The 141,266-nt window shown below is 52.6% G+C and overlaps 1 protein-coding gene across 1 annotated transcript; it reads left to right on the forward strand.

The window, feature by feature from the left end:
* Positions 1–1,193: 1,193 nt before the first annotated feature.
* GFRA2 (GDNF family receptor alpha 2) lies at positions 1,194–83,120 on the forward strand. Its single transcript, XM_027598824.1, has 9 exons — positions 1,194–1,989; positions 7,230–7,544; positions 13,251–13,334; positions 33,008–33,362; positions 68,123–68,232; positions 68,998–69,138; positions 71,004–71,176; positions 80,797–80,850; positions 81,746–83,120. The coding sequence occupies exons 1-9, from the start codon at positions 1,950–1,952 to the stop codon at positions 81,866–81,868; spliced, it is 1,395 nt and encodes a 464-aa protein (XP_027454625.1). The 5' UTR covers positions 1,194–1,949; the 3' UTR covers positions 81,869–83,120.
* The last annotated feature ends 58,146 nt before the right edge of the window (positions 83,121–141,266 follow it).

The raw sequence follows: 141,266 nt of genomic DNA on the forward strand, positions 1-141,266 counted from the left end.
CTTTTTGGTGCCTCTGGGCGTTTACTGTAAATTCCGTGACTAAAACACGCCGGTGAGCCCGGCCCATCGACAGATGGATCAATCGCCCCCTTCTCGGCTGGGGGAGGGGGACCCCACCCGGAGCCTCCGAAGCGGGTAGCTGCCGGCTGCCTTGGGAGAGCTCTCCCGCCGCCGAGCTTGGGCCGCCGAGCTTGGCACGGAGCCCTGGGCCCGGTCGGTCTCGGGTGCTCCCGCCGGGGTGGGGTGCGAATCCCCGACCGATCCCTCCGGTGCGGCTCGGGCAGGTCAGCCGGCCTCGGAGGAGGCGGTCGGGGCGCCCGGGCACCGCGGCCTTCCTCCCGCGGCAGGGGATGAGAGAGGAGTGGGGAAGGGGAGTCTCGAAGGGCTGCAACGCCGGGGCGTGAGGGGGCCGAGGGCGCCAGGGGCGTGTGGGGAAAGTTCTCGAGCTCCGCGTGGAGAGCACACGTGTATGCGTGCTAGGGGCTAGACCCGGGCAGGCAGGCTGCGCGGGGACGCTGGGGGCTGGCGCTGGAGGGGCTCCTTCTTTTCTCCTGCGCCTTCGGGGCGAAGCTCTGCTTGGACTCCCTGGCCCAAGGACGCATCCGCCCGAGGAGGGTGGAGCCCCTCCCCAGACCCTGGCCGCCCAGCCGGGGATTTTCCGGCGCCCCTCCCCCCATGCCCCCGGGATGGCTGGGGTGTCGTGGACACTCCACGCCCTTCGGCCTCAGCTGAGCCTCCCTAGGCCTCCCGGACCCGTGGGCCGAGGCGGCGGGGGCAGGGGCAGTGGGGATTGAGGGTGCAGCCCGCCCGCGGCGAGGGGTGGGGGGGTGCGGTGGCGCGCTGAGAAGGCAGGAGGAGGGTGAGGAGGCTGTGGTGGGTTTGAGCCGTAGCTCGGGGAGCCGGTCAGTTTCTGGCCAAGGCAGCAGGTCAGTCCCGGGAAGGGCGGGCGGCGGAGCAGAGGGAGTCAGCGGCGAAGCACTCCTCTCGTCCAGCGTTCCCCGGCGCCACCGCCACCGCCGTGTCGCCGCCGCCGCTGCAGAGTGTCGCTGCTCCGCCGCGCTCCCGCGCCCCGAGCCGCCAGCCGCCTGGGAGCCTGAGCGCTGAGCCCCGGGCGGAGAAGAGGGGCGCGGGCGCGAGAGCCGCGGAGAGGGAGCCGCGAAGGGGGGAAGGGGGCGGGCGGAGGGAGGAGCAGGGAGAGAGGGAGAAGGGGGAGGGAGAGAGGAGAGCGAGGGAGAGCTGGAGAGAGCGAGAGCAAAGAGCGAGAGCCAGGGAGAGGAGAGGGAGGGAGAGAAGAGAGAAAGACACACGCACGCAGACACACACAGTCACTGGAATTCCATTAGAAAAAAGTGAGACGAAGCAAGGGTTAGCGGCAGAAGATTTTTTTTTTTTTTTTTTTTTAATCTTTTCTTCGTCTGGGTGCGAAAGAAGCGACTCCGGGCTCTCGTCCTCGAAGCTCCCACTGGATTGTTCCTTGACGCTAACACCCGTCGGTGGATTTCTCTCCTATTTTATTCTGACCCCCACCTTCGCTGCTTCCTTCCAGCCCTTCACTCTCAAATCTCCTCTTCCCCACCTCCCCAGTACGTTCCTGGGAAGCGCAGGGGAATTGGACCCGCGGGGACTCGCGCCTTCCCGGACCAGCGGAGGGGAGGACAGAGCGAGGACCAAGCTGTCGGCTTGCAAAGCAGATATACCCTCATTTACGTGTATATTTGATTTTAGTGGGCAAGGGGGGCGTCGAGAGGCAGCCCACCGCCCTCCTGCCCCCCCCCCCCCCGCCAGAGGCGAGGATCGCCGGACTCAGGATCTTCATCGGGTGGACTAGCTGGGATCTCCGCATTGGATTTGGGGCTGATTATCACTGCTTGGCTATTATTATTGTTGTTGTTATTATTTTTTTTTTACCCAAGGGAGAAAGACACAAAAAACTGTGGGATTTATTTAACATGATCTTGGCAAACGTCTTCTGCCTCCTCTTCTTTTTAGGTGAGTACCTGCGGGCGGGTAGGGCAGCTCGTCCGCGGGAGCCTGGGGGGCCGCGCGGGGCCGCGCGTTCGGTCGCCGGCGAGAAGCCGGGAACGCGGGGGGCGAGCGGGGCGCGGGCTGGAGACCGGCGGGGAGAGCGCGCCGCGGAGCGAGCCGGGCCCCCGCGCTGGCGAATCGAGCCGGGCCGGGCGGCGAGGCTGCGGGCGGAGGGACGCGAACAGCCGCTGGCTGGTTACGCGGGGGGCTTGGGAAGGAGACTTGGAACACCCAAACCATCGCCGCACATACGCACGCACACACGCACACTCGCTTACTCACATACAATGCTAGCACTCATTTCTCTCAAAATAATGGGTTCAAATTGCGGCAACTTAAGAAAAAAAGAATACCAACTCTAGATCTGGAAGAGAGGAGGGTGGGAAGAGGCTCTGTCGCGGAGAGAAAAATCATGCCAGTTTCATCTTTCTGGTCGGCTCCCGGATCGGCCTGGGCGGACGGCATGGGTTTCTGGATCTCCTGCTTGGACATCGGTGCGGGCAGCGCTGGCCGCCATCCCCTCACCTGCCAATCACCCTTCGGGAAATGCATCCCACTTCCCGCTCCCCGAACCCCTTTCCAGTGGCCCCACTCCCTGGAACACTTTTCAAGTTTCTCCCCACCCTTCTCCCGCCCTCCCGACCAGACCTGAGCCAGATGCGTGGGCAGGAGTGAAGGGTTGTGAGCAACCGTTCACTACCTATCCCTCACCACCTCTGGCCGCCTGGGAACCCTGTAGCTTGTGGGAAGAGGAGGGAGGGAGGTCAAAGTTTGCTTCCCTGGGTGAAGAGGGAGAGGAGTGATGGGAAAAAAAGGGATCTGAACAAAGACCACTGCTTATTCTATAAGCCCCCTCCTCCAACTGCAGGGAGGAGGGGCTGCCTGGTGTCCCTGAACCCTGGGCAGTCTCTTTCCCACCCAGAATTCCCAACCCCTCGCACCCTTTTGTGCTATGTGAAATCTCAGCTGCTTGGGAAATGGGTATAGAGAGGGGATTCTGGGAGGGGAGGGGAGGAAGAAGGTGTTTGCCAGCCGGGTGCTGACCTGGAGTCCCTGGCCAGGCTGCTGCCCCTGGGTAGGTGCTCTGGAGAGGGAGCTGGGTAACGAGTGTGTTGAGGGCTCACACATCTGCTTCGGTGTGGATGCTGTTCCTGCCACCCTGGCCTGCTGTTAGCCTCTGGTGAGCTGGGGTGCCTAGCTGGGTCAGGACTGTACCCTTTCTCTCCTGGAGGAGGGGAGAGGGGAAGGCCTGAGGGGGTAGGTGCCCATCACAGAAAGATGTTTGTGGTCTAGTAAGTGCCCTCCTGGCTTGAATAGGGGATTTGAGTCAATACTGATTAGACCCTTTGTCCACCCCCTGCCTCTACCCTGTCCCAGAAGCTGCGGTCCCCCAGGGTGCCTGGCCCTGCTCTAGGGTGTGGCCTTCACAGGTCCTGCCCCCCTAAACCAGAGGCAGCTGTCTCCAGGGTGGGAGGGGCTGCAGGAGGAAGCGGCAAAGGTACTCTGGGCCCACTGTGAGTTTGCAGCCCTTCCTGGCAACCCACTGCAAGTGGACTCTCATTCTGGAGGGGCTGTTATAAAACCTGACCTTTTCTCCCACTGCTCGTTTGAAAACCCAGCTTTCTGGGGCCAAGAAGAAAAGAAAATTGTATTTCAGGAGAAGCCGCCAGATTGCCCGCTGCTGAGCTGTGTATGGCTATACCCCAGAGGTGCCTTCTGATGTCCTGGGGTGGAGAAGAGCGTTATGGGCCCCTTAGTCCTGTCTAGGCCCAGGACCCCATGTTGCAGGCAGGCTTTTTTTCAGCTGGGAGGGCTGTGGAGTTGACTTCGTTCTCATGATATAGGGGTATGTGTGTGTATGTGTGTGTCAGAGATGCGCCCGGAGTCTGAGACCCTGGGGTCAGTGGTGACAGGAAGAGTAAGAGCAGGGGATCAGCAGTCCTTTTGGTCAGAGCCCTTCAGCTCCCCTCCCTTGAGATGTCCCTTTCCAGAGCTGGGGGGAGGGGTTCACTGAGTGACCACTAGATATTAGAAGACTCTGGGTGAGGCCAGCCAAGGAGGAAGGGATAGGCTGGTATTAAGGAAACTTCAGCCTCAGGGCCACTTTCCTTGGCAAGGAGCCCACGGTTGGGAGTTGGTTGGAAATTCCACTTGCGGGGAGAGGGTTTTGTGGAGCTTGAGACTGGGTAGGCAGGTTTAGTGTGTGTGTGGGGGGGGCACGGTGAAGTGTGGTGCCAGGAACATGGGTCTTCAGTGTGCCCCCCAAGGTTCCGAGTGAGGCCTGGAGGTAGAGAGGCCTTTCTGGCCCAGTCATCCTGACCTCCAGGGTTGACATACCCAGGGAGAGAATGAGATGGGGAAAGTCACTTGGGGGCATGGCTGGTCAGAGGGTATCTTCCCTCTGGTATCCTAGTGTGCATTCTAGCTCTTGTGGGGCTGTTCAGTGCGGGAGGGTGTTTGCAGCTCCGTGTAGTCTCTCAGTCCCCCTTGTCTCTAGAAGCTGTTCCACATGTCTTTTCTTAATGGATCTGAGTTTTCTCCTGATTTAGAATTTGGAAGCAGCAGGATACCTTCTGACCTTTACTCTTTTAGAATTCTTGGCCCAAGGCTCCCAGTTGCTATTTCTTTCTCTGTCTGGGCTTGATTGGTTCTGGGGGTCATGACGCCAACTAGAAGAGCCAAGGATGGGTGCAGCCAGGGAGTTTGGGGAGAGGATGCATTGGCTCTCTGCAGAGCATCTTCCTGCCCTGGTCACGTGTACCAGCTGGCAGCATGGGGGAAGCCCTTACTTTTGGCACAGGAGCCCAGCATTTGTGAGGATTATCCTGTGGGGCTCTAGGGCCCACCTGTAAGGCAGGCAGGGTAAGTGTCCTTCTTGCCCCAATCCCCTAGGCCAGTGTCTTGACCTTTAAGCCTGCCCAGGATGATCCCTTCTCAGGCTGTCTCAGACAGTGCAGCCTCAGGCACAGTCAAGGTGAGAAGGGAGAAGGCTGCTGGGACACTGCGGGGAAGTCCGTGGAAGTCCCAAGGCTGGGTCATTCTTGAGACTCTAGCATGCAGGCTGGCCGCTGGCTAGGTAGGGGTAGCAGGTGCAAGTGAGGCTGGGTAAGCTCAGCTGCTCCTGGGTGGCCCACATGCACTGAGTACTGCTCGGGGACCTAGGAATTTGCTGAAGCCAGGAAATAAAGCTGCTGCCTCGGCTTGGGCGGAGAACACCTCTCCAGCCGGTGCCTGGGCAGATGCCCCGCTGTTAGTGCTCACACCCCATGCTGGCTTCTTCTCTTGTCTTGTCTCAGCTTGGCCACAGCCTTCAACTCTTCCTGTCCTGAGGCAGAGGTATGGTCAACGGGAGAAGGAATATCTTTTTCTCTGGCCCTTATGGCCTTCTCCATTGCAGGCCTGCCCCTTGCTCTTCTACTTCCTCTCCTTGTGGCTAGGTCTCCTCCCGACAGTGGTGGAGTCCTTTCCCTCCGCAGCTGTCCGGAGTGGCAGGCTCGTGGTGCAGTGCTCTGCCTCTAGGTGTCGCTGTCTCCCTATGGTAGCTCCCCCCCTGAGCAGGGCCTCCTGGGGGAAGGAGTGAGAAGTGGCCATTCTGGGTAGGGATTGGGGCGGGGGCGGGGAAGGGCGGATTCTACAGGATTCTGAGGAGGGGACTTCTGGCCAGTATGCTTTGGGCTGGATGGAATGGAGGAAGCCTCCCAGGTCACTCCTGGGTCTTGGAAAAGGCAGTCTCTGCTCTGGCGTATGGAGGGGCTTTTTCCGGGGCAGGATCTGGAGTGGACAGGAAGACTGGGGTGATGTCTGTGTCTAGAGGAAACCATTTTGGGAGCTTGATTTTGACAGGACCAAGTGGGCTCCTCCCTGCCCTTCCCTTCTGAATCTTTTCCCCGGAGCCCCTTCCTTCAGAGGACGGTGGGTTTAGGTGCTCTGAGGGTGATGGGTAGGAAGGGTGGTTGAATCCTGCCTGTTCACCTTTGGAAAGGCAAGGCTCCATGTGCAAGACCAGAGTCCAGGGAGGGAAGCTCTTTCCCTTTTGCAGTTGGCTTATTATTCGGCTTTTGGAAAGAAGAAAAAAAAAAGGAGAGACCAAGGGGGAGAGGGTTTCAGAGAAGGGTGGAGAGGAGAGGGAAGAGAGAAGTAGGAAGTGCTAGAGAGAGAGAGAGAGATTGGGGCACAAGGCTATTCAAAGAGCAAAGGTGATGAAGAAATAGACCTTAGAAGGAAGTCAGAGAGAGAAGTGTGTGTGAGAGAGAATTGAGAAAGCCACACACACACACACACAAGGAAGAAAGCTAGGGGCTTGTCAGGCTTGCCTGCAGCACTTTCTTTCTGCAGGGCTGGGGTACAACTTGGCCACAGAAGGCATGTTTTCAGGTGTCCAGCCAGGGTGCACTTGGACTGGAAGGTGTGGAGGGCTGGGCTGGAAAGGCGTGGCCGCCCCCTTCTGGGCATGCCTCAGGCCACAGGTCAGGCTTGTCTCTTGGGGTCTTCTCTTAGAGTCTGGGAACTCAGAATGGACAGTCCAGGAGTCTGAGGGGCGCTTTCAGCCCATGTGTGACCTTGAGTTGTCCTCTCCCTTCTTTAGGTCTCAGTTTCCCCAGGGTAAAGTGGTGGGGGTCGGGGGAGCTGGATGCTGTGGTCTCTGAGGTCCTAACAGACTAGGAGAGTAAAATTATTTCCTGCTGCTTTCCCAGTTTAACCCAGCCTGTTGGCTGGACCTCTGGTGGAACTGAGGTGGATGGAGGTTTGGGCAGCAGGAAAGTGAGAGTCCTCCTCTGCACACTCGGGCAGGCCCTGCAGCCCCCAGCTCTCTGCTGAGGCTGTGGCATCCTTCTCTGGCCTCCTGGGGTTTTCCACTGTCTGTGGTCTTGCTGGAGGGTCTTCAGGCTTTCCTCTGCTCTGCTCCTGGGCCAAGGGCTGAGGGGTGACCAAGTGGAATTGGAAGAGAATCTGGTAGAGCCGGGGCACAATGACAGCTCGAGGTCTCCTTTGGGCTTGAGGAGGGATGTTGGTGTCTTGGGAACCTTTGGGCTCTTCCTCTGACCCGCTGTGTGGTGGGGAAGGCAGCATGGAGTCGGCCTTGGTGTGCTTTGGAGTAAGATGGGTGTGAAATTCCCCGAAGGGCCCAAGCCCCCAGGCCTGCATCTTGGGTCGGAGGTCGTGGCGGCCCTCATTCATGCTTGTCTTCCCTCCCCACCACCCAGACGAGACCCTCCGCTCTTTGGCCAGCCCTTCCTCCCTGCAGGGCCCCGAGCTCCACGGCTGGCGCCCCCCAGTGGACTGTGTCCGGGCCAATGAGCTGTGCGCCGCGGAATCCAACTGCAGCTCCCGCTACCGCACGCTGCGGCAGTGCCTGGCGGGCCGGGACCGCAACACCATGCTGGCCAACAAGGAGTGCCAGGCGGCCCTGGAGGTCTTGCAGGAGAGCCCGCTGTACGACTGTCGCTGCAAGCGGGGCATGAAGAAGGAGCTGCAGTGCTTGCAGATCTACTGGAGCATCCACCTGGGGCTGACTGAGGGTAAGCCCGGCGGGGTGGTGGGGGGGAAGAGTTGGTGGGGGGGGGTGGGGGGTTGGGGAGCTGTGGGTGGGGGCCTAGGTTCAAGGGAAGACTCGGTAGTGGAGGGAACCGGCCAGCTCTCTATCGCTCCCTGCCAGGGGAGCCTGGAACATAGAGGAAGTAGCTGGCTGACCTAGGAGGGCAGCTGTTAGAGGCGGCCAGGAGAGGTGAAGGAGGGGGCAGAATGTCAGCTGGGGAGGAGAGGGGGCCGGCTGGTGGGAGAAGGAGAACAAGGCTGGAGAAAGGAGGGGGGTAGGGGTCAGGGAGAGGATGGATGGACGGACGGACGGACGGAGGGATGGACTTGTGCAAGTGGTAACAGAGAAGGGGAGGCAGGAGTACCCAGGCAGATGGGGGGGGGGTCGCTGCAGGCAGAGCTGTGCCTCCAAGCAAACCAGCCCCTGCCACTGCCCGAAGGCCTGGGCTCTGAGCTGAGGGCAGTCCCGTTTTTGCTCTTCCTGCGGCCAGGAGGCTTGCTCTTCAGGGGCCTTCCTGACCCCAGGGCTGGCCTAGGCCCTTTCCATAAGGCTTGGAGCAGTGTGTGGGCAGCAGGCCCCTCCACCTGCCAAGGTGGAACCTGCCAACGCCCCCTCCCCTAACAGCCCGCTCCCCAGTGTCATCCCCCTCCAGACCACAGTGTAGAGGATTTGCGTATAGTGCAGGAGGATTGGCCACCTTGGTCAGACAGTCATTTATTGATTCAACAACTGTTTATTGAGAGGTTATCATCTGCTGGGCATTATGGGAACACTTGAGAACAAGCGGGGGGGAGCCTCTGCCTTCATGGAGCCCATAGTTGGGGGGGTGCAGAGAAGTGAGGAGCTTTCCGTCACTTTGTGGCCTGAATGCTGTCAGAACGCACTGGTGCTGTGGGAGCCCCATGGCAGGTTCTTACAGTCTCAAGAGCCTTCCTGGAAGAGGCAGCCTCTGAGCCGAGACTAAGAGTGAGCTGCAGTTATGCCGGAGGGATATGGGCAGAGTGTGGGAGGTGGAGGGGGAGCTTTGGCAAAGCCCCCAGGAGGGAGTTGAACTCACTTGCAGACCAACAAGTAACTCAGTGTAGTCAGGTGGGGAGCTGGAAGTGGGGATGGGGGGAGGAGAGGGGAGGGGTGCGGGACCTGCTGGGCCTCAGGGAGCCCCGCAAGGGGCGGCCACGCGATCTCAGCTTCAGGACAGTGTTCATGTGGTTCCAGCAGAGGAGGTTGTTCCTGTGATCCAGGCCAGGGGTTGTGGTGGCTGGCTGAGGACAGTGGCAGGATTGAGGGAGGGTCCAGGGAAGCAGAACCAACAGGTCTTGGTGAAGGGAGAGGAATCAAGGAGGGCAGTTTTCTGTTTTGGGCAACTGGGTGGGTGATGGGGCCGTTTGCAAGAGGCAGAGAAGGTTTCGTCGGGGGGAGGGCAGGGAGATGATGCCTTAATTTTGGGGCCTGTGGCTCTGGTTGGAGCCCAGGTGGGGAAGCGGCTTTGTACATGGAGATTTAGGAACTGCCAGTCAGCCAAGGCCAAGGGTGTGGGCACACTGAGGGGAGGGCGGGGACAGAGCCCCCGGGGCCACCACCGACATTTACAGATGGGTGGGGGAGGCAGGGGCACCTGCAAGGGTGCAGGAGAGAGGCGGGAGGGACAGCAGGGGACCGGGGAAGGAAGGAGGGCCAGCAGTCTCCGGTACTTGGGGTCCAGCAGGAGAGGGCTGGCAGCGTGGCCCTGTGCCCTTAGGGTGAGCTCCACAGGTGGCTGCTGGGAGCAGAAGCCTGGTTAGGGGGTGAGTGGCAGCTGGGAAAGGTGACTGTGGACAACTTCTAGAAGTTTGGTGTGAGGAAGAGAGGACAAAGGGTGACTTTTTTTTTAAGATGTGAGAGGGCGGAGCAGCTTGAAACGGAAGGTAGGCCAGTAGTGGTGGAGTGTTGAGGTGAAGAGAGGGGTATGCTGTGGAACAGCGTCCGTGGTTAGCCTGAGATGGAGAAGCAGCATGGCCTCAGGGTGCTGGAGGGTAGGGGAAATGGGGACCGGGTGTGGGGGCCGGAGAAGGAGGGATTTCTGACCAGGCGCCGAGATGGTTCCAATACACCCTGAACGTGGGAGTAAAGAGGGCAGGTCATTATGAACAGTGTCACCACCGTGAATAGCAAAGTAATTTTTCTGACTCAGTCTCCCGTTCCCAGCAACCTCGAGTCCTGGAGCTAGAGGTGAGCAGAGAGAGGGAAACAGTGCCACAAAGTGCATGTCCTTTATTCCCTGCGAGGTGAGGGAGGATGCCTCTCTACTGCCTGAAAACTGAGGTCCCTGAGCCCACGGCTGCATTCTTTAGTTTCTTGTTTTCTTTCCTGAGGTCTTCAGTTTCAACCCAGGGGAAGTGGGGCGGTACCTTGTTGTGGGCTTGCTGAGGGCTGCAGGCTTCCCAGGGGAGGGGTCAGGACTGCCAGCTGGAAGAGCCGGTGGGCCGCCCGAGAGCCTGGCCACCGGAGTGGCTCCCTCTGGCATTACCGTGCCAGAGGGCTGAGGTCCTTGCTGGTGGGAGCCAGGCAGTGGGGCGTTTGGATGAAGATGGCGTGTGTCACGGGCTTTATGCTGCGTCCTGCCCTTTGCTCTTCAAGGCCCTCTCAACCCAGCAATGCCGGACGGGAGAGGCGTGAGCTGGCTTGCCGGTTCTCTTACTCAGCGACCATCTTTGAAGCCTCTGTGTGCTTCGGGGTGGGGGTGGGGAAGCGCTGATTCAGCCGTGGTCCCCTGTGCTGGGCTGCATGTGGCTAGGAGAACCCTCCCCTGGGCCAATCCTACAAAAGTAGACCCCCTGCTTTCTCCTTCCTCAGAATGCACCCCGCCCCCATTCCTGGCTCTTGGGAGCCCGAGGTGGTTTCTGCCTAGAGCTGGCCAGGGGAAGCTGAGAGGCCATTTAACAGTAGGTAATGTTCCTGGGAGTGACAGGATCCACCTGAGAGTTAATTATTCACCGTGTGGGATGAGTGGTCTCCCTGGGGGAGGCTGCAAGCACTTCCTCCCTATTCCTTAATAACACTGAATAACCTGGCTTGGGCCTGGGGCGGGGTGGGGGATTGTGGAGAGGAGAGATCTGTACTGGTTTGGACTTTGATTGTGGCTTCTCCTTGGCCCCTGCTGGCGGGTGTGATTGCTCTGGAGGCTGGGCCCCACCTTCTCCCTCCACCTGAGGCTGAGCTATGCATAGTCTGAGGACCTCAGCTGCGGACAGAGCTGGTGGTGGCAGGGATGTGGCCTCTGCTGAGCTCCTAGATGGTCCCAATTGCAAAGGACCTAGAGATCGTTCTGTCCCACGCCCACTCTGGTGGGGAAGCTGAGGGTGCAGGGAGGAGGGTTGGTGGGACCAGGGCCCCCGACTCCTTATCCAGACCTCTTTCCAACTGCCCTGGGGAGAACCTGTGGCCTGGGGCTCAACTGTCCCTTCTGTCACCCACCGCCATTATTTACATGGTGGTGCTGTCCCTGATGGCTCCACGGGGCACTTGAGACCAGACTTCTTGCCTTCTCCAGAGGTGGCCCTGAAGTTCAGGGTCATTCTGGTCCTTCACATGTGAAGAGCAAAGGCCTCTTGCACAGGTCATGGCCTGGGAATCTGACACCTTAGGTTTGGGTCAGTCTGGTGGCCGGGATGCCCAAGGGGCCAGGTCTCCGATTTCCTGCTGGTGAATTCTGCCGCAGGAGCGTGCAGCATGAGTTGACTTAAATAGGATGGGCCTTTCCCAGCCAGTCCTGCCAAGAGGCTGTTTTCCCCCCCAGACACTAACCCCCAACCCTGCAGTCGATCATACTAGCTGATCCGTACCCAGGTGCCTAGCTTTGCCAGGTGCAGGAGGGAAGGACAGGCCTGGGGCTGGGGAAGCAGTCCTGCTGGCCTAAGACTGACCCTGTGAAAAGTCCAACAGCAGCAGTACTTGCTTAAGAACAGTTTGGTTCAGCAACACTTTTAATTTTGGAGACTGTATTCATCATGGCTAAGTACTTGGATTCTGGAGCCAGCTGCCTGGGTTTGAAACCTGGCTCTGCCACTTACCAGCTGTGTGACCTTGGGTCAGTTACTTAACATCTCAGACCAGTTCTTTAGCAATAAAACAGGAAGAGGAATAGTGCCTATCTCTTAGAGAAATTAAGAGGATGAAGTGAGTTCGTACACCTAAAGCGTTTTCAGTGGTGCCCGTGCAGAGAGGGCTCAGTGTAACATCATTTTTCCTACAAAAACTCTTCCTAAGCTCTTGTATTATTTGGCCCCAACCAATAGCAGTGGCTGGTAACCCCACCGCTGGGAGTTTTTCTGGTGCCTGTGGGTAGAGAGGAGGACACTGAGATTGTACAGGCCTGGTCAGTCCCGGGGGCAGGTGGGATCGGAGACTGGCCTGAAAGGATCAATACCGTTTGGATGTCGGTCAGCAGATAGTGCTTAGGGCCCGTTGTGTGTAGTGCGTTCTGTGTACTGTGTGTTGCAGGGCGTGAAGGGTGCTTGCTCCTGTGAGGTGAAGTAAAGGGTGGGGGCCAGTTCTCCAGGGGGAGAATGAACATCTGGGGGTCTGTACCATTTTTGGGGGGTCTGCTACCTATTAGCAGACAGATGCCTTGCTCTGTGAACCAGCAGAGGGCCAGATACGCCTTGAGTGCTGGCCTCCGGGGGACCTCACCCCTTACGGGCAGATTGCAGGTCCCCTCTTCTGGATGGCTGGCCCCGTCCTGCAGGTGGCCCTGTGGATGCCACCGCACATGTGCTCTTCTTCAGGTGCTGGACCCCGGGGGAATGGGAAATCAATGTGTGAGACTGTGGGTCATCACCTATCTCCCCCGCCCCTTCAGCACACACACAGTCTGAGTGATTATCCATTGATTTCTCCTCACAGTAATGTCTCAAGAGGATATTTCCTGTCCTGCCGAGGTGTTGGTGGAGGGGGCGGGAGTCCCAATGAGGAGGTGGTGGGTCTCCAGGGCATCCCTGTGCCATTTATCTCCCGTCACTCGCTTGCTTTTCCATTCACCAGCCCTCTGATGCACCCCAGAGCCCTGAGGACGGGTCTGAGAAGCCAGCAGGTGGTGGGGAGGCCAGGGAGGGAGTGCAGAGGTGGGGAGTTGGTCAGACAAGATGGGGGTCATGCCTCCACTCAGCAGACCTTCAGCCCCTCCAGGCGGACCCTTCTGGTGACATGACAGGAAACAAAGAGGAAGTTCTGTGCCCTTAGGTGGCCTGGGCAGAGCGAACCTGTAGTGATGGGGGAGAATGTCAGCGTGAGGGCCAAGAGACCAGAGTCTAGTCTAGCTCTGCCACAAGGGGCTGTGTGATCTCAGTCAGGTGTCTTTACCTCTCTGGGCCACCTCAGAGTCCTCTCTTGTGAAATGAGGAACTTGTACTGAACAACCTTGGAGGGCCTTTGGCTTCAGATCCTTTGATTTATGTCTGGCCTTCTGCAGGCTGTCCACCTCCCCAGTGCTTTCTTTCCGGAAGCACTTGGAAGTCCTTAGAAGAGGGCTGGGCATGCAGGGAGGTCAGCAGAGGGAAGCGTGAGCAGTACTGACCTGCTGTGGGAGACTTCTACTCTAGTTGGAGAGAAAGAACTCACCCGTATGAAATGTTCAGCATCTCATGCATCACTTGCTCTTGTCTAGCACCGTGGGAGGGGTGAAGCTGGGCCTGACGCCGGTTCTCTCTTCCAGGTGAGGAGTTTTATGAAGCCTCACCCTATGAGCCGGTGACCTCCCGCCTCTCGGACATCTTCAGGCTTGCTTCAATCTTCTCAGGTAAGTGGGCTTGTGCTAGGGCCTCCCCAGTCCTCCTAGGCGCCCTGGCCTTCAGTCGGTTCTGCCTTCCACCAGCAAGCCCCTTTGTGTTTCTGAGCTTGGGGTCCTCATCTGTGAAAGAAGAAACCATAACACCCACCCCTGAGGTTGTGTGTGGAGTGGAGCATTTATGGGACTTGCCTAGAATGCACCTTCCATGCAGTAGGTCTTGAATTGGAAACCTGGTGTCACGCTCCTAGTTTGTCACGTGTCTTGCCCTGCGGGGTCCTTCTTTCCAGTTCCTAACTCTTGCACTTTGGAATTCTACTTTGGTCGAGTTGTTCACCTTTCCTGTGCCTCAGTTTCCTCAGTTGCACAGTGGAAGAGTACCTACGTTGGGTTGTTGGGAGGTCTGAATGAGCCAGTGGTTGTGAAGGGCTCAGTGAGCTGCTGGGCAGCGCAGCCCAGGGCCCGACCAGGAATGGTTAGCTGTGGCTCTTGGCAGTAATATCACCCCTCTCAGCTCCACTCTGGGACTCCCCTTCCCCCGGGGGATCTTCTTTTTGAGCGCCGCTGAGAGGCCTCTTGGTCCCTGCCACTCCTGCCCCGGCCTGCCCCAGCCACTCCTGCCCCGGCCACTCCTGCCCCGGCCACTCCTGCCCCGGCCTGCCCCGGCCACTCCGCCCCGGCCTGCCCCGGCCACTCCTGCCCCGGCCTGCCCCGGCCACTCCTGCCCCGGCCTGCCCTGGCCACTCCTGTCCCGGCCTGCCCCGGCCTGCCCCGGCCACTCCTGCCCCGGCCTGCCCCGGCCATTCCTGCCCTGGCCACTCCTGCCCCGGCCTGCCCCGGCCACTCCTGCCCCGGCCACTCCTGCCCCGGCCACTCTTGCCCCGGCCTGCCCTGGCCTGCCCCGGGAAGTTTGAGGGCTGTGTGGAGCTCTAGCTTTGCTTGTCACGGTCCCTGTGCAGGAGTCCGAGGACTTTGTTGGTTCCTTCTTCTTGGCCTGTTCCCTCTGGCATCTGGGAGACCTGTGGGCCCAGGGCAGCCGCCCCTGCTCGGGCACTGGGCGGGCCTTCCTGTCTTGGGAACCGCTCTGTAGGGGCTGGGGACGAGCTCCTCCTGAAGCCACCACTGGTGCTCAGTGGTGGCCAGGGGGGCCTGTTATGGTACAGGGCCCCGGACCTTAGGTTTCTAGGAAGTTTTGTGGCAGTATGTGAAGCCTTCTGAAGTTTCTTTTGCTCTTAAACCATGGGTCCTCAATAGCAGCACTGTTGGGGTTTTGACCTGGATAATTCTGTCCCGCGGGCAGAGCTGTCCCATGCATTGTTGGATGTTTAGCAACGTCCCCGGCCTTTACCCATTGGATGCCAGTAGCAACGCACTGAGTTGTGACAACCCAAAATGTCTCCAGACATTGCCAAATGTCTCTTGGGGGCATGACTGATACCAGTTGAGAAGCAGCACTCGAAAACTGTGAAATGAATGACTCTCCAGTGAGACCCTAAACCCCTTCAAATGAAGAATTCTCTAGGAGACTGTTTCTCAAACTTTCTTTTTCCGTTATTGCCCCCTGCTAAGGAGAAAAGTCAATTCTCTGTAGAGAAATACTGTCGTAGTCTCTTTGGGCTGCCATCACAAAATACCACGTTGGGGAGCTTCAACAACAGAAATGTATTATCTCATAAAGGCTGGAAGTTGAAGATCAAAGTCTGGCCGGGCTTGGTGTCTGGTGAGCGCTCTTTTCCTCACTTGCAGATGGCCACCTTCTCACTGTGTGGGAAGGGAGGGGTGGTGAGGAGGGAGGGAGGGAGGGGGAGAGAGAGCGAGAGAGCTTTTTTTTTTTTATAATATAAGGACACCATTTCTCTTGGTTTTGGCCCTACCTTATCACCTTTATGACTTCACTTAACCTAATTACCTCCTAAAGCTTTATCTGGAAATACAGTCACATTGGAGATTAGGACTTCAGCATGTGAATTTGGTGGGCGCAATATAGTCCATAGCAAATACCAAGGAACACCTACTTTTCTTTTTTTGCCTACCCAAGAGCCAATTTTTGAGACTGTATCTAAGGAATTGATACAGGAGGATATATATGTTCCTGATGGGAGAAATCTTGGAACCCCATGAGAAAGGAGGCATTGGCCAAAGGGTGACCAACTAGATTTGCCCTTGGGCCCTGGTGATGGTTGGGGTTGGTGGTGAATGAAATGGAGACTTCAGAGATGATCCTGATTGGTTTTGGATAAAACTTCACCTTGGGCCACTCCTTTGGAGACAGCCTCGGGGCTCAGATGCAGGTTGAGAATATTCTCAGCATGGGATGCTATAGTGGGGATGCCGTGCAGCCCCGATGTACCCAGTTCTCACCCTGCCAGCTGAGTACTGCTGGAGGGGTGGAAGCCTTTGGGTTTACCTGCAGCAAAGACATAGATTAGCCTTGCTCCTTGAGGGGTGAAGGTCAGAGGTCTGCTTCCCAGACTCCCACTAAACATCTTTCTAGCAGAAAATCTTTATGTGATGGACTTGATACTCCGTGAGATAAGGATATTTTTTTTTTTAAGATTTTATTTATTTATTTGAGAGAGAGAATGAGATAGAGAGAGAGCATGAGAGGGGAGAGGGTCAGAGGGAGAAGCAGACTCCCCGCTGAGCAGGGAGCCCGATACGGGACTTGATCCCGGGACTCCAGGATCATGACCTGAGCCGAAGGCAGTTGCTTAACCAACTGAGCCACCCAGGCGCCCCGTAAGATAAGGATATTGACAAGTGAGGAAGTTATTGGGTCTCAACTCACTGAATCACCTTCTTTTACCCGCTGCCCAGATGGAAATGGCCCCCACATGACCCTGGATCCCTGGGCTCGGGGGACCACTCCCTACAGAGAGGGCATAACTTCAGGGTCTGTGACAGCCCCCCTCATCACTCCAATTGACCCCACTCCACCCAGAGTAGCCCCAGAGTTGGTGCATGGGTGGCCCCATCTGGGAAGCTTGGGCACAGCTGGGTGGAGGGCCTTGGCCAGGCCAGCAGGAAACCAAGCAGGCCAGGGTGGGGCACAGAGCAGGAACAAGTCTGGATGTGGAGCTGGGAGGCCCGAGCGAGTGCCAGTGCATTCCCTGCCACAAATCACCTGAGGGGCTTGGGCAGGTCACTTCCCTGCTCCAGACCTTATGTTTCTTTTCTGAAGAAGGAAGACATAAGCTTAGAGCAGAGCTCCCTGATTTTTCCCCACCAAGGCACACAGACAGTAGCAATATTGGGTGGCATACTAGGGTGCGCAGAGCATCTTGGTGCTTGGGGGAACATGGGCCTCTGTGTGGGGTCAGTCTCTGGGCACATATGTCCCCTACCTGTGGCTTGCTGGCTGAGAAGGCTTGGCCCGTGGGACCCAACATCTCCACCAATGCTTTGGGATGATGAGGCTGCCACCTTGTAGAACTGGATGGAGCCCATCTGCACATGCATACACCCAGAGTTGGCTGTGAATTGCTTCCTCCATCATCTCTGTGTGGAAAGGCAGGGGATGGGGAGCATGGGGTCTCTGTGGCCCTCCTTTAGGCCGCACTATGCCCAATCAGGGCCCTAGGGACTTGGAAGAGGATGTTCTTGTAGCTTTGGGGTTCGGGTGCTACTATCTCCTTCACATCTACTGTCTAAGAATTTGGGCCCCTGTTGGGACCTCATAGAACATGTGTTCTTCTTTATCTCTGGCCTTCTCTCTCTGTTGGGGTTCTCAGAAAGTCCCACTGGGAATCTGTTGGCAATAAAAGCTGCCAGGATTCCTCTAGCACTCTCTGATGCCAGAGGCCCTGGGGGAAGGACCAGCCTCCCTTCCTCTCTGCCTAGTTCAAAGACAGGCCCTAGGGTCAGTGACTGGGGCTGGGATTACTGGTGTCCCGTTAGCCCTGAGTCCAAGGCTGGGAGGAGAGCAGCCTGGCTCTGCCCTGAACCATGGCAGCAGTGATGTTGGAGGCGTCCAGGTGGGAAGGGAGAGTTCATGGGGAAGTGAGGTTTTTCCTGTTTCTAGCCATTCAACTGCCCTTGCAAGCACGAGGTGGAGTGGTTAGGGAGGCAGCCTAGTGCACAAGAAGAGTGTGGGCCTTAAGGCAGACAGTCTAGGGTTTGAATCCCGACCTGGCCACTTAGGGGAGTGTGATCTTGGGCCTCACTGGGCCTTCTCGAGCTGTAGTGCCCATGCTTGTGTGGTGGGAATGTGATACCTACTGTCGACTACAGAGGAGTTACTGAGAACGGATGTAGGCAGAGTAACAGTCATCTTCCCTGTGCCGAGGATGCTCAGTAGGGGACAGGGGTTTGGGGGAGCTGAAGTTGGGAGCCCCTCCGTCCCCAGGTGTTCGTGACCCTGTGAATACTGCACCCCAGCTGGTCGCACATGGGGAGGCAGGAGAGGATGGAACAGGTGAGGAGAAGAAGGTCTTCTTAGGGAAGGGAGAGACTGTTCAGGCGGAGAGAGGTTGTGGAAGTGTTCCATGCTCGGGTCACGTGGAGGGAGGCCATCAATGCAAGGGTGGAGGGTCTGGGAGGCCCAGGCAATGGTTTCCCTCGTAGCCTCAGGGCCGTGCCTGGGGGATAGGGAGAAACAATGGCAGATGGCCTCCGCTGGGCTTTGCATTCTTGGTGAGGGGTGGGAGCCTCCAGGGCCTCTGCATCCCACGAGGGCCTTACCAGATGCATGGGCACGGAGCACGTTTATGCAAACGTCTTTTCTGTAGCTGGAAGGGAACTTAGAGATCACCTAGGCCCACCCCTTCTCCCAAGGGGCTGATAGAAATGCCTACTCTCTAGAGTTTTGCTGGGACTAAATGAGATATTGCAGGTAAATGCTTGACTCAGTGCTGGGGCATGTTGCACTAGGATATGCAGCTATTTAAAGCTTATGGAGTTTCTCTAAGGGCAGATGGCCTGGAAGCTTGCATCTGGGAAGTGGTTGCAAGCCCTTTGGTGACATGAGACTGCCTCCGGAGCACCCATGATAGTGCTTGGTGGGGGCTTGGGTGGGAGATGACTCGGCAATTTTCATGGGACAGTAGGACCTGGGGACTCCTGCTGAGCCACCCTGGCCTTGGTGAGCCACACTGTGGAGGGTTGGTGACACATGGAGGTGGATGAAATGTCTGGGCCAGGGGCATTTTGTGGGTTGGAGGAAGACGCAGTGGGCAGTGTCTGCCTCAGTTGGCCAGTAAGCTTCTGGGGTGGGTGGGCCGTCTTGCCTGGCCAGGGGCAGGAAAGGCCTAAGGATGTATCGGGCTCAAGTGGTCCCCTTTTTGGGGGCTTAGGAGTGGAGGGAACCCTATCCCTGCCAAGAAGCCTGACAGGTGGCCCCTCACAGATGAGCACCACCTTTCCCCTTGGTGCTACAGCACTCTCATGTGTTGGGGGCACATGTGTGATCGTGGGTGTTGGTCTGTGTCCATGCGTCCATGCGTCTCTGTATTCCTGTGGGCGACTCGCGCTCTCCTGTGCTTCTAATACATACATACCCACACAGAAGATCCTGGAGTACTGGGTGGGCCTGCCAGACCTAGTTCAAATCTTGGCCTTGCCCTCCCAGCTGGGTGACCACAGGGTGGGTCACTTGACCCTTCTGACTTGTCAAATGGAGCAGTTGGGGCCTGCCTTGCAGGGATTGGTGGTGATGCATGCATAGCTCGTCACATGGTGCGGGGGCACTGTAGAGGGCGGGAGGAAGCTAATGGCTTCAATGGGGTGTTAGACCACACAAGGAAAGGTGGCGAAGAGGTGCAAGCAAATCTGAGGGGCCTATGTGTGTTGCATCTTTGGAGTATCTGAGGGTTAGGGAAGGGCGGGGTGCTCATAAATGCTTTGTGGGAGAGATGGGGCCCGGGCCAACCTGTTTTGTAAACTGAGCTTGCTGTGTTCCAGATACTACATCAGACACTGCTTTAGAGTGAAGCAGACTCACGTCCTCACTGCCTAGTGGGATGGGCAGACACCCACTTAGACACCCACTAGGAGGCTTTTTGGTGGTGGTGTGGTGTAGACCAAGTGCTGCTCAAGAGTTCAAGGAGCCCGGGTAAATCAGGAAAGTCTTGGAAGAGGAGAGAGGGGTTCTGGGAATGCCGTTGCTGGCAGCGTCATGGCTTAGAGGCCTGGCCCAGCTGGGGTGTTGGAGGAACCACACATCTTCTGGGCCTGGTGGGCTCTGAGGACAGTGAAGAGAGACCCTTGTGTCAGATGGGAGATTGGCCTCACTGGGGTCTCCGTGCTTGGGACTCCTGCCCTGGACTTCTCCAGGACAGAGCTCAGCATGACTGCCTGGCTAGGGGGCCTGGGTCCCTGGGGAGGGGCTGAGCTGCCCTTGGGTGGGGGAGAGGCTTGGGTCCTGGGCTCCAGAGTCAGGCCTTTGTGAAGGTCACCTCCATGGCCAGAGTGGGGGCCTGGCTCAGCTCTGCTAGATGCCTCAGGAGGCCCCTTCCTTTCCCTGGCTCCTTTCAGGGGGTGCCCGAGCCTTTGTGCCCCCAGAGCCTCCTCCCCTCAGGGTGCTTAACGGAGACTGGTGAGCAAGGGCTTTACTGGCTCAGCCTCAGCTGGTTGGCTGGTGCCTCTCAGAAACCCCCTTCTGAGGCAGCCCCTATGAGGAGGTGGTGGGGGTGGTTTGGGGATGGAGAGCAGGGGAGGAACTGAGGAAGCAGGCAGCCTCTCTCCCTGCACCCCCTGCATGGTGGCTTAGGCGATAAACTGCTTATCCTCAGGTTGTCTCCCTGAGCCGAATGCAGAAGCGTGTTATTTAAATTTCAAAATCACATTCTTCTTCTAACAGCTGTCAGAGACTCTGAGTGTCAACGAGGACTGGGTTTTAGCTGCAGCTGTCACCTCTTACACCTCCCCTTTGCGAGGAGGAGCTCATCTGACGGCGGGGAGAGAGGGTGTGGGGTGGTGGGCTGGGGCCTGTGGGGACAGGGGGAGGGGAGGTGACTGTGTGGATGGGGTCAGGTGCCCAGTCCCTCCTGCCACGCTGATCAGCAGCTGGGAGCAACTGGGAGGAGGCAGGCACCACCATCACGGGGCACTGAGACATGTCCCCCTTCCGTTTCCTTTCCTGCTCTCTCCTGTCAGCACGGTGACCTAGGGCTCCTGGTAGTGGGGGGCAGGATTTGCTTGCCCTCCGGTGTGAGCAGGGTGTTGGTGACATTTTGTTGCCTTTGTGTCCAAAGAAGAAATTAATATGAGGAAAAAAAAAAAGGAAGGAAGGAAGAAAAGAACAGGAGAGAACAAAGTTTAACCCCAAAGAAACACTTTTTAATGGTAGAATTTGAGATGTCATGGTTGGGGTGAGGTTTTTGGGGTGAAGACATTTTCTGGTACTTTTTGGGGGGGAGGGGCAGAGGGAAAGGGAGAGAGAGAAAGTGCAGAGGGGTGATGGGGCCCTTCCCTCCACACCCAGGGCAGAGCCTGACGTGGGGCTCCGTCTCATGATCCTGAGATCATGACCTGAGTCAAAAGCAAGAGTTGGATGCTTAACTGACCGAGCCACTCAGGCGCCCCTTCTGGTACTTTTTAAAATAATATCTCCTAGGGGGCACCTACTGGCTTCTCCTTGGGTATGTGAGACAGGCTCTGCCAGTAGAGGTGATGGGGAGGGTTTGTTCTGGGCTGGGTCTCTCTGCTCTTTAGAGGCTCCTGAGATGGCTCTGCAAGATTCTGCTCCCCTGAGCGTGCTCCTGGTTTAGCCATGAACTGTATTCACCTCATTTACTCCAGCGTAAGGCACGGTTTGGGTAAGTGCCCTGGGAATGACCCTTCCAACCATATCTGTTGGTAGCCTCCTTTAACCTCCTGGCTGCGGAGGGAAAGGAACAGGACCGAGTGGGGTCAGGTCAGAGTGTGTGGAGGGTGTGTGTGTGTGAGTGTGCGTGCGCGTGTGAGTGCGCGCGCGTGCGTGAGTGTGTGAGTGAGCGAGTGTGTATGTGTGTGAGTGTGTATGTGTGCGTGTGTGAGTGTGCGCGTGCGAGAGTGTGTGTATGAGTGTGTATGTATGTGTATGAGTGTGTGCGTGTGTGCGAGTGTGTATGTGTGTGAGTGTGTATGTGTGAGCGTATGAGTGTGTATGTGTGTGAGTATGAGTGTGCGTGTGCGTGCAAGTGTGAGAGTGTGTATGTGTGTATGTGCGTGTGTGAATGTGCGTGTGTGTGGGGTGTGCTGTGAGCCTGCTATGTGTTTGTGTATGGAGTGGTGTGTATGAGATGGAGTGTGTGTGGTGTGTGTGTGTGAGGTGGTGTGATGTGTGTGGGGTGGTGTGTGTTGTGAGCATGTTGTGTGTGGGGTGGTGTGTGTGTCTTTGTGTTCTGTGAGCATGTTATGTGTATGAGGTGATGTGTGCATGTGGCGTGTGTGATACGTGTGTGTGGGCGCTATATGTGTGGTGTGTGTTTGTGTGGAGTGGTGTGTATATGAGGGTGTGTGGTGGTGTGTGCATATGTGTGTGTGTGTGTGTGTGTGTGGCCTGAGTGGGAAAGTGCAGAAGGGTGATGGGGCCCTTCCCTCAGTGGAGCAATCACTGCCCCCAACCCTCTTTTCTGCCTCTTAGGGAAGCCCTGGTCCAGGGCTGAACACAGAGGGGCATTTAAAGATGGGAAGGCCATTTTCACATGATCGACAAAAATAGTTATTGGACTAAACCTTTATATGTGTGTTTTGGGGCTTCCTACTGTCTGGAGGTTATGTCATTGAACTCTGGATGCTTATGTCCCATCTCGCAGAGGCGGTGTGTGTGTGAATTCATCCTTCAAACTCCAGGAGCATCCTGTATGTGCTGTGCCCTGTTTTAGGGGTTGGGGGTATGTCAGTGAACAAGACAAGGGAATTAGTTGCCCTTATGGAGCTTATTTCAATTCGCCGGAGACAGAGAAAAACAGAAGACAAGCCAACAAAGAAATGAACAGCACCACCAACAAAAAGATAGTGATGAACGCCATGCAGGATTAAATAGGAGGACAGGTCAGAGGTGGCTGGTGGGTCTTCCAGATTGGAAATGCCAAAATCGGACTCCCAGGAAGGATCCCACCATGGGGTCCAGGAATGGCAGAGGGCACATCTAGGGGAAGGTCCTCAGGAGGGGACACCATGAGGGAGGGTGGGGCCTGGGGAGGCCATGTGGCTGGGGCCCAGTGAGTGAGGTGGAGGTGGTGTTTGGGAGGTGGGCACAGATGCAGGCAGGGGCCAGCTCACTGGGATGCTGCCCGCAAGTTAAGGATTCTGCATTTCATTTTAAGGGTGATGTGAAACGTTGGAGGATTTTAGGCACTTGAGCAGCACAGTATGATTTCTGCTTTTGAAAACCTTACTCCTGCGCTGTGGGAGGGTGGACCATGGGGCGGGGAAGGGCACAGGCAGGGGAGGAAGCTGGCAAGCAGTGAGAGGCCGTTGCACTGGCTGGACTCCTAAGACAGTAGGGGTGGAGAGGGTGCGGGATCTGGGGTCTGGCGTGGGATGGAGCTAAGGACAACTCTGGTAATTTAGGCTTGAACAGCGATGGTACTGCCGTATATTAGGATGGGGAAGAGGGAAGGAGAGGTTGCGGGGGGAGCAATCCAGAGTTCTCTGTCGGCCACAGTAGGGTGGAGGTGCTAGTCAGACCTCCGCCTGAAAATGCCAGTAGGCAGTTGGATGTAAGCCTGGAGTTCTGAGGAGAGGTCAGGGTTGATGTATAGATGCAGAGTCGTTAGCATATAGATGGCGTTTAAAGCCCTGGACCCATGAGGTCACCTAGCAAGAGTGTGTGGACAGAAAGACAGGGAGGCTGGGCTCTCCATGCAGGGGACGAAGAGCAAGTAAAGAAGCTGAGATGAGGGCCAATGAGGGAGGGGAAACCAAGGAAAGGGTGAGGGGGGAAGCCAAGAGAAGCACACGTCTCAAGAGCGAGGAAGGGGTCAGCTATGCCAAATGTAGCCAAGAGGTCAAGTCAGAGAAGGTTAGAGACATGACTATTGCATTTGGCAGCATGGAGGCCACTAACGACCTTGGCTGGACTGTCCTTAGTGGGGCCGTGGGTTGGAAACTTGATTTGGGGAGGATGGAAGAGAGGGTGTGAGGCAGAAAGGTAAAAACAGCAACCGTAGGTGGCTTTTTGGAATTTCTTTGTGAAGAAGGACTTTTCATGGTGAGAAAAGTATATTTCATAGTCAGTAAAAAAAAATTTTAGCTTGTGGTTGGTGCCTCCAATCCTTCATCCATTCACTACAAATAAAAAATGCTGATGAAGGATTTAGGTGAATCACTTCAATACGAAATGCTTCAATTTTGGTTCTAATTTTTATAAATGCCAAATTAAAGCTAACATGTCATTGTGGGAATTGGTGTGAGTATGGTAAAATTCCTGGTTACAAAACCCCACCCAAACTACATTTAAAAAGATACAGAGCCCTCGAAAGTGGCCGACAAACTCCCTTCAAAAGGTGAAATGATGAAATTTTAATTTTTAATTGCTTTTTAAAACACAAAATTAAGACCAATAAGACTTTTGAAGAATTGGAGAAAGAACCCTGACAGTGGTTAAGATTTGACAAAATATAAAATGATATTCAAGAGCAATTGATTTTTGGAATTTATTTTCAGTGAATTTGCCATTCGTCAAATTGACTTTTGGTGTGTAGGTCTGCTTCCAAAAATACAGCTGACCCTGGAGGGTGCTGGGGTGGCTGCATGTTGTGTGGAGCTGGAGGGGAGGGGAAGTCCCAGAGAAGGTTGAGGATATAAGGGAGCCTGGGACTGCCGCTGGTTTGAGGGGCAGCACCCAGAGCAGCAGGGACGAAGGTTGCGGTCCCACTGGATCCCTGGGCCTTGAGTGAGGACAGAGGACTGGCAGGCGAGGCATGCTGGGATTGGCAAGGTCATCTCTTGGGGAAGTTGAGGTCCCACTTCATGCAGATGGTATGGGGCTCCTGGCTACCACTCTCAGTGGTGAGGAAGAGCCTGGAATTCCTGCTCTCTTAGGCTTCTGGATGAGCAGAGAGCACTCTGGAGCCTTCCTCTTGAGGAGGAAGGCTTCACCAGTGAGGAGGCTGGGCACCCTTCTCTCTTTTGGGGTGTGGTGTGTGAGGCTAGAGCAAGAGGTACACGGGATGGGCCTCTTCCTGCAGGGTTGTGTGACAATGGAGAGATGGAGGGAGGGAAGATCTTTCCAGGTGGGGGACATACTCGTAAACAAGCATTTATGGTGCATGTGCCATGTTCTGGAAACCGGGAGAGAGACATTTTTATCGACATTATCCTGTCTAATCTTTAGCACTGTCCTGTGTGCAGGCAGGCTGGGTGTTTTATCCTCATTTTGCAGATGAGGAAAATAAATGAGACTCAAAGAGGTTGCGTAACCTGCTTGCTCCGCTAGTTGGTGGCCCAGCTAGGTCCTCTGCCTCCCCGCTGGGCCAGAGTGCCTGCTTATAATCGCCAGTCCAGCCCTGAGCAGGGATGGGCAGGGGCACTTGTGAAGCCTGCAGAGCGAGCCTGAGGCCAAGGGTAAGTTTCCATTTGGTACTTGATCATCGTCTCATTCAGACTGGAATGTAAGCTCCAGGAGGGCAGGGGCCTTTGTCGCTTTCGTTCATCTCTAGCTGTGCTCCACATGAAGTGGGTGCTCAGTGTGCAGATGTTGGGACAGTGAGTGAATCTTGAGGGGCAGCTGGGCATGGGTGTCCCCGTGAGGGCGAGGGGTGTGGAGGTGATAGTGTGCGTGGCTACAACCCAGTGGGGAAGCTGGGCTCCCTCTAGCTCCCCACCTGTCCTGCCTTCCATCCAGCCCCATTTAGAGTTTGTATGTCTCATTGTCACTTGCCTCTCTGTTCACCCTTATGTCCCCAATCATTTGGACTCAGCTGACTGTCCTTCTCTTTGAAGCTCTTGGCTTGGCTTCCAGGACACCTGACTTTCCACAACCCCCTGGTCCACTCCTTCCCATTTCCCTAAATGATGGTGTCCGAAGCTCTGTCCTGAGCCCTTTCCTCTTCGTTATCGTTGCCCCCAACCTAGGCAACCTCATTTAGTCCTATGGCACTAAATAGCCTCCGTGTCAGTCATGTTGTTTTATGCCTCTAGCTCAGATCTACCTCCTGCGCTCCAGACTCATTTGTCCTGCCTTTTCAGCATCTCCACTTGGACATCTAGTAGGTATCTCAAACTTCAGTGAAAACAGAATGATGTGTTTAGTTCTGCCCTCCTTCTCCCCTCCAGGTCTTTCCTGTTTCACAAAGTGATTCCACCACCTGCTGGTCAGGCCCCAAACCTGGATTTCTCTTTCTTCTTATTCAGTGTCCAGCCCATCCTGTTGGTTTTATCTCTAAGTTATGTGCAGAATGGGCTCAATTTTTGACATCTTTGTAGTCACTACTGTACCCAGGCTACCATCTGTGGCTTCTCTCTCTTACTTTTGCTTCATTAAGGAAACTTCAGCCACTTTACCCTTCCTTCGGCCTGTGAACATGCCAAGCTCATGCCTGTCTCAGGACCTGTGCACTTGCTTTCCCTTTTGCTTGGGATTCTCTTACCTTGGGTTTTTTGCATGTTTCACTCCTCCTGCCCACCATGCTTTTCAACTTGGATGTTACCTCCTAGGACAGGCCTTCCCATCCTCCATTCATTCTCTTCTGAATTCCCTTAGTTTATTTTCTTCATAGCACTTATCAGCACTTTAAATTATCTTATTTATTTGTTAATATGTTTATCATCAGTCTTTCACTAGACTGAAAGCCTCTGGAGAGAATGGACTCTGTCTTTCCAGTTCACAGATGGATTTCTAGGGCAAGTGGTCAATACCTGAAAATATTTGTTGACTCACAGCTGTGTGGCTGACTGCCAGCCGACAGGGACTTGGGGTCTGTCCATGGAGGAGGCAGGTGCGGTTGTGAGCCCTCGTATATATGAGCGTGTTTCTGTGCGTGTACATGCTGTGTTTGCATGGGGCCAGGGTGGACTCCTTTTAGCCTGTTTATAAATGAGGTGGGATGGGAGCTTCCTCACTCCCTACAGCCCTCAACGTCTTACACTTTGTGTGTGTGTGTGTGTGTGTGTGTGTGTGTGTGTGTGTGTGTGTGTGTGTGTGTAGGGGGGTGAGGGTAGGCAGGAGAATCACAAAATGTAGGAGACCATACAGTTGAAAACCTGTCCTTTTTCAGGTGAGGAAGTGAGACCCAGAGAGGGCCAGGCTTTGTCTGGGGATTGGCATATCAGGAGAGGCAGAGACAGAAATCAGGCCTCTGACTCCCATTCTAGTAGTAGAGCTGCAGAGTATGGCCCAGGGAACCGGGGTGGGCTTGGGGCTGGACGTTGCAGCCGGAAACGAGATTAGGGGCAAGCGACTAGGCTGGCAGTTTCCTGGAAGGCCAGAAGGGGAGCAGAAACACCCAGCGCCCCATTGGCTTGCAAGTATCACAGAATGGTGAGTGTCTTATTTCTGCTCCCATAGGGAGAGGCCTGTTGGTGGTTGTAAAGTCTGCCTTGATGGGCCTCCTGGTTGGGTTGGGGGCATGCTTTGATGACCACAGAGGGCCTTCAGTTGCCTTCTGCTGAGGGTGGGTTTGGTAAATGGTGTGCTGGATTGGGTGTGTGCATGTTTGAGGAGGGGCACTGGCAGCCCAGCCCCCGCTCCAACTCAGTGGTCCTGCAAGTTTGGAAGGCTGCCTCAGAATCATGGGGGAACTTGCAAAATCCAGATTCTTAGGTACCAGCCATAGAGCTCTTGACAGGGAGGAGGGGCGCCTGTGCATCTGCGTGTAACAGGCACTTCAGGTGACTCACAAACGCACCGAAGTTGAAGGACCTCGACTGTAAACCAGTGGCTTCCCTCCGACTGCATGTGCACTGCTGCTGCAATGGGAGATGGGCGTGGGAATAATTATTTTCATTTTAATAGCAGTGCATTTTAACACGTGTTAGAAAAATTCAGAACTAACAGAGATGTTATCATTTAGGATAAACCGGGTAGGTATTAAAAAATTTAAAGGGGCTCCTGGGTGGCTCAGTTGGTTAAGCGTCTGATTCTTGGTTTCTGCTCAGGTCATGATCTCCGGGTTGTGAGATTGAGCCTGGTGTGAGGCTCCATGCTCAGTGTGGAGTCTGCCTGCGAGTCTCTGCTCCTTCCTCTGCCCCTCCCCTTGTACATGGGCTCGCTCGCTCTCTCTCCAATAAATAAATAAATCCTTAAAAAAATTTAGAAAGTGAGTCAGTTGAAGAAATTTATACATCTCACTTATGTATTAGGAGATTTATTTAAAGGAGAAATTAAATATTCATACGTGTGGTACTGTTAACATGGCCGAAATGATAAAGGTGGACCTAGGTGACTGCGGTGTGGCAAAGCCCGCTCCATACAAGTGTCATACACTTACTTCAAGGAGAACAGTTGAAAGATCTAGGGACAGTTGGTCATTGGCTCAGGGCAGCACCCCGGGAGGGAAGAGGGGAGGCGGGCGAGGCTTGGCTGGGGTAAGGGAGTCCCTCTACAGTTCTTCGCCTGGCCTGCCTCAGGGCAGGACAGGGAGGGAGGGCAGGAAGAAGCCCTGTGTCCCCCTGGGGCTGGAGCCGGAGGCTGAGTTCCCTGAGGTTTTGGAAGGTACCAGGTCTGGTTCAATCCCCCTAGCTCTCCCTGGGGCAGCTGTTTGCCTTTACTCCTTGGCCCATCTGGGCTCCTCTGGGCAGGCCTGGGAGATCCACGTGGGGAGGAGCAGAGTGAGTGTAGAGAGCAGGCTGGCCCAGGCCTGAATCCTTCACTGGTCCTGTGTGGTCTCTGCCAGGGGTGTGGAGCGGGCGCGAAGGGAGGGTAGCCGGGGCGCCTCCCTCCTTGCCCTTTGGACAGTTTAGTCAAGGGGCTGAGGCCCACACTGGGTGAGGCTCCTGTTTGCAATCCAGCCCTCCCTCCTTCCTCCCCCAGTGGGGGCTGTGGAAGAGAAAACAAAGCCTTCCGGAGCCAGGGGAGAGGCGGCTCAGTGGTGGGAGAGAGTGCATGTGGGAGGGGCTGTGTGCTTGGCCTGCCTGCTCGGGAACGTGCCTCCTTGTTTGGAGGGAAAGCCGCGCCCAGCCAGCCTCTGGGGTCACTGGCCACCCGGGCGGCCAGCCGCTCCGGGAGGGTCCAAAGGGACCATTCCCCACCAGGGCAGGCACCCGCTCCGGGAGGGTCGGAAGGGGCCTCATCCCTGTAACTAGGCAATTGTTGTTACTGTTGCCACACTTACTGTTTTTTCTAGAAAATTTACCAAGTTTTGGCCCAGGGGTTTACATTTCCCGCCCCCTAGCACAAGCTTTCACTATTCAAGCTCCAAATGGAAGGCACTGAGGCTGTAATTACACCGGCATTAGCTCAGGAACACGCTGAGAGGAGCGGGAGCAGAGCACCTGGGGAACCTAAAAGCAGCCGCGGGCCTAAATTAGCTGCTGCTCCGCGTGCGGAGTCGCCCCACTCCTCTCCCGGGGCCCTCGCCGTCCTCGCTGACTTCACCTCCGCCCCAGGTTGCTTCACTCGCTCTTCCCTTCTGCCTGCTAGTGTCCTGACAGGTGCAAGGAACGTGGAAGAACAGCCTGGCTGGAGGGGGAGAGAAGCCTTTGTAGAGGGAGTGCCCCCAGAACAGCCTGTGTGCAGACGGGTGTCCTTCGATCCCGGCCCTGGGCAGGATGGTGTGGCCTCAGCTCGGGGCGACTGCTTGGGAGGCCGCACCCCACTGTGGACAAGCCCCTGGTCTGCTCTCCGGGCTCCTCTTTCAGTCTCCAACTCCAGGCATCCTGAGTTGCTGTCAGCACCTCCCAACTTTTGCCCCAGCTCTTTGTTGGCTCAGCCTGGGACCCGCTTTGTACTCTTTTTGCTCCTCCGACTCATCCTGTAGGTTCAGCAGAGATGCCACTGCTTCTGTGACCTCTGGTCTGGGCACACGCTGCTCTCCTCTCTGCTCCCACAGCACCCTGACTTCCCCGACACACAGTTCAGCCCCTTTGTTTCCAGCTGAGTCTCTGAGGAAGTGCTTGGCACATAGTAGGCCTTCAATAAAGATCTGTTTATCCAATGAGTAGGAAAACCAACCTTGATTCTCTTTCTGCCTTAATCCCCTCCTTTTGTTTTTATAAGAAGAAGAGAGGAAACTTTCCTCTTTCTGCCTTTGTAGGGCTGTTGTTGGCAGGGTGTCGGGGTGAGGCCCAGTCTTCGTCCATCGTCCCCCGACTTTCACATCTGAGCCCTTCTGGGCCACACTGATACTTGATTACACATGGTCTTGTATTGACCACTGTTGCTGGCTCTGTGTAATTTTGGCTTCTTTAATAATATTAGCCAACAGTTCTTGAGTACTTGTTAGGAATTAAATATTATTCTAAGTACGTTTATTCTTTCACTTGTTAAATTTGTCTTCAACACCTACCATGCACCAGACATTGGGAAATATGGGTACAGCAGTGAGGACAACCAATAAAGCCTCTGCTTTTATGGCGTTTATATTTGACACAAACAAATGACTAAAGAAGTGTATACTATGGTAGATGGTGATGAGTTGTGGGAAAAAGGAATCAGAGTAGGGGTAATGGGAGTGGCTTCTTATTATGTATAGAGTGGTTGGGAAGGATTCACAGACAAGGTAGCATTTGAACAGAGAGCTGAAAGAAGTGAAGAAAGGTAATGGGGGAGAGCTTTCCAGGAAGAGGAAGCAGCAAGTGCAAAGGCCCTGAGATCAGGGCACAGTCCAGGAAGAGCAAGGAGGCCCTTGTGACTGGAATGGAGGAAGTGACCAGGAAGAGTAGGAGGTGAGGTCGTATAAGACAGTGCTGCCTAACAGAAATATGAGTCACCTACATAATTCTAAACTTTCTAGGAGCCACATTAAAAAATAAAAAGCAAGTAAAAGTAATTTTAACAATATATTTGTTTAATATATTTCCAGAAGATTATTGTTTTAATATGTAGTCAAACTAAAAAATTATTAATGAAATGCTTTACATGATTTTTATTTTTTCTTAGCACATCTTCAAAATCTGGTGTGGACATCCCATTTTGGGCTAGCAACATTTCAGATGCAATGGCCACGTGTGGCTAGTGGCTACCGTACTGGACAGCACAGATAGCCTTGAAGACTGTACCCCGAGTGAGATGGGAAGCCACAGGAAGCGTTGGGGCCCAGGAGCATTCTCTCTCTGCCTTGGGTTCTAGAAGGTTCACTCCAGCTGCGATGAGAGGATTGTTTTGAGGCAGGGGTTGGGGTGGGCTCCAGGACAGAGCAGGGAGACTGGGAAGCGAGGCTCTTGCTAGCAGGCAGTGATGATGGCTTGGACGGGGGTGGTGAGAAGTGACTGGATTCTGCATGTGTTTTGGAGGTGGAACTGCCTGGTTTGTCTGACATGGTGTGTGAATGCGAGAGGACTCGTGGAAGTGCCAAGATTTTTGGCCCGAGCTACTGGGAGTGTGAGTTGTTTTCAGAGGGATGAGGAGGACTGGGGCTGGGGAACAGCTTTGCGGGGAACACGTGGGTTTGGTTAAGTTTGAGATGTGGGTGTCAGCTTTCCAGGTAGAGTGGGCAAGCAGCAGTTGGACATACGAATCTGGGGTCCAGGGGGAGGTCTGGGTGGGGACAAGCCATGAGGGCCCTGGGGAGCAGGTGCACAGAGAGAAGAGGGGGCTGAGCCCTGGAGGAGAAGGCAGAAGGCTGCTTAGGCGAGAATAGGAAGACCAGCAGAGGGGGGAAGGGAGTGAGGAAAGGGGGCCAGAGGGGGCCACTGGCTGTGTCCAGTGTCCTGATGGGCTGAGGACGAGGAAGCCCCAGGATCCCTGACCACTGACAAGAGCGGGAGGCAAGTGCCAGGCTGCGGTGGGTCCAGGTGAGACCAGGAGGGGAGAAAGAGACTGTTGGAATGGACAACTCCTTTGAGGGGTTTGCCTTCAAGGAAGGAGAAAAATAGGGTGGTACCTTAACGGTGGGTGTATGGTCATTAGGAGGCTTTTTTTCTTCAAGATGGGTGGTGTAACACCTGATGGGGATGATTTCGTAGACAGGGCAAAGTTATGATGCAGGAGAGAGAAAGAAATGAGCCATCTCTTTCATGTTTACAACAAGGTTATGTGGAAGGTACTATTATGCAGATGGGGAAACTGAGGCAAAGGAAGATTCAGTCACTTGTCCAAAGCCACACAGCAGGGCCATTCAATGCCGATGGCTCAGTTCTAGAACACCCAGCCTTAACCGCTATGCTATTCTGTCTCTTGGTTTCCCAGCTAGATTTGTGAGCTCTTCGAGAATTGGGACGAGCTCGTACACATCTGTATCTGACACAGCACCCAGCAGAGGGGGCTGTGCAGAGGTGGGGTTTGATAGATCTTTAATGACCCAGAGACCAGGAACGGTGCTGGAAATGCTCAGGCATCTGTGCTGGCCACGGGAGGGGGGGCATGGTGTCAGCCTCCCTCACCCCACATCCTTCCCAACAGCTTCCAAGACCTTGCATGACATGGGTGGTGCTCACTAAATATTGGCAAGCATTTGCTGGGTGGATGAAGAATGAATGAAGAGGCTGTGGCTCATCGGTCCTAAAAGCTAAACTGATGGTGTACACAGTGCTGGCACGACTGGGTCCCTGCTCTTGTTTACTGCCAGTGTGCTGGGTGACCTGGGGCAAACCCTTGCCTGTTAGCGCCTCAGTTTCCTTATCTGCGAAATCAAGAGGTAGGGTTAGGTGATCTCCCATCTGGCTCTCACCAGAATGTCTCAGGTGGGCATTTGCAGACTGGATTCCTGCCTCCCTCCTCTGTCTGTTGTCAGGATGGACAAGAGGCACTCTGTAGGTGGGGGTTGGCTGGCAGTGGAGGGTCAGGTGGTTGTTAGAAGAGCTGAGACCTGCGGGATGGGGTAGCCACCACAAAAGGAACCCGACAATTTCTGAGAATTCTGCTTTGTGTCCAAGACATTGCGCTCCGTGGGCAGGGATGCAAAACTCAAAGGCATGGCGCTAACACCGAAGTCCCACATCCAGCACACCTACCCTTCTGCTGGCTATGTGCTCAGCCCTGTTAGAGTCTGAGGCTAGCCTATATAGCCTCTACCTCACACTGCGGGGCTCCCACCTGCACCTCCTTTTTAGTGGTTCTCTGGACTAACCGCTCGCTGCAGCACCCCCACCTCGGGGCATTTTGGAACGTGTAGGGACAGCTTCAGTGGTCCTATGGTGGGGGTGAGGGTGGTGGCAGTGGTGCTCTTCGTACTCGGGCTGCTAACAATCCCGCGATGAGGACTGTCCCTCCCTAAATGCCAGCAGGAGCCTGACCAGAAGCCCGCTCAAGTGTGCTGCTGCTGGGTGCTCAGGGGCCTGGGGGCCCATCCTGCCTCAGCTGCCACTCAGTCGTATCATCTTGAGCCAGTCATTTTATGTCCTGTTTGTGAACAGGACTACGAACACCTAGTTGCTTTTGCCATTTTGGTTGTGATAAGTTTTAAATAAGACTGAATTAACAGTCCTCATCATCAGAACTCCCCACAGGTACAGCTTGGTCTGTACCAGGCGCTGTCGTACCCAGGTACAAGCACCTGGACCTGTTTAGTCGCTCATTTAATCCTGGCTGTGTCCCCACTTCACCGATGAGGAAACTGAGGCAAAGGGCACCGTGGATGCTGGGAGGCATCCCCAGGGAGCGGGTGGCTGTGGGCTTCCGGTGCCTGGGCAGGCCTGTGACCCGCTCTCTCCTTCCGCTCCAGGGACAGGAGCAGACCCAGCGGTCAGCGCCAAGAGCAACCACTGCCTGGACGCCGCCAAGGCCTGCAACCTGAACGACAACTGCAAGAAGCTACGCTCCTCCTACATCTCCATCTGCAACCGTGAGATCTCGCCCACCGAGCGCTGCAACCGCCGCAAGTGCCACAAGGCCCTGCGCCAGTTCTTCGACCGGGTGCCCAGCGAGTACACCTACCGCATGCTCTTCTGCTCCTGCCAAGACCAGGCGTGCGCCGAGCGCCGCCGACAGACCATCTTGCCCAGCTGCTCCTACGAGGACAAGGAGAAGCCCAACTGCCTGGACCTCCGCGGCGTGTGCCGGACCGACCACCTGTGCCGGTAAGCGCGCCGCCGCCGCAGCTCCTCGCCCTGCGCTTCCGGGCCCCGCAGAGACATGCGCAGACCCCGCTGTCGGCCACTTGATTCCTTCGTTCGTTCGGTCGGCTCAGGTTTATGGTTTGTCTGCCTACTCCGTGCTCAGCTCGTGCTCGGCCCGTGCTCACAAGCCAAGGAGCGGAGAATTTCAAAGCATAAACCCCTAGAGCCTGGACTAAGAAGGGACCTTCAGTGAACTGGGTCATACCTCTGGAGGCAGCCCCCACCTCAGGTCCCCGTGAGGTCATGTGGCCACCAGGACGGGGCTCTGGGGTAAATCACAGAGGTAGCTCCTGGTAGGCTGGTGCTGCCCTGCCGTGCGGGTCGGAGTCTGACTGCCTGGGTTTGACTTTTCCGCTCACTAGCTGTGTGACTTGGAGCAAGTTGTAAACTTTTCTTGAGTCGCCATTCGTTCACCTTGTAAATGGGAGTAAACATGCCCACGTCACAGGATTATCCTGAGGATTAGAGGATGTGATGTGTGCCCAAAGCTCAGCACAGAGCCTTGCTTAGAGGAAATGCTTAGTAAGTGTAGCCTAATTATTAGGAAGGTTTTTTTGGTTGTCGTTAGAGTGAGGTGAAATGTGCTTCTTTAGAGTTCCTCTGTCTTCCCTGTTTGTTGTTAAGCACTTATCTAGCCGCGGTGGCACCCGGCACTCAGTTCTAAGGGTGTGCAGAGGTGAACACTGTGCTCTGCGAGGAACAGCTGGTGCAGAAGGGGAGACAGACAAGGCAGCGATCCCAGTGTAGGGGATGAGGGCTGTAGGCTCTCAGATGAGGCTGCGTCGGGAAGGGACATCTGCCTCAGCCTTGGGGGGTCTAGGGAAGGGGGCCTTGAGCTGAACCTTGAAAAATGAGAAGGAGAAAACCAGGGAATATTGTCAGCTGGAAAAGCATATGCAGAGGCCGGAGGGTAGGAGAGAGCCTGGCCTTATGGGGCGCTGCGGATGGTGGGCGCATGTGGTGAGGGCTGTGAGTAAGCAAACCACAAGAGGTTTGCTTACTCTGTACTGGACATCGGTTTATTACATGGTTTATCGAATTTAATTCTCACAACAAAGCTACGATGTAGGTAACGATTACCATTTTTATCTGTCACATGAGGAGATTGAGATACAGAAGGTAGTTTGCCTAAGGTCACACAGCTCATACATTTCGGAGCTGGGATCCATGTATCCTGCTGCTTTCCAGCGTAGCGCACTGGCCTGCACTAAGACGGCAGCTGCAGGAGTGGAGAGAAGTGTATCATTTCAGATATGATTGGTAAGTAGACTTGACAGGACTGGGTGATTGGTTGAAAGTTCGTTCCCCGGAGGCAGAAGTCATTTCTGTTTTGCTTACACCACACCTCGTCCTACACAGAGAGCCTGGCACATGGTGAGCACTCCACAATCATTACTGGAATGGACAAATGAATGATGACCGCCATGTTTCCTAGTTGAGTAATTATGGGACGAAGGAGCCATTCAGCGTGTGGTGGGGGGGAGGTTGGGATGTGCAGCATTTGCGGTGCCTGGAGGACCGTTGCCATCCCCTTGGCTGTGCCTGGGGGCATGCCCAGTAAGGGGCTGAAGTGGAGAAGTGGGTTTGGGAGCTGTTGGGTACCTTGTTGGTGATTAAAGCTCCATCAGTGAGTGGAATGAATGGTGCAGGGTGGGTTGGTGGAGCGCAAGAGGGAGTCTAGGCTGGGGATGCCTGCAGATTTGGGCATCCTCGGTCAGTGGCAGGCCTTGTCCATCCCCAGTGTGATATTGAGCAGACTCTGCTGTGCCGTCTTGTGAAATGTCACTAACAAGGACATCTCCTTGCGGGGCTGCGGGTAAATGGGAAGCACTTCAGAGTCCTCCCCTGGTTCTTTGGACCAGGATCAGCATGGAAGCTTCCTACTCTAGCCAAGGTTCCAACTGGCCCAGAAGTTGCATACTTTGTCTCTAGCCTTTGTCTGGTTCATATCCCCTGAGCCTTTAGACCTGTAAACTTAAGACCAGGAGAGGCTTTTCCTTTTAAAGTCTTCTGATATGGAGTCTGGAAAGCCTGGAGAATCTCTTGGAATGAGTCCATGGAATCTGGCTCAGTTCTCTCACCCCAGCCCCGCAATGGGCCATGACCTACTTTTTTTTTTTTCTTTAAACACAATCTTTTGATTGCTCCTCTCAACTTACACTCGTTGGAAGGATGGTCTGGATTGTGTGTGTGTGTGTGTGCACGCATGTGCGCGCATGGGGGTGGGGTGTGTGTGGCTGGGAAGCTGTGGAGAGGATGATTCTGTTGTCCTGTAAACTGTGTCCCTTTCAGGCCTTGTTAGGAAGAGGCTCTCTGAAATGTCGTGTTCCTCTTGGTCTACCGAGAGGACATAAATAACTCGGTGCTGGCCCTGTGCCATATCCTGGGCTGTAATTTAACCTCTGGGTGCTGAGGATGTGTATAAATAGATTCTAGCCTGGGGCTACCCTGGCTGCCTGGGTCTCTTCAAGCAGTGGCCACTGTCCTTGTCCGGAAGGACTGCTGGGAAGGCAGAGGGGTTGGGGTCCCCTCCATCAAGGTTGTCCACAGGGAATGGGGAGGAGTCCCTTTGGCAAGCTCTCCCTCTTGCTTAGCTTGGGGCATGTCTGGTGTCTGTAGGCAGTTTATATGGACAGGTCCAAATTTGATTCTTGGCTCCCTGGAGTGGTCCCTCAGCGTCCTTTGGACTCTTTATAGAATCTGTTGACTGATGTTTTTAGTGGGTTATCTCTAAACGGGAGCAAATGGTTATTTGCAGGGGGTACGTGGGCTCTGGGGCTTCCAAGCCTTCACTTCTTTCGAAGAAGGTCTTGAATATCTTGAAATCATATACCAAGTTTCCCATGTATGTTCCAGAGAGAAATGCATTGCTTTCATTAGATCCTCAAAGGGTTTCTTGACCTCTCAAAGCTTACGAACCTCTGCCTTCTCTAGATGGCCAGCTTGGATGGGCTGCCTGGAGGATTGTGAGTGACTCAGGACACCTGCCACAGGCATGGGCGGGGCAAAATGGATGCCCTGATGGATTCCAGCCAGCGCTGCTGGGCCCAGTGGGTCACCCGGGGCAGGAGGAATGGGGGTCTTAGGGACATTCCTTTGTTCATTTGACAGCCATTTGTTGATCCTCCACTGTGGGCCAGGTCTTGTACTGGGATTAGAGAGCCATGAAGTAGGTGGACGTCCTTACCCTCAGGGCGCTTACGAGTCCGTGCCAGAACACAGTGTTTATTGTTATTGCCTCCACAGTGAGAAACTAGATGATTGCATTTGAGCTCAGGTTCTCTTGCCATCACAGTTCTGCTCTGCTACCTACCAGGTCTTCCTGGGGTCACTTTGGTGACACTGAGAGCAGCCCTTGTGGAGAGGAGCTGCCACACACAAACCTGACTTAGGGGCCTGCCCAGGCTTGAGCAGAGCTCAGAGCCAAAAATTCCAGTCTTTTCCCAGAGCAGAGCTGTGCCCATGAGTGCCATGGGGTAGAGAAGTCACCATCTTCCTCGCCAGTGGAGGGAGACTCTTTATGTGGGCAGCATTATGGGATCTTCAGCCTTGCTGGTGACCCCGAAACCCATCTTCCCACCGAGGATCCCATGCTGGCTCTTGTGGCTGACCTCAGTAGGGGTCCTGCTTGCCCTTGAGCTGTGGGCCGAGGATGCCCAAATGACTCCTCTTGGAATTTCCTCTGGTGCCTTGAGACCCAGTTGGAATGTTGAACATTATTTTGCTGAAGACTCTGGGAAAATAACCAGGGTGAGGAGCTGCCACCTGCATATATAATTTATATCTTCTGGCTCTGCCCATGGCAGGGGTATTCGCATGGCTGGGCAAAGAGTGCCTTTCACCTTTACCCTCCAGGCTTGCTGTCTGGGTGTCTGGGCTCCATAAAGCTCACACCCTACAGAGATGTGGTGGCGCACCTGCACGAGAACCCCTGTGTTACTAGGTGATCAGCAGGAGGAATGACCCATTTGGGGGAGATGCCACTATACAGGGAGAATCAGTACAAGTCAGTAAGTTTTGGTCACACCAGAGGCATCCCTTCCAGTTGTGCGTGTGTTTGCTGACGCAGGACTAGGGCACACTTTCGGCTACCCTCGTCTTGCACCGTTCCCTGGGCTCCTTGATTCTTTCCACTTGCACTCATTGACATGGGTGCTCTCCTGCTTTGCTAGTTAGTGTCTTAGTCTGCTGCTGCTGGAACAGAATATCATAGCCTGGGGGCCTGAAACAACAAACAGTTCTTTCTCACAGCTCTGGAGGCTTAGCGGTCTGAGGTCAGGGTGCCAGCATGGTTAGGTTCTTGGAGAGTGCCCTCTTTGGGGTTATGTCCTCATGCGGCCTCCCTTGGAATGTGCATGCAGAGAGAGCGGTCTCGTGTTCTTCCTTTTTATATAAAGGCACACATTCCATCCTGAGGGTTCTACCCTCATGACCTAATCACCTCCAGATGCCATCACGGTGGGGATCAGGATTTTGACACATCAGTTTGGAGGGACATGAACATTCAATCTGTGGCATGAAGACTTACCCTTCATGCACAGCCCTGTTTGGTCCTCATCTCCTAGCTCTATCTTCTACTGATGCGTTCTAGAACTTGTCTGGATCCTTCACGTGGCACCGATTGCATGACTTTCCTTTGATACTTTATCTTCCCAAGGAGGTCTCTGGTTTTTATACTCTTATGTTACTACTGTGTTGACTTGTTTACTTAACAAATATGTAGTGGGGTATAGGCGCTGCGTTAGACGCTAGGTACTGACTGGAGAACATAATAGAAATGGTCCCTGTCCCCCTGGAGCATATAATCTGATGGAGGAGATAGGAGCAAACATTTGCAAAATGAGCAGGATGTGGAAATAGAAGGTAATGGGGAAGGAAGAGGGGAGCTACATGGACAGGGGTCAGGAAAAGTTTAACTGAGGAGATGACATTTAAGCTGAGACCTGAAGCACGAAGCAGCCAGAAGTAAGGCAGATGGGAGAGAACATTTCATGCAGAGGGAATGGCATGTGCAGAAGTTTGGAGGAGGGAGAGAGCTTGGCATTGCCATCATGGCTGGAGCAGAGGGGACCTGGGAGAGAGGAGCAGGGGCAGCTGGGAGTGGGGAGGCAGGGCCAGGTCACACAGGGCCTTGCCGGCCACGGCAAGGAGTTTGGATTTTGTTGTAGATTGAAGTATAGTTGACATACGACGTTATATTGGTTTCAGGTATGTGACAGTGATTTGACAATTCTATACGTTACGCAGTGTTTGCTGTGATAAGTGTAGTCACCCTCTGTCACTGGACAAAGTAACTACACTATTATCTACTCTGTTCCCTGTGCTATTTGTTACATCCCCGTGACATATTTGTTTTATAACAAGGAATTTGGATTTTTTTCTGAGCACAATTACAAGGAAGCTTTGAAGCCAACTAGTGACATTATTAAAATCATGATATGAAAAGATTACTCGGGCTACTGTGTGGAGAACCAGGGGAGGAGGCAAGGATGGCCTCAGAGAGCCGGGAAGAAGTTGTCCTAGTATCACCAGACCAGAGGTGACGGCCGCTCAGGTCAGGGGGTGGCCATGTGCAGGGAGATAAGTGGGCAGATGTGAGGTATTTTGGAGATGGAAATGATATACCTTGATGTGGGAGTGAGGAGACAGAGGAATTTCGGGGTAACCTGCTGCCTTCTGGCTTGAGCAGGTTTGCTGTGTGACCGTGCCATTTTCTGAGATGGCAAAGGCTTGGACAGGGAGATAAATCAGGGATTCCATTTTGGGCATGTTAATTTTGAGATGCCTTTGAGACTTTCCTATCTGGAGCTTGACAGGGGTTATAAATTCTGGGGGTCATTAGCATATTTCTGGTATTCAAGGCGAGGGCAGTGGGCAGGGTCTCCCAGGGAGAGGCCGGCCTGGGCAGAGGCACTGAGAATGCTCCTGGCACCTTTAAGTGCCTGGTAAGGGGTTGGTGGTGGTCTTATGGTGCCCCAGGAGTCGGAAGGAGACTTTTGAGAAAGAGGGAGTGGACAGCTGTGCCAGATGCTGTTGAAAGGTCCAGAAAGATGAGGACACACAGCTAATTATTGGATTTGGGAAAGTGGAAGGCACTGGTGACTTCTTCTAGCAGTTTGGGCGAAGGGGTGATTATGGAAGCTTGATCAGAGCTAAAGAAATGCTCATCAGTTTGTTGGTCAGAGCTTCCTGGGAAAGATCCTCAAGGAAAGGAAGCACATGCAGCATGGAGAAGTTGCTCATCTGTCTGTTCAGTGGAGAAATGGCCAAGGGGAGCCTGTCCACTGGCTTGGCTTTGAGAAGCGTAGTGTGGGGGTCACTGCCCCCATGGGCATTCTCAGGCACTCCGCCGTGGCACTCTGTAGGGGCTGGGGCCACAGCCTTGGCCAGGGCGAGTCTGTGATTCTGAGGCTGCTCAGCCCTGGGGAGAGCCCATGGTATGGGCCCCATTTGCCTGATGGTCTCTGATGCTGACCCATACACTGCAATATGATTAGAACCCTGAACATTCCCACCTTCTGTGTCCCCCCTGGGCTGTGAGGGGCCATGCTATGGCTGCCACCGACTCAGCTTTTCTAGCTATGACCAAAAGTGTCCTTAAAATGTGAGAAGAGACCTTTCTTTAAGCCCCATGTTCTTCTGATCAACCTACATGACCCACCCTCCCAGAGAAGACAGCCTGGGGCTGCCCGAGGAGCCTTGCTTTTTCAGCTGTCTTCAGCAAGGAGAGACATGCTACAACACTGAGGAGTGTTTGAGAGGTGCCCCTGGGGCTACCTGCACGAGCATTCCTCTCTGTGGTGTTCAGGGGGTGGGGTGTGCCTTTTCCCATGGTCAGCCAGGATTCGTTCTTTGTCCTCTTGGGGTGGTATCCACAGCGAAGAGGCAGCCCTGTTCCCCTTCTTCCTGGTATCCTGGAGCTGGCCATCTCCTTCAGGGCCCTTTTGGAGGCTCTTACAGAAGACTCAGAGCCCTCATGCTGGTGGCGCTGTTATCCCAGGGTCTCTGAGGTGAGGAAGCATATAACTGTTGGTGCCCTTACCTAGAGTAGAAGCAGGACACTGAGTTGTGCATGAAGGAAGAGTAAGATGTTCACTCTTCATTATGGTGCCATAGGGAATTTGGGGATAGCTGTTCACATCCTGCCTTGCCCAAGGTGCATTGCTTCAGTCTGGCAGGGGTCCTCCCGAGTGTGCGACTTCTCCACCGCTTGGCCCATGGTGTGTGCTCTCTGAGCACTGTGACTTGCTCAAGAAAATACTCCCCAGATGTATTCTTCAGAGGGCGGAACTAAGCAGCTGGAGTCAGTCCTGGCTTCAGATCCCCACCTTGGCAGTTGTGTGAGCTTGGGCAGTTTCTTTAACATCATGGAGCCTCTGTGTTCCTTGTCAGAATAAGGGCAGTAACACGATGATGCCACGGTGAAGCTTGGTAATCATTCAACAGGACTCCTGTGGGCACGAAGCACCCAGGATGCTCAGGTAAACCACAGGCCTGCCCTAGTACTGGCTGTGAGATGCAGGCCTTCCCCACTGAGGCTGCCGGGGGCCATTGCGGAAGGCAGCTTTGTGGGGATATCTGAGCCGAGTTTGAGGGAGGAATAGGCCTACACAAGGAGGCAGGCCTCTGGTCCTCACAGAGGGGATGTGTGTGTTAAGTGGGGGCCCGATGGAAGCACAGGAGAACCAGCTTGATTTCCTCCAGAAGACAGTGGGAAATCATGAAGTCTTTTAAGCAAGAGAATGACATGATTGTGCTGGTGTTCTGGAAAGATTTCTTGCACTGCTGTGTACACAGTGGTCTAAGGAGAGTGAGGCTGGAGCCAGAGATCCCCACCGGGACCACATTGCGATGGCGCCTGAGGTCAGGCTGAGGCAGAGGACTAGCGAGGAGGGGCCGGGTCAGAGACACACTTTGGAAACCTTCCGAGGTCACTTCTGGGACCGGAGGGAGGGGGGAGTCCAGACTGATGCCATGGTCTCTGGCCCAGATGTCTGCTGATTGGTAAAGCCATCACCTGAGAGATGAGAGGAAGAGGGGGAGGTCTAGGCACAGAGGGAAGATATCTGGGTCTCAAACCTGTTGTTGGAAGCAAGTAGAAATCTAGTGAAGCGTTTGTGTATGTGGGAGTTCCGGAGAGAGGCTGGGGCTTGGGATCGAGATTATGGGATTAAGGGAAGTAATACAGGAAGAGCAGTGAGCATGGGGCCTGGCACATAGGCACGAGGTAAACATTAGTTCCTTCAAAGAGCATATAAGCTCATTTGGGGAGACAAGCCTCACACGCGTGAAAACATTAAATATGAAGAGGAGGCCCCACTTAATTAAGTGTTGTAAGGGTTAAACTGCTTGCCCTAGGCATTCAGAGAAGGGGAGCCCTGTGGCTTGAAGAGCCATGGAAGGTGGCTTTTCCAGGCAGGGAGAAATGTCCTCCTTGGAGCAGAAGGTGCCACGGGTGGAGGGAGGAGAGTGGTTGTGCATGTGCGAGCCTGTGTGTGTGTGTGTGTGTGTGTGTGTGTGTGTGTGTGCAGCTTTGAGATGCCCAGGGGAGACACAGAGCAAAGAGGGTCTTCCCCCAGCCCCTTCCAGGCCTCCCACTGTTGGTCCCAATTCCAGCAGACTCAGGGGTTTCCAAACTTGTTCCTTAGTAAGAGGAAGAAAGAGAGTCAGGTGAGATGGGTCCTGGATTAGGAGTTATACTAAATCCTAAATCTGCTGCAGGCCTACTTCCTCCCTTTGCTGATACTAGACTGTGATCTTGCTGGAAACTGGGATGGGTTGCTTTTTTAGGTAGTGAGTTCCCCATCCTCTGAGGTACCAAGCAGAGGCTTGAGGCCCCTCACCAGGCCTCAGATGAGTGTCAGGTTGGATGGGCTTTGTAGGTTCCTTCTGAGCAGGTGTGACACAGATCTCCTTCCTGTCTCTAGGGGTCCAGTGAAGAGAATGGATTATGTGATCCAGGCGACTCCCTGCCCTTGCCTTTCTTTCTTTTTTTTCCCCCTGATTTTTAAAATGGAATTCACTTTACCATTTTTGCTGATTATAAAATGATATGCACTCACTATAACACATCGTTCAGGCAAGATAGGCATACTAAAGAAAGTAGAAATCATCTTCAACTCTAACACCCTGAAATAAGCCATGGCAAACATTTTGGAGAAAATATACTTCCAGGCTTTTTAACTATGCATACACCTATTTTAACAAAAATGATGTCATGCAGTACATGCTGTTTTGTAAGCTATTTTTTCCTCTAAATATATCGTTAACATTCAACCTTTGTCAACATCTCTATACGAACAGGTTTTCCAGATTTTGATGGAGGTCTGGTCTTCCCTATGGCTTTGTGTCCCTGGGGATGACATGCCCCACTCATTTTTCATATACGTGTGCATTCACTCTTCTCACGGGAGAACCTTGTGTCAGGATCCAAGCCTGTGGGATGGTAGGGGACAGCACATTCTAGGCCCTTGGAGGGGAGGGGTACCAGGCAGCGAGACCCCTGGAGAGCTCTTGGGGGCCTGACTCAGGACCTCCTCAAGGTGGAGGGGAGGACAGGGGCCTGGAATGGAGCAGGGTCTCCACAGTGGGTGTGAGTGCTTGTGGCTAGTTTCTCTTTGTGGGTTTGGGTTCTCTCAGCTGGAGGAGGTCGCTAAGGAGAGTGTGGTCTGTTTACTTCCTCTAACTTCTGAGAGGCAGTGTGCAGGGAGAGGCCTGTAATGGAGCCCGTGAATTTTAGAATGGAATATGCGGAGGCCTCTTTAGTAGCTATCCAAAGACAAGGAAAGATGATGCCCAACGTGGAAAATTTTAGGAATCGGTATGGGTATTGGCACCATTAAAAAATGAGCTGGCTGGTGACGTTGAGAGTGAGGGGCTGTGGGGTCCATGGGAGAGGCTTGACCTGGAGAGTCCTGGCCGGCTGAGCCTGGAAGGAAGGTCTGGGGCGGTGGCATATTTTCTCCACTCGGTTTTCCTAAGTGCTTTGCTTCTCTGGGGGAGTTTTAAGTAAACTAAGCAAGGATCATTGCCTGCTGCTTGCTAATCCTCCCCCAGTTTCAGCAGGGATGATTGGAAATCCCCGAGAAATCAACTAGTAGCTACCGGGTGCCTGGGTGGCTCAGTTGGTTAAGTGACTGCCTTCGGCTCAGGTCATGATCCTGGAGTCCTGGGATCGAGTCCCGCATCGGGCTCCCTGCTCAGCAGTGAGTCTGCTTCTCCCTCAGACCCTCCCCCCCCCATGCTCTCTCTCTCTCTATCTCATTCTCTCTCTCAAATAAATAAATAAAATCTTAAAAAAAAAAGCTAGTAGCTACCGAGTGGTAACCAGTGGGCTCAGAAGACCTGGGGGCGCCGCCACAGAGGCAGTTAAGCTGCCTGCTCTCCCTGCTAATGGACCGAGGTGTAGAGCTGCGCTTGGAGCAGAGGTGGGCTCTCATCTCCCAGGAGGTAGCCAGGGTGGGAAGAAAGCTGGGCAGGTGACCAGGTCTGGGGGACCCCTGCCTCCTCCTTCCTCCTGCTGGGAATGTGTCCCCAGAAGCCCCATGGAGGAGGATGCACTTTGACCACCTCTTCTGCCTGTCCCTGCTTTTGTATTCTAGTTGCTTTAACTAAGGCCTTGTCATTAAGGAGGTTGGGCTGGTAGAGAGGTCCTCAGAGAGAGAGCCAGTCTAAGCACCTTAACTGGCCCAAAGGTGGGAAAGGGAGAGCCCTGGGGGTCCCTGTCCACTGGCCTGAGCACCCTCCTCTCTTCTGTGCTGCTTGAAGGAAGGGTGGTTTGGAGGGACCCTGGTGTGATGGTGTATAACAAGGGGGGCTGGCAGGGGTAGGGCTTTGGTTTCTATGTCCTTAGTGTTCTCAGCCTTATTCATGATGGGAGAAATGTGCATGGTCTGGAAGGTGGAAGCTATGGGAAGAACAAGACATTGTGCCTGAAAACGTGTCTAGGTGGAGCCCCCAATGATCTAGGAGTTCACTTGGAAACAGAGCTGCAGGAGATCTTGAAACTCATCCCAACAAAATTTCATTTATAGATGAAGATGCTGAGGTCCAGGGAGGTGAAATTATCTGCCCAAAGCCATGTAGCCAGGGAGTGGCAGACCCCAGACAGAAGGTCAGGTCTCACCTTCCCTGGGGCAGTTCGAGGCATCTTGGCCTGGCGGTGGGTGCACTGGACAGGGAGTCAAAAACCGGGGTCCCACACTTGGGACATGGAACATTTCTGAGCCTCTGTTCCCTTCTTGAAAAGAGTACAGAGTCAAATCTGTCCTGTCCACCCTACATAGCTGCTGTAGAAAATAAGAGATCAGTGAAGGTGCTTGTAATGCTGCAAAGAAGCCACGTCAGTATTCCTTCCCTGCATGTATGAAAGGGTGATGTGGGGGCGCCTGGGTGGCACAGGCGGTTGAACGACTGACTCTTGGTTTCAGGTCGGGTCATGATCTCAGGGTTGGGAGATCGAGCCCCACGTCAGGCTCCATGCTCAGCGAGGAGTCTGCTTAAGACTCCCTCTCCTTCTGCCCCTCACTCACATAGGCACGCTCTCTAATAAATACATCTTAAAAAAAAAAAAGAAGTGTGATGTGTTCACCCCCACCCCCAGACAGAGCCTTGGCCAGTAACCTGGAGAGGAAGGTGGTCAGTGATGGGGCTGCTGGGCAGATTCCCTCAGACTGGGAAGGGGCAGAATGTCAGGGAAGGCTTGGGGCTTGAGTACTTGCAGAGCCCCGGAATGGCTTTTGGCTTCTGGCCGTGGACAGAAGGTCGAAGACCAGTTGGATCACGGGCTAGACCAGATTTCTGCTTCCTTCCCTTTCCTTCCGGTTCTTTTCCAGGGAGCTCCTCAAGACAGTCCAGAGCCCCTGTAGTCTGGCCAGAAGCCCAGCCAGTCCATGGCAGACTAAAGACTGGGCAGGAAGGGGTGGGGAGCGGCGGTGTCCATCAGTCAGCATCCCCCTCGCCCTCCCTTTCTTCATAAGGGCTCACACCTACGTTGCTCTTGTCCCCCGCTCCTCTCTTACCCTTTGGATCAACCTCCCAGAGGTCAATGGCAGAAAGGAGGGGGGAGAAACAGAAATGATGATGACTTTGATTTTTTTCTTCTGTCAGAGCCTGGGGAGGGTGGTTGTTTTGCTTCCTGGACCTCAGCGGAGAATTCTCTGCCAGACAATCATCTCGGCGCTTTCATTGCTTTCTGATGCTCCTCTAACTGCACAGGGTCGGCTATTAAATGGTCATCAAACCTCAGCCTCTATCCCATCAATAGTCATAAAGTTGGGGAGATAAAAGCCATCAGTTTTCCATTATAGCTGAAAGCAATGCTGTAGATAGCTATTTTCTGAATGCTGCAGATAGATGTATTTTAACTAGAGCAGGGTTTCCAGTAGCCCCCAGCTCAGCTGTGGGCCCTGCTGGGTGGTTAGAATGGGCTGGGGTGGGAGGGGGGGAAGACAGGGCGTTCTCTCCCTTACCTCTCTTCTCCTTGGAGAATTGGAAGGGCACATCTTCGGGTGTGGGGTGCTGGGCAGAGGCCGCAGCGGTGGGGCTGTGGGCCTCAACCCTCTGTTGTAACCACATACTGTGGATAAAGCAGGGGTTGTGATCTGCTCATTCTATTGAGGAACGACCCTCCTGAGCTTGGGCTGTGGGCAGGCCAGGTGCCTGGTGATTTGTGGGGATTCTGGGCGCGGGAGGGGGGCCGGGGCCGGCTGGGTCGGCATGAAGCAGGAGCGACCACAGCCTGAGGAAGCGGGGAGGCGGGACCAGCTGTGGAACCGTGGGAGGACAGCTGCCTCTGATACGCGTCCTTGTAGCTCCTCACAGGCGAGCAGGCCGTTGCAGTCAAACACCTTGGCAGTGAGCAGCCGTCAGAGAGGTCCTCAGAAGGAACTTTTCAAAGCACTCAAACCCCGGGGTCCTCCTGCCTCAGGTTCCTGAAGAGCCTGGGATTTGAGCCCTCTGCCGGGGACCCCATCTGTACCCCCCTTTCCCAGCACTCCTTCCAGGCGCCTGTGCTTAAGCCTCCCTGGGCACGTAACTTGTCTCTGGGATCTTGCGGGGACAGGCCCCCTGCAGGGGATGTTTCCCTGCCAAACGGAAAGTGCCCACCCGTTCATCTTCGATGACCCTTGGAGGTCATCACCTCTTTGAAGCTTCTCTGTCTTCCAGGAAGCCGTGTTCTGTCGCCTGTGCTCCAGCACGACTTTGTCCCAACCAGTCAGAGCTATTCTTAGGATGCATTGTAGTTGTAAAGCGTGTGGGATTTTACTCCACAACACTCTGGGGTCAGATCACATTTCCTGATATTTCTAAACCAGCTACAGCCCCCCCCCCCCCCCCCCCCCCCGCTGGGACTGCCAGCAGGAAATGCAGTCCCAGTTAATGGAGCTCCCCCGCCCCCCAATCTGTGGCATGCAGGAGCCCAGGCTCAGGTGGGGAAGCCTGAAGGGGCGGGGGAGGCTGGTCTTCAGCCTGTGGTGGTGTTCTTCCTGCCAGCCCCACAGTGGGCCTGGGTCCCTCAGCGTCTGCTGGGCACCCCTGTGTCGCCACAGCAGTAAACTCTACTGACTGGAGACTTGCCCAGAGGCATTTCCCTCCAGGCCATGGGGCTCCCTGTTCAGCTGCTCCCAGTGGTCCCTCAGCTGGGCCCCAGGGCAGTGGCCCCAGGTTTCGTCCAGCCCGAGGGAAGTGGCCTTCTCTCCCGCCCTGCTCGCCAAGCCCTGGGCAGCTCTGGCTCTCAGCCTGCTTTGCACCAGGTGTCTGGAAATAAGGCCTTCCAGCGGCAGGGACGCCCAGGCCTCCGGGCCTCCGAATCCTGCTTGCCTTCTAGAAGGGGCACATGGGTGTGCAGGGAGGAAAGGAAAACACCTTTCATCATTTTAATTCATATTCTGCTGCACCTTGAGGAACGTGAGACATAGCTGCCTTTTCCACGGCGTTCCCGGCGTACGGCTGTCCCGCTCAGACTGGGGCTTGTTCTCGTACCCCTGCGTCTAGCCCAGGGCCTGGCACAGTGCAAGGGGCAAGGAGTACTTGAATTCTTGAATGCTCTTTGTCTCCTTAAACAGAGGTTGTAGAAGGTAGCTTAACCTTTTCTGGATGTCACAGTGCTCTCCGTGACTATACTGGTTACGTCGTGCAGTTGGCACGCGGTGATGCCTTCGGGTGTCCCTGACTTAGAACTGTTTGCCCCTGCACTAATTAGTCCCAGGTACTGTGGATTTCGAGTCACTGTGTTCTACTTTTCTGGTCGTTCTGTCTCCTTCTTCGTGTTTGCTGTCATTTCCTGCTGAAGGCTCTTTCTGCCCCTGGGAGGTTCCCTCTGTCACCCTTTCTCGTTCTCGGGGTTTCCATGGAACAGAAAACCAGATCAGCGATGTGCTAGAAGTACGTATGCACCGGGAGCCATTAGACTCTAAGTGAAGAGAGAAAGGATCTTCGTAGGAGTAAAATATCTGTTTCAGTGTGCAAGCCTTATACTCCATGCAGGCGGCTTCCTTGCCCCTGGCAGGCTGCCCCCAGAGTGACCTGCAGAAGGGCTATTGTGCTGGAGCCCTTTCAGATTAAAAATATATATTGGGAGATGACTTTGGAAAAGGGACAAGAGAGCATATTAAGACCGTTTGGAATTAGAGTTGGCTGTTGAGATGGATAAGGATGAGCAAACTCTGTTTTCTCCACCAAAGAATGTGACCAAACCCTCCTAGCCCTGTTTTCCCTGATGACCTTGGGTAACAGCACAATTTTGCCCTGTCTTTTTCTCACTGCCTGTGGGCCCAGGGATTGGGTTGCAGGCAGTTTTGGCGTCCGGTGGCGTTGGGCACCCGTGCAGGCATCCTGGTGCTGTCGCTTCCCCACCCTGTGACGGTGAGCACTGCGTCGGTGACAGTGGCAGTGATGTCTGACCTCGGCCGGGATGCCGTGATCGAAAGAACCAGATGGAAATGAGGCACGGTGAGGGCTTTGTTTCAAATATGAGGCCGGTGCCAGTAGGTTGGCGTTGGCAGCTTACTGGAAGGGACGAGGCCTCAGCCAGAATTCCCGAGTCCTACCCCGACATCAGCCCTTCTTGCTGGGAAACCTCAAGGATGTTATATAACCTGTCAGGGTTTGCTCCTTTTATCTGAAAACAGAAGGGCTGAATGAAATGATGCTTATCCCAGCTTTTGTGTTTCACAAGTTGGTATGCATTATTTCTAGAACTGGGGGCAGAGACAGAGGAAGTAGGTGATCTGAGGAGAACCCTGGGCTCAGAGCATTAGTAAGGTTTCTGCCATCCAGTGAGGTAAAAACAGACAACTGAGGACTTTGCATTGACGTCTGTCTTATGATTCCATTAGTTTGCACGAGAAGACGTGGGTGGTTAGTGTTTATGGGTGTTTATGGGTGCTGTGCGTGCGTGGAGGTGTGAGGTGTGGGGGACGGAGAGATCCTGGGGGCACGTGAGACTGTGCTGGAACTGCTGAGCTGTCAGGACAGGTCTGCGCTTTGCTCTAGGAGGCTCGAACTTTGCCCATGCTGGCCCACACACAGGAGCTGAAAGCGGGGTCTTGGGTTGGCTGCTCGCCCCTCTGGGCAACAGCTTCATTTCTGGAGTGAGGGTCGTGGGCTCACTGGTCTCTAGGGTCCTTCTTGTGCCACCACACTGACAACCGGAGAAATTGCCTTTACAATCCCTCCTCCTCCAGCCCAGGGAGGTTCTGCCTGTGGGCCCATCCTTTCCTCGAGTCCTCTGGGGTGGTGTGACCCATGACAGCTCATCTCTCCAGGGCCTTGTGTGTGCTGCATGTCTGAGTCTAGGTTTTCCAGGTATGAACGCATGTCTGCGGCCCTGTAGGCATTTCTTGGTAGCATTTGGGCCTCCCAGACTCAGAAACATGGGCGCCAGGCAGGGCAGGGTGGGAGATGGCCTCCTAATTCTTGGAAGAGCACACTGGAGAGAGTTCTTCCCTGGTGACTCTGCCCGGGTCACTGTGCCCTTCAGGGGTGGCCGTGGGAGGGAAGGAGACTCCGTGTATGTGTTCTCTGGGGGAGGAGTGTGCAGTCACATGAAGGGCGTGAGGGAATGAATGTGCCTGTACGCAGTAAAGAGGAATTCCTCCCGTGAGTAAGTCTGCATGCTGTCTGTGGATTTTGTCAGCGTGCTCCCCCAAAGTGTTTCTGAACTGCAGGGGCCACTTCTGTACAGAATTGCCTTCTTCTTTAATCGTAATGAAACCTACGCTCTCCACCATTGTAAAATGGGGAAATCTGCAATACGAGAAGGAAAGGCAGGTGGGCCTCTAGGTCCCACCCTTGTCTCCTGGGGCCCTTTCCCTGAGGGACATTCCATGGATGGCCAGCACTCCTCCCTCTGTGTGAGGGGGCTGGGCAAGCTCGCAGGCTCCGTTGGGAGTGCCTCTCCACCTGCTGATACCCCAGTCACAGTCAGGATCAGGCTGAGATGTTCACAGATACTGAATAAAGCCTCAGGGAGGTAAAGGAAGATATGCATGGGGAGTAAGCTGCATCTGAGTTACCTGCTTTTTGGGCCTAGCATGCTCTCTGGGGCCAGCCTGTGCCCGTCCTGCTCTGGTCTTGTCTGCCCCATGTGGTGGGCACCACTTGGGAGATCTACTACCCGGGCATAGGCCTAAGTGCCCGACCCTGCTGTCCAGACCCCAGAGAACAAGGCTGCCAAAGGGGACCTGTCCCTTCCCCTTGTAGTTGATGCTGGATTGCCACCCCCTGGGCAAGGGAGGCCAGCCTTGCCCAGAAGGACGTGGCTTTCCAAGGCCAGTGACATCGATGGAGCTCTTGTATGTTAGACACCGTGTCACTGTGTTAGGAATTTTCACACCCAACCTGACATGTTCTTAGGACCGTTTGAGGCAGGCACTGTTACTATTTCTCTGTGCTCAGGTAAGGATACCCAGACCAGAGATTTTCAGGGCCTTGCCCAAGACCACACAGCTAATAAGGTGAGCAGAAACTTGAAGCAGGCTGGCTCCCAAGGCTGTGTTTTCTGTTATTCTGCATTGTCTCCCCAGATGTGGCTCCTGTTGCAATCAGCTATGGTGTTTATTAAAACACTGATTCCCAGGTCCCTCCTAAAACCTACTGAAACAGAATTCCTGGGTTTGGGGCCCAGAAATCCAGTTTGGTCTGGCTCCCTGGATGATTGTCCTCACAGTGAGGATTAAGAACTTGATGCATGCAGGCATGCTGTGCCCATGGTCAGTGCCCTACGGGGGCCTCTAGAGAAGGTCCTGGAACATGCAGTCTGATGAATCTATTTCCTAGTTCTGCCTGCAAGGGGCCATTTGTGTGCCCATGTCTTCGCCTTCTCTGCATTCTCTAGAGCTCTCTTCCAATGGCAGATGGAGTATGCCGGTGCGGGAGAGTAGCCTGGATGTATCTGCTGTTTATCCAGCTGGCATTTTTACTATTAAAATGACCTCTGCTTGTTTATCCTTTGGAAAATGATCAAAGTGTTTGCCATGAGCCCAGTCATTGGAAATGGAATGTCAGCGCAGAGAGCCACTGTGGTGTGAGTGGGACAGATGGATGGGCCTGGATGGGCCTGAGCCTCCAAAACTGAGCTAGGCTCAGTGTGGAGACTTGGGCTTGTCGTCATACAGAGTGGTGATGCACCCTCATGGGTCTGGCTGGCCCGTTACAGCGAGTTGGCTGCCAAACAGCATCCTACATGGCCCCTCTAACTGCCATGCTGGGGCCCACCTGGCCCTCAGGGGATATAGGATTGGAGTCTGAGGACCTGCCGGAAGAGAGGCTAAGTCCTGTAGCTGTCTTTCCCTGGCAGGACCCAGGGAATGGGGAGAACGCAGTGAGGATTGTTTCCCTGGGGTGTCGTTGCAGCATGCGGGTCCTGGGGTCCCGGTCCTGGAGGGGTTCCGACCCCCAGGGCAGCTCCCAGGGAAGGCTCCCAGCAGGGGCAGGGGAGCTGGCCATCCTGGGTGGGCAGCAGAGTCAGATCCTGGAGAGTAAAAGCTGCCCTGGGAGGGGTGGTCAGCCAGGCTGGGCACACACTGGGGTCTCAGCCTGCATCTGAACCGAGCTGGGGGGCGGTGGGAGGGGAGATCAAGCACCTGCTGCAAGGGGAAGGTGGTTGATGAGTGTCAGTGGGTTGAACAGCATCCCTCCAAACATTCATGTCCACTTGGAACCTGGGCTTGTTTGAGTAGGGTCTTTGCAGATGGAATTAGCTGAGGCATACTGGATTAGGGTGTCCTTATGAGAAGGGGAGAGCAACCGTAAAGGCACGCTGGGAAGAAGCCAGTGAAGACAGGCAGAGGCTGGAGAGATAGGGCTACGAGCCAAGGAGCACAAGGACTGCTGGGAGCCACCAGCCCCTATAAGAGCGGAGGAAGCCTCCTCCTCTGGCAGCGTCACAGTGCTGACGTTTGACCCCGGACAGCTAGCCTCCAGGACCATGAGGGAATTAATTTCTGTTATTATAAGCCATTCGGTTGGCAGTGATTTGTTCGGGCAGCCCTGAGGCAGGGTCTCCCACACTTCTCCGGGGTGGTCATTACCCAGGGAAAGGCTGTCTTGCTGCTCTCACTGTGACCCCCAAGGCTGGGGATCCTGGCAAAGGTCATAACAGTTCATATCCCATGAGAGGCAGGTAGGAGGGGGCTCAGATGGGCAGGTGTTCAAGAAAGGCTGGGAGATTCTGAGGGGGGCTTTCTGAGAAAAGGGAGTGGGAGTGAGATGGTGGGTGCCAGGGCGCTTGGCTGGGAGAGCACGGGCTGGGGTCTGTTTTGGGGTGAGGAGTTACTGTGACCTCCCCTGGCAGAGTGGGGAGCTGGAGAAAGACCACGATTTTGTGGCCAGAGACCCAGAGCAGGTGTGCTGTAGTCCTGTGAGGGGCGTGCCTTCCTCCTGGCAGCCAAGCCTGGCGCCGTCTGGCTGGAGCCTGGGTGTGACCCTCAGGGGGGAAGCGGCCAGTGTGATCCAGCTCAGGCAGCGTTGGCTCTGCCCTTGTGACCCGCACCCTACCCTGGGGCCTCCTGCTCAGATTCTATAGCTGCTGTCCTAGCCAACCCCGGAGGGCAATGTTCATCCCACAGGGAGCAGCCATCCAAACCCTGAAAGGACCAGCAGCCTTGAACTCACCTGGGTTTGAGTCCCAGCTCCTGTACTTTCCAGCCATGCCTCGAGTCATTTCCTGTCTCCAAGGCTGGGTTTCCTTCTCTGGAAAGTGGGGGATTTCGTGGTTCCTGTCTCAGGTGTTTGTGAGGGGTAAACAAGGTAATGCTTTTAGAGGCGCTTCAAGGGCACGTAGTAAACACTCCAGATTGTTAGCTGTTGCTATTTAGTGTTAGTTTGGTAGGCCTTTGGTAGGCTAGTTTGGTAGGTACGTGCAAAGGCAAGACTGAAAGGAAGTAATTGTAGAAAACTGAAACAGCATAAAAATATAGGTTTCCAAGGTCTAGGTTTCAGATCCCGAGTGCCTGGGCTGGCTCAGCTCCCTCACGGCTCTCCCTCTCCCTGGGCTGGGTGCTGGGCTTCTGGGAAGCGGGCTTCCACTCTGGCCCCTGACCTGGAAGCATCTCAGCTTCTTCAGGTCCCTGTTGCTGGTGGTAGCAACCCATATCATGGAGGGGGAGCAGGGCTGCTGCCGGTCTAGCTTTTTGTCAGGAACTGGATTCGAGGGACCCAGCTCTGAGGTCTCAATTCTGGGAGAAACTCAGAAATCTCCTTTGGGATGAACTAACTGGTATTCACCCTTGACTCTTCAGCTTCTCCAGGCTGGCTGGCTCTGTTCTGGAGATGGAAGCTGGGGTGGCATCTTGTTCTCTCTTGTGCCTGTTGCTGTCCCCCTTTGCTCCTTTTCAAAGCAGGAGGGGTCAGAAGGGATGGGTTTTGAGAAGGTCTATTGTAGGAAGGTGTGTGGGAGCAACTCCTGGCCTGGAAGGCTGGCGTCCAGAGATTATGTGTGGGCCATGGCCCCACTGCAGCTGGCCATTGCAGCCTTGTCAAGATGTTGAATGTGTCCCACTTCTACCAGGAGTGACGCTCTGTGTGATGCCATTAGATATGTTATGCACATTTGAGCCTAGAGGTGGGTCAGGAGGCTAAGGAGACTGCTGCAGCCTATGAACTCCTGAATGCCTCCTGGGGTATGATTATTTTTTATTTCATTTATATTCAGTTCTGTGCACATCGACTACCATTGTTTGGGGGTCCTGGACGCCTTCATTAAAATAGCAGCTTTCCCCCTTTGCAGATCCTTTGCCTACAGATCATCAGCCCCTGATCTCAAATTGCCATTCGCAGTTTACCTCCTGGTTTGAGAAGGCTCTGTTTAAGGCCTTCGATAGCCTGGGTATCTACCCACTAGTTGCAGACCCACTATTACAGAGGAGCATATCAACTGGGTATTCAAAGAATAGCTCTCCTGTCAGTTATACAACTGGTTTACCTTCCTCATTACCGTAGATTCATATATATCAAAACTCATTGCACCTCATTCTAGTGCAATGGTAGATTCTACTCCTTCCTTATTTGAACACCAACATCACCACCAGCAATATCCAGATGAGACACAGGTTGCCCATAAGGATGTCCAGTAGGCCAAGGGACAGCAAGAAAGAACACCATGAAACACCATGCCCCCTGGAAGACCATCTGTGGGTGGACACCATCAGGCTTTCCTGCTGGGACATGCTACCTTCCTGTGCAGGAAGCTGGAGGACTGTTCCTTGTGGCCTGGGGTTGGATGTATCAGCCTGGTCGACTTTTGTCCTTGTGGTGTAGTTTTCTTGTGGCTCTTTTTGAGCAGAACCTGCCTGCCCCTGGCCCCTCTTGTTTCCTGGTGGGTCTGGGTGGTGGTTTGTGATTTTTCACCCACTGCGCCCCACCATCCTAGGGCTATCATACTGGGGATTAAGTTTCAACATACACATTTTGTGATGACACAAACATTCAGTCTGTAGCAGACCCCCTCAGGGGCTTTCTTCTGCTTGGGCTGGAGCACGGGTGCTCTGGAAAGCCCTCTGTTGCATCCAGACTCTGGGACATCACTCTAGATTCTGCCTCAAGAATCCACTCATTCACATTCCTTGCTGGATCTGCTTCCTACTCCGCATTCCACCATTGGCTGTGATGGCCTTCCCTTTGTTCCTGGGTCTGCCTTACTTGGGTCTCAGTTTTGACTCGGGCTTTTCTTTCCTTTGTATTTTGTACTCCTGTGTCCTGTCCCCCATGATTTAACCTCAGCCTTGGCAGAGCCCCACAGGATATGTGTGAGAGCCTCAGTAGAAGCAGTGAGGAACTTGACTGGGTCCCAGAGTCTGCTTATTCTAAGATAAATTCATTTAAATGCTTGATGAGCTCACGAAGGGTCTTCTTACTCCTCACCTGGTGTTATATGTTCACATAGGAATCACCATCTTTTTCTTGCCATATGGGCATGTCTATCTGCCTGCTTTGTCTTCTTCCCAGATGAAGCCAGGGGCTTCAGTTCAAATTCTCAGAAGCTCCAGGGTCTTGATGTTTCATTGCCTTATAGTAGAGGTTTTCAGGGGGCTAGTGAGTAGCCCATGGGACCCATGGCCATCTGCTTCCCTGAGTGGTTTGCCATGTCCCCTTTGATTTCCATGCCGCCCACTCCCCGTGGGAGGCCCTGATACGTGCTGACCCATTGCAAGACCGCAGCTCCCTGTGATCAGCACTGCTGCACGTACCGCCCACATGGGAGGGGCATGGCTCCCAGCTCTCTTGATGTTGGAGGGGAACTTGAAGTTGTCATTTGCTTTGGAATTGGAGGGTAGCAACAGGGAGGACCCACACAAGTCAGAGCATAGGGGAAGGGCCTGTGGTTGGGGGGTATGGCGCGTGTGTCTGTCAGGGTGGCAGGGCCCTCACATGGGCATGCATGTGGGCATGTTTATGGGTAAGTGTCCTGCTTGCGGGTGAACCAAATGGCCGTGCTCTCTCCTCCCTGGATGTTGCATTCTGTGTGCTTGACCTTAAGCTGACAGGTTGGAACCCCCTCATTTATAGATTTTATTTTTTTAAAGCCCTTTTTATAAAACACTAACCTCAGCGAAGGAGAAAGAAGGGAGAAAAAGAAAAAAAGCTGAGTTCAGCAACTGCGGTTTGCTGTATTTTTCATCTTGCCTCAGCAAGTTGGGACCACAAATAATCTGGTCTTCTATGCTTCAGTGATGCTCCTGCTCAAGACCGTGCTCTCCTCCTAAGGCAGGGTGTTCCTGGGAGCCGGCGTCGCTCCCCTTCCCCAGCCTGCTGGTTCAGGTGGTCTGGACGGACGTGGGTGGCCAGGGCAGGGGCTCCAGGTGGGAGGCAGAACACAGAGAGAGCACTGACCAGCAAGAGGTTAGGTCATTAATTTTGGAATGATTTCTGGAATCAGCTAAACATTGCCTTTTAACCAGTTTCCCCAGCCTCACATTCTTTGTTAGTTCAGGAAAAATGTCATTTATAACGGATGTTGCCTTGATAAAGTGCCCCCGAGAAGCATAGCGTTCTCATTAGTTTATATAATGAGAAAGACTCTTAGTGGTGACATAGCTGCCCAGATATTTGCCTGATTGGAAGAATATTTGCCTATGCAGTCTGCTCTAGAAGGCCTGGGATGGAGGGCAGGGGGGAAGGGGCTGAGGGCTCAGGCTCCCTGCGGGCTCTGTGGCTCTGAGGGTGTGATCTCCCAGCGTTCTCTGAGAGCAGACCCCAACCGCATGGGGTTCTCCCTGCCTCCTGGTGGGCACAGGCTGCGGTGTGCTGGCTTCTTACCTGCGCTGCCACCCCAGCCCCTCCTGTGCCCCGGTCTGGCTGCCTGCATTGATTGGGACCCGGTCTTTTGAGTCAGCTGAAGAAGAGAATTTGGGTGCTATAGTCCTGCCTTGTTCTTTATTTATTATTCTGAAAGAAAAAAGTATAGATATACAGAGTGAATTCTGTTTTGCAAAGTACTTTTGCGTATGTGGTTTCATTCCAACCACTCTTCCGTGTAGATATCACAGAGCCGCTTAGGTACTGAGAGATGCAGTGGTAGTTCTAGGGTTTATGGCTTGTAAGCAGCGGCATTTTGACCCAAATACTCAGTCCCACCATGGATTCCTTTTGCCCTTCTGCTTGTTTGAGAATGGGCAATTTACCCAGCCTTTCTCCACAGGGACCCATTGTGTTTTTCTCTCTAGGGCCCCAAGGCACTTCTTCATGTTAAGAGTGGTGCTTAAGAATGTGTGTTAATTCTTGCAGGCCACTGGGGCCTCCTTTAGCAGATGGCTATTACCAGAGATAGAGAAGATACTTTTCCAAATTCCTAACAACCACCAGGCAGGATTGGAGGAGGAGGAACACAGACCCTCCAAAGGGCTATCTTTCTTGGTGCCTAAGTTAATGCAATGTTGACGCATTTTGCTGTGCTGTCAGCTAGAAATCTGGAGTGATTTTATTTTTCAAGAGGAGGTATTAGGGAGTTCTTGGCTCTCCTCCTGCTTTGAGGAAAGTCTTCCAGGCCTCCAGAATAGTTCCCATCCATCCACCCACCCACCCACGCATTCATCCACTCACCCATCTAACCATCCATCTGTCCACCTAACCGTCCATCCATCCATTCACCTAACTACTCACTCATGTCTCTGTCCATCCATCCATCTATCCATCCATCCATCCACCCATCCATCCATCCTTCCATCCATCCATCCACTCATCCATCCATCCATCCATCCACTCATCTACCCACCCACCTAACCATCCATCCATCCATTCACCCATCTTTTCCTCCCTCCTTCCCTTCCTCCTTCCATCCAGTGGCTGTTGAGTCCCTATTTGGTGTCAGGTACTACTCTGGACATTGAAGATTCAAAAACGAACAAGATTGTTTCTGTTCTGAAAGAGCCTATTGTTTAATGGGAGAAACAGACATGAAAAGTATAAGTTATGATATGGTTGGTGGCGCAAACTCAGTAATTGGAGTTTGTGAAACATGTTCAGAGTTGGAGCAGAGCATTCACAGAAAGTGCTCTGTGGGAGCTGGCAACTGAACTGGGTTTAGAAGGGTGAACTGGGGAAGTTTAAGGAGGACATGTTTGGGGGATGGCATTCCTGGTAGAAGCAGCTCCACAGGATAAGAATCTGTGAAACATCATGGTTGGGGAATGTGTGCTCTTTGATATTGCTGCAAGGTTTGGGGTTGGAGAGAGGAGGAGTGTGAGGAGAGATGAGATGATAGACATCAGTGGAGTCCAGATTATGGGTGGGGATCAGGGTGGTACATGATGGGCTGAATAAGCCTGGGGCATCAGTGGGTCTATAGTCACCAGGTCATAATGGACCCTTTATAAAAGCCTAGCATAAAAGCTTAGCATACTAGCGTGCAGGGCATAGCCCTAGGTGTAATATGGGAAGCTCAGTTACCTTCTCAGAAACTACTAGACCTTTTTTATGGATTAGGATGCTCACAGAGGGGTGAGTACTTGCCCAAGATTGTACCCCTTGTAATTTGCAGAGTTGGGGTTTGAAGGTGATTTGCTCTTAGCCATGATGCTGTTCTGCCTCTTCTGTTGCTCTGAGGTTTAGGCTAAGCATCTACCTCTAGAGTTTTCTCATATGTTAGGTTTCAGGAAATGTTATTTGATGTAAGAATCTATCTGAATCCCTATAACAATATGCCATGGAATAATAGGGCTTGGATGGATTGCAAAGGCCGAGAAACACATTCTGTGGAGGTTGAAGGAAGGGAAAATGCTGAGAATAACAAAGATGGGGAGGGATCTGGGTCTTTGAGTAGGAGGTCCTCATCGTCAGGAAGGGGAAAAATGAATGTCGGAACTGCTAGAACAGAGAAAGTAAGCTAATGGGACTTCAGGTGTCAGTGTCTCAGGACTAATTCCTAGGGTTAGGAAGACCATGTGGCTGGCCACTGAGAACTGGGACCTTTCCTGCTCCCTGGCCCTGCGGGGTCGCCTGCTCTGCCCACCTGGAGGGCGGTGGACCTGGAGCTTTTTGCTCTGGAGCAGGAGGGCGGGTGGTGGTGGGAGAGAGAGAGGGAAGAAACCTAACCTCATACCACCAATAAGAACCATATCAGCATTCAGAGAAAGTTGAAAGAAATCTTTCAGCTGGCTGGCTACCTAGCTCAAGGCTAACCACACTCTTAACACAATAATAAGTCAATCCTCACTGAATAATTAAATAGAGAGCCTTCATAAGTATTGACTTAATGTGACAGCAAGTCTATAGTGACTCAGGGTTTGCTTATGTAAACACAATCTCTTGTTCAGCTTACTTAGCAGTTCAATGAAATAGAACAGTCCTTCAATTAAAATCAAATGATGCATATGTTTAATTCTTTTCTCTTCTTACTGGGTAAATAATAGGTTTGGAACATAGGTAAAGGGATTGGGAAAAAATGGAGAAAAGGTTATCTGCCTGTCTGCTTGTGTTTTCAGAGGACATGAAGGAGTATACCCAGTGGTGGTCTTGGGAAGATGGATATGGTCTTGGCTTCCATCTCTGGACCCCAGGTGGGAGAGCCATCCAGACCCTTCTGATCCTCTCCCAAAGCAGGCTTGGGTTGGTGACTGTGGTTGGTGTAGCTGTCTCTTGATGGTGACCTGGGTCTAATTGATTGTTTCTGGTCAGCTGGAGGTACAGTGGCTCCAACCACAGCACTCTCCAGGCCATTTCTTACGGATGCCCTCAGGGTTCACCTGGAGGGGAGAGGGGAATGTTGTGAGATCTCCAGGCTGAATGGCAAGGGGGGTGCCAAGGAGCAAGGTGGCACACCACTGATTCCCTTGGGTGACACCAGAGAGAAATACCGCCCCCCCTCCTTGTTCTGTGGCTTCAGAATGCTGGCAGAAGGGGAGGGGGTGGTGGCCTGGGAAAAAGATGGGGGGTGAAGGGGCAGGCCGCATGATGGAAGGGAAAACCTATTGGGTTTGGGGCTAAGATTTGAAGCTCAGTCTTCTGGCCTCACTGCTGAGATAGTAACTGAGTTAATTAACCTCTCTAGGTCTTTGTTTCCTTATCTGTAAAGCAGAGGTAATAACGCCAGCTTCAGAGAATTGTTGTCAGAGTAAAATGTGAGGATGTTAGGAGAAGTACTTTGTGTGACACCGTACAAATGCAGAAGGTGCTTGTTAATAGATCAGAGATGTTATGTGCCTGGGCCCGAAGGGAGAGGGCTCATGCCTTCCGCACCATGTTGCGTGCTCAGGAGTGGATAGTGGGGTCTTCTGATCTCAACAGCAGTGGCAGCAAACGTGGCTGGGGCATCCGCTACGTGCCAGGCACCGTCCAAGTACTTACAGACATTTGCTCGTTGGACATCTCATTCAGTCCTTGCCATGACCCTATGAGGTAAATACTGTCATTACCTCAATTTTCCGGTGAAGAAATGGAGGTTTAATGACCTACTCAAGGTTACACAGCTAGTGAGTAGCTAAAGTCAAGCCTCAAATCCAGTCGGCAGACGAGATGTCAAAATTGGACCTTGTGGCTGAATGTGCTTCTGGCTGGACTGGAGGGGAGAGGGGCTCTCGAAGAATTCAGGACCTCCTGTGGGAGGAGACCTGACATTTCCAGTTGTGGCAGCCTGCTCTGGGGTCGTGTTCATGTCCAGAAGGGCCTGGTCTGCATTTCTCAGCCTGGCACCAGCTTTTGTCTCCAGCCTGTAAGCTCCTAGGTATTGGAGCTGCCCCGGAGTGAGGAGCCAGTTCTCTGAGATGGTAGCTTTTCTCTCTCAGCCTCTTTGTCGGGACAGAGGGTCAGTTAAATTTGCTGATGCTGCTGGAACCAATAACACTTTCTCTAAACAAAGCCTTAGAAAAATCATTGTTTATAATAACTCAGGATTCCTGAGGCCTCATTCGATTAAACTTGAAGAAATAATTACAATCTTAAAGCAACTTTATTAAAAGAGAACATAACAAACTGTATTTTATTAGCATCTTTGACATTTACTTCTGGATCTCATTAGTTTATATATTTACCATTTTTTCCCCGTTTTTGCAACCAGGGTGCACAGACTGTATTGTCTCCTGATTTTTAATCCCTTCACGTGATTTCATGTTTGAATTTTCATATGTTGGCACAATCTACATCTTTGTCATTTTTAATAGCAATGCAGCTTTCACTGGCTCATCCACCTGAGCCATTTCCGTCTCGTTAAGCTGGGGAAAGAATCCAAGGCCAGGTCCATCTTCCTTTCTGAATTTTATTAGCATCTGTTTTCCAAAGCTCTCACTAAGGTGTCCCTGCAGTGCTGGCTCTTTCACCCGGGTTAGTCAGACCCTTCGTGGGTTTGGGTTTTGATCGGTGTCCTTTTCAGTGTATGCCTTTTTCGGTTGCTTTGCACGTGGACAGAGAAGATCATATAAAATCAGAGAGTAAAGCTACACATTAGTCAAGGCTTTTTCTGTTTTAAGGGACAGAGCCCCAACTACCTTAAGAACATTAAAAAGGAATTTACTGGCTTCCAATAACATATAGAAAGGGTAGGAGTGTATTCCAGGACCAAGATACAAATAGGCCTGTCTCTGTCTCTCCTTGTCTCTTGTTTTTGTTTCTCTCTACAGGTTAGCTGCATGTTTATTCTTATTGTGACCATGAGGCTAGAACTAGGGTCCTGATTTATCTGGCTTCACATCTGTGGTGTCTCATAACCAGAGAGAAAAGAATGTTCTTCCTTGCCAGCTCCATCAGAAAAACCTCAGGGAAGGACGCTGTTTAGTCTCGCTTGTGTTACTTCCTCATCCCTAAAGCACTAGTCAGGGTGGCCGGGGACAGAGTTGTAGGGTTGACCCAGCCTGGGTCACGTGGCCACCTTTGGCCCAGGATGGTACAGTGCCATGGTTGACAGCCTTTACTAGAACTACCTGGCTGGAGGAGGAAGTCCCTTCCCTCAGTCCGCCCCCAGGGGAGCTGCTACTCTGGGCAGATAGAATAAATATTCACTGCACACTTGAAGAATAAACAGAAGAGAAGGAAGCCAGGTTGGGACTTGAGTTCATGAAATCAGTGGTGGCAGTGTCCTGGGAGGGACGGAGAATCAGGCTGTCCACGGTGAGCCCTGGAGGTGTCAGAAAGCAGTCACGTGGGTGAAATCCATTTTCCCCTTTCTCAGTGTCACATAACATTGAACCCACTTAACCAAGCCCTGCACTGCTGGAGGGGGCCTCAGAAAGCCATTCCAGAGTCACTTGGGTCTATTAAAGCCATTTTCTCTGTATTCCCATAAATTGTCTATGAGGCCTATCATGAGTAATTTGCACTTCTTGGGAGCCCCTTTTCCCCTCCATGAAATATTCAAGTGCCTTGTTCGTTTGCATGAGGCAGTGCTGGTGGCTGCCTCTGGAATCATCATCAGCAGAGCCAGAGAAAAGACCATGTCCTCGTTAGCAGGTAGGTGCCTGGTCTTGGTGTGCTGGCTGTCGGGCATGTAAGCTGTGTGGCCTACCTCTCAGAGTGCTGTGGCCTTGCTGGGGAATACGTCTACTTTGTGGGATTGCTCAGAACATTAAATGAGGTAACAGTGTCTACCACATAATAGGTTCTCAGTAAATATTAGCTTCCTTTTCTCCTTCTCCACTTCTATAGAAGACCGATAGAATCCCATTGGTTTCCATGCAGTAGCGTAACAGGTATAATCTGATAAATGGGAACTTTGGGAAGCTGACAAGAACTTCAAACCAAAAAGCCACGTACTGGCTGGCATTGGAATGCTTTGGGATTCTGTGCAGCGATTCACCTTTTATTATTTTGCAGTAGACAGATTGGAGAAACTATATGTGTTTGGGAAGGTATTTATAAGTTGGATCGAGGGCAGTACAGGTGCCTGTAATTTTTCTGGCTAAGACCAAAGCATAGAACCGAGAAGAGCGTATCCAAGTGTAAGTGTATGTCTGCGTGGGGATTGGTGTGTGTGTGTGTGTGTGTGTGTGTGTGTGTGTATAAACACAAGCACTCTTTGCCTCGTGACCAAGAGCCTTCTCAGGTCATGGCCTCAAGCATTACTTTCTTCCCTGACTAGGTCATGAAGTGGGGATATTTATTTGAGAGTGAGAGAGAGTAGGAGAGTGGGGGGAGAGGCAGAGGGAGAAGCAGGCTCCTCACTGAGCAGGAGCCCAATGCGGGACTCAATCCCAGGACCCTGGGATCATGACCTGAGCTGAAGGCAGACGCTTAACTGACTGAGCCACCCAGGCGCCTCTAAAGTGGGGATAATTAAAGCTGAGACCAGGGAGTGGGGTCCCCAGAAGCCCCGCCCTGCAGCCTGTGCAGATTGGCACATCCCCAAACTTTGTGCCTCAGCATCACCTGGAGGGCTTGTGAAAGCACAGATGGCTGGACCCTGCCCCTAGAATTTCAGATCTTGTATGTTTGGGGTGGGCCTGGAGAACTTGCATTTCTCCCAGGTTCCCAGTTGATGCTGATGCTGTTGTTCTGTAGACCACACTCTGAGAACTGCTAACCTATAGGAAGGCTACCCCACCTCTCCTGTCTGGGTGATTTCTGCTTATGTGGGTTGATCTTTGCACATCCAGCCTTGCCTCTTCCCTCTGCGAGAGCACGTCTTCCTATCAAATAGGGTTGCCAGATCTAACAAATAAAAATTCAGGATTTGAATTCCAGGTGAACAATGAAAAACTTCTTAGTATTAGTTATGTTTGGCTTTAACATTAGTATGTCCCAGATAGTTCATGGGATATATTTACACTACAAAATTCATTGTTTACCTGAAATTCAAGTTAAATGGACGTCCTGTATTTAATCTGGCAACTGTTTCATCAGATTGAGGATCAAGTGTCTCTCCGTGCCTCTCCTGTCGCTTCCCTGTGATGGAATAGGCTACAGCTGCTGGTGAAACCAGCCCAAAGAGGGTTTGTGTTTTTCGGACAGAGCCACCTGCTGCCCCTGAGCTCATTTGGCAGCCTTCACTGGATGGACTTGGCTTGTGTTCATATTGGTTCTCTTGCTGGCTCTCTGTGCTTTTCTTTGTCTGTCTGTCTCTCTTTCTCTCGTGCTTTCTTTTATGCCATCCTTCTGGTGGGGATTCTTAAAGGCAGAAACTGGCAGAGTGATGGGGGTGGGCCAGGGAAAAAGCGTGTTCCTAGCCGTCCAGAGGGCTGGCCTCACAGTGTCTGCAGGGAAGAACTGCAGTAGGGCCGAGGATGGTGCAGGGGTCCCCGGCGGCTGGCTGCGCATTATGAAAAGGGTAACATTTGCCTTGGAGAATGCACCTCCCAGGGCTGGGCCGGGAGCTTTCATGGGCCTTGGTTTGCATGGGGGTTGGAGTCCAGCGTGTTGCTGGCTTGAAGGAGGCTGACACCACTTGGTCTCTGATGCTGACAGAGGGGGCCGCCGCCATGGACTTCAGCCTGTCTTAAGGGGCAGACAGAGTCGGAGCAATCAAAGGCCTTCTGGAGACTTGGACGTGACATCCTCCTAACTGGCCCTGTTTGGCCCTCTCTCTTGCCAAGGCCACTTTGACGCTGGGAACGGAGAAATGCAGGAACAGAAGGCCTACCATGGCCCTTCCCTTTCCCTGCCTCTCTGCTGGCTGCTGGGCCCGGGCCTACCTCCTCTCTTCCCTGTGCTCTGAATGGAGCCGGGGGGCCGGCTTACAGGAAGTAGGCCATGGCCTTCGAGGGGTCTGGCAAAGGAGCCTTGTGCATGTTGCCTGGCTTCGGGGGCCTGTATTCCTCTTTCTGTGTCCTCAGAGTGACATGGAGAGTAACAGTGGGGTAGCGAGGCCATCGTGCACCTGGGACCGGCAGGGTGACTCTGGAGCCTCGTGGTGAGGGACAGGGTGAGGCAGCCGCCTCTCCCGGGTTGCCTTGAATGGGACGCAGACCCACCTAACCAGGCTGAACAGGTATTTCTTCTTCTCTGCTGGACACAAGAAACACTGTTCCCTGTTTGCACTTGCCAGTGCTTTGCAGGCACAGTGCTGGGGACAAGATGTCCCGAGAGAGAAGGAAGACGAGGTGACTCCTCCTCCAAGTGCCCCAGCTATCTAACGTAGCCCCATGAGGGAGATGGGCAGGCATGGCTCACCCAGTTTGATAACTGAGGACACAGCCCAGAGCCATGACAGGCCTGCCCAAGGTCACTCAGCGGTGAGTGATAGAGAATGGCCACGGGACAGATACTCTCTCTTCTCCCAGCAGCTGGATGTGCCCTTCTCCCTACCCTCAGTTGGGGCTCCTTCACCTTCTAGTTTCCGGCTTCCTTTTCTCTCATCTCTTATCCAGTGGCCTTGTCTCTCTTCGTGGACAGTCACATTCTCCTTGCTCATGCTTTGCGCCTCCTCCAGCCCGTGGGGCCCAGTGACATTTTGAGAGCCCTCGTGGATGGTGGGGCCAGGCAAGATCCTCAAGGTTCCCGGTGTCAGTGAGTGGAGAACTCACCTCGCAGAAGGGAAGGAGGCCCCGTGTACCCACGGGGAGTGGAGCTGCCTGGGAGGCTCCCCTCAGTTCTCCTGCAGTAGGCAGTGTGCTTCTCATCAAGTCCTGGGTCCTGGCCTGGTGGCCATTCTGCCCTGGCGCCCTGAGCTGGGATTTCCCTTCTGACATTGCACTGACACGCAGACCCTTCCCGTCCTTTGTCAGTCACGTGGCAGGGGCTCAATACGTGTTTAGAGGAAGGATGAGGAAATCAGTAAAGTCTGCCACTCTGGGAACATTCGTTCCAGTTGGAGAGACCAAATAGGGTGGTATCAGTGAGTCTCTCTACAGTTCAGTATGAATTGCATGGTCCAGACTCTCTGTGTAGCTGGACTATGGAGATGGGAGAAATCCACACAGCGGGGTGCTCAGCAAGGGCTTCAGGGGGAAGGGCTGCAGGTGGGCCTTGGGGAGGCGCTGAGAGAGAGTCAGGCCTTAGTGTGATCAAGTGGCATAGGAATGCACTCCTGTATTTAGGCTAAGAGATGACTTGAACGCCTCTTTGGTGGGGAGGAGATGGAAACTAGGGGCTTGGCTTGTTATCCAGTAGCTTCCTTGCTCACACCCCGCAGGAGCTCCGTTCTGGCTTTATGCTGCCCACCTGCAGCGCTCCTTAGCGTTGGGCCTGACCATGTGCCCTGGGCTCCTGGCCAAAGTGACCAGTGAAGTCCCCGAAGGGGCTGTAAGAGTTTCCTGTGGCCACTGTCACAAAGTCCCACAAGCTGGGAGGCTTAAAAGAGAAATTTAATCTCTCACAGTTCTGGAGGCCAGTAGCCTAAATCAAGGCGTCGGCAGGGCCGTGCCTCCCTGGAAAGCCTCGAAGGAAGAATGTGTTCCACGCCTCTCTCTTAGCTGCTTGTGTTGCCTGCAATCCTTGGCCTTCTGGGCTTGCAGGTGTGTCCCTCTGTCTCGCTCTGTCTGTGTCCCTTTCCCCCTTCTTATAAGGACAGCCGTCATTGGCTTGAGGGCCCACCCTCATCCACTCTGCCCTCACCTTGGTCGCACCTGCAAGGAACTCATTCCCAAGTAAGGTCCCATCACTGGTACTTGGGAGTCAGGATGCGCTCCAGCCCACAGCATGTGCCTAGAGCTGTTGTTTCACTTGCCTCCAAATCCCTCTACCTAGTAAAGTCTCTGCCGCCCCCCTCAAGTCTCTGGGGGACTGGGGTGTGGGCAGAGGCCACCCCACTCATGCTGTCAGAGCGCCTTCCTGCGCATGCAGGGCACACAGTAGGACGGACGCTCTTGCCGTTCAAGACCAGGTCTTACTCTGCAGGGGCTGAAGCCTTGGATAGAAATGCTGCTTCTCCCTGTTTCAGGGCTGGGTGGTGAGGAGTAGAGGGTGTCTTTCTGGGCAGGAGTGAGAGGGAAGACAACTGCAGATTTCCTTTTCTCAGGGATGCAGGATGTTGGCTGTGGAAGGACCCTTCAAGGGCTTCTGCGTGAGAGCAGTGAGACCTGCCGGAAAGGGCCCCCACCCTGTCCTTAGTTCTGGGGCAGAGCCTGGCCCCCCTGCTCAGGAGCTCTGTGATCTTGGGCAAGTAGCTTCTCTGAGTCTCAGCTTCCTCCTCTGTAATGTGGGATAGTAACAACAATTGCTTGTCACATCTCAAAAGAGTTCAGATCTCAGTGTTTGTGAGGATTGAATGATAAATGGATGAATGAGGAAGTATCTTTTCTTAAATCATTTTTTTATGGTGGTAAATTATACATTGCATAAAGCTTCCCACTTTAACTATTTTTGAGCATGCAGCTCAGTGGAATTAAGTATATTCACGTTGTTGTGCTACCAACATCATCATCCCTCTCCAGAACTTGTTCATCTGCCCAGACTGTGAAAATGTCTTTATGAAGAACACTTTCTATTCACTTGATAAATAAGGAAACTGAGTCCCAGAGATGTAAGGGCTTGCCCGAGTCACCCCGTGAACTAGGGGTACAGCTGAAGTGAGAACCCTGGTCCCCGGCCAGTTAGGTTGGTGCTCATCTTCTGTCTCCCACACCTCTGTGTGAGGCATCCTTGGGTTGAATTCCCCTGGAGAGCTTCCTCTCCCCCAAACCGCACCCCAGGACAAACCAGAATGTGTCCCGTGGTGGGACACACACAGCTGTCTGCTCTGAGGGTGTACCTCTCAACCTCTTGTCTCTACCCACTCTTTTCTCAGATGGGACAGAGCTCCAGTGGAGGACCAGGGGGGCTGAATTTGGGGCACCCTTTGGGATGGCTTCGTGAGGTTACCTTATGGTGTGGAGAGAGTGGGGGCAGGGAGTCAAGGGCTGGGTTCTGGCTCTTCCTGTAGCTACCACAGCCTTTTCACTGAGCACCTATTTGTTGAGGTCCTACTGTAGGCCCATCATTGGGAAAATACCAGTGAACAAGACCTTATTCCTCCCTGCTTGGAGCTGCTATGAGACACAAATGGTATGATACATGAGGACCCCATGGCAAAGGGCACTCATCTATAGGAAGTGATGACAGGGCGTGGGGGGGAGGTGAAATGGCCGTCCCCACCCTGATGGGAGCCGGGTGCTGGGGAACGTTAGACTTGGGTGCCCTGGGCTCCATGGGACCTTCTACATCAGGTGCTGGATACAGACCCGGGTCAGAGAGCATCTGCCTTCAGGCGGCTCATGGTCAAGGATGGAGGTGCCCAGGTGGTTATGAAGCAGTATCATGGGTGCCAACAGGGGGGAAGGGGTGATGGCAGGTGATGTCACCAGGGGAAGAAAGGGCTGATTCTGCCCTCGTGGGACAGGGAAGCAGAGGGAGGGCCAGTAGGGGAGGCTTTGCTCTGACCCGATTCAGAAGAGGCCAGTCAAGAAAGCCCACAGATGTCTCACCCTAGGGGATCTTTTTTTTTTTTTTACCTGCCTGGCGGCTGGCTCCCATCACCCTCAGATGGATCCTGTGAGGTGGCACATTTTGCGGGCAGGAAGAGTGATGTGTTGAAGGCCTTGGGCAGGAGTGTGGCCAAGCAGAGAGCAGAGCCCACTTTCCTGCCTCGGTCCTGGGCATTCTTGGCAAACCCACCCCAGGTTCTCTCTGTGCTCCTCTGACTGAAAGGTCCAGCCAGAGCCCACCATGCCTCAGCTGTGTCCCTGGCTCTCCAGGAAGTCCTGCCCTCAAGGAGCTCCCAGCCCGAACCCCCCAAAGCCTTGGGTCCCCCATATTTGTCCTCTCCATCTTCCTAGCTTCTTCCCACCCTGGGGACCTGCGGGGAGGAGCCGCCCCATCGCAGACAGGGTGGGAAGACAGCCAGACTAACCGGTTCCCTCTGTTTGGTCTTCTCCTGACACCAGGTCTCGGCTGGCTGACTTCCACGCCAATTGTCGTGCCTCCTACCAGACGCTCACCAGCTGCCCTGCCGACAATTACCAGGCGTGTCTGGGCTCATACGCCGGCATGATTGGTAAGCCGCCCCCGTGTACCTGGGCTCGGGGTGCCTCCTGGTTGCCCGCTCCCCTCTTCCCTCTCCCCACGGGCAGGGCACCCGGCTCAGGGCCAGAGGGTGGACAACCTGAGCTCGCTCTTCTCTGCAGTGGGAAAGCAGAAGAGAGGTCAGCCCTTGATCATGGGTGGAGGGGTGCCATGGGGTCTTATAAGGCTTTTGAAATGAGAAATTAACGTTTATTGCATGGTTCAGACATTCTAGGTGCTGCGCTGAGCTGTATATACCGACTGTCTTATTTTAATTCTCACACCAGTGCTTGCTAGGGAGGGGTTGGTATCTCCATCCTATAGATGGGGGAAACAGGCTTAGAGAGGTTGAGTAACTTGCGCAGGTTCACCTAGCTAGTAAGTGTTGGCTCTGGGATCTACATCCAGGATGCGGACCTTAGTCTCCCTGGCTCTAGACCACACGCTCTGCTGGTGAAGAATGCAAAGGCCCACACTCCAGGAAGCAGGGCAGGGGAGGCTCCTGGACACCTCCTCTGCTGTCTTGCTCTGTCCTCAGTGTCCACACCCCTCTGCCCCCTGTGGTCATGGTCCCCTGGTCGCAGGGCTAGTCATGCTCAGAGTATGTTTGTGAGTAGGGGTGTGTGTGTGTGTTTGAGGGGGCAGGTCGGAGGGAGGGGGTGTTCCCTTTTAAGCTGCTTCTCTGTCTGGGGCCCAGGGCCCAAAGAGAAGACCTCACCGTTCCTCTCTCCTTTGCCTTCCCTTTCTCCCTGCCCAGGGTTTGATATGACACCCAACTACGTGGACTCTAGCCCCACTGGCATCGTGGTGTCCCCCTGGTGCAGTTGTCGTGGGAGTGGGAACATGGAGGAGGAGTGTGAGAAGTTCCTCAGGGACTTCACTGAGAACCCGTGCCTCCGTAAGTCCTACCACCTCCTCCCCATGCCCCTTGAGTCCCAGAGGGGCCCTGCACAGCTGCCTCAGCCATCCCCTTCTTTCTCCGCCGGGATGCTCAGCAGGATGTATGGGGCTTCCCCAGCAACCGACAGAGACCTTGGGTTTTGTGCTCTTGGAGACTCCATCCTCCTGAATGGTCAGTAGGCCAGCCTCAGTTTACCACTGGAGGTCTTGAACCTATGTCAAGTCAGGGTCAAAAGTTTCTGGTCTGTTATCCTGACAGCTTCAGCCTTCTTGGCATTTGTCACTTGTCCCTTTAAGGATCCATTCCCCCTTAGAATTGGTGAGTTTCTTTTCAAGCCTTCGGACTGCTATTCAAAAGGCTAGAGAGAGAGGTTGGCTGCAAGTCCCACCTGCCTTGATCTGCCCAGTCTGACAGCCTTGCCTCCCACCCACTTGAAAATCTCCTTCCTCCCTCCCTCTGTCCTTTCTTCCTTCCCTCCATCAGTCCATCCTCTTTTTCTTTGTAGCACTGGGGATTTAGAGAGATGAGTCACAGTGCCCGTCATTGAGAAGCTCACAGTCTCATGGAGGTACACCATCAGGGGGTCACTATGATCACAGGACAGGGTGAATGCTGCTAGGGTGGAGGTCTGCACCGGGCTCTTCAGGAGTCCAGACCGGTGATACCAGTCAACCCAGAGAAGAAGGCCCTGGAAGCTTCTCAGAGGCTGGCGCATTGAGGGACGGTGGGCATCTGTCAGCTGACGAGGCAGGGAGGGCATGCCAGTCCACCTTGGGCAGAGGTGGCTTATAGGAACTGCAGACCACTTAGTCTTGCTAGAGAGCGTGAGGATGCCCGGAGTTACCCGGACAGGGAGGGAGAGTCCTCCTCACGAAGGGCCTTGCAGTCCTAAAGATGTTAGAATCTTGTAGTCCTGCAGGTGGTGGAGATGGTGGTGCAGGCCACCGAAGGGGCGGCAGCAGGTGGCACTGTGCCAGGTCCGCATTGCAGAAGGCCCACTCTCTGGTTCTGGTGTGGAGGGGTAGGGATGTGGTTCTGGCAGGTGACCCAACACAAGTCTGCCCAGAGGGCAGAGACCTGCTCACAGAGAGGACAGTGTGATTGAAGCAGAGCAGTGGCCGGGAGGGGAGAGGGGAGATGGAGTAGATAGATCTTTAGGAGGTGGGCTTCACTGGTGGCAAGTGGGCGGTTGGGGAGGCACAGTGTGGGACCTGGGTGGGAGAGTTGACCCCTCCAAGACTGTTCACATGGCCAGAAAGCGGTGATGCAATGGGAGGAGCGATGCCTAGTTGGGGCGTAGACGTGATGACCTTGAGGTGCGTCTCAGACTTAGAGGTAGAGATGCCTGTAGGCACTTTGTTCCAGGGTCAAGTCCTAGGGACAGTTTAGTCCTCAGTGCATTGGTGCTAATGGTGTGGGAGTGGGTGAGGTCACCCTGGGAGGAGGGCTGAGTCGGGGGCTCCTGGAACGCCAGCAGTGGGACCTGGAGCCAGGAGAACCTGTGCTGGAGCCAAGGGGGGTTTGGGGGGGTGGGGGATTGGTATGGGAGAGTGGTCTGCCGCACTGGGTACCCCAGGCCCAGGCTGCTGCCTCCTTCCAGGCTCTCCATATCCACTGCCTCTGTTCCCTTCCTCTTCCACATTTCTTTCTCTTGTGGTTTCTTTGTCTTCTCCAACCTCCCTCTTGCTGTTTTCTATTCTACATGTGAGATGTCAGTAGTGTCTGAAAAGGAGTTCTGGAGAAGTTAAGTTAGGACAAGCCACAGCCTGCCCCCAGCTCTGGGTTGTTCCTGAGAAGGCGGCCTTGGGATGTGAGGGGCAGCCCCCGAGTTCTCTGTGCCTACCTGCTCTCTCCCCCAACAGGGAATGCCATCCAGGCCTTTGGCAACGGCACAGATGTGAACCTGTCCCCTAAGAACCCCTCATTCCAGGCCACGCAGGCCCCTCGGGTGGAGAAAACACCTTCTTTGCCAGATGACCTCAGCGATAGCACCAGCCTGGGGACCAGCGTCATCACCACCTGCACATCTGTCCAGGTGAGGGGACGTGGCTCTGCAGCTGGGGAAAAGGAGCTGGGGGCAGGCTGAGGGCCTAGAGAAGCACCATGACACCAGAGGTGGGGGTGGGACATGAGCAAACTGGGGGCAAGGGGCCGGGTACGCGAGTTCCTCCCTTTGGATCGGGACCCCGAGGCAGGGAGGAGCTGTTGGGGGCTAGTTTTTTGTGTAGACCTTCCCTAGGCATTCACCTTACAAGCGTGAAGCCCCTGTCCTATCAGAGGATTGTGCTAGATGCCATGGGGCTCCAGAGAAATGTAAGGGTTACCATTACGAACCATCTGCTAATTACCAGGTATTGTACTAGCAGATTCTCTACATATTTCATTGCATTTTCACACAGTGAGGTGTTGGTCTTCTTGTTTTACTCACGGGAAACTGGCCCAGGAGGGTTAGGCAGCATAACCAAGGTCACACAGCTGGTTAGTGGAATAAGATTTAAAACCTACGTCAGACTCCAGAACCCATGATGTTCATTTGTTTGTCCATCTGTCCATCCATCCATCCACCTAGCATGTGTTATGTATGCGTTGTGTGCCAGGATGAATGTGAGATGCAAGGGAGACGCTGGTGAATGAAACGGACACAGTCCTGGGTTTTGTGGCCCTTATGGTCTTGTCTGGGGTCAAACAAGTCAACGAGCATTGGGCATGGGCTGTGGTCAGTGCCACGACAGGGGACACGTGTGGCACCATGGGGGCACGTCATAGGGCTCCCCACTCAGCCTTTCTCCCTGCTGCTGACTGCCCTCAGGCCTTCGTGCCAGTGGCTACGCAGGTTCTTTGCTTAGGAGGTTGGTTCTAGTCAGAACACACACACACACACACACACACACACACACACACACTCACACATATACCACGTACACTCACATAACACACACGCATACATACTCACGGACACTCACACAACACACCCACACACACACACTCACACACTCAACTCACTTCTCAGCCCTCAACTCACGTATACACGTTCTCTCCCACAAACTCATACACACACATACATACACTTTCTTTCACACACACACCCCTAGAACAGAGTGTAAAAGAGGACCTCATGCAGAATATCAGTGCAGAGGAAGGACATCAGCGAGATTGAGAGTGGTGGGGTACAGTGGGGGAGTTGGGCCCAGAGTTGCCAAGAAGGTTGGGGGGCTCTGAAGTACAGTTGGGGGGCGGGGAGAGCAGGGCCTGGCTGTGAGGCAGTGAGGACACGGGTCTGAGGGGGTGGCCAGCTCATGGCACCCACAGAGGGTGTACAGCCGTGAGACTGTAGCCGACAGTGTCCTGCCGTGTACTTGAAATATGCTAAGAGAGTAAACCTTAGGCGTTCTCACCACAAAAAGGGAAAGAGAAGGCAAATGGTAAAGATGTGGAGAGATGGATACGTTGATTGGCTGTGAATATTTCACAGTATATGTATACGTATCTTGGGTCATCGGGTTGTACACTTTAAATATATACAATTTTTGATGGTCAGTTATAACCTCAGTAAACCTGGAAAAACCCTCAGTGCCAGGATGAGGACTTGATCAGGGACAGGGCCTGGGGGAGGCGTTCTGGTGCCCTGGGACCCACTGTACCGTGGGAGCAGGTGTGGGTGCCCATCCTGGTTGGGAAGCCCACCCCCCTTCCCTCCGGGTGGGCTCCTCTGTGCTGTAACAGCTGACCTCCCAGGACCCTCGTGTCGGACTCAGGGTGGGCCCTTCTGTGCCCTGCACCCCTCCATGAGGTCACCCGTCCGGATCTGGGCTGAGGTGTTTCTGTCACCCTTGGGCAGCTCCTAATTACACTAGCCATGCATGAGTGGCTGCCAGCAGGGGCTCGGGGCCTGCTGCACAAGTGCCACCTCAGTTTCATGCTAGAGTGCTGGGAAGCTCGTTGGTCAGGGCTGGGCTCCCTGTCAGGTGACCAGGCGCCGCCCTGGCCCCCATGTCCGTCGGGGCACCCCCAGCGTCCCTGAGTCCCTCGGGGCCGGCTTACATGGGGAGATGTGACTCAGCAGGTGGCTGCTGACCTTTCCCAGGATGCTTGCTGTGACTCACCGTGGGTGTAGAAGAGTTCAAGGCCGTGGCCTCCTGCCCCCACTGCAGCCTGCTCAGGGCTTGATGGCTGACTCTCCCCCCCAACCCCCCACCCCCTGTTTTCCCTCAGCAGTATGCTAAACTGTTGCCTGGTTTCTTTTAGCCTCAGCCTGGTTTTCTGCAGACTCACCATCTGGAGGCTGGTCTTACACTTGGTTTGATTCCAGTGGAGTTAATACACGATCTGCAGCTCAGCTAATGTACAGGGAAATGCTTGTGCACAGAGCAGTACTCCATGCTTGCTGGGTGTTATGGACGTTGGTGGGGGGGTGGCTGGGCTGGCGAGGCCGACTGGCAGGGGGGTCCCCAGGCCTGGCCCCCGTGACCGCCCATTCACAGTCTAGTAGACTAAGTCACCGTGGGCAGGACAGCTGAGAATGGCCATTCCAGGAGAAAAGGAACAGATGCAGACCCTGGGGGGTGGGGTGAGGCAACCATCACGCCTGGTTCTCACTGAACCTGAAGGGGAAGGGCCCCTGCTTCTGTTTTCATCACGATCTTCAGTGAGCACCTACTACTCTGTGCCAGATGTTGGGAGTGCAGAGTGAATAAACCCTCCTCCCTGCCCTCCTTCCAGCTGGAGGCTTGTGTGGGTGGTTTGTCCCCTCCCCAGCTCGTACCCTCTCCCTCAGCTCTGCTGGCTTGGAAGGGCTCCGTGGTGGCCTTTGTGGAGGCTTTGGGAGTGACAGTCACCCACAGCTACAGAGGGGGGTCCCTGAGTGAGGGCAGAGACAGGAGGCTGAGGCCAGGGTGGGAGGGAGGGTGGGGGGGCTGTGCACCCCACACACCCCCTGGAGAGGGAGAGGCAAAGTCACTTTACTTATTTCTGTCTTCCTCCACATCAGTAGGCCCAGGCCCTTGGGGAAGCCTTTGGGACCCCCTTCACTGACCCAGAGATGGCAGCCAGTTGGGGACCCCACATAAGTGATTGAAACCCCAAAGGATAGAAGCTCGGCGAAGACAGTAACTTGTCCAGAGTCCCCCGCCCGCAGCTCCTAGACGGTCTTGGGTCCTCCTCCAGATCTGCTACCCTAGAGGGCTTTCCCATGGTGGGTGGCGGGGGTCTGCAGCTGGAAGAACTCTTGTCCACATCGTGGGGCTGCTGAGCAAAAACATGGGTGTCCACAGAGGAGCCAGGGGCTAGGAGGCCCCCGACTTGGCCCTGTGTCTGGGTATCCTGGATGCTGTTTTGAGTCCTGCTCTGTGCTTCCAGTCCTGACTGTAGCCCCTGCTCCAGGAAGCCCTGCCTGCCTGGAACTCTCTAGAACTTGGAGAAAGCATGGCAGGATCTGCAAAATGGTCTCTCCCTCTCCCTTCTGGCCTTGCCTATATGTGTGTACATACGCACACCCCTGCATGAGTCCCCTCCCTGATCTGAAGCCCAGCCATCCTGTCCCCTGGGGTAGGCCTGAGGGCTGTGGGGAGCAAGATGCTGGCCCGTGCACTTGTCAGTCCCTTGGAGCCAAGTGCCTGTCCTTCCTCTTTCTGCCTGGTGATTCCTGCTTGGATTTGCCTTTCGGGGTGTTCCCCCTGACTCTGCTCCTGCCTCGCCTCTCTTGAGCCCCCATCATGATGTGTTCGGCTCCCTCTTGCAGGTGCGTGTCCCTGAGGGACAGGGGCTGCCTCTCACCCTCTTTGTTGCCCTGCGTACCCTGGTGCTCAGTGCGTGGCACTGAGTGGGTGCTCCAGAGAGGCTGAGGGAGAGAACCCAGAGTCCCCAGTTCATGGGAACTTCCTGCTCCCCATTCTAGAACAGGCTCTGTGTGCGTTCTTGCTTGCAGGCAACTCTGCAGCTTCCCTTCTCACAGCTGCTGTCTGTGTGCCTGCCACGAGGGTAGGGAGGTGAAGAAGTCTTTCTGTGGAGGATCCATGAAGATTGTTTAGAAGGCTCTTCGGACACATGATGGGGCCTGGACCAGGGCGGTGCCGTGTGGATGGGGAGGCAGCAAGATTGGCAGTGGGCTCTTGCTTTCTCTGCTCATGGTTTGTTTCCAGAGTCCTTGGCATTCCCTGTGGTTTTCTCTCGGCCAGTTTGCAGGGACCCAGCAGATCACCTGGAGTCTCGCCTTTCCCCGGGGGCCACAGGGCCCTGGCCACATAGTCTCCTTTGCTCTTTTTGTCCCTGCCAGCCAGTTTTGGCTCTTACCCTTGATACTTCCCATCACATGTGGGGGCATTAGAAATGCATTTGGAGGGGTTGATGCAAGCCCTGCTCATCACGCACCTACAAGAGGCTCAGCAGCCCTCAGACGCTTCTGTCCCCTCCTCATGCTGCCTGCTGTCGGGATGGGTCTCTCTGCCCAGGCCCGTGGGCATCAGAGAGGCCTGGCAGTGTGTCCGACAGTTCTGATGAACTAATATGGCTCCTTTCTGAGCTTTGAAAGACTTGAATGCAGTCCTTGTTTTCTTCCTTCGCTCTAGCTTCCCTTGTAGTCGTTTATTTATTTGTCCCTCAGGACCCTCATTCATTTATTCAACATGGATTCTTACCGCGTGTGACTCTGTTCCAGGCTCCGAGGCTGCCCAGCTCACTTGGGCAGTACCTTGGCCCCATGCTGGTAGGATGGGCACGATGCATGCTCAGATAGCTGGGGGAGGAAGCTGTCGGCACACCAGGAAGACTGAGAAAGTGATGTGGGATCCAGAGGAGGGAGGGCTGCTTTGGACTGGGAGTGGAAGCCGAGGACCCATGGGCCAAGTTAACCCCACTGCTAGGCCTGGGAGAACAGGGAGGGCTGAGTATGTGGCGCTGTGGAATTGGAGTGGAGTGGGTGGGGGTGTCCGGGCGGAGGGGCATGTGGGAGCAAGGGCTCGTAGTCAGCATAGCACAGAACAGGTCCAGTAGGGAATCTGGCCTGCTACCTGTTGGGATAAATCAAGTTTTATTGGAACACAGTCACACCCCATTGTTTGCGTATTATCCATGTGCTACAGGCAGAGTTGCCTAAAATACTAACCAGGCCCTTTGCAGAAAATGTTTGCCTGCCCCCTGGTCTAGAGGAGCCATGGGCCCTGGGTTGGGTGAGAACACCGGGTACTTACGTGGGAAGGACGGATGTGAAAGCACTCTGATGAGCAGGCTGAGATGGGGAGTGTGGAAGGGCCGCTGAGGGCCTTTGACTGGGGACTGTGGTGGTGGGAAGATGAGCCCTGTGATCTGGGAAGGCCTCTACCTGGGACCGCAGGTAGACATTGGTTGGCAAGGGAGGCACACCTGCAGACCTGTTTGATCTTTGTCACCGTTGACAGTCATAGGTAGGCAAGACAGGAGGGCTGGATGAGGGGGTGGCAAGGAGTAGAGGGGCAGAGGAGTGAGTTACTCGGTGGGCCAGCCAGGAGGGAGGCGGCCAAGGACACTGAGATCTGGCGCTGGGGCCAGGAACAGAAGCGGAGGACACAGTGTTGCCATGGATGCAATACTGGGCTTGGTCCCCAGCACCTAGGCCAGACTGGTAGGGCCCTGGGACTGCCAGACCCAGCTTTGGGGGTGGGGACAGAGGTGGGCAAGGAAGAGGAGGAAGATAGTAATTCCTTCCAACTGCCTGGGCAAAAACCCCTCTGGGAGAAATTTCTAGAAGGATGAACTCTGCCTTTGCTGCCATTCTCCCTGTGTCTGTGCCCCTTCCCCCAGTCAGGTCTCCCAGGGCTACCTGCTACTGCATCTTTCTGGAGGCAACGTGCAGTGCAGCCAAGGGCACAAAGTCCCTGTGTTTGCCTCCATGTCAGAGGGGTTTACCATTCAAGGGTCTGCCCCCTGCTGTCCTTGCAGCCCATACCTGTGCCTTTGGGACACCGTAGCCCGCACAGTCCCTGAGCTGGCCTTGAGGAGAGCAGAGGCTCAGGGTTGGGGTGGGGGTGGGGCAGGGGCTGAAGCAACTCACCTCTGTTCCCCTAAACTTGTTCCATAGGAGTCCAAGAAAACTGGGTGGGATGGGCATCACGGGCAGCCTTAGGGGGCACGGCCTCAGAGGGCAGCCTGCAGCCCGGCGGATTTGGGGAGGGAGGCAGCCTCTCTTGCTCCCATGTTCTTTACTGGCGCTGAGGTGACTGTGTGGATGTTTATTTCTCTCACTAGGGCGCTAGCAGGGCTGTGACTCATTCTTCTTTGGAACCCCTTGCGGGAGCCTTGGGGGAAAGTTAATGGTGGGCGAGAGAGGCAGTGGATTTGAGTCACCGGTGGTTTTGCCATTAGGTAGTGGAACCTTCTCTCTGCACCTCGCCCATAGGCCGCTTTCAGAGAAGGTCAGCTGGTGGGCGAACCCCTGCCCTGCTGTGTGTGGCCATGGCTGGGTGAGGGCCTCAGGGTGGCCCCTGGGGAGATTGCTGCAGCCTTCACTGTCTGCTCTGTGTGTGCTGGAAGTCAGGTGCTCCTCTCCGGCTGGGGCAGAGGCTGCTCCTCTGGGGGTAGGGGCGGGGGAAGCCCCAGCTTCCAGCTGGCCCTGGGTTGCACCTGCCAGGCCCTTCCTGGGCCCTGCCTGCATTTCTCTCTCATAGGCCCTGCTTTAGGATACAAAGCTAAGCTTGGCTCAGCCTCGTGCCTCATGGCATTAAGGAGCCCTTACGGGTGCGCGGAGCCTTACTGTGCCATGCACCCTGTCCCGTGTAGTTGTCACAGTGGGCCAGTGAGGTACGTCGGTCTGTCCCTAGTTTACGGGTGACAAAACGGGCTACAGGAGATGAAGTGACTTGCCTGGCTCACTGGACGAACAAGGCTCGAGCCCAGGGCTCCGGCCTCTCGGGCTCCTCCTTCCTCAGGCCCAGGAGTGGTCCCGTGGGGTGGGCACCATGGATTAGGACCTTGGCTTGAGGTTTTATTATTTATCTGTGAGCGCGCAAGCCGGGGGGCGGCCGAGGCGGGGCGGGGAGCCCGACGCGGGGCTCCATCTCAGGACCCCGGGACCACGACTGAGCCACCCAGGCGGCCCATGGACCTCTGGCTTAAAAGGGACAGGCTGGACGGGTCTGTGAGGATAAAAGTCTGGGAGCTAGACCTCCGAGTGCCCGAAGGGAGTACTTCAGGACAGCAAGAGGACGCCCCGGGTGTCAGCGGGCGTTCGGCACACGTTCAGTGTCCGGCCGGCGGCCCGGAGCCCGCTGGACTGACTTGTCATTGGCTCAGAAGGGCTTAGGTCAATGCTGTGGATGATGGCTGCACCGTGGCTGACATGGGGCAGGGCATGGGTCCTGGCCCTGGTCTTCATGGAGGCCAGTCCTCCTCTCCCACCAGAGCCCCTGAGGCACCTGTCAGAGACCGCCCTGGGGTTGGATTGCCTTGGGGCTGGCCCAGGGAGCTGTGTCACTTTCTCATGTTAATGTGGGTCTGATGAGAGGATGGAGATTTCCCCCTCTGCAGCTCCCTCTCCTTCTCTGTTACCTTCTTCCTCCTCTGCGCCCTCCCCTCCTCCCTGTTCCTGCCCCCTTCTCCCCCTGCCCCTTCTGCTCCCACCTGCTCCCCCCATCACCCTCCCTTCTGTGTGCTCCTTGGCTCCTAGGGTGTGCCTCTCCTTCTTCTCTCTACTCTCTTCCTCTCTCACTGACTTCTTTCCTCCTCCTCCTACCCCCCCTTTTTCCTCAAATATTTGCCACCAGACCCCTCTCCTCTCTGCTTTTAAGAGGAGCCTGTCGAGTCCACTCACTCTGAGGGGCAAGTCCAGCCCCAGGCCAGTGGCTGCCGGGTGTCCACATTCAGATCTCACCTCCTCCCTGCCGGCTGAGCCCCTGGTCCCGGGGTGCCTGTGCTCCCCGGGCTTCCCCCCGCGTGGGGTGACCTGGGGCGCCACCCTCCAGAGCCAGCGATGGCCGCGCCTGTGCCGAGGACCCTCACAACTGGCGTCCCAGCACAGCAGCTTGCCAGGCCTCAGAGGTCACTTAGTTTAGTTGTCTTCTCCTACCTTATTTTTTTTTTTTTGAAGCTGTAGACAGACTATTTTTAAGAATCATTTTTGTGTATAACTCCAACATATAAAACCAAAGCAGACTCGCTTTGGTTGGAATGGGGGTGAGGACGTTGAGCCTGACTCTGCTTCCACGCAGGCTGCATAGTTAGTGACACTGGGTGGAGGGGGCACACCGGAAGAAGACCTGTGTGGAGGGGACAGAGGCCTGCCAGACCTGGAGGCAGAGACAGTGGGGAGAGAATGCCAGGAGAAGCGGGGGCGGGGCCACGTGGTGCATGATGGCACAGATGCTGCGTGCGAGTTGCTCAGAGGGGTGCCTGAGGGTGGATTGCTGAAGAGGAGGGCAGTTGGATGGAAGACCGTGGTGACAGCACAGCCCCTAGGCGGAGTGGGCAGGCTCTGTCCCGCAGTGGCGTCCCACCGCCCTGGCTGGAGCTGCGCTTGGCGGGGTCGGTAGAATCCAGTCCTTGGGTTCCAGAGGGTCCTTCTGCCGGGGCAGAGGTGGGTGGCTTGGCCGGGCTGGATCTTGGCCCCTGAAGTCACTGACACCATAGGCTTGGACGAGATCTTCCTAGGTCAGGCCCCGGTTCCATTCCTGTTGTGCTCATCGTCACTGTGCTCACGTCTCCACCGTTGGTAGAGACTTTGATTTTGGCTGGCCTCTGCGTGACAGCTGGGGCCTTGTTTGGCTGACCAGATGCCCTGGGTGGTAGATTGCCTGTGATGTTTAAGGGATTATTGATACTTCTGGCCAAGAGCAGTGATTTAGGAATAATTTCTTGGGTTTCCCGGTGCTTTTGGTGGCCAGATTCCCCGCAAGTGCCTTGGGAACCAAGCCTTTCAAAGCCAGGGTAGAAACACCATGTCCCCCAGCTGGTTCCCATGGATCATTTTTGTGACGGTAACAAAGGACGGTTCCTCATGCACACCCTCTGGTCCCACATCCGAGTGGTTATGCCAGGAATAGAGAACCCTGGAATCATCAGCAAGCCAGCGTTCCTTTCTCATTCCTCGCCTTGTCCCCCGAGCTCCCAGGTGCCACCCATCTGTTCAGGGAAGACTGGCCAGCACCTGGCCCTGTTGCCCGATGTCTTCCAGTGGCAGACATAACTAATCAATTACAGTTCTCTTCCCCACAAGCCCAGACAAGGGCTTAGGAGCTTTTTGGAGCTGGCACTTGGATCCCCGTTCTGATCTATGACATTCATTCATTGATTCATCCTTTTATGCATCTAGGAAAGCATTTACTGAGCTGATGTTACGGGCCAGACACTGCCCAATGCAAGGAAAAGAAGCCATGGTCCCTGCCTCGTCAAGAGGAGCTCTGAGCATAGTCGACAGACATGCAAATGGCTTCTTACTACATAATGCCTTAAACTGGGGGGCAGAGTTAGCAATCTCTTCTCCAGGAGCCCAGGGGAGACAGGACCTAAGTGCTGATGGTGTGAGAAGCTGCCTGGGATTCAGCCAGCATCTTCTCATGCACCTTGTGCTTAATGATGTCAGTGGTGGGTGGCAGGGCCATGAAATATTTGGTCTCATTTGAGTCGTGGGACAAAGTCGGCCAGAGAGCCGGCTCTGGTGGCCCGTCCTTACTAGCACCTTCTCTTCCACAGGAACAGGGGCTGAAGGCCAATAACTCCAAAGAGTTAAGCATGTGCTTCACAGAGGTGAGTGAGGGGCAGAGTGGGGGGTGGGTGCAGGGTCCGGAAGGGGGTGTTTCTCGGGTAAGTCTCGGACTTGGAGCCCCCGGATGCCATTGCGTGGGCTGGGCTAGTTGAGCTTCTGACCCACCTAGATCGGGGTGGGCACTCACTCCTGGGGGTGCAGGCAGGGCTGTACCCGGGGCCCTCGGCTGTCTCCTTGGGTGAGACACAAGCAGCTGCTCGAGCAGAGGCTCTCTCAAGCCTTCCTGTCTCTTCATAACACCTGTCCTGAGCACCTGCTCTATGCTGGTTTTGTGATATTGAAGAGAGAGAGAGATGGAAAAAGACACAGTCCCTTCCTCGAAGGAGGCCCAACACAGGAGTGTATCTTTGACTACATCTATAGCGTGTGTGTAGGTATTTATATATGTATAAAAAGGAAAGAAAGCATAAGCTTCTCGAGGAGAGAGTTCAGACAGAGATGGGCAAGGAAGCTTCATGGAGCAGAGGGATTCAAAGTAATTTAGGAACAGGAAGAACAGAGCTTCTCCCCCCTCTCCTCTCAAGAAGCAGGTGCTTGGTGGACCCTGGGAACTTCTCCTTGAGATCTTAGTACCATGGCCGTCCTCCCTGGTCTGTGTCCATAGACCCCCTTCCTCACTTGGCAGCATCAGCCCCTTTTCCTGGGGACTGCTGCCCTGGCTCCCGGAGCCCAGGGCTCGGCTCAGCCCCGTGGAAGCCCAGCTTCGTCTCCAGGCGAGCAGAAAGCAGGGCGCCCTGGGTGGGCCAGGAGGGCAGGGGCTCGAGGACTCTCCTTCTTGAGTCCTTTTCTTTGCCTGACCCCAGGCCTGCCGACTCATTTGGTTTTCTGTCTCTCGTTGTGTCTTTGTTTCTGTCCCCCCTTGTGCCATGGCCGCAGCTCACGACCAATATCATCCCAGGGAGTAACAAGGTGATCAAACCTAACTCAGGCCCCCGCAGAGCCATACCGTCGGCTGCCTTGACCGCTGTCTCCTTCCTGATGCTGAAGCTGACCTTGTAGGCTCTGGGAACCATGTCGGGAGATTTCTGGAAACTACACAGATGAGAACACCCGCCTGGCAAAATGGAAACACACACAGACACACACACACACACACCTTGCAAAAAAATTTTTGTCCCCAACCTTGTCTCTGAACCTGTCTCCTCCCAGGTTTCTTCTCTGGAGAAGTTTTTCTAAACCAAACAGACAAGCAGGCGGGCAGCCAGAGAGCTGGCCCAGAGGTCCCTCGGCAAGGGAAACCCAGTGCTGAGGAAGGGGGCGAGGGTCTAGAAATGCCCTTCATTTTCTGCTGGTGTTTTCCTCTCTGCATCCTGCTGACATAAGAGACCAAGATGACAGCCCTGCAGCCCAAGGGACTTGTGGCTGTGCTGATGCGGACTGGGGGCAGCCAGCCACCCACTCCAGGGACCTGTGGGGGGCCTGGCAGAGGGCATCGGGCAGCGGCGCAGGGAGGCTGGCTGCTGGGGGTCCAGCCGGGTACCTTGGTATCCCCACTTGGCTTTGAGGATGGAGTTTATTTCACCCTCTCTGTCTGGGTTGAGTGGGTCTGCGTCTGACCTGGGAACCCCCAGCGATGCCTGTGGAGGGTGTGGCACCGGGCTCCCCGACTGTGGCTGGAGGCAGGGCTGGGGCCGGCTCCAGGGAGCTTGGGGGCTCAGCCCTCCCAGGACATCCCCTTGGGCAGAGGGAGCAAAGCTTGGGCACCAGCTCAAGGCTGATGCTTCCTCCTCCGTGGCAGGAATTTTGAAATCAAAGAGAAATGATCCTTTGTTGGCCCTTTTGGTTTCTTGTGGGTCCATTTGGTGGGTCTCCCCCCTCCCCCGCCCCAGGGAAAGGGGTCCCCGAGGCGGCAGAGAAGAGCCTGGTGGGACTCCTGCTGGTGCAGTGCTCTGGGGGCTATGGCTCCCTCTTCCTCTTTTCCACATTCTCTCATTTCCCAGACGAACGCCAACCGTATGTACGTAACGCGACTCTTTTCTCAACATATATGTATATACACATCCGTATACATATATCGTGTGGTTTCCCGTTTTTTCCTTTTTTTAAGAAGCAGAACTATGGAAATAATACCCCCACAGATGAGCGAAAATGTATTATTGTAAAGTTTATTTTTTTTAATAATGTTGTCTATAATGGGAAAAAAAACGGAGATTGCCTTCCTGTGTCTCTGCCCCCGTTGGGCTGACTGGGCTGTGGAGGGGGGTTCCTGATCCGTATTCATACTTAGCCAAGGCTCCAATAAACATACTAGGAAGCAGTTTGCCTTCTGCCTCACTCCGGGCGTGCTTTCTCCCCCTATTTTGTTCTTGGCCCAGTGCCACCTCTTGGCCGCTTACCTGGGCTCTTGACGGGCCTTGGGGACAGTGTGTGTTACGTGTGCGTGCACACGTGTCTCCATCTGTCATGTGTCTTCGGTGGGGGTGAGGGAGCTCTTTTAGGAGATGATTTTCCACTTGGTGCATCTCGGCATCCCGGCTCTGCTGAGCCTGCTGGGCCCTTCTTCACCCATCCTCTCCTGCCCCCCATTACCAATCAGTGCCAATGTCCCTTGGACCCAGCCTTGACGAGAAAGAAAGCAGCCATGGGGTTGGAGGACCAGGAGACAACTTGACCTTGACGCCTCGGGTCTGTTTGGGTTTTAAGGCTGCCTGGGTGGTCCTATTAAGTGGCCCTGTTGGTGTTACGTAGAGTGAGGTGGTATATTCCCAGTGGGACTCCTGGTTTATGTAAGGTATGTGATTGAGAAGGCAGGGACCCGGCCTTCTGGATCCCGTCAGAAAAGGAAGACGACTGTGGTCCATCTCTTCTTCTCTTTTTCTCCGTTTACTGCCCAGGCTCCACCTGGACCCTGGGCCTGCCATATTCTCCTGGAGAGATTCTCCCTGGAGAAGCCTGGGAGGATGCCTGCTGGCTGAGTGTGTGCACGCACCCCCACATGCAGGCTTGTGAGTGTTCGCATGCACATATGCGTGTGTGCACAGGGCGGGGAGGGAGGAGGGAGACTGCCACGTGGGGGGGTGTTCCCACTGTCAGGGCTGCATGTGATCCCATCCTGTCACCACCGGGAGATGAGATGCTGTTTTTCAGTCTCCCGATTCTGGGTTCCCCCAAATGGCTCTTGGTTCCAGTTGCAGAGACACTGGCCACCATTGGCTTATGGTGGTTATGAGTGTGATGTACGTGTTCCAGCCTGTGCCTGGAGGGACGGTGCACCAGCCGGCTCTCTTCCCCAGCCACCACTGGCCTTACTCCGGGTAGAGGTGGCTGTGGAGTTTACTTGGGAATCTGTGTTCTTTGTGAACAGCGAAGACTGGTTAACTTAAAAGGCTTTGGGGAGGAAAGGCTCACAGAATCAGTGGAAGGTGGGGGGACCAGGGGGTGCTGGGGCAGGAACCAAAGGACGTCTGAAGGGACAGAAGGCATGATCTACAGGGTCAGCATGCTGCTGCCTCTTGGATGAACGACCAGCAACTGTTGTCCAACTGGCTGCACTGGGGCCTTGTGCCTACCTCCTGCCATACTTCGGTGGGACAGGACAATGTCTCATGTCTGACATTCCTAATGTGGTTTAAGCCCTTGGCTTGCGTAATGAAGGAGAGAAAATTTCCCAAAAGGAAATGGAAGTGCCATTAGGAAGGAGGCATGGATGTGGGGCAGATTTACTGTGCCTTAAAACCTCTCCCTATCCAGGTATCACATAGCTGAAGTTTTATTATTAAATATTCATTCCTTTGGTTGAGATGATTCCTGTTCTCTGTGCTCCTCTCAAAATATGTAAATAACACTGGGAGGAATAAAATGCAATTCCCTTAATGCTAATTAGGTTAATGGTTTGAATGAATCTTAGTTAACATTAAGACATTTGGGCCTAGACATTGAGATTGGGCTTGGGGGACAGTTAAGTGAAGAGCAGGAACGGAATCAAGAGAAGATTGGTAGGGGCTCCGGAGATAGAGCTGAAATTATTTTAGGGTTCTTCTGGGGAGAGTCAGCTGCATGAAGTATAGGCTTACTGTGCCTTTACCCGGTCAGCGTAGTCTGTGCAATGTGCTTCGCTTGCCACTAGCCCCTTGGGGATTCCTGATCTGGGGCATGCATCTATCTGCAACTAGGCCCCATACCTTGTCGAGACCGAGACCACATAGGAATGCTTTTCCCCTCCCTGGGGAAGCTTCCAGCCTGGGACAGTTTTGCTCAGTCAAGAACCCAGACATCTGCTTCCTGCCTGGCTCATGCCCTGCTGCCGTCCTCTAACTAACGTAGCTGGGACTGAACTGAAGGCCCAGTGGAGACCTATGATGGCAGTGGACTCAAGAAGGCCAGTTCAGGATCACAGAGGACTCCGCGTCAAGTGAGCTGCGCCCGGGTCCTGAGCTGACCTCAGTGGCAGGCTGCATAGCTGGACCTCTGCCTTGTTCTGAGACCAGATGCAGGGTCATTATCAGGTCCCTGCATCCCACATCCCACACTTGCCTTCATAACCTGCTTGCCAACATGGGTTTCGCAGGACCGAGCCCAACCCTGCTGTCTTGAGTCCTTTTAAGACACAAGCCCTGACTCCATCCTTAGGCCCTAGCTGGGTCCTGCGGTCTCCACCAGACTTTCTTGATGCCAAGCTTCTCCAGGGCTGCCCGGGTGGTCAACTGTCACCTGTGTCCTGGCTCCTGCCCACCCCCTATGCTAGTTAACTGCTGGTCACTGGGCTCCCAGGGTCCGACGGTCCACCTGTAATGGCTTAACTTCATGCCCAAGGGCCTCATGGGGGGTGGTGTGCATGTACACGAGCGTGTGTGTGCCTGTCCCTATTTCCTAGCCCTGTCCCAGGGACTGCCAAATGCCTGTATAAGACAAAGACTTGCCTTTCCTCACATACGCGCAAAGCCCCAGTGTTGCCTGGTGTGGGGGAAATGCTTTGTCAGCCTTTTCTAACTTGTGAAGTGAGTTCAAGCTCGGTCTTCCCTCTCTTGTAGGCTAGGACACCAGGGGATAAAAGTGGCCACACACTCCGTGTTAGTACTAGTAAATGTATTCATAGCCTGTTGCCCATTCTCTTAAAGTCTCAGTGGGGCGTAGATATTTTTTAGAAATAGATTTAATTTTTTAAGGAAAAACCAAAGTCATTTGGAGCCAAAACTGGTAAAAAGTTGCTATCAAAGTGGTGGGTTTAAAAAGGCTGGTTACCGTCATCTTGTTCAACCTTGGTTAACTCATCTACAAAGTTCTGTAAGGTGATAATGAAGGCCCTTCTCAACTCAGCATCAGCTCTGGAGGGGGAGACAGACACATGGACAGACAGAGGCCCACACCCGGGGCTTTTCCTGCCTGGGGAGCCACCTCGTTCTGAGCAAGGCGGGGCAGCCCCATCTGCCCACGTAGCCATTTGGTACTTCTAAGTTCAGTTGTGTTTTCTAAAAGCCCAGCCATACTATTTCATTGTTCCACTCCTATCTTAAAACGAGTGAGTGGAAAGGGCTTTGAAATCTTTGCAAAGATGTGGTTTATAGAATCAAGGCTGTGCAGAGAAGCATCAGTTAATCAGAGCGTGATTTGCCACATTCCACTTCTGGAGTGCTTTCTTGTGCTTTCTTGTGCTGTACCTTCCAGAGCAGAGAAAGGGCGGTTGAACATTTTAGGAGGATTTTAATAGCATTACTCAAAACTGGAACGAAATGTGGATATTTAAAAATACGTATATGTGAGATTTAACTAATGCTTACATAGCCCCCCACCATGTGCCAGACACGGTTCCAAAATTGCATGAACATCCATTCATTTCCTTCCCATGGGGATGCAGCGGGGCTGGCTCTGTCTCCCCATTCTGCAGACGAGCAGGCTGAAGCACAGACAAGGGGCGAGCCCGCCCAAGATTGTACGGAGGGCCGGCGGCAGCGAGTGTGGTTGGGCTGCCTTGTGGGTCGGGGCACGAGCCGCCGGGCCAGGCTGCTGCTGAGCGGACCCTGCACGTTTGTGCCCTGCTCTGTGCTGGCCCGCAGCCGGCCTGACCAAGGCAGTCCCCTTCTCTGGGGGGATCCAGGTAATCTGGGCCTCATCGCTGTGCTTGCCCTTCTCTCTCCAGCCTCCAGGGCACACGGTGAGGGAGTTCTGTGAGCGAAGCTCATTGAGTCCAGGACAGTGTGGACTCAAGAAGGGAGAGAAGCGCAAGGAACATGCTCACCAGACATGGCTGCTGCGGACGTGGCTGACCCCAGGTCCCCCTCCGTGTGTGCTGGGATGGGTGTGGACCTTGTGGGGAAACAGCTTTGGCCGCAAGAGGGCCCCTTGAGGAAGGAGCCGCACCATCTAGGAGCTTGCTTATTTGACGCTGAGCTGCTCTTGCCTCGGGGACACCATGGTGTTAGAGGAAAGAGGGTACATGCCGCCGACCAGCTGGCTGATCATGTCCAGCATGAGTTTCAGGCTCCTCGTCGGTAAAATGGAGATGGCCGTCCCTGCCTCATAGCAACACTTGTTGGGATTAAATGGCCAAGGGCCTGGCACACGGTGGGCAGGCACTCAGCCAGGCCTCTCCCTTCACCAGTGGGCACGCTACCCTGGACCTCCACAGATTCTCGGCACCTGTCTGGCCCACCAGGGCTCCTCTTAGCAGCCAGGTTCCTTGTGGCAAACACAAGAACATGGTGGTCATTAGGCCCCTGGGCTGCACTCTTTGAACCGTGGCAGAGTGGGGTTGAGAGGGCAGGAGGGGTGGGGAGAGAAAAAAGGGAAACTTCTTTGTTATTTGTAAAGCAGACTTGACTTGATCTACGAGTCACTGGGGACAGTGGCTACGGAACAGCCAAATGTCATGCTCTCTGGAGTCCTTTCGATTGGCTACCCCCTCTCCATGCATGAAGGCAGAGGACGTGCCGCTGCAGTGGCATCTCAGCTCAAGGACACCAGGGCAAATGCATGTCAGGTCACCAGCTCCAAACGGAGACTAGGAAGCATTGATCGGCCATGGGGCCTGAGGGCAATGTTAGCACCCACGGGCGACCGGCTGGCGTGGGGTCCTGGCGTGGGGTCCAAGGCAAGAGCAGAGCGACTTAGCTACCATGGGTTCTTGGGAACAACCTGTGGGGAGGGAGACCTAGGCTCCTCTTTTGAGATGAATTCTGAGTTACCTCCATGCTTTCTGAGCAGAACTGGCTCTCCTCTGTGATTTCCCTATAGAAACAAGGCTGGCAATGAGGTGTGAGTCTGGCCATGTTCAAGCTCATAGGCTCTTCTCAAGAAGTGTAGGGTACACCTGGAAGGGTGTCAGGGGACCTGCATGCAAAGTCTGCCTGGCCGTCCATCAGCTAAGTCACTGAACGTCTCTGAGCCACAGGAAGGTTGTTCTGGATCACAGATCAGCAAATTTTTTTTTCCGTAAAGGGCCCCATAATTATCATAAGCTTTGTGGGTCATGCCGTCTTGGCTGCCAGCTACCAGCTCGGCCTTTCATAGGCAATATGTAAATCACGGGGCCTGACTGTGTTCCAATAAAACTGTATTTACAAAGGTAGATGCAGGCTGAACTTGGCCTGGGGGGGTCATAGTTTACCACTCCTTGCTCTAATTAGTCTCTGAAACCAAGCTCTCGATCCCCAGCAGCCTGGCCACTGAGCTTTGGTGGCGGGAGTGCTGATGGATGGCAGGGCTGGAATCATCCTGGGTTTGGAGGGAGAGAGAGGGCAGTCTGCTGCTGTGACAAGGGAGGTGAAATTGTTGGGAGAAGGCACTAGAAGGAAGGGCCCTGCGTAGGGTGGGAAAGAGGAGAGAAACCAGGTACCCTGTGGACTGTGCTCACAGCAGTGTGGTCCAGAGCGTGGGGGCTGTGGTCATGCTCTGTGCAGGGGCTTTGGGCCAGGTGGCAGATGGGGCTGACATTCAGCTGCACTCAACTCACCCATCCGTAGGCCCACAGCTGCATTCAACTCACCCATCCGTAGGCCCACCCTGGGCCCGCTTGAGGAGGGGGCACCGCTTGCTGGTTTGCACGAGGGCTCCTGAATGTGCTGCAGCAGGACCTGTGGCCAAGAGCAAGGGAAGCTGCCATTCCAGGGCTGGGAGGGAAGGGTCACACGCGCACACAGAGAAGGCGGGGTGTGGCAGCGGGGCCCCTGAGAGCCCCCGTCTGGCTGTCAGCAAGTCACTTAACCTGGGCGGGCCTCCCTTTCCTCATCTACAAAGGGAAGGGTCAGAGACACTGCTCCCCAAGGTTCCTTTCCACAAATGGGCTTCTGTGATTTTATGACTGCCGGCTATTTCTGAACTCACCAGCCCAGCACAGGATGACTTGGAAGGAGACGGAATTCATCTCTCTCTCAATAAACACCACCACCCGCTTGGTTGCTCCGATTTTTCACCAAGTGTCTTGTGCAGAGCTTCGGACAGCTGCCTTGGGGCTCGTTCTGGGTATTGCTATGGTGGCGCCCCTCATGCTCGGCTCCAGTTCTTCCCCTTTCAAGGCAGAGTTTCCCAGAAAGTCGACACCTGCTGGGGCCACATGGAGCTGTGCCTACCATGTCCTGGCCTCCCCGGGGAGGCCACGCTTGCGTCCCCATCTAACCTGGATGCTGCCTTGCAGTCAGGGGTCTGGAGCTGTTTACGCTTGGACCACCCAGGCCTGAAGTGACTAATTCTCATCAGATATCTCTGCAGGAGGAGTTTGCCCAGCCCCCATGGCCAGCATGATTTGGGGTGCGGAAACTCTTGCAGCCAGAAGAGAGGGTCTGGGGAACCCTCCCCCGTGATTTTCCCTGGGTGCACAGTGGGCTTCCTTCCCCTCCTCCCTGCCCAGCCTCATGTAGGAGGTTGACAACTTAAAATAAAGGCTGCAACTCTCACTCCCCTTCATTTAAAAACCAGAGTCTAGCCTGGCGGGCCGAACAAATCCTTGTGGGATGACACTTCTGGCCCAGACCATCCTTCACTTTTATCCTCTGTGGAAGATGAAAGGCCTTTTTTTTCAGGGGCCTCCTCAACCTGAAATCACTCTTAATTCTCATTGTGTTAGAAAGCCGGGTGAGTGTGAGGCCACAGGACATGAAGGACTCTAAAATGCCCGCGTCCCGGAAGTTTGTTTATAGCATTTCAACCTGGGCACTGCTGAGATAAACTTCTGTAACAAATGAGGAGGCAACTTTATTGGCTCCTGGAAATGGTCCAGAGGGGCTGTTGTCCCGGTGATGGGGTGATCCTCGGCAGCCCCTCAAACCTGCCCAGGCCCGCACATCTCAATGTCTGGGGCCTGGGCAGCCGTGGAGAGGACAGGTCTAGAAAGACTGCCGGGCGGTGGGAGGAGTGCTTGTGGGGGCAGCCACAACTGCTGGGTCCCTGTCATGGGTGGGATGGGGCTGAGCCTAGGCAGTGGCCCTCAGTCCTCTGGGAGTTAGCTGGCACGCTGGCACCTGCCCCCGAGTCCGCTGGGCAAAGACCACATACATCTGGGGGACAATTCAGCCTGGTCCTGGGCATCTCCATGTGGGCCTGGGGATTCACGGCTCCGGCATGACATCCGACGGTGTCAGGACAGTGGGAGGGCTGGGGACAGGTACTACCTCCATCTGAACTGGGCTGTGGCATTGAGCGCAGAAGATGGGGGCTCCCTGGGATCCCTCCAACTTCCACCTTGGGGGCTGCTGGCCCAGAGACCCTCCCCTTTTCTCCTTACTCCACCCTCTGCGGTCGGGCAAGGGCTGTGGCCTCAGACACTTCCTCTTGTTGAAGCTGCTCCAGAGCCTATACCGCAGGCAGGCAAATGTGGGGTTTGACTCTGGGTGGGGCTCAGCAGGTTAGCTGATTCCGAGGTGCCGTGCGGCACCAGGAACTCAGGCTTATTGTCACAGTCATTCTCTTCCTGCAGTTCTGTCTTTCCTCCTTCTCCTTTGCATCGTCTTCTGCTGGGCTGGTCTCCTCTGGTGTCACCTCCTCACGCAGGAGAGTTTGTTCGGCCTCTGTGGGCCCTGGAGAGGTAAGGGCTTCCCTCCTCCGATCCCTCTCCTTCGTGTCAGGTTGCTCTTCCTCTTAGCGGCTGGGTCCACCTGAGCGGCATCTTGGGGGATGTGTCCCCGCAAAGTCCTTGAACTAGCTGCTCTCTGCTTCCGTCTCCATTATTCCGTCTGCGCTGCCCCCACCATCCGGTCCCGCCCGTTGGCAGCGTCCTCTCCGTGGGCTGTGGAGTTGAGAGCAGGAACTATGGGGTTCCCGTCAGCATGGTAGGCAGCCTCCCTCCACCCATGGGGTTCACCCTAGGAGTGCCATCTCCCCCACCAATAGCCTCTTCAACTTTTCCCGTGCATTTTCTTCCATCAGCTGGGGCCAAACTCTTCTCGTTTGAATGAAATGGGAGGTCAGGGGAGACTCATCTGAGTGAATAAAAAAATTTGAACTTTAGAATCTTGCTTAACAAGTAATATGATCTCTTTGTAGTAGGCCAGAGCCCTTGTAATGGCCCGTGAGACCCACGGGATCTGGCTGGCCACCTTCCCACCTCCTTCCCAGTTGCGCTCCCCTGCTCACTCGCTCCAGCCACGCTGCCTCCCTGCTCTTCTTTGAACATGCCCGGTTGGCTCCCACCTCAGGGTCTGTGCAGCAGCTCTTCCACTTGTCCAGAGTGTTCTTCTCCTAATCGTTATAGCTACCTTCCCTGCTCCCTACCTCAAGTCCCTGCTCACGTGTCATCCAGTTAATGAGTCCTTTCTTGTCCAGGACACCTCTCTCAGTCCCCTCCTTCAGGACTTCCCATTTCTTAACCCTCTGCTTCTCCAAAGCACGTGTCCCCTTCTGACAGACTGTACGTACACATGTATGTTCATGTGTGTTTGGGGTGTGCGTGTATGTATGTATATCTGGTATTTATGACCTGTCTCCTTCCACTACAGTGTAAACTCCAAGAGGGCAGGATCTCCATCTGTTGTTTTTCCATTGCCATCTCCAGGCACCCGGAACAGTGCCTGGCAGAGAGGGAACCTCAGCAAAGGTTTGTTGACTGACTGAAAGAAAGTAGATAAGGAGTTTCAGTGGGTCCCAGGAGAATGTGCAGGGGGCACATTGAGAGAAGACAGGGTGTGGGAGGAACAGAATCTTGAATTAGCATATCAAAGCAGAAGCCCAGAGAGTGCTGGCGTGGGACAGCTTTTCCTTATTGTTGAAACTGGGATGCCTGGGTGGCTCAGTCGTTAGGCGTCTGCCTTCGGCTCAGGTCATGGTCCCAGGGTCCTGGGATCGAGTTCCACATTGGGCCCCTTGCTCAGCAGGGAGCCTGCTTCTCCCTCTGCTTGCCGCTCCCCATGCTTGTGCTCTTTCCCTCTCTCTGACAAAAAAATAAATCTTAAAAGAAAAGAAACAAGTCCAAAACCTGTATTCTCTCCCAGGGCCACACAGTGCATCCTTAACGGTGGGGCCGAGCCTAGAACTCAGGATTCTGTTAGTCCGATCCTCCTCCTTCCACTCGGAACAATGGTTTCTTCTCTCACGTGGTTGCCTACATACCCTGTGATCTCATTTAAAAGAATTAATTTGCTTAGCAAACTCTTCTGGTGGGTAGGACAAAGGGAACTTCCCGTGGAGCCAGTGAAGCACCACGGATTTACACGTGGTCAGATTTGGTGAAGGGGTCTAAAGAAAATCCTTGGCCGAGGATGGAGACTCGAACATCTGTTTTAAACAAATTCAGTGGAGTTCTTCTGCAGGAAGCTTATTTTATAATCAAGCTGGCATGCATCTGGATTTCTCCATCTCGTCCCTCCAAATCACTGTGTGTCCTGGTTTACCCAGGCTCACCCTCCTAGTTAAAAAATAGGAAGTTAGTAAGGAGAAACCTATCCAGTGTAGGAGCCTGAGCTGGGAAGGGTTAAAGAGGGGCCCTGAATGGAGAGGCAGAAGAAGGGGGCAGGGGGCTTCTTCACTCTGTGGAGCTGCTGATAATAAAAGGGGAAAATTAAGTCTTGCTTGTTCAGGTATGTGATTGAGAAAGGCCATCAGCAGAGGGACGAGGAGCTTGTTAGAAATCACCAGGCCGTTACAGCCGAGATCAACAGCTGCCTCTTGAAATGGGGAGGACATAGATATAATCTCAGGAAGGCGATAAAACGGAAAGGTCCCAGTGTGGCCTGGCGAACAAACAGAACCTCATACAGAGTCTGTTTGGGTGAGCAGCCTCCTTACCACAATTATCCCCCCAGTCACCGGTGATAGGGCGTGAGGGGCACTGGCCAGGGGGCCGGAGTCAGGGGTCAGAGGCAAAATTTCCTGGCCTCCCGTCGGGTGCACAAAGCTGCTAAATTTTCAAGACAAAGGAGAAGTCCGGGACCAGGAATGGCAAACCCTGGGTCTTAAGGTTTTGAAATTTATGGGCAGTCTTCTACTTAAAAAACTGCTTCGTGTGCACAACACGGGGCCCTCCTCCCCGTTCTCTCTTTCCTCAGCCCCTGTTCTGCTCTGAGCGGGGGATGGGTGTGTGTGCACCAGTGGGTATATATCTACACAGGCACACACGTTCACATCTCTTCTTGGCAGAACAATGAGGGTGGGTGGAATTGTTCACTCTGACAATTCTCTGAACCAAACCCAAGTTCCTTCGGGGGAAGCTGACTGACTGACAAGTCGAAGGGCAGTGGGCTGAGACAGGGCAGGACCCTGGAGACCCAGCTCTTCGGCCCAGCCCTGCAGCCACCCAGCTGCTTGTGGTCTCAGGTGACCAGGGGGACCACGGTTGGGCCTGGCCACGGGCTGGGGGGAAGCTCACGCTGCAAGGAGGGGGGGTTCTGCTGCCTGTCCACCTGCCTTCCTGTCTCAAATCCAACTGAGAGCCTGTCAGTCCAGGGCGTTTTCCTTCAATGGCCCCCGTGATGGCACTCTTCCTGTGATAATTTGCAGCTAGTGAAGAATTTTGCTAACCCCTTCATTTGGCTTTTAAAAATGTCATTAACTACTTGCACATGAACTCAGAGAGCAATCAAAAGAAGAGTGGACGGGGAGAAAAGCATCCCCAGGGAAGGCTGTAGAGGAATTTCCCCTTTCACTTTAATTGGCTTCCCTGTGCATGGGGGAGATCGCCTCACAATAAAAGATGGATAAGATTTTGAGACTGCATCCCTTTGGATGGGGTTTAGGAAGTATTTGCCCTTTGGGGAGTTTTGTGCATGGCCCTCAGGGCTGTATTGAAGTGGCAGTGTCCTTCAGATGGAAAACAGGCAAAGGGCAGAGGGGTTCTAACGAGTTCCTCATCACTGAGGGTAGTCACTGGTGGGGGCTTTTTTTTTTTTTTTAAGATTTATTTATTCATTTGAGAGTGAGAGAAAGAGAGAGAAGGGGAGGAGCAGAGGGAGAGGGAGAGAGAATCCCAAGTAGACTCTGCGCAGAGCATGGAGTCTGGCGCTGGGCTCGATCTCATGACCCCGAGATCACAACCTGAGCCGAAACCAAAAATCGGATGCTCAGCCGACTGCACCACTCAGGTGCCCCGGATGGGGGCTTTTGACTGACTGCCTCACTAGGATGGGCAAGGCCTTTTGCTGGGCCTGGAGGAAAAAGTGTGAGGCAGGCGGTATCTGTCTGAGAGTCAGAGAAGCAAGGCTGTGGTCCCTGTGCTGGTCCAGGGGACTGCCTTGTAGGTTTGCCTCAATTTCCTCTTCTGTCAATGAGTGGTTGGGAGCATGTGCTCAGGCAATCTGGAATGAGTGGAATGGGTGAGAGCTGTGGGGGGCCCAGTGGATGGGCTGTCCGTGTGCGCCAATTCCGGATCCAGCTCCTTCAAAGACAAGCTCCCGCAAAGTGACGTTGGGAAGCCACCAAACCTCTGTAAGTCTCAATCTGTCACCCGTAAAGGGGGATAAGTGACCCTTCTTTTGAAGAGTTGGGAGTATTGGATGAGCTAATGTGAATGTAGTGCGGGGCCTGGCACACAGTAGGCTCTTAACAGAATAGGTTGCCTTCGTGTCCTTATTTCCTCATTGCCCACACCCAAGTCTTTCTCACTCACTTGCTGCACCAGGTTTGAGAATTGGAAAGCCAGATACGGCGACTGTGTGAGTTTGATTCCCTGTATAAACAGGTGCATTGGGGGACATTCTAACATTCTACTCTTGGCTCTCTTGGGGGATCGCTGTAAGTCACAGAGGCTTGATGAAGGTTTGCTTTGTCTGTAAGCCCATTCTGGAAGACACTGTCCATTATAGGCAATGTCCCTGAAATACACAATCTCAGATTTTAGTACAGGAACAATGAATTCCTCCTTGATGTTAGACCATATAGAGCAGATCATATTTCCCCTTTTGGCCTTGGTTGCCAGAAAACTCAATTAAATTTTGTGCTTAAGAGCTATAATACTTGAAGTACTTGTACTACCTAACCTCTCTCACACATCCTTCAGGGAAACCTCTGACTCCCTGAGTCTGGGACAGAGGCCCACTTTAGTGCTTGTGGTATTCATGCTTTCCTCAGAACATTGTCAGGCTGATGTCCCTCCCTTTCTCTCAACGCACACACATGCACACACAAGCACAATGCAGTCAACATATACATGTACACACCTGTGCATGCTCACACACACACACACATGTAGGCATGCGTACACACACATGTGCTCACCCCCACCCCCAGCTGTAAGTTCCTTGAGGCCAGAGTATGTCTTTCAGCTCAGTACCTCAGCACAGAACACCTGGCGTCTGAAATCTATCAGATACTCAATAAACGCTCAGCGACCAGGGTGAATGAATGAACAAGTGGTTATATAAAACATTCCAGTTCAGGCATCAGACGTAATCATCTTTTCTATTCAATGGGGCTTGATCTTTCACATTTCGATCTTTTACGATTAGTGTGCACCTTCATTGTAAACACAACTCTAAAGCTTTTGGAATTATGTGGGGTTAGGGATATAAATAAATGAACAAATGAATAACCAACTTTCTCGGCCATGACGCCTCCTGCACCAGCTCCAGCCTGAGAGCGCCTTGTGTTCTGGACCATAGTCTGGAGTAGCGCAGGACACGCATTTTCTTGGCTCTGTCACTTGGCCGCTGTGTGCACTTGGGCAAGCTGTTCTGCCTCTCTGGCCTCTTGTTGTCTTATTTATAAAAATGGAAGTAAAGAAATTTCCTTCAAAGGGCAGTGGGAGACTAAACAGACCACAGTGGTGAGGTGTGTCCATCTGGCCCATAGCGAGTGCTCAGCAAACATTTATGATGAAAGAGTCCAGCATGGTGATGTGATGCACCGTATGTGTCCTGTCATTCTTACTTCCCTGGAAGCTCCTCGAGGCCAGTACTTTGTCTGACACTCCTTTTGTGTAAGCTTGACTGCCTGGCTGGACATACTGGTGCTGCAAACCCCTGAATAAACTTCTGAACACCATTGGAGACACTGTCCAGACAAGTATCGGTCTGGTTCACAGATTTGCAGCACATGGACCTGGGAGGGGTCCTTGAGGTCAGGGGTCTGCTTCTCATTTTATGTGGGAGAAATTGGGGTCTAGGCAGGTACCCCAGGCCACACTCTGGGTGGATGGCCTGACCCAGACCCTGGGCTCCTGACATCAGGTGAGAACACCTTCCCTTCTGTTGGGCCCCTGGCCCAGACGGACTGAACTTGGCCCAGGATATTGGCCCCCCCAGTTCATGGCTTTGGGGCTCTGTCCTGAAGCCACAGTAATTACCCATGGTGCAGGCTTGGAGCTTTATGTATCCAAAGTGCTGTTTCACAGCCGTGATCTCATTTCATCCTCACAGGGACTGTGTGAAGCAGGGCGGCAGGTGTTTTCATCTGGATTCTCTGTGAGCAGCTCAAGGCCCAGAGAGGTCAAGTGCTGCGGTGGAGATCCCCCAGCCAGCTCGCGGCCTGGCTGGAGTAGAAAGTGCCGTGGGGCCCCTGGTTCAGGGCTCTCTGCCCTGTGCCTGGTGGGAGCGCCTCCAGGGGCTATGGCTGGCAGCTGGTACAGTCTCTGAAGTTTGCTCGGAAGGAGGTCAGAGCCTGAACACCTACCAGTCCAGCCTGCAGAAGCTGAGAGGGCCTGGCCTTCTGGTGAGGCCACCTCTGCCCATGGCTTACACAGGATGCTGGCGTCAGGGGAAGACAGGGGGCTTAGCTTTGAAGGACTTGATTTGTCTCTGGGGCTGGGTTCAAAGGCAAAAGCTCTGACAGGCAGTGTTGCCGAAGACAGTATTAATGTGGCAGGGGCTGGGCGGGGGGGGCGTGGGGAGTAAAGGCTCTGAAGTTTGCCTGTGAAGCTCTATCATGTATACAGACAGGCCTCCGTTTGGAGTGACCACCCAGACACATGCACGGATTGGCATTTAGCAACTTTCCAAATTCGAATTGCAGTATAAAATTAAATCCACATTTAAGGGCTTTTAAAGCATAGCCTATTTATTCAGTGGCTTTTTATGAAGCCCTCACCGATTTATAATCTATGCGGTAACTCACTCCACACTGCTGAGAGCTGGGTGTTAACCCTTACCTGGAAGAATCATCTCTCCCCAGACGGAGCCAGTCTCAGTAACCTGGGCCTGCAAGACGATGGAGGCCCAGGGGTTGCTGCTCCCTCAAGGAGGCCAATGGGCAGCTGGTAGAGGGAGGTGATCTGTGGGTACCCTGACCCTTGCCCTGATGACCTACTTCTTCTCCTGGTCCTCTGGAAATCCCTGCGGGCCTGGAGCCTGAGATGCAGAAAAATTTATTCATTCAACACCATTTATCTAGAGCCCACTGTGTGCTGACCATGGGGGAGCCCAAGGAGGACATGGGCCAGCCTGCAGGGTGGGCTTCCCCTTCACATGCATGGGTGACTGGTGCCATGAACTCTTCCCCCCAGCCTCCTCCCCGCACCTTCCTGGGGAGTGAAGAAAGACGTGGCAGCCCCCCAGGAAGATCCCCAGGCCTTGGCTTAGCTCCTTTCGGGTGGGCAGGCTGTTCTCTGATGGTTTTCAATTAAGTCTGTCCTAGGGAGGAAAATCCTTTCCTGACACTTGGGCTAATGCAAGCGACTTTCTCTGCGGTGTCCTTCTGGAGAACGACTCGGGCCTTAGGGGGTGTTTCTTCCACTTCTGCTGGGGAGCATTTGTGCTAATAATTTGCAGTCTCAGTTACATAACCGGACCTTTGTCAGCGGTTTTCCGATGGGACCTTATGTGACGTTGGGGTTGGCTGTTCAGTAAGCATTTCTAAGGAAAGCTCCAGAAAGCCCATGGTGCTGTAATTGTGCTTCTGTCCTGCTGGGCTCCGCGTGCCACTGGGGCTCTAACTCAGGCTTCCGAACCTTTGTGGTGCTCTCTGTCCCTGAGGCAGCTGCTTCTCAGCGCACTCAATCCCCAAAACACCCTGAGTCTCTGAAACCCCCTGAGTGCGTCTGCACTGGCCGGGCCCAGCACACCTAGCTCTGGCCTCAGCGGGAGCAGGGACATTTATGGCAAGGGGCAGAGTGTGGTAGAAAGAGCTCTCCTACAGGAAATGTGAGCCCAAGCCAGCCCCACACCCTCTTGTTAAATGTAAAGCTCGCACTTCAGACCTCATTACCTAAGATCTCATTAGTGGCAACAATAGTAACTAACATTAATTGAGTGCCTTTTAGGCATTTTACATGTGTTATCTTATTTAATCCTATTCATGTTCCTATGAGGAACTGGTGTCATTCTCTCCATCTTACCAGCATGGAAACTGAGGCTAACAGGTTTAATACCTTGTCCAAGGTCACTTCGTTGTGGTAAGTGGTGGTGGCGGATGGCTGGGATTTGAAGCTGGGGCCACCTATGTAATGCTTTGTTAGCTTGTCCATTGGTACACGCACTGACTGGATGTTTTCTATAAATCCGGCTCTGAAGTCCTTGCCCTGGAGAAGCTCAGAGTCTAAGGGGGGAGGCTGTCCTCGAAGCGCACCGTGTGGGCACAGCCGAGGGGAAAGTGCTCAGGAGAGGATGTGCAGAGCACACAGCTCTGGAGGGCCCCAAAAGGGTAGGCTAAGCATCAGCGACTGTTGGCATACAGGAAATGCTCAGGCTTCATGGAAGCAGAGGGTGCTTAAGCTGAGTCTGGAAGAGTGGGCAAGAGACGCCAGGCAGCCCCGGGGAAAAGGGCACCCGGCAGAAGGAACAGCCTGTGTAGACGCACAGAGGGATGAAGCTAGCGCTGCCGCTGAGCACCTTGAGTTGTTCGGTATGGCTGGACTATGACAGGCCCAGGACCAATGGCAGGCTCATATGTCTGGAGGAAGTCTCATATGGATGGAGGGAAGGGCCTACATGGAAAGGCAAAGGGAAAGTTAAGTCCATGGATCTCAACGTCATGCCAAGGCCCATCTCTGCTATCCATCAATGACTTTCTCTTTCACCTTTAAAACTTAAAATCCATTTTGCATATGGTCCCCTTTGGTGTCAGTGTTGTAGGCTCTCACACACGCATTAAGCAGTTGCAAGCTGCTGAACCCAGCTACGTGCTCTCGGGCGTCTGGGAATCTCTCTCCTTGTAAAACCTCCCCCTCGCCCCACCCTCACCCCACAGTCTTAACACGTGGGAAGTACCTACTATACTCGTCACTTGTCTTCCTCGGTACTCCCCACTGCCCACCAACCACTACAATGACACTGAGCAGTCCTAATCCTAAATTGGATGTTCAGGAGATTATGAAATTAGTGTGTCCTGCTGAACTTCTTCAGTGTCTCTTATGTCCTTTTGGAAAATCTCAAGTAATGGGAGTGAACTAGGAACAGTTGGAATGAATGTTGGCCCCAAACATTATCATAGCAGAATTAGTTGGAGGGGGGCAGGGAAGGACACGGTCAGTTCAGGCTTCACACTCACCACACTTATCACCCCATATCATACTGGCCTCCAGACCCTGAAGCTGAATCTCATTCTCCCCTGCCCCCAGCTCTGCCCGTGTTCTTGGATGGGAAGATTCCATATCATGAAAAGGCCAGTACTCCCTGGGTTAATGTATACATTTAATATAATTCCAATAACATACCAATGGGTCTTATTTTCCCCCTGGAACTAGACAAAGCATCTTAAAGTTTATACGAAAATTTAAACAAGCCAAAACCCCTGAGAAATAACTAAAAAAAAAAAAAAAAAAAAATAGAGCAGGGAGTGGAGGCTAGCCCTACCAGACAACTTGCAAACACTATACAGCCTCAGTAATTGGAACGGTGTGGCGGTGGCGTAGAAAGATAGACCAAGGGACAGAGCGCTCCCAAGATAGGCCCAGCACATATATAAGAAATTAGTAAATGATACAGGTGGCCTCCCAAATCAATAGGGTAAAGATCAATTTTAAATAAAGGCTATGGGGACCACAAAATAGCGATTTTTGGAAAGAAAAAGATAAATTTGGTTCTGTGCTTCATACCATGCATGGGGAAACTCTCCGGGTGGAACAAAGATTTAAATGTTAAACACACACACAGATGCTGTAAGGAAACATGGAGATGACCTTGGTTGAGGACAGCCTTTCTAACTATGATTCAAAATCTGGAAGTCAAGGAAAAGATGGGTAAATTTGATTATGTAAAAATAAAAAAGTTTATGCATGTCTGAAACACCGTAAGTAGAGTCAAAAGGCAAATGACAAACTGAGAAAAAGTACTTGCAATGCATATCACAAAGCTAATCCTTCTAACCCGAAAAGAATTAGAACTCAGAAAGATCCATACCCAGTAGGAAAATGGACAAGGGATATGAACACCGAGTTCACAAAACAGAAATGCAAATGGTCTTTTCCTTTTCCAACAGATGCACACCCTGTTCAGAGTGGGAGGGGTGCCAATGAAAATGACACCGGGAGATACAGTTTTCACCTCTAAGCTCTGGCAAATTCCCAGATCTTGACGATACACGGTGCTGGCTAAATCGTGGGGAAGCTCGCGGCCTCCGCCATGGCTGGTGGGGTGTAAAGCGAAGGGCTTCCCTGGGTGAGACCCTGGTAATGTCTTCCCCCAACACAAATGCATCTGCCCTTCCGCCCAGCCATCCCACTTGTGGGGGTCTATCCTACAGGCACAGCTGCACAGGTGTGACGTCACATATGTACAAAGCCGTTCATGACGGTACTGCGGCTGACCGAGCGCTGGGAACACCCCCATGTCTGGCAACAGGGGAGGGGATGAATACACTATGGTACATCTACCCAGCGGAAAACTGCAGCGGGGAAAAAGAGGGAAATCTCCGTGTAGGGATGTGTGGAGATCTCCAGGATATTTTTGTTAAGTGGAGAAAGCTAGGTAGAGAATATGTAAACAGTATCATATCTTTTGTGGAAAAATGGGAAAAAATACATGAATATATATATGTATATTCATTTGTGCTTGTATTTGCATGAAGAAGCATTGGGGGGATGAAAAGGAATGGATCAAAGGGTTCTCTGTGGTGGGGGACAGGGGAGGTATGGAACAAGTCTTCTCTGGGTTTCTTTATTTAGTTGGGGCTTTTGATGAATACATTTTTTTATCTGACTTGTTCTGGAAGTCCGTATGTTCTAACCTAGCTTGATCTTAAGAATCACTTGGCTTACTTGTTAAAATTAATCCAGATCCCAGGCCTCTGTTTGTGACGGGCCCTGGGAATGTGCGTTTTCCCACAGGCACCAGGTTTCCCTGGGAGGGCGGAAGCTAGGGGAGTGCTGAAGCCCATCTGTGGCCACAGGAGCCAGGCAGACAAGACCAACCCTATGTCGTGACCCAGGTCCTGAAAACCCGGGTTCCCATGGGATGGGCATAGAAATCTTGCTCCTTCCCCTGGGGATCCTGCTGTGCTCCCCCATGGGGCTGGTCCTCCCATCCCACAGAGAAGCACCGCCATTATGTGCCTTTCTCCAGCAATCAAAAGCATGTTGGGTTTCCTTTTCCACAGTTTTGCATTATGAAAATGACATACATTTATTTTTGTTTTTAAATATGAAATATTATACTCTTGAAGATCCTTTTTCAAACTACCCCTGCCCTGGCCCGTTCCCCAGGGCATTCTGAAAGCTCCGATGAATATCTCTATTCACCCACCCAGGAATGTCCCTCTCCTACCCCCAAACCTCGCTCAAGGAAACTGATGGAAGATGCTTCAAGTGATCCCTCTGGTCCTTCCTCTCCTTCCAGGAAGCACTGCCTTCATGTCTACGGAGGGGATAATGCAGAGGGAGCCCCTAGTCCTGAGAGGCGGGCATTGGGTCACAGTGGCAGCTCAGTGGCTCTGGGGGGATCTCTTGGCACCAGGCCATCTCCCCTTTCTCTCCTTCTGGAGGTCTCCTCCCTGCCCACAGGCTGTGTGTCCCCAGGGCCGTGTGTCCCACAGGCAGGTCACCTGTGCTGCCTCACCTCCTTGCTGACTAGGCACATAAGCCTCCCCCCACTTTTTTTTTAAAGGGTTTTTATAATTAATTAATTAACTATTTTTTTAGAGAGAGAGAGAGTGCGAGCGGGAGGTGGGGGGCAGAGGGAGAGGGAGAGGGAGAGGGAGAGAGAATCCTTAAGCAGGCTCCATGCCCAGCGTGAAGCCTGCTGCGGGGCTTGATCTCATGACCCTGAGATCATGATCTGAGCTGAAATCAAGAGTCAGACGCTTAACTGAGCCACTCAGGCTCCCCCTTTGTAAGGGTTTTATTGGTAATCCCCATGGGGGAGTAGTAAGGAGTAACCCAAGTAATGACCATGCAGGAGGTACAGAGGCTGAAGAAACAACAAGACCATGGTCTTGGTCCTCAGGCGTCAGTTTTGAGGCCCTCTCTGGGATGTGCTCTGGAAATTAGGGAGATGTTCCTGGAGACCCTGTGCTAAGTGTTGGCCCCGTAAGCCCCTCAGCTGCCGAGAATGTGCCAGGGGGACCCGGACGGGCTCTGGCTGAGCGGTGTCCAGCGAGGGCTCGCTGTGGGACCACAGCCAGAGGGGCAAGACATGGAAAGAAAGTGGGCTTCAAGCTGTGGAGGCCAACCGTCCCCAAGGACAGTGGTGGTTCTCTGCAGCCTGGCCCTTTGCCCCACCCTCTCTTGGCTGCTCTTGTATTTTGCTTGTTTTTGAGTTTTTGTGTGTGGGTTTTTTGTTTTTGTTTTTTGGTGTCAGGAGGAAAAAGTCTTATTTCCTTCCTGTTTCTCTCTGAAGTCCCCGAGGACTAATGAGAACGTGTCCTGGGAAAACTTGGGTTTTCCAACAAAATGCGCGAACAACAAGGAATCATGAGCCAGAGATTACTTTTGCCAAGCCCGGCCTGTAGTAGGCGTTGGGTGTGTGATGCTGGCAAGAGCAGCCCCCTCGCCAGCACTCTACCCTGCCTGGATTCCCCCTGTGACCCCAGCACCCCGTTGGCAGAACATCTCGGAGTAGGGAGAAGGAGTAGCTGTGAGACTGGGGTCGTGCCCTTTTCCTCTGCCGTTTCCTCCCCTGTGAAATGGGGGGCTGCTCCAGGTCCTTCTGCAGAGCCCCTGCCAGCTGGCATTCCTGCCTGGCACCTGCCCTCCACCGGCACCTCTCTGCAGCAAACATTTGGGGGTAAAGGGAAGCCCCTTTGAGAGGCAGCATCTCTCAGCCCCTTGCCCTAGAGGACCGAGCAGCTTTTGCTGGACTTCCTACCATGGCCAGAGCAAAGCACGGATGGGCAGGCTCAAAGAGGGGGCTCCGGGGGACGATGGGCCAGCTGTCCCCAGGCCGACAGCGCATGCATGCGGGGTGTGGCCCGGCTGCCCACCCGCCTCTCATTGGTCTTTTCTCAGTGTGGCTTTAAACCAGCACTGAGGGAGGATCAACAATGTGTCAAACTTCAACCCCGTTTGGAAACAGACATTTTGTTCCACTAGTCTCTTCACATTTTGCAGGAGTTCAGGCTCCATTTCCTGCCACCTCCCCTGCCACGCCTCCCCCCCACCCCCGGCTCCGGCCTTGGCTGGATGGAGAGCAGCCCATTCTCCCAGGTTCTGGAGCCACAGCATTAGGGGGACATCCAGGCAGATGAGCCCAGCTTGGTCCTCCGGGCGCCAGGGTGGGCAGTCTGGAGAAGCTCCAGGGACTGGAGCTCTTAGGAACATTCTCATAATTAGGGGCCCAGAGGGCTCTGACATAAACAGACTGGCGTGTGTGCAAGGTATTTGGCGGGAACTGCTGCCCATGGAGATGATTTTGAAGCAGCCAAGGATATCTTTGGGAAGTTCCTACTTTCCTTTGTGTCCCCTCCCAACCCCTTCGGTGTCCCCTCTCTCGTTGACCCTGTCTTTACCGCTCACGTCGGCTGACATGGGCCCCACCCTGTGGTGGGGTACAGGACACAGGGAGCTCTGCTCCCTGTGTCCTGTACTCATTTACTCTGTCGACACGCAGAGGTGGGCGCCTGTGCATAAGTGCGGGTCACGCTGGGGGCATGGCAGCCCTGCCTCTGAGGAACCGATGGTCAGGTGGGGCCATGAGTGCTGCCTGGCCTGCCCCCAGTCCACGGCGTTCAGCAGAGGCTACTCATTCCTTCCCTTCCACTGAGTTCATGTGCCCGCAGCATTCTGATGTTTCCAGGAGAGCAACTAAATGGAAAAAATGCACGCTGAGACGTGAAGTCCCCGTTATTCTCCCTGGGATTGCTTCCACCTCCCACAAGGGAGCCGAGAATTGCACGTCCTGGAGGGAAGGACCCTTCCTCGTGGCTCTGGCCCCTCTGGTTTCGGCCCCTCTCCTCTCCACATCATCAACCTGCACCTTCCTGCTGCAAAGCGGCCAGAATCTCATGTAGATGGTCAACATATGGTGTGCATGAGTGTGGGTGTGTTTGAGCACTATTTTTGGAAAGAGGCTGGCGCTGGGAGTCCAGAAACCTGGATTAAGATTGCTGTTAATTAGCTTTGTGACCTGGGGTGACTCATCACACCTCTCTGGACCTCACTTTCTTTATAAAAGAAGGTAATGTGATCTGCCCTGTTCACTTCATGAAAAGTAATCCTGGGAGACGGTCAGAGAGTGTCTGTAGATGTTTACCAGTGCTCGACAAGGTGCCTTCTGAATACTAGAGATCTCCCTTGCTTATCCTGGCGTGCTCAGTAGTAATGGTCTCACGCCATTTGGCAGCCTGGAACTGATTAGCAGCTGGGGATCCCCCGGCCCACAGTTCCGCAGACACCCACTCTGTGAATGTTTCTGTGAGTCCCTTCCTGGCTCCAGTGAGCTTCCAACACCGGCCCTGATGAGGGTAGCCCTGGGGGTTTGGGAGCTGCTTCCCAAAGTGCCAGGAACCACACCCCTCGCGCCCTTGCTCTGGGCTCTTTGTCCATGACTGGGGAGTACGGGAGTATAAGGCTCACGCCTGGCCTCAGCGTCAGGACATCTTGGATGTGTAATGGACCCCAGAGGGCCCTGCTGAGGTTACCTTCCTGGGCCTGGCCGAAGCTGCACTCACCCTGGCTCCTTCTTCCTTACAGATTTCTCCAGGGAGCACACCCTTGGGAAGTCACTCCCACATGAATCCCAGCTCCGAATGCTGGGGTCTGTTTCTAGGGAGGTTGACCTGGGGGAAAACTTTCTGGAGATAATGAGCTGTTAATTTTGGCAGGGGAGGAAGAGAGAAGAGGAAGGGAAAGTTGTTGAATAGTTACTAAGCACCAACTCTATGCCAGGCACTGTGTTAAATGTCTAATATGTCACCTGATCCTCAAAAAAAAAAAATGTGTATGATTGCTATACTTTCCATTTTATAGTTGAAGAAACTGAAGCTCAGAGAGTTGAATAGCCAGGTAACTAAGTTAGCAAGTGACACTTGGAACTCGGGTTCCACACTCTCTGCTGTATTCTGTTGTCTCCCTGGTCTGCCATGATTTTGGGGTGCCTGGGCTGGCTTTGGGGGGTACCTGTGTGCAAGGCATCTCCTTGGACTGGGCCTGAGTATAGCCCCCTATAGTCATATCCTTGAATGTGGGACAACCTTGGGAGCCTTTTGTTTCTCTTCCAGACAGCAATGTGTGTGGGGGGTGTGCGCACGTGTGTGTGTGTGTGTGTGCGCAGAGGGTGGGGCTGGGGCAGAAGGCATCCTTTTACCCTGGTAATGAGGTTTAATTATCAACTGCCTTCCAAGGGCTTTGAGGGTGACAAGCGGGGGAGACGAGCTGGTTTCTAATGTCATCTGTCATAACCTGCTCTAACGCTGACCAGATGCCTTTTGTCCCCCCAGCTTCACTGATTCTCTCTCTCAACCAGGCGCTGGCACATTGCTCCATCTCCTGCCTGTGGGAGGGAGTTGGGGGGCAGTTGTTACCTTTTCTCCTTGCCCTTTCTCGAGAAAGAAGATATGGATGTCCTCCCAGGATGCAGAACAAATGATGAACAAAAAGCTTCGTGACCTTGAGCCTGTCAGCTTTCTGGGCCTCTGTTTATCCCCCTGTAAAATGGACGTGGTCACACCTGCCTGGCCTTCTTCATGGAGTTGGTTGAGGAAAGAGTGAGAGAGCAGGTGGAGACGTGCTAGCAGGGAGACCGCCCACAGAGAGTCGGGTGCTGTCTCTGCACCTCTGCCTTCCAATGTGAGAGCAGAGGGCCCTCCCTGGAGTTGCCCATGGGGTGGGGATTAGGCTCCACGCTGCAGGGGAGGATCCTCCACAGGGCAGGGCACCCCCAGCTGCTATGCAGTCTGGTCCGCGACCTAAGTGTCCCCTGCACGCCCCTCCCCGAAGAGCCCCGTAAATTGCCTGGGCTGAATTCTGCACACACCTCAGTGGAGGGGGATTTATTTGCCAGATATACAGCGTCTGCAAGAAGGACCTCTTATGAGTCAGTGTTCAAATATGTGACTGGCTCAATAAACAGAGGTTTGTTGTAAATTAAGGAAAGGAAGCGAGGTGCCTGCGACAGCCCTTGTTCATCTACTGCTTTCTATTAGCAACACTTTCCCCTTAAGTAGTGCATAATTCCCTGGGAGCTGCTGGGCAGGCAGCTTCGAAGGGGGGATGCAATTACACTGCAGTTGTTAGGTAGTTAGACCTACACAATAAGGTCACGAGAGGACCAGGGGCAGCCCCTGGGGGGCTCGGCTGGGCTCCCCAGACAGGAACATGAGTTGCCTGACGTCCTCTGAGCAAAATTCGGGCTGGGGTGGTGAGGGGCAGTACAGGCCTGCGAGGGCAGGGGCAGCCTGGGAGACAAGGCTCTAACTCTCATCACTGGGACCAGGTGGGGTTGCTAGGCTCATGGCACCCGGGGGGACGCGGGTTGATCAGCAGCTGCTGGCAAGGTGCAGCTGGTGCTGACAGACACAGCGGCTTGGCAACAAGGCTGCCCAGACACAGGGTTCAGCCTGGATGAATGAGGCCTGCTGGCAGTATGGAGGGGTCTAAGGAAAGGAATACTGTGGGGTGAGGGGGACCCGGGCAAAAATCCAACCAGGCTGTGGTTGCCTCAGAGGGAGCTCTCCAGGGAGCTGGCTGGCTGGCGAGTCTTGTCCCTGGGAGGCGTTTTCTGGCATGTTCCACTCCCCAGCTCTTTCTGGGCAGGCCCAATAGGGCCCCATCCCACACACAGCCCCAGATTCTGAGCCAGTCCCACCTGAGGCAGGAAGGACTTAGGTATTCCAGCCATCCTCTCGCTCCCTGTCCCCCAGCCACATGGGATGCCTCAAGTGAGGCATCCCGGGCTCCTGAAATGTATGTCAAACTATGGGGCGTGGGTGGCCCCTCTGGTCCTTGACGTAACTGCCCGTGCAGGCGTACAGTGAGATGTCACCATCCCAGCTGTCCCTAGGCAGCCCCCCATGAGGTTGCTGCCAGGTCATCCCTGCTCCCTTTCAGAGGTCGACCTCCTCTTCCCTGTAAGTACTGGGGGAAAGTTATTTAGAAAGAAGGGAGGGCATCCTCGACCCCTCAGTCATTTAGGCAGACCCTGGAGTACTCTCAGTGACTCGGGACACAAGATTTTGACACCCGAGAGGCAGGAGGAGGCTGCAGGGAGATGTGTTTGCCCTTTTCCTGAGACTCTGGTCAAGGAAAGACCTAGCTGCCTGAGCGGGGGTGGGGAGGAGAACAGAGAGTAAATGGAAAAGTGTGTTGATATCCCACAAATTTTCCCCACCATAATTGAGAATGTCAGAATTAACAGGGACCTTGGCCAGCTTCTATTCAGTCCCCTAGTTTATAGATGGAATTTCGAAGCCCACAGGTCGATAGCTTCTTAGTGGCAGAGGGTGCCTTCCTCTGGAAGAAGAGTTCACAGAATACCGGAATGTGCCTGGCATGTGGTAGGTGACTAATACATTTTAATTGAATGAATGAATGAATGAATGAGTGGTGGGTGCGAGGGTGAGGGTGGTGGAGATTCAACTAGAGCTCTACAGCTCTGGCCCTTTTTCTTTTCCTCCCTCCCTCCCTCCCTTGCAGCCTCATGGCCTGCAGGGACAATGATAACAGCAGTAGGGCATTCTAGAATAAATGCTGGAGGTTATTTGCAACCAGAGGCCAGCCCCTGCCCAGGTGCCACTAGGGCTTCAGGGCTCCATGTCATATGCTGTAAGCCACTCTTGCCCCACCGGTGTGCTGCCGCAGGTGGGTTGGGAAACTCTGGATGCTGCCTTGCACACCGGGGCTATGGAGCTGGCTGGAAGCACACGCAGGCCTCAGGGGTTGGGGATATGGCCGGAGTAGAAGAGAGACTGGTAATTTCTATTCCAGGCTTCAAAGGAGAGAAGGTCTCATTTGGCTAGCAGCACAGATGTTTGTCCCACCACTGATCATGGGTACAGCTCCGCACTAGGGCAGTTCAGAGATTGAAGGCCAGGCTGGGCCCTTATTGGAGCACTGACACTGCATGCGTGGGGTGGGGGTGGGGGCTTCTCAACGTTGTCCCTCCCTCCTAGGTCCCCTGCACCCTCCCCTGCTCTAAAGTACCCATAGTTAGCTGAACAGTTTCTGCTCCACTGTTCTGAGTACAAGAATGTCTTCAAGATGGCAGGGGTGAAAGGCACTCCTAGGTTTATGGGATTGGAAGAGAGCTCACCTCAGTTCACTTGGGGGTGATGGGAGGGCTTTTTTGAAGTCTAGTCTAGAGGCTTCTCTGTCCAATGTCCTGTCTTATCTTCCCAGGCTTGATCAGAAGCCTGCATTCCCTCTGTGTCTCTTTTCTACTTACCTTCTTATTTAGCTAAGTCTTCACTACACTCCTTGAGCCCAAGGAAATGGCTGCTTGTATAGGACCTCAATGTTACTCAAGTCCAGGGAGAACCAATAGCACCCGCTCGTAGAGCTGTGAGCACGGGGCCTGTCCCCAAGATGGTTCTCCAGGCCTGCTCTGTCTCTTGTCAGCAAGCCTATATAGTCTGTAACTAGACTTCTCCAGAAGTCCCTAACTTTTACTCTTCTCCCACTCTGGGGCTCATTTGGTGTGGCCCATAGCATATGGTGGGAAGATGAAGGGCCCAGGACACAAACACCTCATTTGAAGCCTGGCTCTGTGGTATGATCTTGGGCAACTCAACCTCTCTGTGTTTATTTTTACCAAATTTAAAACAGATAATGGGGTGAGGATTATATGATAATCTCTAAAGGTACTTTGCACATTCTAAACCACTAGGCAAGTAATGGTTATGATTGTTTAGTTGGACCCTGGGTTCATCCTAGCTGAGCATGTAGCTAGCCAACTTGTCAGAAGAACCAGGCTGTAAAGGACAGACTTTCACCTTCCCTATTACAAACCCCAGTTGAGGGAGTGTTGAGGTGGGGCTTGGGGGCTCTAAGATGAACGCCACTGACTTGCACTTGGCCTTCATTAGACATGCACTTCACAGATGCTCACCGAACACCTGTTACAAGTGGCACTTGGGTACAGCAGTGGACAAAACAGACACAGTCCAGGTCCAGCAAGGAGATGCCGCAGTAGGATCAGATTTCCTGGGGAAGGAATGAGGAAAGACAGGGAGAGCCTTCTTACTGTGATGCGGGCCAGATAACCTGCAGAAGGAGAGAGGGAAGGAAGGAGGCTTGGGGTGGAAAGAGCTTCCGACCAAAGCACAGTTCCAGGACTGGTTTGGCCTGGCTGGTGGGGAGTCCTTGAACCAAATTTGGCCATCGGAGGAGTCTTGCATTTTGCTGTGCTCAGCTGCCGGCTAGGAGCAGCCCCTAAGGAGTGTGGCCTCCACATGAGCGTGGTGGTGGATCCCAAAGGGGTCAGACTATTGGTCAATTACGCTTCTCGTGGCAGAGATCCGAACAACACATTTTCATGGCCACAACAGACAAAAGTTCTTATTCTCACGGGCTGAGGGAAGACAGACAGTACTCCACAGATGTAATAAACGAACTAACAATACAAGTCCGTAAGTACTATGCAAAAATGAAGTGGTATGAAGATCGGAAGTGCCAGGGTGGGCACTTTTACAACTTAACTAGGGTGGGCAGAGCAGGTCTCCTTCTCAAGTCCTGAAGCTAAGCCCTGAAGGAAATGAGGAAGTAGTTAGGTGGATATGTGGGGAAAAGTGTTCTCTGAAGAGGGAAGAGCCAGTGCAAAAACCCTGAGGTAGGATCACACTTTGGCATGTATGAAGAACAGCAAGGAAGCAGACATATGTGGAGTGGAGTGAACCAAGAGATTGATAGAAGAGGGCATCTGAGATGGGGAAGCCTGTAACCACTGTAAAGACGTGGCTTTTACTCTGAGTGACGTGAAGAGACTTTGGAGGGTTTGAGGAGGGGAGTGACATGCTCTTATGTCTTAAAAGGATCAGTGTGTCCCTGTGTTGACGTTGAAGAGTAGGCTCTAGGCAGCCAAGATAGAAGACTGGAGACCAGTTGGGAAGCGATGACATTAATTCAGATGAGAGACAGTGGTGACTTGGAGCAGGGTGGTGTCAGTAGAGTCGGTGAGAAGTAAGGGGTCAGGTTCTGGACATATTTTGAAGGAAGAACCAATGGGATAGCCTGATGAATTGGTGAGAGAAAAGAGAGGACTCAAGGATGATGCCATTTTGGGCATGAACAACTAGAGGAACTTGGTGCCAGAACCATAAAAATATAATGTAGAACTTTCCAAACTAGCAGAGGAAAATTTTATCTATCCGGTGGGAAAGAAGGAGGGAGGAAAGAGTAAGGAAAATAGAAAAGGTGAAATGAAATGGCAAACCCAATTCTTAACATAACATCCATTTACCATGGTATAGATGGATTCAACTCAATCTAAAAGACAGAGACTCTTAAATTGGATTGAAAAACACAGGATTTAGGAATATATTTTTTATAGGAGACACAACAAGAAGATGGAAATAAAGGTGTAGAAGAAAATATAGTAAGCAAATAGGAGCAAAAGAAAATTTATGAGAAAATAAAAAGAGGAATATTCAGTAAGGAATGAAAGATCATAAAACTGTAACAATCATGAAAAGTATATCCCCATCTACAATACACCCTCAAATGTATGTGTGTACTTATACACATGCACACACATGTAAAAATAGCTGCAGTAACACAGGGAAAAAGATATAAATCAATATTTTAGTTGAATATTTTAACATGTTTTTCCAAAAGTTGATAGAGCAGGCAGACAAAATTTGTTAAATATATAGCAGCATGGAACAACTTGTTTATTATTAAGCTTATGCTTAAATATGTGTGTCTAGTCACACACATATATAACTGTACTTAACAAACAGAAAATGCACATTATTTTGATTATAGGCAGAACATTCTCATTCACCATAAATCAGGGTGCAAAGGCAACCTCAGTAAATTCCAAAGGACTGACATCACACAGATGATGTTTTCTGACTCGAAATCAGCAAAAAACCCAAAAACATGTAGGTATGGAAACTAAAAAATAGCACTATTAAGAAGTCTATGGATTAAAGAAGAAACAGTAAAGACAGCTGCAAAATATTTAGAACTAAATGAATAAGCCATATGGAAAAATTTGTGGGGCAAAGATAAAGCAGCATGTAGGGGAAAATGTGTAGCCTTACATCCACTTATTAGAAGGCTGAAAACATACGAGCTAAGCACACATCTATGGGGGCTGAGATGGCAGTGGCAGAATGAGCCTCCAGAAAAAAAGGGAATGCTGGATATAAAGACAGAAACACACGAAGAGCAAATTACAATTAAAAATCACAGAAGCTTAGCGAAGCTGAATGTAGGTCTTTTGAAAAGATTCGTAAGATTACACAAAACCCTGCAAGACTGAGAAAAAAAAGGACATAAATAAAACTGAATGAAAAAGGAAAATGACAGACATAAAAGATTTTTTAAATAAGAAATCATAGTACAAACAAATATTACGAAGCACCAATAAATGTGAAAAATTAAATGAATTGGATAGCTCTCCAGGAAAATGAGAAATGCCAAAATTGTCAAAGAACAAAAAGAAACCTCAGACAGACCAGTAATGAGTAAAGAAATTAAAATCATGACTAACCCCTCCCTTTAAAGCCGGGAGCCCAGACCACGTTCCAGTGGAGTTCTACAGAGAATTCATGCAGAAATAGCCCCCATCTTGTAGAAGCTGTCCTAGAAAATAGAAAAAGAAAAACAAAAGCTGTCTGATTCATTGAATGAAATTGTTTAATTGTCCCTCTTAAACCAGACAAGGACAGGAGGAAAAAACTGTAGGCACATTTCGCTTGCCAAAATAGATGAAAACAATAGTAAATAAAACATTAGCTAACAGAAGCTGGTAATATACGTATTAAAAACAATTGCTGCAATTATGCTGGGTTTATGAGAAAAATATAGGGGTGGTTTAACAGCAGAAAGTCTAGCAATTCACCACATTAATGGGCCAAAGGAGAAAAAAAATCATGTGATTAGCTCAAGATTTGCAAAAAAGCATTTGATGAAGTTCAATAATCATCAATATGACAAATTTCTCAGGAAACCAGGAATGGAAGGGAACTTCCCTGACTCTGGAAAAGCGGCTTACCCCAAACCTACGGAGAAACATGAGCTTCGTTGTTTTATTTTTTAAGCTGACGTGTTGCACCCATGTCTGTTTGGCCCCAAATCTCATGCTGTTTCCCATGGGTGGGGCAAAGGCTGAGGTGTGGCCCGCTTTCAGAGATTTTTGGAGCAAGGCCCTTTTGGTTGATTATAACAGAAAATCACTTAACTCAGTTCTGTAAAAAGCGGGGACTTGATCATAGCTGTGACAGGGACACAAGTGTTAAGTTACAAGTCTTCCTGGATGGTCATGTACCTTGCCTGTGCCTTGCCTGTGAGCAGGTCCTATAAGCGACACCCACTCACAGTGCGTGGGGCCATGGATGAGTCATGAGTATTTGGCAGTGAGGGGAGAGATGGTGGTGGCTTCCACAAGAGAGAGGGTGTATTGCTCCACAGATGCCTTCTGGAAGCATTTAGTAGAGGGTGAAGGAAGAAGGGGTGGAGAGGTCTGAGCAGCAACCCTGATGTGGGGGACTCAGAAGGGAAATTGTTAAAAGCACTTAGAGAAATTTTGCTGGTACTGCTAGGCAAAGCCTCCTTTCCCCTTAATCCTCAAGACCTTTAGTCAGGAGCTATGGTTCATCTTTGGGCCTTTTGGTGTTTAGATATGTGAGTTGTTGTGTTTTTTTCCCCCAATGTGTCCTCATAATAAAACAGGAGCAAAACAACTCCCAAATTTTATTTAAACCGCATGAAGATGGAGGATCTCATGGAACCCTCGCTCCTGGAATGGGGTCCGGGCTCTGTGGCTGAGCCTCCCCCTCTGGGACCTCACATCCTCTCATGTGTGTGCTCCCTTCACGCTCTGCCTCTCCACTCTTCTTCTCCCTTTTGCTCTTGTTCTTTTCTTCCCCCAGATCCACAAAGATTTGGGGATTGTGAAGCAAAGACCCTGTGCAAAGCGTGTGGAAATTTCACTTCCTTATTTCAAAGGACCAACAGAGACTGGCTGGTGCTTCTTTGACCTAAGTTGGATTTCTTAGAGGAAGGAAATTGGATTGCCCCAGCGGGGTCACTGTCCACCCTGTTCCAACCTGTGTGGCCAGAGGTGGGAGAGTGTGAAGGGGTGGACGGACCAGGGTCATTGGCACAAGCGTGGCTAGACGGGTCCATCTCTGTGGTTGGGAGGTTGGATCTCAGACAAGGGAGGTGTGGCTTGGCTGGACTCCCCAAGTTCACTCTGCACCAGTCTTAAAAGATGACAAAGACGAATATTACGACCCAGAGTTTGGCTGAGGTGGGTGACATGGGACTGTACCTGTGAGGTGGTCCCCGGGCTGTAAGGAACAGAATATATAGTCGCAATGTCCAGTCGTCTGGTGGTTTCTGAGGACACAGAGCTGGCTCTAACTAGGAAGAGGAAGCATATAAACAAAATTCATAACAGCTTGACACCCTCCAGACTGAACCCAGCGATTTTATTTTTACTTGCTCAGGAGGGGGAAGAAGTCATTGCTAATTCCACAATTACTTCATCCCGGAATACTTGTGAAAAATGACTTCAAGTGTAAAATATTGTCTACTAAAGAATTAACTTAATAGATAATTTGGATTCAATTATTGGCTCAATACTAAAATTTGCTGGGAAAAAGTGCAGGCAATATTTTATGACTATCACATGATGCAGTGATTGTGAAATTAGTTATTAATAGCTTATGAGAGAGACACTTAAAAAAAGTCAACCGGGAAGAAAATACATCACTTAGGCTTTTATTAGAGCAGCAAAGATGGGGGATTCTTCCTCCTCCATTTCTCAAGTGATTCCAATTTTGCTGACGGAACTTTTGCCTTGGCTTCTGTCCTTCTGCTCCCCATGTGTGTGATTTGGAGCTTGAATCATACATGAATTCTTTGGGAGCAATTAAAAGCTGAAGGTTGCTGCCATCCATCACAGTGAGGGGGACGCTCTCTCCACCTGCCCTGCGAGCTGGGGGCGACCTCTCACCTCAGCTCCACACCACTGATTATCTCCGGCCAACGGTGTGTGAGCACTGGGTGGACTTTTAAAACCAGAATGAACTGCAGGCAGTTTATCACCATTACTTTCTACCTATAACTTGCTTGCTAGTCAAAGGGGAAATTTTGTTGAAGTCCCCTGTGTTCTCTTTGGGGGTGAAGATGATATACCTTCATTAGCTCTTTTAAAGTTAGTGCAGAAGCTACCTTCTAAATTAAATTTGAAATGACATTTGTTCATCCTTCCCACTTGTCCTTATTGGGCTCCTACTCCATGCCTAGCACTGTGGGGAGTAAAAGAGATGTCTAAAATATGCTCCATGCCCTTCTAGAGCCTGGGATCTAAGTAAGGGTATGATCCACGAAAGGGCACTTTTCAGGACGGGAAAACTGTCTAACTGAATGGCTGATACTCATGCCTGATACTAATACTGATCCCTGATGCAGCATGTGGCCTCCAGGGTGGGAATCCAGAGACAGGGAGGGTCCTTGCCAGAGGAGCAGCGTGGGAGGGCCAGATTCTGTGCAGCATCCCAAGAGCAATGTGAGGGGGAGGCTCATGCATTCCACAAGTACTGTGTTAGGTCCACCATGTGCCTGAAGAGCTCCATATGGACCTGGGTGCTAGGGATACAAAGCAGACCAATGTCTTGTGCAATTTGTGTGTGTGTGTGTATGTGTGTGTGTGTGTGTGTGTGTGTATGTGTAGTGGGGCCAGAGAAGATGACAGTAATCAATAAAGCATTGCCCTCGGCTAGTGAGAGGCCCTGCACCTGGGAAGTTACACCCTGTCCTCTCCGAGGTGATGACTGACTGGTGCTGGGGACAAAAGGCCAGTCCCCTTGCCTCACAGTGAGATCAAATCCATGGTGCAATTCCTGCCCCAGCATTCCCTGTGGACCATGCTGAAGCCAGTGACCCACTGAGAGCACATCCTTGCTTAGCTCCTTCCCTGCTCTGCCTACTTTCCTCAAGCTCCTCCTGAGAGGAGGAGGAGCCTTTGTAAACCGGTTACACAGGTGCCCCCCCTCAGGCTTTACTTCTAAGGACCCTGAATGAAGGTGATAAACTCTGGCCAAGTGAACACATCCACATTACCACCATCTGCATCCCAAACTTGACCACTGTCAGCACTCCTGTGAAAGGATCTCATGCCCCTTCCCAAAGGTTGCCATAAATCTGAATTACAACACCATAAATTAATTTTGTCTGCCTTAAAACTTTATATAAATGCAATCACATGGAATGCACTCTTTTTGTCTGTTGTCCTCCCTTGAAATTACAACATTTATTCATCATGTTGCAGGTAGTGATAACTCACTCTCTCTCATTGCTGTATTGCATTGTGTGTCTGTACCACAATTTCTTATCCTATCTAATCTCGATGGACATTTTGGACTGTTTGAAGTTTTTGCTATGACAAATAATGATGCTGTGAATATTCTTGTACATGACTTTTGCTGCATATGTAGGCATTTTTGCTGAGTGTATATTAAAACATGGGATTTCTAGGTCATAGGATATACAGATACATTTAGTTTTAATAGATATTGCTAAGCAGTTTTACAGTGTTTGTACCAACTTACTCCCCTACCAACAATGTCTGAGTGTTCTAGTTGTTCCACACCATTATTCACATTTGGTATCATCTGTGTTTTTCCATTTTAACAATTCTGCTGTGTGTACAGCAATGTTTCATTGTGGTTTTAATTTGCATTTCCCTGATGACTGATAAAATTGAACAAGTTTTTATGTATTTATTGGCCATTTGGATATGTTTATTTTGGTAAAATGCTTGTTCATGTCTTTTGCCCATTTAAAAAATGGGTGGCCTGTCTTTCTTTTCTTGACATTGGGGAGGACTCTTTTTTTTTTTTAATGTATTCTGGGCACAAGTCCTTTTTTTTTTTTTTTTAAGATTTTATTTATTTATTTGAGAGAGAGAGAGCATAAGTGGTGGGGAGGGGCAGAGGGAGAGGGAGATGCAGGCTTCCCGCTGAGCAGTGAGCCCGATGTGGGACTCAATCCCAGGACCCCAAGATCATGAATGGAGCCAAAGGCAGCTGCCTAACTGACTGAGCCATCCAGGCGCCCCAGTCCTTTGTTGTTATATACAATGTAAATACCACTTCCCACTCTAGATTGCCTTTCACTTTCTTAAGGACATATTTTTTTAAGAACAGAAGTTCTTATTTGTAATGTTACTGGTATTTCCTTTATGGTTAGTACTTTTGTACCCTGTTTAGGAAATCTTTGCCTAAGCCAGAATCCTGAAACTTCTCTACTGTATTTTCTTCTAGAAGGTTTTGACCCAAGCAATGGGAAGGATGGAGTTGCTAGCAATTAAGATGGGGAAGACCATGGGTAATGGGCTCCTGAGGCATGGGGGCAAGGTGGAGAGTACAGTTTTGGGTATGTGAAATTTGAGATGAGTATTAGATGTCCAAGTGGAATTTCACATAGGCCCTCATGTATTTGGATATATGAGTAAGAACTCAGGAGTTAGGTCATCAGAAAGACAGTGTGAAAACCTTAGGAAAGAGACCAAGTCCTGAGCCCTAAGGCACAACCACGTTGAGATTCCTGGATGAGGAGGAACCAGAAAAGGAGGTTGAGTGAGGACCCAGCCGAACGGGAGGACTACTGAGGAGGGGGTGTCCTGGAGGGCTGGCGAAGATGTGGATCAGGGACAGGGTGTGGTCAGCATTGTGTTGGATGCTGCTGATGAGCGCTGGAAAGTGAACCTTGGATTTAGCAATGTGGAGGTCATTGGTGACATCAATGAGCACCGTTTTGGAGGATGGTGAGGATGAAAGCTTGATTGGAGAGGGTTCAGATGAGGATGACCTGGATCAAATAGAGGACCGCTGCTGGCAGCCCCCCCCCCCCCCCATGTGGCCCAGATGAATAAGAACCCAGGCCAGGCATTGGTAATCTAGAAGCATGGGAGGTACAGGGAAGTCACAGTCAGGGCAGCCGACTCAGTGTGACCAGTTAATCCTGCCAGACACAGAGCTGTTTTTCTTGAGCCAGGTCCAATACTGTGCTCTTGGGCAGACCAGTGGGGGCTGGGGAGGGAGAGACAGCTTGGTGGAAGTCCTGGGCCATACCCAGCTCTTTAGCACAGCTCACCATACCATGTTCTTTACTACTTGGTCTTCGTTTGATTCTCCAACCTCATTCCTTCCTTTGATCCTTTCCTCCTGCTTCTTGTTCCCTAAACGCCAACTTTCAGTTTGGGGTGTCCTGTAGCTTCCGCTGCCCATACTCCAGCTTTCCTTGAGTCTGTTTCCTCTCTGAGATTCTCTCCCACTCCCTCTGCCCTACTGATTCCTACATGGCCTTCTAGACTCAGCTCAGGCACCACCTCCTCCAGGAAGTCCTCCACGATCACTTAGCATGCAGCATCTATCTCCTTCACAGCTCCCTCCTCATTGGGTTCAAGACGATCTCTTCATCTGTGTGTCTGCTGCACTAGATGTGGAGCTCCTTGTGGGCAGTGAGTGTGGACCTTGCCCATTTCTGTCCCTGCTGCACAATGCTGGCCCAGAGCAGGTGCTCACATGGTTTGGGCTGTTTGCTAGAGAGCCACTTACACTGAGGGTAGGGTGTGCACTGGCAGACGGGAGGGGGCATGGCATTCCAGGCATAGCAGTGTGAGCGAACACCGCAGAGCGGGGAGCCTGGTGTGTGTGAGCCCGAGAGTGGACCCGGTTGAGGATTTGAGTTATGAAAGCCCGGGATGGTGACAGCTCAGTGGGTGCCGACCACATCCGAGGAGACAGCAGGTGTGTGTGCGTGCGTGCGTGTGTGCGGCAGCTGAGGAGAGCAATTATGAACATCAAATCAAGCTAATTTACATGGGTAAGTGCAGCCAGTGAGGCTTGGCTTGTGGGGTCTGATTTATTTAGGGCAGGAGGGGATCCGGCAGGGAGCTCCCTTCAGGTGAGTGAGCAGCAGCGTGGCCACGGGTACAAATAATCCTGCTGTCAGCCAGAGTTAAAGCCTCGGTTACTCTGTTCTGTGCCCAAGGAGGAAGCATCCAGGCCGTTTCAGAGCGCTTTTAGACGGAGGGCCCTTTTCCCTTTTTCTCTTTCTGGAACACTGAGGGACTACTCTTTCATAAATAAGCTTGATTGCTTTAAATTTCTAATTACCAACGTGGAACGTGGTCAATGTATTACATTTGAGAAATGCGGAAGAGTTTAAAGACAAAAAGTGAAATTACTACAATTCTACTAGCTGGAGACAACCACTGTTAACATTTGAAAGAATTCCTTCCAGTCTTTTTTTCTATGTATATATTGCTTTTTGATGGGTATTAAAGAGGGCACGTACTGCATGGAGCACTGGGTATTATATGCAAACAATGAATCATGAAACACTCCATCAAAAACTAATGATATAATGTATGGTGATTAACATAATATAATAATAACAAAAATTCTTTAAATAAATAAAAATAGAAATAAAAAACTTCACAGAATTCCTTACTTACTACTTTTCCAGTCTGCTCTGATTTTTAAAAATTTAAGATTATATTTTGAGCCTTTTCCTATGCCCTTGGTCTTAAATCATCCACCTTGTAGGTGCACAATGTGTTTTTAAACCAGTCCCCAATTAGTGAACTTTAAGAATATTTCCAATTTTTTGTTCTTGTAAATAATACTTCAATAAAAGACATTGCTCCTGAGTCTTTGCCTGTATCTCTGATTATTTAGGGGACAGTCTTAGAAGTAGGGTTCTTGTTGTATACTGCCAACTCACTTTCCAGAACATTTATGTGTGTGTGTGTGTGTGTGGGTGGGTGCCCTTTTTTGTTTTGCTTTAATCAATTTATGCTCCTATCAGCAGTGATTGAGAATGATCATTTTATGGCACTAAATATTATTATTAAAAATATTTAATGGCCATTTTTATTTTTACATAGTGATCTCTATCCTTTGCCTATTTTTAATTGGTTGTTTTTCTTTTTCTTTTTAAATACAAGTTCCATAAATAATGTAAAAAGGATTGTTTAATTATATCCTTATCTTATTTTATTCTAATGTGTCATTTGCCTGTTTGTTTATAACAAGCACAAACTTTAATTTTGCATGTGGAACGTTTTCTCAGTCATTCTCTTTATGCTTACTTGGATAGTCTTCTCCTCCCCAAGAGGAATTAAATTTTCACCTATATTTTTCTACTTATTTTATGATTTTATTATGATTTTTAGGTTATAAAATTCATCTATCCATTAATTTTGATGAAAAAATTTCAATTATTAACCAAATAATTAACCAAATGTCCCAAATAACCCTTTTCTGACAGATTGAAGATGGCATCTACTTGTAAAATACATTCATATATGTGTGTGCATCATATGCTTCATTACACACTTGGGTTTTCTGTGAACTGTTTGTGGGTCCTTCCATAAGTTCCATGCCATTTGATCTCTGTTGTTATGGCCAGTTTTTAATACTCGCCACAGCAAATTCCTCTGATTATCATTCCTATTTTTTGTAGTGTTTTTTGGGAATCAATGCATGTTTATTTTTACAGAGGACCATTGAATCACTCGTTAAGGTTTAAAGAAAAAAAAAATTCCCTTGGGATTTTGGTTGGAGTTGCACTAAGTTTATAAATTAATATGTGAAGAAGTAAATATTCTTTATAACAGTCAGCTATCCCAGCCATGGATATACCATCCTTACTCAAGTGTTCTTTCAATAGGATGTTGTTTCATTTATATAGGATAGGGTGACCTTCCTGGCTCACCGGGAGGATGGGAGCAGGAGACAGAGGTGTTAGAGATAGAGAGAGGCTGGATGCAGCTTGTTACCATCTATCCTCAGTTTGGGTGGCCTCTCCCCAAGGCCCCACATGGGCTCTCTTTCGTGGTGGGGGGTACCTGCATCTGCCTGGAGGCCCAGGGCTGCTCACACCTGATCTGGGAACCTATAGCAGGCATGGCCTCTATTTCTAGATCTTTTTTTTTTTTTTTTGCTGCTTACGTCTTATTTCCACTTTCTTCATTTCTGATTATTTATCTAGCTCTGGATGTATAGTTTTGCATAGCTCTGGGCAGATGGGTGGTTAGCAGGTACTTTATCTGTTTTCTTACAGAAGAGCATCACCATAGATATCAGTCTTGATTTGGTACACATTCTGTATAGAGCTGGCAAAATACAGGCTCTGATTGCTCAAAATGATGCCCAGCTGTGATTTCCTGGCTCTCAGTGTCCCTAGTAAGTCACTAAATTAAGAATCCAGCTTATTCCTTGACCATTGCCTGCTGTCTAACTTGTTAGTCTTGTTAGTCTATCTTGTCAGTCTCTCTCTTTCATCTCCAGATAAAGCCAAAGTTGTACCTCTTAGCGCACGCGCGCACGCACGCGTGTGTGTGTGTGTGTGTGTGTGTGTGTGTGTGTGTGTGTGTTACTTAGGAAACTCTGAGCCTGCATAGCCTCTGGTCCCTAGTCTTTATCAGGAGCACCCTCAGCTCCCTACCTCCTCTCTCTTTGAGGTCTCTTTGAATAGAGAGGCCAGTCTCCCTGGGGCCAAGGGCTTGTATTGGAAACAGGAACAATAGGGTGGACAAGTTGGGTGAGGAGATCATTCTGGTCCTGGAAGTTGTCTTGAGACGGAAGATGGTCCCAGGGAGCACCCAGGCATTCAGACAGTCCTGGAACTCCAAACTGACAAGACCACAAGTTAGATTAAACCCAGACAACCAACCCTTATTCTCAGGGCATCCTCACTCTCCGGATCTAGAGTGAGGAGGGATTTGCCCGGATTGCTCACGGCAGAGAGATGTGTCCTCATTCCACGGCCAGCTCCATCCTCCAGTCCACTGTGACGGGACCTCAACTACTCAGCTTCACCCCTGCTCAATTTGGGCTGGTGGCTGGAATGGCTGTCACTGCTGGGTGTCTCCTCTCCTCCGGGCTTCCTGGTCTTGGCCGGAGGGGACTGTTGCAGGAGGACGGCAAGAGCAGAGGGAAGTGCTTGGGGAGCTGCTCCAGTTCTAATTGCTGCAAAGAAGACTTGTCAAAAGGCTTTGTCCCTTTGAGAAGTAGAAGGAAAGAACTTCTATAGGTAAAAGGAGAGGGATGGGAAAGGGAGGGGGAGTCCATTGCTCTGTATTTTCTTTCTTATCTGTAATTTAAATTTCTGGTTTTGGTGTGAATTTCTTTTGTGGAGAGGAACATTTCTTTAAACCCTCTGTCCCCCCATCTCAGACTTTTCTCAGGCATTCCTGGATGTGGCTTGTCAACCTTTCTCTGATCCTCACACCTCGCCTTTCATCTTTCTGCTCTTCTCTTGCCATGTCCCCCTCCCCCCACACACCTGCGGGGCACCCCCACCTCTCTCCCAGTTCTTCCAAGAGTTGGCTCTGTTTCAGAGTCATCCAGAATTGTCTAATTATAACAGATTAATCCATTAGGATTTATGCTTTTCTATTTACTGGCTGGAACTATCCATTTCACAGCTGTGGCTCCCCATCTAACCAGCTAGCAGGCAATTTAAATATAGAAAGCAATTTAACCTAGTTGGATACCGAGGCATCTTGCTTAATGTAGTGCATAAATTTTGGAGCTCTTTGCTCTCAGCCCTCAAAAGGGCAGCCAACAGTTTCATGTCCTGAAAAGATCTGGCTTTTCAGGGAATTTACACCCCAAGAAGGGATCCTGGGTATTGGACTGAAAAAAAAAAAGGAGTCTTTAAATGAGGTCAAGGGCAGTTTTCAGGTCGATTCAGTTTTCCCTCTTCTTCCTCTTTGGGAACAATAATCTTCTGCTTAACTGAGCTTTTGGGGAGTGTGACGTCAATTGGAGGGTATCTGATTTTTTTCTATCTGTAACTTTCATTTACTGCCTGTTTGGGTAAATAGGTTTATTCCCCCCACATTGTACCGACAGTCCAGGTCCCCCTGCCTGCTAAGAGCTGGTAGTCTGGATGATATTATGTATTATGTCCTAACCCCTTGGTACTCCCAAACCCCTGCCAGTGCCTACTAGATAGTAGACTCTTGCCAAGTGTGAGCAAGGCTGGGAAACAAGGTGGGGCGGTAGCTGTGTGGCCTGACGAACCCAACTCTGAGCCCCAAGGCAGGAGAAATAGTGACTGAGACACATGGGTTAAGTAAAATGCTTCCATTATGTGTGAACACATGGCCACCTCCCTTTCAGGGAGGAGGTGAGTAGGAAGAGATGTTTTGCTGAGAAAAAAAAAGACTAAGGGGGACATACTCAGTCTTCAAGAACTGCAAGAGCTGCCAAGAAGTTGTGGGATTGGATTTTTCCTTTCCTTTTCCACATGACCCCTGAGGGCAGAAATATTAGGCTAAGCAATGAAATTATGGGAAGAAAGAACTGGATTTCTGTATAGGAAGAGAACTTGGCATTGATCAAAGTTTGTTGTTTCTTCTTTTTTTTTTTTAAAGATTTTATTTATTTATTTGACAGAGAGAGGGACAGCGAGAGAGGGAACACAAGCAGGGGGAGCGGGAGAGGGAGAAGCAGGCTTCCTGCCGAGCAGGGAGCCAGATGTGGGGCTCGATCCCAGGACCCTGGGATCATGGACCTGAGCCGAAGGCAGATGCTTAACCGACTGAGCCACCCAGGCACCCCTAAAGTTTGTTTCTAATGAAATCTTTTTTTAAATTAAAAAAAGATTTTATTTATTTATTTATTTGAGAGAGAGTGTGTGTGCGTGTGTGAGCACAAGCAGGGGGGAGGGCAGAGGGAGAAGCCGGCTCCCCGCTGAGCAGGACTCCCGGATCATGACCTGAGCTGAAGGCAGACGCCTAACTGACTGAGCCACCCAGGCACCCCTTTAATGAAATCTTCAACTTAAAGAGATAATAAATTTTGCTCAACTATCTGTGCTTAAGCAAAGTCTGGACAGCCACAGACAAGGAGGCCAAAGTGGACTTTAGAACCAGACAGGACCAGAGACTTTGAAAATGCTGCCTACCCGTTTTTATTCCTGGCCACCCTGCCTCTGTCTTCAGGAACTGTGGACCTGAAGTGTGGACTTTCTCCACTCTTTCTTGCCAATGGGAGACGAAGACCACAGGTCTTAGCTCGCATTCCCTGAGCCGAGAGAGTACGTGTAGGGTCTGTTGCCGCCCTCCCCGCCTTGGCTTGGGCTTCGTGTCCCCTCAGGGCAGGACAGCAATGGAGGCAGTAGACATGGGTGTGTAACAGTTTCCTAGGGCTGCCATGACAAAGTACCACAAACTGAGCGGCTTCACCCACAGAAATTTATGGTCTCACACTTACGGAGGCTGCAAGTCTGAGGTCAAGGTGTCAGTAGCGCTGTGCTCCCTCTGCAGGCGCTAGGAGGGATGTATTTCAGGCCACCGTCCTGGCTTCAGGTGGCTTCTAGGCTTGTGGCAGCCTAACTCCAAGCTTCACATGGTGCCCTCCCTGTGTGAGTGTGTCCAAATTTCCACCTTTTAAAGGACACCAGTCACACTGGAATAGGGGTCCCCCCCTCCTCAAGTATGACCTCATCTGAACTAATTTATTTCTGGAAAGACTCTATTTTCAAATAAGTTCATATTATGGCAGTTAGAGCTTTGACATACGAATTTTGGAGGGACACCATTCAACCCATAATGGGGTGAGGGGGGTGGGCTACAAGATAGTTGGTTTGATCGCAGGACTCAGTGGGGGCTTGGGATGGTTTTTTGATGGGTGTGAAATAGCTCTGGAGAGTTCTAGGCTGACCACTCCCTAAACCCATCCATCTGTTTCACACAAAGCTCCCAGTGGCTGTTTCCTCTTTTTTGAACTCTGACAGTATATAGAGTGGGCGTCACAGTTTAGCCCTTCATTATGTCCTTATCCTATTTTTTGGTTCATGCAAAGAAACAATGATTGAGTACCTACTATATATATGAGGCATGTGATATACATAATATCTTAATCATGACTCTGTGAAATAGGTATTATTAATCTCATTTTAGTGAGATTAAGTGAAGAAATAGATGCTTAGAGGTGTTTTGAAACTTGCTCAAGGCCATAGAGCTAGTAGGTGTCAGAACTGGGATCTGAGACCCTGCCTATTTGAGTCTGAAGTTCAATTTCTCTCTGTTTTACCACGTAACTCCCAAACTTGTTTGTAAGCTCAAGTGAGCAGAATTCTCGTACATTCTTCTCACTACCCAGATCGATTACAATTCACTGTAGACATCCCTTCCAGTTCTTTGTGATGAAATGCCCAGGCTTTCCTAGACAATCTCTAAGCTGCTGTAGTTTCTACACTCCCTTTTGACTGCTGCTTTGGTTTACTTTCCATCAGGAGTGGTGTGATTATTCACGGAGTTGGTCCGTGATATTGGTAGTAGAGATGGGGGAATGGGTCAGTGCTGAGCAGCTTGCCTCCTGGGTAAAACAGGCAGCCCAGGGCCTCTGTTTTGAGGTCAGGAGCTCTGCATCTTCCTTTCTCCAGGGGGCCATCAGGCCTTGGCAAATTGATTTATACTTGCTCAACTCACAAAAGTCTTGATAAGCCAGAATGCTGACTTATTGATATACAATGAGATATGGTTGCCAAGAAGACTGAATAGCTGTGGCACCTGGGCAGCACATGCTCGTCTCAGTGTTTGAGAAGCAATTTACTAACTGAAAGTTAGCAAACATGGAAAGAGACCGATGGGAGCAGGGTGGGTGTGAGGGTTTATTACCGAGCTGTGGTGACCTGACCCGATCCTTTCCTCTGAGTTCTGCCTACCAAGCAGTCAGTGTATTTAGGTCGGTAGGTCAGGACACCTTCCCCAGGGGATGCTCCTCCTCGTGCTTTCACTCTCCAGCCCAGTGGAGACACTACCCGACGGAATTCATTGCAACCTGCCCTTCCTTATGTAGCAGATTTCATTACATGGAGGACATGCGTTTCACCGTGGGTTGTCTGCTTCAGATGACCGACATTAACTGACCAGTAGGTGCTGGGCTCTCCGTGGGTGGGGGCCAGAGAGACTCATGTCCTCAAGGAGTGTGCAAAGAGATGTTAATATATTATGGTGAAGAATAAGTGGGATAGACGCTGGATTTTATGGTAGCACCTGGAGAGCCTGGAGCGCCGGGAAGGCCTCCAAGAAAAGATGGTGCTGGACTTGGCTTGTGAAGAGTGGAGAAGAGTAGTCAGGACCAAACCAAGAAAACCATCCAACCAACCAACCAAACAAAACACTGCCAACAAGTCCTGGCAGGGGGAAAAGTATACATGGAATCATGGATGCATAAAACGTGTGTGTGTGTGTGCGTGTATGTGTGAGTGAGTGTGAGTGTGTGTGTGAGTGTGTGTGTGTGAGTGAGTGTGTGTGTGTGAGTGAGTGTGTGTGTGTGTGTGTCTAACAGTGGCTTGGAATTAGAGGTCAAAATGCTGGGGGATGAGGTGAAGTGGTCAACAAATCCTCCAGAGCCATCCACAATAGGTTGAGGGGTGAGGACTTAATTAGCTCTGTAGTGGCAGAACCACTGAAATGTTTCAAGCTGAGGAGTGACATGGTCAGATCAGTGTTCTCTGGGGAGCCGGCTGTGCGGAGGGGTTCCTGATGAAATTCCTGGGAATGCTCTGATCTCCATACACATTGTCAGAGGAATCATTCTTAGAGGGGCTGCTTCTGGGACTGCAGGATGCAACTCTGCTCGCATCCCAGGAACTGCAGTGCCGGAGGGAGGCATTCCCAACCCAGCAGCCGACTCCAGGTTCATTTTTTCCTGGAGGTTTAGCGTTCGCTACTCCTGAGCACCTTGGGGACAGCTGGGAGCTGCTACAGGGTTGGAAGAATGGGGTGTGTGTGTGTGTGTGTGTGCACGTGTGTGTGTGCGCGCGCGCGTGCACACACGTGATGGTCCATAATCGTGAGCTTGGCATTAACCAACCAATGCCCGAGTTATTCTCTCCTCTCTGTTCACTTAACATCTACTCCAGCACTGATCTCACTGACTTTATCATCTTTTACTCTCTCCTCTACTGGGCAGCGGACAGAAACTGTCTTCATCATTTCAGAAGTCATCCCTGAATATAATAGCTGTTCAATGAATGTTTGTCAAATGAACAGGTGGAAGGATGAGGGTTTGTGTGCTCTGTGCTCAGGCTCTCGCCTGGGGTTGGCAGAAGATGCTGAGGAAGGCAGCACGGACTGCCCCGGGGCTGGGCCAGGCAGGGTACCAAGGGCACTATGTGGTCCTAAGTAGAGGGTAAGGTCTTTGATTAGCATAGTAACTGAGGGGGAGACTATGCTTTGAAAACTTGTGGCACCTAAAGGAAGGTCACATGTCAAGAGGGCCCCAAGGTACATCCCCAAGCAAGGTCACCAGGCTCCCTGATTGCTGGACATTTCAGAAAAATCCCAGATGGAAGGGTGAGACAGACTTCTCTGGGCCCATGTTTTCCCCTGGAGCCTAGCCTTCCAAGACCAGAGCATGCTCTATCTGACTTAACAGGCACCGGTAGACGGTGAATCCAGAAAGACTGCCGAAGCAGGGTATTGTGGCAAGATATGTATGCCTCAGAAGCAATTTGTTTTAATTTGAAACATCTAAATGTACACATGTATTTTTTTTTTTTTTAAAGATTTTCTTTATTTATTTGACAGAGTGAGAGAGGGAACACAAGCAGAGGAAGTGGGAGAGGGAGAAGCAGACTTCCCGCTGAGCAGGGAGCCGATGTGGGGCTCGATCCCAGGACCCTGGGATCATGACCTGAGCTGAAGGCAGACGCTTAAAGCCTGAGCCACCCAGGCGCCCCTAAATGTGCACATATTTGCCAATCCTTCCATGAAGGGTCAAAGCCTAGTCTCTGAATGAGGGTCTGGTAATTAGAGTCCCCTCACCTTATGGGCATCAACCACACCTGTGATGCACCAGCCAAGTCTAGTTTGGGTTTCATGAAAGTAGAGCACAAACTTCACGACCCATGCAAAACAACATAAATGCAGAATTCTAGATTTTTAGGACTACTCTCACCACCTCCCTGCCCTGCTCCCCAGACCCCACTCTTCGTAGTGGGCTCAGCCCCACCCTAAAAATTTAACATTTTGAATGCCACTCCTTATCAAGGAGCATTCAAGATGCTGCACTTGGAATCACTGGCTTCCTTTTCACTTTTCTAGTTTATTGCTTTGCATAATCTTTAATCTAGCTGCATAATCAATAGTATTAAGTACAACTGGCAACAGATGCCTGGTAAAGAGATAATCACTGTTGGGAGAGGGGCCCCAGGGATTACTGGTACTCAGTGGGCTGTGGACCCCTGTCAGTGGAGTTAAGGGAGCACCTACCCCATGTCTTCATGTCCTGGGGACTTCGGGACCAGCTCTCTTTGCTGTCCTCTTCTCTAGTCTGAGAGCCTGTGACAGGTGGGGGCTTGGGTCCAGTGCTTTCTGATCTCCCTGTGTTCTAGGACAGGCTTCTTCCAATCACCCAGACTCCTCCTGGGGGCCCCCATACACCTCTCTCCCACATCCGCAGAGCTCTGTTGGTTTCTTATTAGTCAGATAGATATGGAATGGATTCCCAGCTCTATCGCTTAATGGGGTTTAAACTTGACTAACATAGTTAGCTTCTTGCAGCTTATCAGAGTGGGTTGTTGTGGGATTAAATTCAATGAGGTAAATGTGTTGTAACAATAACTAATGTTACAGAACACATACTGTGAACCAGGCAGAACTTTAGGTGGATTACTTCATTTCATTTTGGCAAAACCCAGCTCACTGATCCCAAGTCACAGCGGGGGAAACTGAGATTCGGGGAGCTCATGCCTCAGCAAGCAGGCAGCCCAGCTCTGGCACCCACACTTAGTCTTCAGGAAATGCTACCATCTGTGCTGGGATCCTATCGCATGGTAGATGCACCATAAATGCACGACGGTGCATAAATCCATGGTGGATGCATACTTCTACCCTCAACCCAGCCTACCCCCCACCTCCAATCCCAGTAGGGCAGGGCCACGTCTCCTGCTTGTTTGTACAAGACAATACCAAGTTCCGCATTGCAGAGATGGTTGGATCTACCAAAGATTCATCCTGCCCTTCCATAGTTCAGCGCCATTGCAGGGTGCCAACTGCCCAGCCGGGAGCCACGTTTGCCAGATCTTCCATCACCCCCACACCCGGCTCCCCAGAGCCTCCCCTGTGACCTCCTCACTCTCCCTTTCTCTCTCTGGCTGGATGTCAATGATCAGGGCCACACACTGACACTGAAGAGGAAGGCCCTTCTGTTGACTTGTGTCCGTAAATGGGCAGGGCCGAGTCCCCCACCCCACCTGCCAACTGGACTTTGAGAAAAAAAGAACAAAGTCTCTGAGATGGTGGGGTTTGTCTTTTACAGCCGCTGGCACTATCTCGACTCAAGCACACACTGGGGGCCTCTTTGAACTTGTTGGAAAGAGACCACCGGCGAACCCTCTTAAAATGACCTCCACGGCTCACCACATTTTGGGTGTAGGAGAGTATGTTCTAGTGTGGATGTTGTTAGATACCATATCCCTAATTTATAGAAGCCAAAACTGCAAGTAAACTCTATTTGCCACAACAGGATGTATTGAGAAAAGGAACCGTGTGATCAGGAAGAGCGCAGCTCAAAGTCCAGCCCTGCCCGTTCCAGCTACAGCACCTTAAACAGAGTCATTCCTCCGCTCTGGGTTGCTTGGATAAGGCAAAATCACACATTTCGAAAGAGGCAGAATAATGTCTACCTGGGAGGCTTGTTGCAGGATTCAGAGAAAGCGATGGTGCACGGCACATGGTGGGCCATCCATGAAGGGCATCTTGCTTATAATTCACTCACTGAGAAGGGCTGAATGAAAGCTTATGATGTACCCCAAACTATCAGGGTGCCGAGGACACAGGGCCGACCCGTAGGTAATGGCCCTGTGACCGGGAAATGCGCTTGACACACCTGAAGGGCCTGAGTGCCATTTTCAGGAGGCATGGGCCATGTGCCGGAGTGCAGGACGTCCCCAGAGCAGTTCTGAGGAAGCTGGCCTGGGGCCCACAGACCCTTCCCTGCAGAGATGGGCCCTGGAGGTGAAGGCAAACCACAGTGACTGCTCAGGACAGGGCCCCTCTGGACTTCTGGTCCCCTTTGCTTCTGTTATCGGCAAGACCAGAGTATTGAAGAGATTTGGTGGAGGTTGGATGGCCTCCAGAAAGCCGTGCACTTGACCGCATCCTGCAGAGGTCACAGTGCTGTGGCAGGGCCCGCCTCCCAGTGGGGCCCAGGGAGAGCATGTCCTCACACCCGGATCAGCCAGCCCCTTGGGCCGGCCAGAGAACAGCTTCAGGACGGCGCTCGAGCAGGGATCCCCTCGCCAGAACGGTGAGCACGGCCCCATGTCTGTGCCTTTGTGGAGGCCCAGGAACAAGGCTGGTGACACAAAGGGATGCTCATTTCTGGGCAAATTTCCAGTTCTGCTACCACTTCCACTGGATCCTTTATGAGACAGTCTCCACCGCAGGGACCCCGAACACCTGGCGTTTTCAGCCAGGAGGCCAGAACAGCTCCTCCAGCAGCTGCTGGCCAGCAACATGGCATCCCTGTTTGGGGACAGTTGAAGTTCGCTGCTCTGGGCTTTAGTTTCCCTGGATGGTTGTTTCGTTGCCACAGATCCCTTTGTGTTCAGTGTTTTCCAGGTTAATTAATCCTATTATTATTGTCACTGGAGTCTATAATTAGGCACACGACGCAATTAGATCATCCATTCTACATTATTGATGTGTGACTCAACAGCCAAAGATGATTATTAATTATTACCCTATTGGATTGTTTTGTACACAGCCACGATGCACCCTCGATCCTGAGGCCAGGGTGCTTGGCTGGCATTTGGGGCTCCCTGCTTGGGTCTGGGCTAGCTACAGCATCACAGGGCCATCCAGTATGCATGAGTGGGCCAAACCACTGGTGGCAGTAGGAGCATCTTCAGCCAAACTACAAAGAGGCACATGGTCCCAGGCCTTCCCCTCCAGGCTTTTTTTCCATGGGCAGGCCCCGTGCTGCCCCTAGGGATGTGGCCATGCTGTTCCCTGGCCCCAAAGGCTTTCAATTCCTGTGCTCCAACGGGCTTAGGAATATAAAGGCGACCATTACTTTCCTTCGAGGTACCTGCTACGTGCCAGACTTGTCATATATTCCGTCACATTTGATCATCAACAATGCCACGAGGTGGATATGATTCCCATGTTACAGATGAGGAAGTTGAGGCTCCATAGACCTAGGAACTTGTTGAGGAATTATGGAGATGAGATTTGAACCCCAGTTTGCTCTACTTCAAAGCCAATTCCTTCTCAGCGTGAAGAAATGAACCGCATTTTACCAAGAATACAGAGAAATGGACGGTGGACAGAGCTTGATGGTAAAGGAAAGACTTAAGGAAAGGTCTCATCTGTTAGCTGCCAGGGAGTGGGGGAGGCAAGACATCTAGGCAGCAGCAGGGCCTCCGGGACCCCCAAAGCCACAGAGTGTGTATAGGGTTCTGCAGCTTTCGTGGAAGCCAGGTGGGCAGTCTCCTCCCGGGCGTGTTGCTGCTCTGCCCTCCCACCCTGGCGGCTGAGCGGGAGGCGCCAGGTGCAGTGAGCCAGGCCTGGGAGCTTTCCGCAACGGTGCCCCCTGCAAGTTGTGGGCCTTTCCTAAGGGCGGCAGCAACACACGGGGGCAGAGACAGGCCCCACTGCCTGGCTGTGTGCCCTCCCGGGGAGAGATGGCGACTTGTGGCTTTTGGGAGGCCCGCGGGGCAGTGTACATACGACCCATTGTCTCCCTATCTCCTGTTCTGCATGCCCCTCCAGCCTAATCCTGGTGAAATCAAGGTCAAATGATAAGAGATAGGCCTCAGAAGGAAAATTGGCATAGAAAGGGTGGTTTTCTGAGTGGGAGCAGAGGGTGGAGGATGGGACTCTCCGGGTCCGGCAGCTGGACCCTGGTGTGGAGGTCGATGTCTTGTTTGTGGAGGCCGAGTGTATGCGAGCGTCGGGACCTTCCTGTACCCCACCCCTCCCCCTCACTGCTATAATCAATCCTGGTTTATGTTTCCTGTGTTTTAGGATGGTTCCACATTTTGAAGGGTCTTACTGGCAGGGCTAGCTGATTCCTGCAGATAATAAACAACGTGCCTGTGAACACACCTTGTGTATGCAAACCGACCATCCGGCATCCACACCGCACCACGTCCTTGGTCCAGCCCATATTCCCCTGCTCTACAGCACCCTGGGCCAGGCACCGGGCAAGTGGACACCACCCCCTGGGCCCACAGTCTGCCAGTGACATATCCAAGCTAGCCAGGCCCCGGCAGTTGCCCCTGGCCTGGCCTGCCTTGCGCACGGGATACACCGTGAAGGCCGTGGCTGTGAGGTCCCCGTGCTCTGCCTTCTGTCTCCTGACCCACCCCGCGGTTTCCCATGTGGCCGCCTGTGCCACACCGTGCCTCTCATTTCCAGGGGAACGGGGAATAACAATGAAATCTGCCAATGGCATTCGCCCCTCTGTGTCGTCGCTCAGTCACCTCCATACATTTAAGCCCACGGGGACATTTTCATACAAGTGCCACCAGGGCAGGTCCTGCTTCATGATCCCCAAAGGAGCCCAGCCTGGGGACCTGGGGGGTGGCTGACTGGGATGGTCACGGGCTGATGGCACAACGTCTGAGTAGGGGATGGGACGATGGTCCTTAACCCTTTTTAGTTTGGTTGGAAAGCCACATTTTCACACTCAGCTCTGCGTGTATTTTTTGAGGTTTGGGTCACGAGGTTGGGATGTCTCAGAGTAGGAATGGGGTGTACCTGGGAGCCTCTTTGGGTGGGGAGAAAAGGGAGGAGGAGTGGGGGGGAGGAGGAGACACAGAGCATTTCCCAGTCACTACCCTGGGGAGAAGAGGCCTCAGTGTCCTCATCTGTGAAATGGGGCTCAGAGCATTTGCTTTCTCTGTGTCACAGGAATTGAGCAAGGGCGACTTTAAGAATCGATGTGGAGGCCCTCCCTTTTTAAAAGATTTTATTTATTTATCTGAGGGAGAGAGAGACTGAGAGAGAGCATGAGCAGGGGGCGGGTCAGAGGAAGAAGAAGCAGACTCCCTGCTGAGCAAGGAGCCCAACGCGGGGCTCAATCCCACGACCAAGAGATGATGACCTGAGCCGAAGGCAGACACGTAACCGACTGAGCCACCCAGGTGCCCCTTGATGTGGAGGCCCTTTAGAAAGGCATGGACTATGGTCCTGATCATGATGGATAATCTAGTGACAGGAACATTTGGGGAGGGTCAGTGGCGGCCTCCAAGATTTGGGAGGTGGCAGGAATCTTCTGGTTGGGTTGATGGATGATCCATTTTTGCAGTGGTTCAGTGTCTTGTTCAGGTTTTCCATAGACTCGGCCATCTGATTAAAGTAAAATTTTTCCCTGTGGCATCATTTCCAAGGAGAGGATAAAGAAAATTAAAAACTGCAGTAATGATAACTATGATAAACCCAATATAAACAAACAGGAGAATAAACCGTGGTGGTTTGTGGGAGCTCCAGGCTCCTTCCCAGGCCCAGCTGGGCCATGGCTGCTGGCTGACCTTGGGGCTGGTGCTATTGCAGGTAGGGAGGTGGCAGGGGGATTCTTGGGCTTCTGTGGGGGCCTGGTCTCTGCTCTCCTCTCCCTGAGTATATGGCCTTGCCTGAGGAATCTGGAGGTCTCTCAGGATGGAGCATGGTGGGAGTGGGGCCTGGTTGTGTGGGTGCGGGCTGTGAGTCTTGGGCCCTGTTTGGTGAAAATGCCCAGTGTGGTCCTGGGCTGACCACGGTGGAGCTAAGATGCCTACTCATCTGTACCCAGAAGTGGGAACAGGTGCTTAGCAGTTTATTTATAACAGTTGGGGAAACTTAAAATATTTCTTTTAGGTTCAGAAAAACCCACACAAATTTTTTTTTCCTTATCCATTCTTTCCCTTCCCATGTCCCTTCCTCTCTCCCTCCCCTCCTTTGAACTCCTAGTGAAGCAGCCCAGTACTAGGTTCTCAGTACACAGAGATGAAGGAGGCCCCGTGTTCTCCCTTGAGGAGTTTTCATGGGTGTCTAAGTCTGTAGAGAATTCTTAAGAACCACTGATCTGCAGAAAAAAATGGAGCTTCCCTCCATCTGATTGGAAGCATCTCGCTATTGGAGGGAACCCAAAGGTTGCTCATGATTTCCTGCCCCTCCCAGAGGGTCTGTGGCAGACAGACCCACAGACAGTGACAGCGCCCTGGAAATGTCCAGAGAGGGCTTATGCCTGCTTGCCCTGTGAGGACAGAGAAAGGGCACTTAACCCAGCTGGCTTCCTGGAGGAGGTGGCCCCTTAGCCGAGTCTCCTGGAAAGTTCCCGATGGCCCTGTCCCAGCCCACTGTGATGTGTCTGTGGGCACAGCATCTGTGCTGCGGAGAATAACCTGGAGTGGGAACAGAAGGTGAGCGAGGCCCTCCTGCAGCCCGGGCTGCGGTGTCCATTTCGGCACACACTTGCCTGTCCTCAGGAGGGTGATACTGCATGTGATTGGTGTTTGCCCACGTACCAGGTACTGCACGCCAGGCCCGGACAGGCGTTGTTGCATTTAACATTCATCCTCCTAGGAGGCTGGACCCCCAGGGTGAGCGAGCAGAGGGCCGAGGAACTGGCCCAGCGTGGCCCCGCAGCATGCCGTCCCCTCCCTGGGGGCCCCTGGCCCCCAGAGCCAACATCTGGGGAGTTACCCCTATTTTCTGTCCTTACTGGCTTCTCCTCAAGTGCCTTCCATCCCTTTTCTTGTCCAGCCAGTCCCTGGTTGAGGAGCCCAACTTGTGTTTGGTTTCCTTTCCCCTCGTCTCCCCCAGGTCAGTTGCCAAAAACAACAGTTACTACTTCTTGGTCTCCTCCGGGTGGCGGATGTGGTGTTAGGACACTACCTATGTGCTTTGTCATCCTGGAAACAGCTCTGCCAGACCTGAGTCCTGGGGTGGGCCGGGGCGTGCCCATAGCCTTCTTGCTCCTGGGTGGTGGGGGTGGGGTCTGCACCTCATCTGTTTGACTCCCAAAGCCCTGCCCCTCACCACCCAGTTGGCATGGCCACCCTCCTCGCTGAACCTTGCTAAAGCCAGTTCATTGTACTTCCCATGCAGGCTTCTGTGAAGTCTGTGTCCTAGTTCCCAGGACCTGTGAATATGGTGATCGCACGGCAAGCGGGGATGACGGTTGCAGATGGAGTTAAGGTTGCTAATCAGCTGAGGTGGGCCTGGATTATCCGCGGGGCCTGATGTCATCACAAGATCTCTTGAACTGTGGAAGACGCAGGCAGAAGAAGCAGAGCCAGAGAGAGATCGAAAGATGACTTCTTCTGGCTCCGAAGACGGAAGGGGCCAGGAGTCAGGAGCCAGGAACACAGGTGGCTTCTGGAAGCTGAAAAAGGCAAGGAAACGGACTCTCCCCTGGAGCCTCCAGAGGGAGCACCGTCCTGCAGCAACCTGCTTTCAGCCTAGGGAGACCGTTCCGGACCTCTCCCCTCCAGAACCGTAAGATAATAAATGTGCGTTGTTTTAGGCACTAAGTTTGGTAGTTTGTCACAGCAGCCATGGGAATTCGCCACCTCCAGCCCCCAGCTCAGGACCTCATTACCTCTCTCTTCAACTGTGGCCTCCACCTGACCTCCAATCTTCGTTCTAAAGGGTCCGCACTTCATCTTTTTAAAGCACAGATGATCCCCTCTTGGCCCAGAAATGGTCGCTGCCTCCCACCACCAAATCTGCGAGGCTCCCAGCCCCTGCAGGGTCTGCGCCGTGCACTCTGCCTTCCTGCTCTCTAGTGTGGGGAGGTCCTTGCCCCCCACAAAGGCCGGCACCCCGCCGGCAGCTCCACGTGGCTTCTTCCCGATGCTCAGTCTCTCTCTCTCTCCAGGCCCACGGCGCCGGGTTTAATCACTTTCTTCATGTCGGGGCCTTTGCATCTGTAGCTGCATCTGCCCAATGTGTTCTTCCCCCAGGCGGCTCCACGTGGCTTGTCCCCACATATTGTTCATGCCTCTGTCCCTACCCAGTCATCGCAGCTCCCCTTTTTCTCCTGCTCTGTTCTGTTCGTGGCTCTGCAGCCTGCGGTTTAGCTTGCTCTGCTCATTGCTAGAACTCCAGTGCCTGGAACAGGACCTGGTGAACAGTAGGCGTTCAGAGCATATTTGTTGGAGGAACACGTCATCTTTTACCACTTTAAATACAAAATAGATGCCAGTAGATCATTGTGTCTTCAGCACCGCTCTCTCTCGGAGCCCCAGGTCTCTACATTCAAACGTTTCTTTGACACCTCTATTTAGCTATTCCACAAGCATCTCCAACATTGGATTCCTGTCTCCCGTCTGTACCCTCCAACCAGTTCCTCCCAGTCAGTTAAGCCACTCATGGGTAGTTCTCCCATGAGAAGTGATCCTGCTTTCCCCCACTCTCTGCACCCAGTCTGTCAGCCAGTCCTGCCACCGCTGCCTCCAGAACACACCCGAACACACACCCAGCCCCCTCTCCCCATCCTCACTGTCACCTGTCACCCCCAGCCCACATAGCTGTTGTCCTGCTCCCCGCTCCCCCCAGCTTTGTTGGCCCACAGCAGCACAAGGGTATTTACATTTTTTAAACATGTACAATTGGGGGCACCTGGGTGGCTCAGTCAGTTGGTCGACTGCCTTCGGCTCAGGTCATGATCCCCAGGTCCTGGGATCGAGCCCCACATCGGGCTCCCTGCTCAACGGGGAGCCTGCTTCTCCCTCTGCCTCTGCTGCTCTACCTGCTTGTGCTCTCTCTTTCTCTGTCGAATAAATAAATAAATAAATGCTTTAAAAAAAGAGAATGGAATCAAATGATAGGTCTAGAAAAATATTTACACTGATAAAGGATTCATAGCCATAATGTACAAAGAGCTTTTAAAAATCAACAAAAAGGGGCACCCGGGTGGCTCAGTTGGTTAAGTGTCTGCCTTTGGCTCAGGCCATGATCCCGGAGTCCTGGGATCAAGCCCCACATTGGGCTCCCTGCTCAGCGGGGACTCTGCTTCTCCTTCTCCCTCTGCCTCTCCCCTTGCTCATGCTCTGTCTCTCAAATAAATAAATAAAATCTTAAAAAAAATTAAAAATATACACTTGTTTTTAGATAGCACAGAGTTCCCATCACCCCCACCCAGTTTCCCCTACTGTCACCATCTTCTGTTACTGTGGCTCGTTTGTCACAACTAAGTAACCCATGTGGGCACCTTGCTATTAACTGAACTGCATCCTCCACTCAGACTTCACTAGTTTTTCCCTGGTGTCCTTTGTCTGTGTCAGGGTCCCATCCAGGGTCCCACAGGACAGGTGGTCATCATTGTCTCCTTTGCTCCTCTGAGCTGGGACAGTTCCTTGGACTTTGCTTGTTCGTGATGACCTTGACAGTTTGAGGAGTACTGGTTGGGTATTTTGTCGAGGGCCCCTCAGTGCGGGTTTATCTGATGTTTCTCTCATGCTGAGGTGGGAGTTAGGGTTTGGGGAGCATGGCCACAGGCGTGAAGGGCCCATCTCAGCACACGGCACCTGGGGCGCATGCTATCAGTGTGACTGCTCACGGGTGACATGGACCTCTGTCACTTCCTGGGGCAGTGCTTCATCCACATGGGCTCCTTCCCTCTCCCCTCTCTCTGGAAGCGAGTCAGTGAGAGCAGTCGGCAGGCAGGGGGCAGGAGGGCATTGAACCTGTTTGCTGGAGGGGAGAGCATCAACATACATTACTGGGAGTGCTGTATGGGAGATTTGTCTCTTCTTCCTCAATTATTCATTTATTTGCTGATTGATTCATCATTTGTATGCAATATGGAATTTCAGGCATTTATTTTAATTCAATACTATGTTATTTATTTGCTGCTCAAATTGTTCCAGCTTTGACATTTGGGCGCTCCTTCAGGTGGGCTCCTGTGTCCATATGACTTGCCCCCATGTCTGTTTTTTCCGAGTACCTCCTCCCCTCTTACTGCTTCTTCCTGCTGTGGGCTCATCCGGTGCTTCCCCTGACCCAGCCCTAAAACCAGCCATGTCTCCAGGAGCCCCGGAGTCCTTGGAGTCCATGGAGTGGAGAGCTGTATTAGAAACTGAGGTGTGGGTGCTGGGCGTGTCCACTGGCATTAGGTCAAGGATCTTTTAAAAACACAGAATGAGTCACATCTTTTTTTTCCACTTAGAATATAATACACACAGCTTACCGTGGTGATCAGTCTCCCGGCCACCTTGTCAGTCTTGTTTGGAACCCCTGTGGTGCAGATGCTCCTCTGACGGACCGGTGCACTTACTGGATCTTACTGGATCTTACCTGGCTGGCTCTGGGCCTTAGCGAAATGCTGCTGGACTGCAGCTCCGTGAGAGGCGCGGCGGCAGGGCCCTTATCGGCATTGCTCGTGTGGTCTTCTGGCTGCTCAGAAAGTCCCGGCACCCGGCCGTGCTGAACAAGTGGGTATGGAATGAGTGGTGACCTCCAAGCATTTATTCTGCCCTCCGCACACGGCAGTCTGATGGAAAGCCTGTCCCTCTCTAGAAAGCTTTAGTCTTCTCCTAAGGCCCAGCTCAAGATGCATGAAGCCCTTATGATTCCCCGTGACCCACAAAACGGCTGCCCCCTCTTTTGCTCCTGGAGCTTTTTGCACAAGTCTCTAAAAGCACCCAGCACATGGAGCTCTCCATAGCTCGCAAACACTCCTTTCTTGCTCATGGGTGCCAACTGTGACTTGCCCATCTTGGCTCTACAGTTCAAGGCCCCCCATAAGTGCGTGTCAAGTGAATTCTGAAAGTCTCCATTTGGGTTCCCTGACCATCTTCAGCAGAAGCTGAAGCCAGGGGAGCCATTTCCAGCCCTCAGAAAGCTCTTGGAAGGCCATGGCAGAGGTGGCCTCCCATTTGCTTTCTCTTTCTTTCCTCTTCTTTGGTAGAAAGAGCTGGAGGGGGGAAAGTTCACTTCTAGCAAAGCTTGCGGATACTTCAGTGGCTCTAAAGAAGGTCCCATCATCTCCAGTCTTATCTTAAAATCTCCTTGATGTCTGACTGTTTTGTTACCCCACCTCTGAAGATCGATAACATTGCAGAAGTGAGAGATCAAAGTTTTTCAAGTGGTGGGTGAGAGGGGCGGGGGCAGGGTGTGGGGGGTGGTGAGAGAGTTCCCATTAAACTCAGCCCCGGATGATGCTTCCAGATGCACAAAAGCTTGTTACCTGCTCTCGTCTCTCTCCTCTTCTCTCCCCTCTCTCCACCCCCTTTCCTCCATCCTTCCCTCCCTCGCTCTCTCTCCCATAAACTAAGCCACAGCCTCAAAAAACATCTTGTAAAGCACATTATAAAATGCTTCTAATAAATCCCTAACAGCCTTGGCCATAACCAGCTGAGAGAAAGGTGATTATGACACCAAAGTGTCAGGTTAGAACAACAAATTGGGCCACGCGAGCAGGGATTTATTTGTCTTTGTAAGTGTGCTATAAAGGTCCATATAATTTCACAAATAAATACGAACATTGCTTAGTAAATGGCTTCTGGATTTAGAGCCCCAGGACCACAGGAAGGAACACATTGGCACCAAGGGTGCCATTTCAGATATGGGGCAGATCAGCCCAGGGGCTGCCAGCCAGATGGCACTCAGCCTACCCTGTCCCTTTTCAAATGCACAGGGCTTTCCAGGCTAGGGCAGCAGGAAGGCTGGGCAGTTCCTGGGGTCCGGGACCAGAACTGGAGGCCAAAAGGGGAGTGGTGGGCCCTGGGGTCCTCGGTCCATGAGGCCTGGGATGAGCAGGAAAGATGGAGGAGGAAGGCAGTCTCCTAACTCTGGGTTGGTGGGTGGAGAGTTGTCGCAATCAGGTGAGCTGGTAACCCTGGAAGTAAGGTGACCAGCCTCCAAGTTTGAGGCACGGAGGGGTCTGCCAGGATGCTGGACTTCCGGTTTTAAAACTGGGACGTTTAGTCACCCTACCAGTCCAAGAGCAGTGATCCTGGGGCTGCTTTATTGCATATACCCTTGTAGGGATGTATACCCTTGGAAGCTAGGTATGGGGGAGAAGGGAAAAGGAGGTGAGGACTTGAGAGAGAGTAGAATTGGATTTATATCAGTGCTTTCTAACTCTGGCTGTCCTCGAAGTGCTTTTAAAAACGACGTCCGGCCTCATCTCAGACCATGAAATTAGAGCCACTAAGGGCAGGGTCCAGACATCGGTACTGTGCCAGGGCTCCCCAGGTGATCCTGAGGTGCACAGGGGCATGATTCAGAGACGTGGAGGATCATCTCCTCCAGCCCAGCTTGGCTGTACCTTCCTTGTGCTTGTAGGAGCTATCCCGTGATCCATCTATTCTTTTCTCTTGCCGCCATCACCACCTCCCCCCGCCCCATTTAAATACCAAATCAGATGGGCTCAAACAAACCGTATTGGCTAATTCAGTCCTGAATCCATCAGGAACACTGGCTGACCCTTTTCCATCTGGTGCTTTTCTTTAACGGACACAGGCTAGATAAGAAATAATGACCTACATGTTCAAACCAAAGACGTTACAAATAAAAGTCCATCCTAATAGGCGTTCTTCTTCATAACTAAGAAAAGATGTCATGATGGACCTTGGTAGGATGCCTGTCTCTTTGCCCCTCTCCATACTGGCTGTAGTAACCTGGAGTTTACTTATCATTTCACTCCATTGGCCAGCAGGGCTTGGCTGGCGGGACACACAGACTCTAAATTTAAACACAGCACATCCTCCTGTGCTCTTGAAATTTTGTTTGAGGACAGTTTGACTACATGGGATGGAAAATTTGATTGTGAGCCCTAGACCTAGTGGTAGTGGGAGCTTTCTGTTGTGGCCTGTGCAAGAGGGTGTAGATCAGGGGTCCCAAGAGAGGGAGTTTAGTCTCCATGGAAATCTGATTGGGTGCATATAGATCTCAGCTCCTGTCCTGCTTCTGCCATGAGACCTCCTCTGACATGTTCTTCTAGCTACCATTCTCTGAACTCCAGAACTTGTAATCTGCAGCCCAAAGTCTGCCCCAACACTGTAGCCATAATGCCTTAATTACCTAGTGCTCTGTCTTGTCCTAAAGCAATACGTGTCTGGGGTCTCATTTGATGCTGGCTTGCATTATCCCCTCATTATTTTTGGAGTGCAGAAAGCATATAGAGATTTAAAATCAGAAGTTGGGTCCCAGTCCCATTTCACTTAATAGCTTTCTGACCTTGGACAAATCACTGAATCCTTTTGCTCTTTAGTTTCCTTCTCTGTATGATGGGAATAATGGGATGACAGACCCATGAAGTGTACAATGTTATGTATAGTGTCTGGCACATATTTGGTGTTCAATGTGCTTGTGCTTCTTACCTCTCTCCCAAACTTCTTCTTTTTCCTCCCCGGGCTGTTGAGATAGTCACATGAGCTAATATATGTAAAGTCCTTGTGCAGGGTGCCATATTCTTACTCAGAACTCTTCTAATTATTACTCTGATACCTTTTTCCTCCTGGGCTATACCTAGAGGCTGGAACCATTTGCCTTTCTGTACTATGAAGACCATGAAGCATGTGTTTTGCTTTCCCATCTCTCAGACCTCACCATGGGAGCATCAAACATCAATTTTTCCCTTCCAAGGCCTTGCCTTCTTTAAG

The sequence above is a fragment of the Zalophus californianus genome, chromosome 2 (assembly GCF_009762305.2).
Source record: "Zalophus californianus isolate mZalCal1 chromosome 2, mZalCal1.pri.v2, whole genome shotgun sequence".
NCBI lineage: Eukaryota > Metazoa > Chordata > Mammalia > Carnivora > Otariidae > Zalophus > Zalophus californianus.

Excerpts from the sequence above, each read along its gene's own strand:
- GFRA2 (XM_027598824.1), top strand. The coding sequence starts at position 1,950 with ATGATCTTGGCAAACGTCTTCTGCCTCCTCTTCTTTTTAG. Across the intron at positions 68,233-68,997 it reads CTCATACGCCGGCATGATTG|GGTTTGATATGACACCCAAC; the intron begins GTAAGCCGCCCC and ends CTCCCTGCCCAG. Across the intron at positions 71,177-80,796 it reads CCACCTGCACATCTGTCCAG|GAACAGGGGCTGAAGGCCAA; the intron begins GTGAGGGGACGT and ends TCTCTTCCACAG.